General features: G+C 38.5%; 2 protein-coding genes and 1 long non-coding RNA gene across 4 annotated transcripts; 1 reads left to right on the top strand and 2 right to left on the bottom strand.

Annotated features, from left to right (window-relative positions):
- Positions 1 to 18,243: 18,243 nt before the first annotated feature.
- LOC137171903 (uncharacterized) lies at positions 18,244 to 78,496 on the top strand. 2 transcript variants are annotated; one of them, XR_010924832.1, is made up of 4 exons: positions 18,244 to 20,289; positions 28,615 to 28,725; positions 57,392 to 57,459; positions 78,407 to 78,496. It is a non-coding gene; the product is annotated as an uncharacterized lncRNA (long non-coding RNA). The 2 variants fall into 2 exon arrangements; XR_010924833.1 differs by lacking the exon at positions 78,407 to 78,496 and adding an exon at positions 67,902 to 70,007.
- LOC137172224 (dexamethasone-induced Ras-related protein 1-like) lies at positions 37,077 to 38,807 on the bottom strand. The gene is made up of 2 exons (XM_067576525.1): positions 38,410 to 38,807; positions 37,077 to 38,161 (listed from the first exon to the last, which is right to left on the bottom strand). Exons 1-2 carry the CDS (start codon positions 38,678 to 38,680, stop codon positions 37,632 to 37,634), a joined length of 801 nt encoding a protein of 266 aa, XP_067432626.1. The 5' UTR covers positions 38,681 to 38,807; the 3' UTR covers positions 37,077 to 37,631.
- pemt (phosphatidylethanolamine N-methyltransferase) lies at positions 48,816 to 122,877 on the bottom strand. The gene is made up of 7 exons (XM_067576094.1): positions 122,601 to 122,877; positions 118,544 to 118,651; positions 91,236 to 91,351; positions 78,403 to 78,548; positions 71,062 to 71,173; positions 54,821 to 54,895; positions 48,816 to 50,748 (listed from the first exon to the last, which is right to left on the bottom strand). The coding sequence occupies exons 1-7, from the start codon at positions 122,703 to 122,705 to the stop codon at positions 50,694 to 50,696; spliced, it is 717 nt and encodes a 238-aa protein (XP_067432195.1). The 5' UTR covers positions 122,706 to 122,877; the 3' UTR covers positions 48,816 to 50,693.
- Between the last annotated feature and the right edge of the window lie 987 nt (positions 122,878 to 123,864).

Raw genomic sequence — 123,864 nt, 5'->3', positions numbered from 1 at the left:
GGAGTGTCTGTTGCTAGCTAGCTTACGGCTAATAAACAGGTGATATTTTGGCTGTTTGGGGTGAATAAACGCAAACTGTCCGGTTGTCAAACTTGCCAGAATGAGGCGAGGCAAAACTTCACTTTGCATTCTGTTTGAACACACAGTTACACATTCAGCAGATACAGATCAACATTAGCATTCATTTGGTGTTGCATTTTAGGCGACCTGAAGTCCAATATTCACTCTTTAAGCTCTGTTTTGGTCTTCGGACTCCTGAGGAAAATATGTGGCTCTTTAGCGGTGCCACTGTATCACCAGTCAGTTGATAACTTTGTCTGTCTGCAGTTTGGTGCTGGACAAGTAGTGTACAGAGTGTTTTTAGAGCTTTTTTTGCTGCCTACTGTGTCTTGAAACAACACTGATGAGAACGGTAGGTGAACCAAATGCTCTGAGGAGAACTGCAGGGTTTTGTCACTATAAGCAACAACCCCTTTCAAATTCACATAGACATTTCATCCACATCCAAGAAAATGTTATTATTACTTAGAATATTATAGCAGCTTTAATTTGTATGCACAATTCTGTTCTGACTTTTTTTCCCAGAGCTGCATCGGATTCAGCAGTTATACACGGAGGGCTCCATCAAGAAAAGATCTCTCCACTTGCAATGTTTATATCCCATGACTTGGGATTTTCAAGGCATTCTGAGAAATGCTGGAAACCACCAACAAAAGTAGATAGTATAGAAGAGGCAGGTTAAAGTTCATTCCCTCAATGCAGTGATTGCAGCAGGATCTAACTGTAGATTTTAAGAGAGTGGAGAAGGTTTTTATTTAATGGGATGCACTGGAATGAAACAAAGTTTAAATAAAACTATATTAACAGTTCTCCCTGTCTCTGTCACTCAGTGCTGAATAATAAAGGAGGCAGAGTTTGCAGTGTTTCTGTAAGAAGCTGCTACTAAGAAGCCATTAACACATGTCAGGCTTATAATAGATTTGTCTTTTTCCTCTTTTCAAAGGAAGACGATGAAATTGGCATTAATCTTAGAGTGGAACAAGCTGTTAATCAAGTACAAAATTGCATTTCAAACTCTTCGCACCAGGTTTTTTTCCATTTCTAAAGAAACACTGACACACATTTATTTCACATAATTACTAATTACAAGCAAGTACTGTTCTGCAGAAGGTCCCAGGAAATATAAATCACTTCTGAGTAAGGCCTGATGATTTCTGCAGAAAAGATAAAAATGGGAGGGAGCAGGGAAAATAGATTTATGAGATTGAAACTGGATAGAATATTATGACTCAACAGAACAGGTTAAACACAGACAAGTTGTAATTTTGCTTTACGCACTATGGAAATTAGCAAAGAAAAAACATGCTGTCTGCATGTCAGCTTGGGTTGATAAGCTGAGTCTAGCATGCCATTGATTATGATTAATTTCCTACAGTAAGTATGGTAAGGACAGCACAGCCTGTGTATGTTTGTTTTTGCCTGCCTTCATGTACTACGCTGTATGTGTGCGTGGGGAGGAGTGGAAAGAAAAAGCAGGTAAATTTCCACGGCAGAGGACCAGACCACCACATCACCCTGCCATCTATCTTCACTGAAACACAGATATTGCTGTGGACATGCTGATGGCTGTAGAGGTAATATCTCTTTATAGAGCTGCTTAATTTCCAGGCACAAGACTGAGCTGGAAAATTTTCACATTAGGCTGCTCACGTCACACACACACACATGTTTATTTCACTCCATTGTTTATTAGGTTTTGGTATGAAGGTCCTCTCTGTGTTAACATGTTAATCTTATTAAATCTGACACAAACACACTTATACATACATGTGCACACATACTTGCATGCAGAACCAGGAACAGGTACAATAAATAAAGAATATTAAAGCAAGTTCTCCAAATTAAACAACAAAATACCTTGTTGGTAATCGCCCCTTGTTAAAGTTTGGTTAGGTTTAGCAAAAAAAACAACTTGGTTAGGGTTAAGGAAACGTCATAGTTTGGGTTAAAATAAGTAGTTCATTAGGGGTAAAAGTTCTTTGTTGTCATGGTTAAAATAAGTGCTTGGTTAAGGTTTGGGAACATTTGTGGTCATGGTTAAAGGAAACAATGTTGACTGTTCGTAGGGAGCAGGAAGGTCGTCTCTTGTGTCAAAATTTGATTTGTTGTTGAACCATCTGTCCTCCCCAACCTCCCTCTGTGGACTTTGTGGTACTATGACAATGTCACATTGCCTCTTCACTTGCTTCTGACGAACAAGAGTCATAGGTCCTGGTCTGGCCACTAGAGGGCTTTTTCACTTGAATGTAAACATGAGGTTTTTTGGGATTTTGCAGAACTGACTGATACTTTCATTTTTCTTGGGAGAACAATCTCAAGTACAGCCCAAAAATAAGACACTGTTCCCATGAAACTCTCAACTTCCTCACATAAATCACCCACCCCCACAGTGTTACTCAGTGTCTGTTTCATTCAAATGCAAAAGGAAAATATGAGCTTTTGAAAATAGTAAACAAGATGGTTAGTATACCGGGACAAGATGTTGGTCAGCCTCCTAGTCGTATAGATGAACAGGGAATGGGAGAATATTAGCAACAAGCAATAGTTATACTAAAAAAAAAAAGGCAAAATCTGCCGCACCTTCTTTGTGGTTGATTTTAAAGCTGCATTAAGCTTTAATTTTTTGCAGGGGCAGCAGGGCAAGCTGTAAACAAATCATTGAAATATTACCACCTCATAAAGTTGCTATGGCAAACGTGTTAGCTAACAATAGTTTATTTACACATCCAGCAGACACGGAGCAATATTGGCATTCATTTAGAGTTGTGTTTCTGGCTACCTAACAAACCTGAGTTACCTGAATGTAAGTCCAATATTCACTGTCATAGCTCTGCTTTGGTCTCCACCGATGCATTCTGACCCATATGCTGTATTTATCAAACAGATGCAACAGGCTGGAGCCCCATATTCTTAGTAAATCTGGGGCTTAGTCTCGTTACAAAATACAAGAGAGTTTAGCATCATTATACTTTTGAAAGCCAGACATGTTGATGCATATTTTTTGTCTCAACCACTCTGTGATCCCCATATTTAGGAAGAGGTTATATTTACTGAGTGAGTAAGTGTTCTGGTATAAATATTTCACATTTCTGGATATATGTCTTTATTATTGAGCGGTGGGATTTCTCTCACAAGTCGCACACTGTGTGACTCAACAAGCTGCGGTGAATTTTTTACTATCAGTGGGTACAGTTTATTTTCCATCATGTGCTCATTTCCCAATGGCTAGGTTTAAGGCAGTGAAGATTTCCACTGAATACAAGGGAATAAATAATGCAAAAAGCTCAAGAGGCAAAAGAGATTCAGACTACATCGGTGCATGTGCTGTGGAAACAGAGGATGACGCACGCAACAACGGGCGTGCATTTGTATGTGTGACTGCATATGTGTGTGCGGTCTGTGAAAGAGAAAGAAGCCCCTACGCCAGTTTACTGCACACTTACAAAGACCCTCTCAAAGTGTGATGAGTTGCCTGTGTGTGTGTGTCTATGTGTGTGTGCGAGGGAGGGAGAGCTGCCACCACAAATCCTGAATCACCCAGTTCTGAAGTGAGAATAAAGTGCTTAAACAAGAAAAAAAAAAAAAAATTTAAAAAAAACAAACAAAGAAGAGATTACAAAAATATCTTAATTTTTTTTTTCCTTTCTAGGATGGTGAATCATATGTGGAAAATATGAAAGCATCTTTTCCAAGCTGGTGCTGAGGGGGTGGAATTTTCACAGGGATGTCCTGTGGATTTTAAACCTCGGGAGGGGAGGGGAGGGTGTGAGACCAAAATAGAAGCTTGTTCTTATTGTGCTGCTCCAATCTGATGGTTGCATCCCATTGTTGCGTCTGTTGCTCTGGTGGTCCTTTATCCAAACTGGATTCATTAAAAGGGGAAAATGTAACAGTTTGTATGTTGATTAATCTTTGGTTTTCTTAGTGTGTTTGTACGATACTTTCCTTAGATCGCCTGTCAATCAAACTATGTGGGCGGTTCTGTGACGTGCCGATTTGCTATTGATGAAGTTAGTTGGCGACTGTTTTTAATCTGTGATGCTATCACTGCCAACTCATTACATTTAACTTTACTTACTTTTAAATCCAAGCTTGAAACATACTTTTATCACACTGCCCTCCCTGTTTTTACTTCATTCTAGTTTTATTATGTTTTATGAGTTTTATTATTCTTAATCATTATCAGGCTGACTTTTTTATGTTGTTCATTTAGTACTTTCATTGTTTCATGTTTTTATGTGATTCTATGTGAAACATTTTGTCACTTTGTTTTGACAAGTGCTATATAAATAATAATAATATTATTATTACTATATTAAAGCCATCCATCCTCTGCGTATCTGACTGTATGATGTGATGAGCATCCTCGATGCTGACTCGATTTATCATGCCAGGAAACTTCACACATTGACGTCTTTGCTGAACAGATTGAGGCTGCCACACAGAGAACGGCTCACAGTACGATGCTGCACATTGATGCCAAGTTGTCACTCACAAATGCGTGTGTGTGTGTGTGTGTGTATGAACTGCTCCTCAGAGTCAGTATTTTAATCCTTACATGGCATCCCCTCCATTCCCCTGGTGTTTTGTTGTTTTTAGACAGATTGACGCTGCATGTCGTCATTCAAGTGGGAAACCTGATGCATCCTAATGCAACAACGCACACTGTGTGTATGTATAGAAACTCAAGGTTAGGAAATATTAGTAACGATTTCTCACTGTTTTGTATTTTTTAATCTGACCTACCCTGATCAACTCCCAGAGTAATCTGAGCTGTCACTGTTTTAAACAACCCGGCACGTGCAACATCCAGAGCTGTTTGGTTGACCTCCTGTGTGTTGTTAGCTGTGTAAAACCTCATTCATGCCTCAGTCATTCAGGATGAGGAATCTAACAAAAAAAGTGTGAAATATGTCACATGTGTGATGTAGTGCCTTAAGAAATTAGGATTATACGAATCATTTACTGTATGTCCACACTAATATGGAAACATTTGAAAAGCATATTTTATCTGTCTGTTGCTTTCTGCCAAGAAAATTTACAACAAAGGAGTTTTTATTGCTGATGTCACAGCAATACCTCATTCTAACATGTCTTACATTTTAAGAACCAGCTAATAAGGGAAATTGGAACATATTTGCACAAAGTTAGAAAAGTTTGTCTATCCAACAATGATGATGGTTAAAATATTTTAGAGTGATTAACTAACTTGCATATTCATGACCGTCCATTCAACGCATGTCTAATGCATTGTACTATGGTAAATTTATGTTACAGTTACAGTTAAGAATGGGATGAAGTTGTGAAATATTTCCTAGGGGAAGGTTCAGGCCTGAAATCCATTCCGCTGGCTTCACCTTTGGACATGGTCTTACCCTTCGTGTCAGCTGAATGCAGCTGTGTCATGTTCTCAGTCACAACTCAGTTGCGTTCCAAATGTCCACTGGACGCGATTCAGAAGGGGAAGGTGTTCACACAGTCTGATCTTCTGCAGCAGCATTTCCAATATTGTTTAGAGTTGTTTTGCTGACATTATTTGTGCTTTACAAATATATTGAATACCTGTTTGCAGCTCATTGATAATTGATGAGGTAAAAGATCATTTTTGGCATTTTTAATAAACTGTAAGCAGCATGGTGTCTTCATACATGTTTTGATAAATAAGAAAGTACTCTACTAATAGGTTTTTCCCACAAAAAAGTTCAATTACCGTGTTAAAATTACAAATAATCTCTTTCCCTCACTGAAAAATACAGAATCATTTTTTATTTACAGAATCTATGACAATGCAAATATTTTTCATTTCAAAAGTTTAACTGCTGGACACAAGATGTCTCCTACTTCACTGTAAAGTCCATTCTCAGTTTTTGTGCACTGGAGGCTTTCAGTTCACACATCACACTTGTGTAAGTTGCATACTGGATCGCAATTGTAGCATGATGTCATTATTAGCATCGCAAAGCATGTGACTCTGTCATGGGAAGCCACTTTTGCATCCAGTCTAAGTTATCCAACTGTTAAATTTGGTTTCTTTTCACCATGACCAAAATCTTTCCTCAAGCTTATCCAAGTAGTTTTAGTTCCCTAAATGTATTCAAACTTGAACTTAACCACCACGGAGATGACAGAACAAAAAATGCTTATATAATTTTTCTCGTTTTTTCAGTGCAGTGACTAACGACCTCTTTGTTCTTTAGGTATTAAGATTTGTTGAAATGAAACCGATGGCACCTCCAGAAGGAGCAACAGTAAATTCCAACCCACCATGCTGCCAACCCGCCCACCCATCCGCTGTCTTTAGATTAGAAGAGAACATAAAAAAGAAAGAGCATGCAAATTATCATCATACTGTGTATTATCCTACTGTCATAATATTCCTTTATGTCATACCATTGGCTATGTACTCTTTACTGACTGAGTACATACAGTATATTCGTTCTGTCAACCCACTTACAGTTCTCTTAGGTCAGGCTGAGTGTACAAGGTTGTCTAGATACAGTTGAGAGAGGCCATTAACTGATCCGCAAGGCTTGTGGACTAAAACCAATCACACACTCTCAAACATTCTCACATCTATCTCTCAGATGTCGACCCACACTCATGTGCTGAGGTTGGGCGCGTCAGTCCATTTACTCCCACCTAATGACTGTCGAGACATGTGCACACACGCCTGAGTTCCTTTGACTTCATTCATTCCTGTAATTGCTAATGTTTCATACATCTCCCACACTCAGCGCTTCATATTCGTAGAAATACTGTCTCGATCGTAGGCCGTTAGGTCTGAGGCTTACAGTAAAGTTATCTTCCATAACTGGCTATTACAGAAAAGGGTTGGTGCAAAACAGAAGAACACTTTGCACATCTATTTCATGAAGCAAGTGCGTAGGAGATGGACAAATGGATTAAAAGTTGCAAACAATTCCTGAACACTGTCCAACTTGCAATAATACGTTAATTTGTGACATTTCGGTGCTTGCCCTTCATCAGGCACATAGTTTATGACAATGAGAAACCATCTTAAATAGGGAGTAGCTGTAAGCCTGCAACCAATTCCCCACATGCAGTAGGAAGGCATAGATACCAAACATCAATTTACTATATGACGGTCTCCGAGAAATAAAACACTCTGTATAGTAACAATCAAATGTACCATAAAAATGCTCACATTAAATGGGTAGATTACTATAAAATAAATGATTAAGGCCCCAAGGGCTAAACTGCATTCTCAAAAAGCTGCATCTCCAAATATTGCAGGTTACATTTGTGGATGAACCTGTCAAGATACATTTATATGGCATGTGAAAAACAGCATCAGTAAATAAATGGAACCCTTCATAATAAATAATCACTACATTAATGTATATGTATGTTAAATAACAATAAATTTGACCTCTACTCATTCAAGACTGTATACATTAAATTAAGTAGGTCCCTATAAATAGATCCTACAGTTCCCAAGAGATAATTGCAGTAAAAAAAAACGCACATATTTAGCAGGTTACATTCGTGGATGGACTTAACATAGTATTTAGAAAATGTCAACACATATGTATGCATCAATGCATACATATGTAAATGGACACAATCAACAGGTCACATTGGTAAATGAACCTGATAATATGTGTACATATTAATGCGTATCCAGGACTGTCTGGGGCTAGACAAGGAACCCCTCGGATTAATCTTTAGCGAAAAAGAGACATTAATGTGTAGACTGCAGAAAACAATCTACAGAAATTATACAGAAATTATTCAGTGTAAGGAATCACACATTCAGGGTCAGACTTTCAGATATACCAGTGTTTTCTGTCTTATTGCAGTTGAGTGGACAGTGTATGGACTGATACATGTAACAGAAAATTTCTTTTTTTTTTTTTTAGCATTCTTTTTCAGTCGGTCAGAGCACATCTTTTTGAGGGCCAACTCATATGCTTGATTAATCCACGGTGAAGGGTACCCCTGCTGTGCAATTTTTTCATATTCACAGCCTCCTATGAAGTCTTCTGTGGAATGACAAATCCTTCTCAATCAAAAAAGTGACTGATTTTTAAGAGAGTAGGGTGAAAATTTGCAGCCAGCATTAGGGTGTTTTTGTCAATGTTCTTCCAGTAGAGTGTTTTCATGACCCACATGTCTAAGGAACTCACTTTTTCATTACTATATAATGTGAATTGCAGGTTCCTGTTGAAACTGTTACACAGAGTAACAAAATCTGACAGTTCATCAGAAGAAGATTTCATCTATAAATTTGTACCATTTTATAATCTTAGACAAATGTTTATTCTTGACTGAACTGAAAAAATCCAAATTATACAAATCATGTTCTCACTTACCTCTAGTCATACAGATAATTTAGGTTTCATTTTGCTAGGGTTATGGACAATCAGTTTTTATAGGGAGCATTTCTTCTGGAGGGAGTAATAATAAATAATGATAATAATAATAATAATAACAATGATAATAACTTTAGTTGTATATCACTTTTCACTTCTACAATGAGACTGATGCTCACATCTTATAGTGCTGTGGTCGGGTTAACATCGGAATCAACAAAAGGCCGGAGCAGTTGAGTGTCTAATATTGCCATGGATGGGTCCACACTGGATTTAGTTGAAAGCCTAATGCATTGCTACACAGACACCAAAGGCCGCCTTGTGTGTCTGCATGAGACACAGACGGACATGACAGAGCGTCGGTATTTGATGACCTGGGAATGAGAACGGGTTGATGTGTGTATGTAATTGGGTAAACTGACAAGGAGAAAAAGAAAAATGGCAATGTATATTTGTGCTAATAATTATAATAATGCAGGGTTTTACAGCTCTGATCATGAAGTGCAGTCACAGAGCCCAGAAGCCCCACCCTGCTGCTGCAGAGTGGAGTGGCCTTGTTTATTCAGTTTTAAGTTTATTAAAAAGAATCGTGCTGCGTGTCCAAATTGCACCAAATTCGACACCGCACTCCCTTTGTTCCCCAGCAATGCACTCACTAAGTGTGGAGTCAATCCAATGAACGGTTTAAGAGATACATGAAGGACATACACACAGACATACAGACACACAAACACACAGACACACAAACACACAAACACACAGACACACAAACATACAGACATACAGACACACAGACATAGAGACAGAGATTCCTTTATCTCCTTTGATAGATAAACAGCTGGTCATGCCAGACCAAGTGACGCTGTAAGTGCACACCTCCTTTTCGTCAGGGGAATATAGTGTTATTTCTTCTCTCAGAAGTTACATAGACTTGCTTTATAATTTACCATTACTAAATAAAGGCACTCTGGTTGAACTAAGGACAACATAAAGGCACAAGGAGGCTCTTGTTGAGAGCGCAAGCAGAGAAAAAATCAAAACACTTAAGACTCTGTGGTTGCCTATGATAAGCTGGGACTGCAAAATATCAACATCCAAACGGAATAATTAAGTTAAATGTCCTTTGACTAGGATGTAATTCAATCCAAAGTGCAAAAATAAGATTGCCTGACATCAGACAGAATTGTCAACTTGTTACACTCCGTTTCCATCTTCAGTCTGACATTGCTTCAGGTACTGCCTAAACGATTTCTGTCGAGGAAGGGGATTCAGTTTGATCACCACTAAATGCTGTGGCTGGTGGAGTTCAGCGGTGCTTGGTTTTGGTTCATACATTGTCAACATGGCAGCCAGGTCACAAACTTTCTCATATTACAGCTAAACAGTACACTAAAATATGTTTCTGAAACATTTGAGGCGAGAAATAGGCGATGCAGCAACAGAATCTGATCAGCACTGCCTAGTTTTACTCCTTACAGCTTGACAATGCTTGACAACAGCGTTAGCCCCACCCGTCCCGCTGATTGGCTAATCGTTAGTCCCTGCCGTGGTGCTCATTGGATTGATCACTTTTCAGCCCAGAAACTGCTGTTTCATGTCATGATGCCAGACCAACAGGATCAGTCAACTGGACTCGGTGGAGTGGGTGGATTCAAAGGTAAAAAAAAAAGGCAAAAAATAAGATGCATGTGATTTTCCTTTTTATTCAATCAGAACTCATCTCACATTTTGTGGTAATTGGTAACTGGTGAACAGATCCTTTGTTGTAACACGTTAAACCAGCAGATGCATTACAAGCCCAATGTTTGTCTCTCCAACTACCGGATGACGCACGAGAATTGCTATGATGTTCAGTGTGATGTGCGATTCTGTCGCCTCATGTCGCAGTCAGTGCTGACGCAAGGTCCCTCTTCCCGAGCAAAACAAAGTCAACAGGAGAGTGGAGTGGAGTGGATGGCTGCGTTGAGGAAACTATGGTGTCGTTAAGTCAGACATCTCAATCAGTCACTTCAGCACTCTGCTAACAGGGGCAATTTACTCAAGGATTGTGATGTTATTTTAAACAACAAGCTGTTTTCCATCTCTTGAGGGATATTATCTTATCTAACTTGAAAACTGTTGCTATGGCTTCTTGTGTGGCTGGTGTATCAGTTTAGTAGACGTGGTATACTTAAAGTACCCCTCCCTGTCAAAAATGTCTTTTTCTTCTTCTTCTGTCAGTTGGATGTTTGAACTTCACTGTGCAGAATGATATCATACATCTAACTGTAGGAACAAGAAGAAAAACATATCTTTGAGTGCAGGGAGACTTTAAAATAAAATACATTTCATACTCTATCATTGTTCAGATTTTGAAATTCGTCTATCTTGCTTTTGTATTTCCATTTCATTGTTTGGTTTATTTGTCTTAGTAATGAAACTGGTCAAAAATAAACAATGTCACTTCTACAGTAGGTGTAGTTTTGATAGCAGAATATGTTTCAGCAAAAAAAAACCCATCATCAATAACTTCATTGTAAGCTATTGGTTTTGGTTGCTTCTTTCTAGAGCTGCTGTTTTTGCACAAACACGCAACCCAGTGAAGGAATCATTCACTGGAATTCTGCCGTCAGGAAAAACAACACCCATCTGTTGCTTACTAAAAGGGATTCATCTATAATGAAGTAAGCCTGTAGACCATAATTACAGTGAGTGTCAGAGCCAAAAAGCCACAAAGTTCACTGTGACACCACTGTTGTGCGTTGGTATGTGTTGGTGCAGGTAATTTCATTGCAGTTTATCAATGTGACGGTCGTATGCACAATGTAGAAAGAGTAAAACTGAACAGAATAGAGCAAAGATGTCAGAATCTGCAGAAGAGGGCTATGTTTCTGTGAAATGTCTTTTCTTAAATGGAATTTTCATTTCATGTTGATCTTTTCCTGTGACAATTAGGGTTTTAATTTCCATTTTTTACTCTTTGTTCACTATGTCACTAAATAGTGGAATATATAGTAAAAAGTAGATCATTTTGTCTGGGCACAAAATTGCAATCACCCTCAACATGTGGTGTGTGAGATAAATTGATGTCACACACATTATAATGACACCACACACCAATCATACACAGCCTAAGCGTGTGAAAGGCTCATTATTTTCCTTTTTTTCCCCTCCTTTTACTGATACTGTAACTGGGGTTCAAGTTATAGATATATATAGATATAAAAAGACCTACAGTAGATTGACACACTAAACTGCTAATATGATGTACATGGAGACATATAGTGCCTCCAAAAACTATTCATCTCTCTGATTGATGTGAAGAGGTGTCCACGTGATTTGAAAATGTTTCAACTTGGGTGAAAAATCTGTGCGTATGTCGGAGCTTTATGAATCTGCTTCATAAACATAAAGAGACGAGGGGGAAAGGGAGAGAGACTGGAGGGAAATAATAGAAAGAACCGGAGTCTCTGGTGAGTGCTGAGTTCAGTTAGAAGCTGAACTGAACACAATGCTGCCTATTGGTTGTAGACATTGTAATTTAATTACTGTAAATTCAAAGATCTTAACTCTTCTCCAGCGGGCCAATTTAGAGTACAGACGAGCACACACATCTCAACAAAACACACATGATAGGATAACAAAATAAATAGTTAGCATACTAAAAAGGACGACGTATAAATTACATTTTAACAGAGTAACAACTATACAGTAAGTGCTACAACTTAAGTGCATATTATATATTATTAGTAGAGTGTTGGGCACATCAGTCAGCAGTGGAAAGAAGAGATGGAAAGATTCCAAGAGGGGATACAAGAAGACAGTGAAACATTATAATCAAATACATGAAAAGGTTTTTGGCGTAGGTATAAATCTACCAAGAGTAGGCCGTCCTCAAAAACTGAGTGTCTGTGTGAGAAGGGTGCAAGTGAGGGAGGCCTGTGCATGAACACTCTGAAGGGGCTGCAGTGAACCATGACTGAGATGGAAGACACTGTGCAAACAGTTACTGTTGGCTATAGGTGCTTAACTATTTGTATATTAACAACAGTGTTGGAAGAAGAGGAAAAGTCTGATGAGACCAAGAGAGAAATCATCAGTCAGATAATGGGGGGGGGGGGGGGTCAAGTGGGTATGGGGTGGGGCATGGTGGGGGTGCACTAGGTTATTTGTAGTCACATCACATTTGGGGAGCCACAGTATTGAGATGGAGGCAACAATATTAGAGACACTTCTTCACCTGGACAAATAAACCCTAAAATTTTCTGAATGGATAGATACTACTAGAGGTATTGGAGAGATAGGGAGTGAACTTATCCTTTAAATGGACTAGGAGGAAAGAGGCCAAGGTCTATCTGAGCAGCTAAAAAGTTCACCTCTGCAATTTAAAACCCTAAAATTCCATTTTGTGCGTAATACTTAAAATAAGGATGTCCTGACAGCTCTGAAGGAGCTCAAGATTCATCCAGAAGGGCTGCCACCATATAAACCTGGAATCTGTGTCTACTGGCTGACCTGTCGAATGTGTAGCAGAACACAACATTAATTACCGTCAGATCCTGACTGAAGCTACCACTGCTGTGCCACCTGCGTAAATGCACACATGCCTCTCTCAATTTAAAGATGCACTTATTGTTTCTGCTGCTGTGTGATGCTGCAGAACTCAAAATCCAGAATCTGTGCTGCTGTTCACACACTGTCTCCATAAAACTTTACAGAGCCTGATCAGTTTACAAAACAGAATATGGAAAAATTGCAGTGGTCTGATGTACAGGGCAGATACTAAATACAGACTTGAAAAGGGTAAAAAGTTATGCAATGCATAGCGGGCTTTATGTTTGTGCTTACTGTAGATCTATTTGCAGGAATGTGATGTCTCTTGTGTTGATCCTGTGATTATGTGTTGAAAAACAAGAAAATATGAAAAAGTCCAAAGGGGATAAAAACATTTTCATAAGCACTGTGGATCAACCACAAACATTCCCATCACTACTTACATGTTCTTGCTGCTTCTCTGGTCCAGCCTCCTTTCTGTCAAATTGTTGATATTTAAGCGAAGCCATCCCTGCCAGTCAGATGTTTTGCATTAATGTCTCACTGGCATGCAGCCTGCCTGAGACACGTGGTACAATCCTTGGTCGTCAATCCAAAACAGTGTTCTAGATCTCACTGTGAGACATGTCCACCAACGACCAATGTGGAGCTTTGGCAACCAAAGATAGCCTGAGGCAAAATTCTGACAGTGTCTGAAATTTATGGCCAAATTCTCAGAATATGACTGCTGCTACAACCCACGTCTACGAACAAACCAATCAGAATACGACATGAAATGACACAGAATGCCTCAAACTGATATCGTACAGTCTGACCAAGCAGCAGCTACAACAGCTTGAGGTTGAAGCCAATGTGGAAGTACCTTAAAGTGCAATGCCACCGATGGTCACTAGATGTTGGCGCCAATTGACTCTCATTCAAAAAGTGTCAACTTCTCTCTAGACAAACTAAGTCAGTCATTTTTTTTCAATGATTCATGGTCTCAATCTCTAAATTCAGGCCCTCTAATAAGTGTGCTGGCGGTCATTTTGGAGATTGTTGCTCCTTTAATAAGCTATGAAGACTATTGTCACAATATTTCATAAGTTTAATGTTACTTGATACGATACCTGACCAATAATTTATAATTGGCGTCTTGCACAGTATGACATGCAATAAACTTACACATTTGTAGTTGTTGCACAGTCTAAAAGGCGCCTTAAGTCAGCTTACTGACTGACTACTTCTTCTCTACTTGTACTTCTGTTACACTACGTTTTAGCAGTGGCTTGCCCATTAGCCAAAATTATAGTCTCCCTTTAAAGCGAGTGTGACAGAAAGAGAGAATGAAAGAATGGAAATGATAGTTAATTATCACATATGTGTGTACTGTATTTTATCACTTTCTTCTGCTCTCAACATGCATTTCTCAGCATGCATTTTTATCTCATAGCTCAACTGCCTCCTACTGCTCTCTGTGTCTACATTTTTTCTCTCCTATTTGACACTTTTCCTTGTCAAGACTCCAGATGGCATCTCTATTTTTAAACACGCGGGCTGCTTTACATGAGAAACAAGAGTCCTTGACCTGGTCTCTCTTTTGTCCAGACCGTGCTGTCTTTGAGCAGTGGCAGTATTACTGCTGTTCTGATTCAACTGTTCTCTCCTTTTGCTCTAGGCCCAGGATCTATCCAATCAGTTTCCTTGTGGGTGGGGCTACCACCCAGTAAGCCAATCCTCTCTAAGCTCAGCCTTTGTTTTGGAACAGATTCCAGGCTGTGCAGTAACACCTGTCATGTTTGCTTTTCATGCCACCCCTTCACTAGCTCAACTGCTGCAAAATTTACTGAAATGCCAGCCAATCATGATGAGTAATATGAGAATGTGTCCACATTTTAGCTGTAAATGCAACTGCATGATCGGTTTGATGACTGTCTTTGACTGGCTTTGCCTCCAGTTTGTATTTTATAGTAAAATCAAGAATAACATTATATGATGATGATGATATATGTCCTTTCACATCTCTACCTATGAAAAAGATTAGAAGCTGTGAGGGTGAGAGGAGGCTCATTACTTCTCATCTCTGTTCATGAGTTTACACAGCGGCTACAAATACAAATACTGTGTGTGTGTAATATAAGATTATTCCCCTATGGTACAAAGTACAAATAAAGGCGTAGAAGTTTTCCAATGTGTGTGTATGTGTGTGTCTGTGCGCGTGGGTGTGTGTGTTCGTGAGTAGTGCAGCTGTGGGAAGTTGAGCAGTTGAACACTGTGGGAAGGTCACAGCAGAGAGAGAGAGAGGATGTTGGGAGGGAGCATTCTGTGCTGGGATGAGCCAGGTTACGCAGATAAAGACTGTGACCTTTAATTAACATGAACACACACACACACACACACACACACACTCAAGCGCATATGAAAAATTAGTTCCTTCAAAAAACGCATGTACAGTTCTGAGTTCACTCAAGCAGTTTTTTTTAATCAAAATATTTATGTCATATGATACTTCTCAAGCATGATTTTGACTTTCCACCAATTTTCATTCATACAAAGTCATACATATGAAAAAATAGAGACACAAAAATATGGAATGACAGCAAGCCCCGAAAATATAAAAAACTCATATATTATCATTATACAGATGAAAATTCAATTCAAATACAGAAGAAGCATTTTTACCACCACAATGTGAATTATCAGGATGATACAGCACATTTTGTTGCATTCTCTGGAAGTCATGATGTCATGAACGACCCATGTGATGCACATAAACACACACAAATAGCACGTACAGCCTCGTTCCCATGCCTGCTTTGTCACTGATGAGGAGAATCTGCCAGTCAAGGCTGGATCCATTACCAACACTTTTCTCCCTTTTTCACTCTTATTTTGTACCCTTTGTTTGCTCTTGTGCCATGCTACACTGTCCACACGTGCTGCTGTAGAAGAGCTAATATGTTTGGAGTGTGTGACAAAGATGTGACAGTCAGGAAAGAAAGGGGCTTTTTGCACTGATATTAAAGTCAAATGACTGTCATGACTGCCCTTTGAAGCAACACAACTGTCTTTGTTTACAATAAGAAGAAGGAGAAATGTTCAGACAAACCGTTCACTGTGAATAGAAAAAAAACATTTGTCTTGAGCAGAAAAATACGCATTAAAAAGCAGGCGTGATATTGGCTGAAGGACGTGATGACACATGATGTTTGGACTGACATTATGTTTAGTGGAACAGCAATTCTAAGAAAATCATGTGCTTTTCTCCTACAAAACACACAATGGTAACCGATGCTGATATGTAACATTAAAGATGAAACCCATCACTTTCTGCACGTGTCCTCCCTCCGCAGCAGCTAGAAGTGACTGATGTTTAAATCACAGTAACAGTAAGTGGCTTTTATATTAACCCATTATTCTTGAACCCACAGTGTAGTATGAAAAAGTGTGAAACCTCTCAGCTTATGCTGCTGATTTCCATGTGTTAAAGCTGTGAACATGGTGTGAAACATGTTGCTATAAGTGCGATGGCTCTATATTTAACATACTTGATTGGCATTCTGAAGCAACATTTCTCAGTAGCAGACTACAGAAATAGTGGAACGATATTACACTTTCATAGCTTGTAACATTGTGTATTTGGTGTATTTTTGGTACATTTATACATAGTTTGGTCTCTCTTAACTCTGGCGTCTTGGTTATTTTCCTCTATTTCTGCTGCCTTGTATCTCTTACTATGTAAAAGTTTGTATAAATTCAGTCCTGTAATATGATGTAATGAATAACACTAACTTACTTAAAAGTCCATCTGCATTTGAACTTCACACATTGATCATATACACTCACCGGCCACTTTATCAGTTATACCTGTGCAATCTAATGCGATCCAAAAAAAAGTGTTCCTAATATTTTGCCCCCCCTCATAATGGAGCAGGCAAAATATCAGGAACACTATTCAATATGCACTCCAGTACACCACCACCACCCACCATGACCTCAATAATAAACATAAAGTAGAATTATCACCTTTCTGCCAATGTCAACAAAAACTGTAAATGTATAAGCTTCATAAATGTAGAATTTATGGCAGAGCTGTTGTATTGGAGCGCATTAGATTGCACAGGTGTACCTAATAAAGTGGCTGGTGAGTTTATGGGAATGTAGAGGGTATGTTTATTAAAGAAAGGGGGAGATTTGGAGAAACTGCTCCTTAAGAGGGACGCAGATTTCTAAATTGGGCACATTAAACTCAAGAGGGTTAAATGAGGAATTAGACTTGAAGCCACTTTTATAGAGTCTACTGGATTTTTATTTATCTCAAATAGAACAGAATCCATTGTTTTTTAAGAACAATTGGTAATTTCACTAACAGATGGGTGTGTGAAAAAAGGATATTCAACCTTTTTACTCACTGAAGGGTTAAAATGAAAGTGTGTATTTATTAAAGAATATTGCAAAAAGCTGATTGTAGTATTATTATTATGTTATTTATTTATGTCATTAATATTTTTCATATTTTTGTATCAACTAAGACTAATGATATTTTGTTTATATTATTTTGAATAAGGAGATGATTATGATGTTTTGTATATTTGGTATTCACAGTGATTCATCAGTCACATGACGAATCAATGTATTGTAAATATAAGGGCAATGGGGGTTGCGTCAGACGGAAGGAGAGATAGCAGAAAACATTTGGTAAATAAAGTGTGGTGTACTGGAGATGACTGGAGTCAATTGTTATCAACAAGAAATTGATAACAATTGACATACATAATGCTGTAATACTGTACCTGCAGTTTGTGACTCAGCTGCAGATATGTAGGCACTTTCTGTAACCAGTAACAGACAGTGTATAAAGGGTATAAAACATAAACTCTCTCTTTGTCCTGTATGAATGTGGCTTCATGATAATTACACATGTTGTGCAAAGTATATCTAGAAGGATCAGGGAGAATTGGTTGTTTCTAATGAGTGACGTCAGTCTGTTTTGCTAATAACATAAACACCATGGTGGATGTCATCTCATGCAGGTTTAACTTGCTGATTGAGTGGAGCTGAATGCCAATATGCACTGAAGTAACCTGGAGATTGTCTGTTTTCTCCAGAAACCCAATTTCTTAAATGTCACATAAACAAATGAGTGAGGTTTCCTCCATTGTGGGAAGAGTTTATATCCATAACAAACCCAAGACTTAAGTGGCAAACGAAGACAAAAACTGAGACTAAAACAGAAATAAATAAGTGTAATCACGGTACTTTCCAACTGAAGAGGAAGTTATATTCCAAAATCAAACACATTCAACATCACAGCTAATAATGGACACTGGCGCCTGCATTCAAGTGGATATCAGCCAGAAAGTTTGCAGTATAGCAATGTATCATGTCTTCTTGTGCTCACCATGTTCACGCACATGAAGTTAAATCTAAATCTCATTGATATGCTTAATTCACAAGTGCTAAATCATGGTCGAGCATCTAAAATCCTTACAATGATGTATGTACGTATAGTATTTGTATGAATTCTGTGGTCATTTTTGAGATGACCATCAAACTAGATCAAACCAGGCAAAACAAAACCAGAGAGGTTCAGCACAGAGCAGTTCAGAGAAACCTACAATAAAAACCCTCTTTAGGATGCAGGACTGCAATCCTTGGTTGATCCGTGCTAAAGCTCAAGCACATGTTTTCTTTGAGCGCACAAGCTTCTTATAACAGACTTGGCTCTTTTTTATTTGTATCTTACTGAATAGTTCTCTGAAAATTATGTTCAGCTCCAAATGATGATTGGTACTCGTACAAACATGAACACAATGGATGCTGACGTCACTGTCTAAGATGTGTTTAATGTGTTTCATCCACCACATGGCCACTTGTTTGTCATGTTAATAACGAACCAATAGATGATGAGGACTTCCGTGAACTTAAGCCGTCTTAGACCAAACACAAACACACCCAAAACTGGCCCTCATGCATGCAGCAGCTACTCCAACAGCTCAACAAACACTGTTGTAAAGCACAGCTGTTTTACAACTGCATTTACCAGCCTCTAATGTCTCTGAGAAGTTTCATTCCAAAGTGAAGGATCGGAGGAGCTTAGTCAGTTTCTAACTATACAGATAGTTTTGGCAGTAGTTGCCAAAATTTTGAGATATCAGATCCAAAGGGCACCAAATTATTGTTTTCTTGGGGTTCCTGGAACAATCTATATAAAGCCTGCCACATCACAACATTCACCTCCTTCTGGATAATCAAACTACTATCAACAAAGAAAAGGCCAATGAAAATCATGAGTCAGCACAAAAAAAAACACACACAGAGGCTCACACACACATGCTCAGACACTAGACTATTTAAATAAGGGACAAAGTTACAGTGGTAAGAAATATAATTTGGACAGGGAGGTGAAAGTTCTCAGCTGGATGGCTGATGACTCCAAATTTAAACTTGGGGCTCTTGATAACAGGTTTAAACAATGGACATACAAGTGCATTACAGCAATAAGCATAATAATTGACAGGGGCAAAATTCAAAGTTTTAAAAAATTAAATAATAGGAGAAACAAGATTTGTTTAGGTATCGGCAAGTTAGAGATTTCTTTGAAAAAGAGGTAAACCAGATTTCCCTTGTGAGCCAAACAGAGGAATTGTGACACCGTGTGTATACAATAATAATATTGGTAGAGTGATATCAGTGCTGCATCAAGGATTGGTGATGAGCAGAGGAATCTCTACACTGTATATTAGAGATAAATGGGAAACAGAACTCAAAATACAACTATCCAAAGAAGGCTGGTACAATATATGTAAGATACAATAAATAACCACCAGCTCCAGGATGTGGAGAGAGTTCTGTTGGAAAAATATAGTCAGATTCTTCATTACTCCCAAGACTAAAAGTACATTTCCATCTACACAAGAGACATGCTGGAGGCTGTGTGTGGAGAAAAATGCAGATGACACTCATGCTCTCTGGGAATGTATGAAAATGAGAAAATACTGTGATGATGAATGGGTAGAGTTGGAAATGGTGCAAAGAGAATTCAGCAATCAGAGTTTACTGAGAAATGGGACAAATGGACTGCTTGTAAAACCCATCACAAAGACACTACCAAACCCTTTGCACGAAGACTGAGATATTTTAAACGCACAATATATAATTTCAGCCGCTAGGGGTCTCTCAATCAAAACAATAACAAAAGACGGAGTGTGATGACGGTGTGAAGTAGCAAGGGATCATGGGAGTTGTTGTCTTCGTCATTAAATAACCAGTTTCACCGGGATAGGATTACTCCAGTGTTAATCATTCAGGATGTTCTTACCGGGAGCCGAATTGACTGCGGAGGTATCCTCTTCTCCAGAACAAATGGACCCGGTGATTACAGGTAAAAACACTAAATAAAGCTGTTTCACCTAAAAAAAAAAATCAGTGTTTCTCCGACGATGTACGGCGACCACCGGACGTCCGGTACGGGCTGTTAGCCGAGTGGCTGCTAACACTTGTTCGGTTTATTTCTCTTATAACTTTATCCAGACGTTCGGCCGGTTTCTCCCGGGAGCCGAGTTATCCACAGAGGTCTCTTCCTCTCCTAAAAGAAACGTACATGCAAATTAAAATCGTTAAAATACTAATTAAAGCTGTTTTACGTAAAAATCAGTGTTTCTCCGACGATGTACGGCGACGACCGGATGTTCGGTACGGGCTGTTAGCCGTAAACAAGTAGACTGCAAGCTAGCAAACATAATTGTAAACATCGTAAGTTTCAAAATATACTTGCTTTTTTGAGGAAGGAAATGCATTTAACACATTTGTAAGAGCTCAAGGATGCAAACAATGCTTTTTTGGTGAAGAACAGTGAGTGTTATTATATCTTTTCTTTGTTTACAAGAAAACTCAAATTCTCGTCACCCCACAGTATGATATCCCCGTTGTGTTGCCTCTGAGCTCCGAAACAGCCAGTCAGCACCTCTGCAAAGACATCACAGTTTTTAGGGACAAATTTTAGCAGAAAGCAAAAATAGTTCTAATGTCCAAAGTTTTATTTCAAAACTACATTTTCTCTTTCACCCGTCAGTACTGAATTTAAATCTTTATATAACCCAATCCTTCTTTTTGAAAATAAATTACAGGATGTTTATGTGGAGTAAATCACACAGTTTGCCATGGGAAATTAATATTTGAAGAGATGGACATGCTGTATATCTACAGAAATAATTTGTGTTGTAATGTTAACTTTATTAAAAGTAAGTTTGTTATTGAAGTTTGAAGAAAAATGCAGTTATTCTTCCTCTGGCCATTGATGTTTTGTGATTCAAAAGTATTCAGGAGGAAAACCAGTTGTGTGAGCTGTTAGGAGGAAGTGGAAAGTGAGTCCCATTTTTTTTCAACTGTACAAATTCTGATGATTTAATAGAGGTTTTTTTTTCTCATGAAATGGCTTGACAAAGCCCTGAAATATTCTGGTGTGCAGATGAAAAATTCAAATTTTAATGTGTTTAAGTTTGCTAACTTTTTCTTAAAATCCTGGAAAAGAGAACAAAATGGATTGTTTAACTGGAGTTTAAATTTCTCCAGTCATAAATGTTTTTTGAATTCATGAATTTTGTTGTAGACAATGACATTCTGTGGCTTTGATTGTGAAAGTTGTTTAAGTTTCTTCTTTATTTTTTGGACTTCACAAGGTTCTCTGATCCTGGCTTATATGAACTTGTGGTGTCTTGAAAGACCATGCAGGCTAGGCATAGCTGTGACACAATATTAAGAGATTTTTACCAGCTCAAAACAGACTTTCAATGTTTTGTTTATCCCGCAGGAAAGGAATAAAACAGCATGCTGAAGTCAAACATTGATTTTCATAGAACAGCAGCATTACTTCCTGCCATTTTACTTCACAAAAATCCAACGCTCTTATTCATCTCTGATTCGAAAGGTCACCATGCAGGAGAGCTCCTCATCTCTCGTGACACAAAATCCTCCTGCTCATGTGGAGCGATTAGGCCCTTACTATTGATAATTGTTTGTTCTGCACTCGAGAGGAGGGAGAGTTAGGGAGGGGTGTATGTCGATGAGACTGATGTGTATCATTGGTGCATGCAGGGAAACAGAGAGAGAGATTTGCTATGACTTATCAATTTACACAGATACATGAGCGTGAGACGTCGGCCCATTTTGCCATTTTCATACATCCATCTGCTCTGTTTCTTTTCACTCACACTCAACTGCATTTTGCATTCAAAGTAATGAAAATGACTTGACTGAAATGTGATGAGCAGTACTGTTGCCCTACCAACCACTGTCATTGTAAATCTGAATTTTTCTCTCTTAAAAAAAAAAACAAAACAATATCCCTACATGATGATTTTGAGTTTCTTTCATTTCATAATGGCCACAATCCTGGTGATAAGATACTGTAAATGAAAGATGTTGGTGTTTTTGCATCCTGTGTATTAGCAGTGTAAATGCAATTGTAGTATTTTAATAATAGGATCACAGATATGTGCATGAGGCCAGTATTTCAGCCACCACCCGTTAATATTAATCGGAATGGATTATTTCACTGGTGTCTGGTGTCTTGCATCAGTTAAAAGATCATATGATGGGCAGCAGTTGCACAGCGTTTACAGAAAAAGGCTTGCAATGTGATCGCAAGGGTCGAATCTCAGGCCTGGCTGAGGAAATGTTGCTGGTATAAGTGAGCAGTTGTTAAGAAGTATCTAAGTGCACTTGTAACTACTGTGTTAGTCATGATACCGTCATCTGTTTGGACTTGATCTCCATTTATTCTGACGGGGAACCAATAAAAGCAATACCTCCATGTAAATACATCAGCACACTCCAGCTCCTCAGCAACAGGAAAATAACACAAAAGACAGTAATTCAATATTCGGTACGGAACATGAACTCATGTACAATAAAACACACGTTTGGGTTGAGTCGTACTGCCAGGATGGTGAGTGGAACAGGTGGACCCAAACGCAGGAGACGGCAGGCAGGCAGGATACGATGCAGAATATTTAATGAAGTAATTCAAAAGTCACAGGAGACACTGAGACACAGGAACACTGACCATAACCACAGGAATAAACGCAGACGACTCGACAAAGACCGAACTGAAAACTGGACTAGGGTGTGATTGCAAACTGAACACAGGTGAGGGAAAGGAGACGCAGGTGAAACACATGAGGTAATCAACAAAGGTGGGAAAACCCAGGAAGTAAAGCTAACAAGACACAAGGAGAAAACATTTCAAAGTAAAACAGGAACTAAAGTACAACAGGTGACACAACACACAGGCAGACTGGGAGCTGATAAACCGGGGAAGACACTAGGAGCAGGGCTGGGCTAACGAGGGTAATGCAGGTCAGGTGAGAGGAGGTGTACATAAACACAGGAGGAACATACAAGGGAATCAGAGAAAACCAAGAGAACAAAAACAAAGTCCAGGCAGGATGTGACACACCCTGCATTCCTTATATGGAAGGTCCTGGCTCCAGACGGAAAAGATGGCAAAAACCATAAGCACCAACTGCGGTCTTCAAATCAGCTCCAATGCAAACCAATGGGTGACGTTACACCTTGCTACGTCCATCTTTATATACAGTCTGAGCTTTCCACACCTTTAAGCTAACCGCAGTTAGCTGTCAGAAACAGAACCAGTACACTGAAAGGTTTTTATTGATAGGTGAAGACAAACATTGTGATATTCAGGGATCAAAAATATGCACAAATCATAGGATGGAATAATAGATGGAAACTTAACAGATACACAGTCTGTACATACTAACTTCAGAGGTATTCTCAGTCAGGTAGTGACTACATTTTGATAAATTTTGTGCAATTATATGAATAAGAGGTTACTGTTGGTTTATGGGGGGAAAATGTTGTGGATAAATGTTTAAATATTTATAGACCTATAAATTCAGCTATGTCCCTATGCAATCAGTGAACAATGGCAAGAGTTTAGATGATAATGCAACTTTCCACCTCTTGAAACTCTTTAAAAACAGTTTAATTTAGGGGCTCCAGATGCCAAATGTATCATGATCTGCATGGTTTGAAATTGCCAGAGGAGAAATTTTCCATCTCCAAAACAGCTGCCATGTCTTTCCAATTGGAAATTTAGAAACAAAGACCAGCAGCCCAAGTAAGACAATGGTGTAGGAAGGATTTATATTGATATCTGGGTGAAATAGGAAACTGTCAGTCATCTATTGTGTTACTCGAAATGACATCTTTGCTGCAGCAGCAACCTATCAATTAGTTTATATCACATATAACACTGTTTTATAATTCAAGGACAGCGGCTTTTTAAACTTAATGACAGTCAAGAAGTGCTGCTCACTGGCAGTTGTCAAGGACCGAATGCTGAGGAAGTGGTGAGTCAATATGAGAGGTTGAATGAAAACAAAGGTGTGACAGATAGAGGGAGGGTGAGGAGGAAAAACATAACACTCAAATGAAGCTGTGTGTATATATCAGTTTGACCTACAGTGAACTGTTACAGCCGCTCACAGGATCCTCCCTGCATCTTATCATTTTTATATTTTTCACACTTTTGCCTGTTGATGAATGTCTGCACTAAACCGTACCTAACAGCTTGATTTGAGACATACCAGTGGTGTCTGCTGTATAAATTCCTTGATTTAACCAAGAATGTGTAACATTACAACAATTCATAGCCACCTCACTTTATAGATGTAAACATTGGCACATGGGTTGTAGGATATCCTGTCCCCGCCTGTAAAAACATCCACCTTCAAGTATTTACTGAGGGAGAAATATCACGCTAGGAGTTACTGATTAATCACAGATGATCATTTAGTTACTAGCAGGGACACTGACACATTACAGAATAACGTAAACACAGAGAGAGAGAGAGAAATCCCAAATGTGTGTACATAAGCATCTTATTTAGTGTCTTTTCAATTAAAACACTCATCCAAAGCTGTGTTTAGTGAATGTTAGGTAGAAATGTTGCTGCTGTTTAAATATGCTACTATATGTTTTAAGACATATAAAAACACTTTGCTTTGAATAGTAATTTGTGTCTGATGAGGTTTTTCCTCAAATAATTGCTTTGTGAAATTGTCTTGAAATTACATCCACTCATTTGCCCATGTTGAAAAATCACTAGATGTCTCCTACTTTATTGAAAAGTCCATTCTCAGTGTATGTGCACTGAAAGTTTCAGGTTTCCAAATCATATTTATGTAACTTTAATACTGGAACACAAGTAAGGGGGGCTTTCAAATTGGTCATCTACAACATCTTTTTTGTTTTGTCCTTTTTCAGGTGCAAATTGTGTATTGCTGTGAAATTCCTACACTGCACTTCACTTGATAGACTACAGTTTACCCGTGTGGGTGGAAATGTGAAAAGGATGATTTTGTAAATGCTGCTCTTGTCTTTTTCTGTTTGTTGTGGCTAACACAGCTAATGCTAATGATCCAGGTCTCTGCATATTAACAAACATTACAATATGTACATTTATTTCTATGAAAATACTATTTGGTTACTGGTATCTACAACCTTACCTTGAACTTTTTAAGGTCATGAATCCTGTAAACTGAATACAGCAGCTTCCCATTGTGCTTTTGACATCCTTTAAACCTCATTAGCACCATTTTCTGCTAGCACATGGTGTCAAGTTTATCAACACCATCTCTAAAATTGCATAATTGTGTAATAGTAGGCAAGCAACTGGTGAAATCCTGCTTTGACCCAGATAATAGGAACCTGTTAGATGCTAAAGACAGTGACCTCAGAGGTGTGCAACAGGTGACCTAAGCTCTATTTTAGGTCAAAGCTAATCCACTAGAGAGAGGTGCTAACTGCACTGTTCTAAATTACTCCATTTCTTTAAAGGAATATGCCATGTTTGTGGGGGGTGTTGGTCAGTTATCCCTGCTGTTATAATCCTGGATGTTCATTTTGTTTATATATTTGCATATCAGGTGTAAAATAGACCATGATTAGGTGTTCTGAACAAATCAGTATGGCTTTTTGTCCAGAGGAGCAGGAAGAGAAAATATAAGTGATGGACACCAAAATCATCAGCCTTGATATACCATGTGTACACTTTTTTGTAACACATTGCACAAATTAACTTTACTTAATTATATATCATGAACAAAATAATGTGCTTCTGAATTTCTACTTGCTGTAAACAAATTCAAAATACGTTTTCTGAAACGATTAATTTGTTTTTGAGTCCAGCACTGGCACTTTCAGCTGCATTTTATCAGCTCTCTGGCTCAGCCTAGCCTGGCGGTAGGGGGGTGCCACTGTTATTTATGCTAACAGATATACTGTACACGTTTTTTGAGGACCAAGGTGGATTTTGGGGGGTTTCATTTTTAATTTAAGTTATTGAGTTTACAGGCAATACCAGTATATGTGATACAAACCTCTACTAAGATACTAACCTCTACACTTAAAGCATGCTAAACCCAAGAAAATAATATATAATAGATGTTTTTGCCATATAAGTTGACCATGACTCTTGTGTGATACAGCACAGTTTACAGTTCTGATTTAATAAAGCACAGCAGGGGAAAGAATGGCACAAGCATTTCCCTTCTTTGCTTGGAATTAAAAGCAGGCTGCTCAAAATGTTCCAGTGCGTAAAAAGTGTAATCTTTCTGTAAAGCAAGCACCACATATCCTTATTTTCCATTCATACAAGCTGTTTTCATTTGATCATCATCATTTTATCAAAGCAGCGCTCTATGAGATGGAGGACATTCTGTCTCGCTGTGGAATAAAGCTCTAAAATCGACCTGAAGATCTGCAAAAACAGCAAGCATTAATAGAACTCCAGAGTGACTAACCACAGCCACATGTGGGACAGTTGGCACATGCACCACAACATGGCAATTAAGTCCCTCAAACCCTTGAGTCATCGCCCACCCATGGCACATCAAATCCATCACCAGACCTGGCCGTAAGATGCTCGTTGTATTGTTTCTGTTTGAGTGATGTGCGTCAGTGGATCAGCCTCCACACACACACACACACAAACTCATATTAGAAGGGTCCTTGATGAAAGCGCCTTATGTCATCAGTAATTGAATCTTCACTCCTGTGTCTTGTCCGCTCCTATCTAAAGCCTTTGGAGGAGCAGATTATCCTCACACGCAAGACACAAATCATCTGTTTCTCATAAAAAGCTGTTCGTAATACCCATTACCCATTAGTAATAGACCCATTTTTCTCATCACTGCTGCTCTGTTTGCTGTCGATCCAAGAACAAACCGGCATGACGGTCCTGCAAGAGCAGCGTGGAGTGGAGACTTTCTGCAGGGTTGAATAGATGAGAAGGTTCTGGAAAAAAAGACATGTTTGCCCAAAATAACTGCCAGAGTCTAAGAGAGTCCTTACAACACCTTAAGAGGATAAGTCATTATTAGCATGGTACAGAACCTGGCACATGTCAGGACCAGTGTTGGGCTTGTTACTCAAAAATGTAATTTATACTCATTACTCTTTTCATAAGTAATATTATTACTTTACTTATTACTGTCTGCAAACAGTAGTTCGTTACACTACTCATTATAATACTTTTCCATTACACCCCACAAAATTGGTAATTGCGTCGTCTCTCTTCAAAATTCAGACTTTGCATGTGCACCTCTGCGTGAATGTCAGGAAAATCGCCGATAAGCACAACTAAGGCTTTAAATTAGCTCTTTTTAATACAGTTGTGCTGCTATATTGGATGTTGTTTCAGCAATAACTGCTAGCTAACTGCTATCAGGTTTAATGCAGTTGTGTTTTGATTTTGGACAGAGGTAAGTGGATACGTATTTTTCTGACATAATTTAAGAAAACACTGTATTATCTTTGACATCATATAAACAGCCTGAAAAATTAGTGAGTGCAGCGCGCTTTCAACATATCAGTCCAGTCCTCCGAGGCTTAATGTAGTTGGTTACTCCAGTGCATCTTGTCTGTCCATTGCCTTTAGGCTATAAGACTGGAAACAGCAATTCCATCAATTTATGTCCTGCAGAGAACCTCCAGTCAATGTTTTCCCTGTGTATCTGAAACACATTTCATTAGATTAAAACCATATGAGGATGTTATATGACCAGACACCAAACACAACATCCTTAACTGGTGCTGAATTGCAGTATGATGTTCAGTGTTCAAATGTGTGTCAAATAAAAGCAGTTACATCGGTGGCAACAGAGTGTTAAATGTAAATGACAGACCTTGTCTTGGGTCTGGACTCTGACAGATAAACAGGCAGTGGTCGTATATGATGGACAATCAGAACTGCTGCAGATGGCTGCAAAATTAGATTTGTGGGCAATTCTCACGTGTGTGTGTTTGGTTGTTTGTGAGCATGTGTTGGTGTCGGTGTGTTTTTGTGCCACTGTGTGTCTTCCTGTTTTAAGGTTTGTCTCTGTGTAAGTGAGAGAGACAGAAATATTAAGGGAAAAACTGTGTCATTTAGAGTTAAGGCTCCATAAGTGATTCTGTTTATGTTTATTTTACTAATTCACCGAACATGTAGCACTATATGCTGTACATAATTAGATTGTTTTAACACTTGATAGCGCTTTATTGTCTCAGAGATGCAAATTTTACAGTTTACCTATCTGGTCCAGTATGTTTCCTAGTGCAAAACATATGGGCAAAAATGTACAAACCTACAAAACATTAAATGCTGTTACTGTTTAACTATAGGTTTCTTCCTGTTGTTCAGTTACAGTACATACTAACCAGAGTCAACTTGATCATGTGCTGCCGTGTCCAGAGGAGGATGTGGGTGGCTGCTGCTAGACGTCAACCAACCAACGAATCAATCAGTGAAGAGGTTTGAAATGCACGACACTACATGCACATATCCACAATAAAGGCTCACGTGCATTGATGTGTAGGCTTGCACATGGCTAGGATGTGACTAGACCCATACATACATGATATGACCGCATGTATGCACATGACACAACAGAGTGACAGTATACTCTTCCTGTGCAATTTATCCAGGGTATGTAAAATCACTGACGAAATCACTGCCTTGGAGGTGCAAGGTTTAATCTGGGTCTGGAGAGACTAAGTCTGAGATACTGAGTGTCAGAGAAATTTGACATGCAAAGTCATAAAACTGTTGAAAATGAGCATTTAACCCCAAATCAGCAAAAGGGCTTGAAGGAAGTGGCATCCGTATATCTGAAAACTGCTGAGTGTGTATGCAGATAGCTCAACTGAATTTGACACAGAAAGAAAGAAAATCCAAGCTCATGAGTTTGTAATAGGTAATGTTAAATTTAAGACAGGATATTTAATTATGAGCCCAGCTTTAACTACTCTACTGATGTTGACCTGGCATCCATTCTTTTTGAAAGGTTTATGTACATGGTCTTTTTGCTGGGGCAATTACGCCCTTTTCAGACACAGAATATGGAAAATTACTGGCTTTATTCATATGTTAAAGTAATGACTTTTTGTCATTCAGACCTACAGTAGTTGGCAGTTATAAATGTTCCTTTATATAACTTTTATATAGCTTTGCTCAGACATGACAGGGCCTTTATGGTGATATTTGGCAGCCGGTGTACCTGATAACCTGAGCAGTGAGTTAGAAAGTAATGATATCAGAGAGGAAGAGTGTTTGCTGTTCTCTCACAGTCTGCATCACTGATGGATTGAAGCCTTAATTAATGACTGTCATGAGCACAAGTCACCTCGTCTTCTCACAGTGAGCCTAATCAACTAATACATTTTCTCCACAGTTTCATCATTTATTAGAGGATTCTGCTGCCTGATTCTGATACCCAACAGATTGAATGACAATTTGTTCATTTGCGACGTTTGCACATGTCTGTAAAAGGCAGCTTCTATGTTTTATGTCTCCATTTGTTTCATCACAGTACTCCTCGACAAAAAGATTCAAAAATATTTTGTCTGGATCAAATTAAGCGTAAGACTAATATTAACAGGTAATTCATGGGAAGTGTCGAATCACCTATTTCATCTGCATTCTAACTTATACAGCTTGCTTTTTGGATTATACAGATTTAGTTATATAAAGCTACAAAATCACACTATATTATGGTATTATGATACATAAAACAGGAGAATATCACAGCCATAATGATTTCAATAAAGTTATTGGATTTGCAGAATGTAACAAAATTTTTGAATTGCGATTTTTGAATTTTTTGATAAATACAGGTCAGATTTTACCCACAATACTTGACAAATTGTAGACAAATGTGTAAGTTGCACAAAAATGGAATAGGAAAATGGAAAGGTCGTAAAACTTTCAAATCAAAATTTCAGGTTACATAATTGTGTTTAGAGTGTTTCTCTTCTCTCAAATGTGAAAAAGGGTCACATTTGACCTGAACAGTAGCCCATGTAATAGTTAATAAGGCAAATGATTACCCTGTAATTTCTCTCTTTGCATATTTTACTTCATTCTGCTGTTGCCTTTACATTCCTCTTATGTCTTTACTTGTGCTATGTTGAAAGTGTTACAGAAATGTTACAAGGTCCAACGTAGTGAGATAACCGTCGTGTCTTTTTGCGTTAAAGTGACTCATTTTTCAGCATACCTAATGTTTTTACTAGACTCATGCCCAAGCATTTAAAAAGTTAAAACTGCTAGATGACAGAGCAGAAAAACATCTTTAAGTAATCAAACCATGCTGTAAGAGAAAGTTTCATTTGTTATGTCACTGTGTAATCGAGACCAGTCCTATCAGTTGGATCTCAGCATGTCTGAGCCATGTCTGAGTCTGCTCCGCTGAAACATAAATACATTACGGATTAAGACTTATCCTGCCAGAGACCGAGGTACTCATCATCCCTGTATCAGTAAATCATTTTGTGTAAGAGGTGATAGTTGGGTCCACTTGCCTGAGTTGTATAAGAAGTGTCCACAGGCCAATCCTGTCAAACTGAAAATAAAGGTGTCTCCTACATCTGGAACGAAATCTGTAATTATCAGAGTGACAAGATAATTAAATTTTCACTTTCTTAGAAAACTTTCCTTACCATCTTCTCATAGCCAATTGTTATGTAACATGGCTCATGACAGCGAAGGCTCAAAGGTCACTGAACATTCTGGAGTAGTTTTCATTTAATTATGGCTCAATAACAAATTAGGTTTGTAGGCTATGGTTTTCCAGTTGACCAGCCTGTTATTAGAAGATTTAATTTCAAGGAGGTTGCCAATGAATACAAGGGTTGCTCCCTTGGTTCCCATCTCAGAGGAAATGGTGGATAGTGATGTCGCTTTGCGTTCACACGGCAGCAGCGTTTAAGTAATAATGCCACGGCAACCCCAGAATGACCGTGTCAAAGAGCAGCGCTAGAAAAAAAAAAAACAATGTTAAATCAGACCCATGTTGATATGAAGTGAAGTTTTTCTTACTTAGTTAGGCTTCTTGGAAAATAAATATTTTCTGTTTATTTTATGTAGTGCCATCTTTATCCAGAGCAAGGAAAAGTTTACAGAGATAATCAGTAAATCTCAGTATTGTTCAACAAACAGTTGCTTGATAAATGTCTGTCATTCCTGTGGATAAATGGCCAAATGTGGTGTTGTGTCCAGTTAGTTGCAGCTTTCCCTGGAGTTGCTGCTCTAGTAAATATCTATATTAACAATGAGTCAGATGAGTGCTGTAATATGAGAGGTGTGGCTCATTAATACACAGTGAATTGTTATTCCACTCTACAGTTCTCCTTTTTAGCATCTTTCAGCTCGTCATTTTGGTTTCATGATCTGCAACTTTACAGTTTTGATTCACACTTCTTTCATCCACCTGCAGTGATGATATGTCAGTGTTCTTCGGCCCTGAATAGAGGCCAAAAAAAAACATCAAAACATTATTGCAATTTTAACTGAAATACAGAATCTCTGATTTTAATCTGGTAAATTGAGTTACAAAGTAATAATTTGAGCAGTTACTGACTATCATTTTGTAGACGTGTCCTATCAGCATGCATAAAACAGCTAGTTAGCTAATCTCCACATGTCAGTACCATGTGAGGGTTTCTGGGAACAACACAGAACGGACTGTTAACTTAATGAGGGTCTCAGTATGGGGTCAACAAGTGATGCAGCTGTCAGAGTGATTGACAACACAGATAGGGCATTAAATCAGACACATGATACAGGATAAAATCAAAATACTGGATGAATAAAAGAACAGAAATGAAAAGCGTCCTGATGAAAAAGAACAAAGGGATGTCTTGTCAGCCCAGAGATGCAGGACATCAACCAGATTGTTTGATGGAAAGCGAGTACACCTACGGTAAAGCAAAGCAATCACCAAACATGGCAGATTGCTGAATGTTCCCAGATATTACTCTCCTCAGATCGCCAGGCTGCAGTGTGGCATCTCGGCTCTGCTTCCTTCTCTCCCAGAATAACTGTGACGACACCACTGCGTGCATTAGACCATCTCAGCTCTCTGGCTAACTTCCTGATGTCCCCAACCTTGCTATAACGCACTTAAGGTCAGTTACGACAGCGTGTTGCATAAATAGGATCCTACAGACCTTCACTGTGTCATTAGTCACCAATATAGCAATTACATCTCCATTCTCTCGCCATGTGTGTCTTTAATGACTTATGTAAGGCTTTTAATAAAATAGTAAGTAGATTAAAATATTTCATTAAAGCTCTTGCTTCTACAGTGACATTAAATTCCTAGAAGTGGAGGTCAACTCAGTTTGAGCGGTGGAAATCATGTCCAGCATTCACAGAAGTGCCCTTTCATTCCCTGGTAAACACACACATTTAGCTCAGGCCTTGTATGTGAACATTTTTTTTGGCTTTTTTTTCTTGTTTCTTACAGTATAGATGTGTGTGTATCTACAAGAATAACTCCATGAGTCATGTTTGACTTTTTATTCCTTTTTCTTAGTGCAACATTTCTTGGATCACTTTGTGTTATTTAATTCATAACTGTGGGGAAACTATGCTTGTCATTAGCTTCAAAGCGTTATCATGAGCAGTGGCAGCTGACATAGTCCACCTGATTAGCACAGAAACAGCTTAAACTCTTCTTATTCTTAAAAGAGATGGTTCCCATCCTTCCCCTTATCCTCAACACTGGCGGAGAGTTACTAAATACTTTTACTCAAGTACTGCACTTAAGTAGGATTTTGAGGTACTTTACCTGAGTATTTTTGTTGAATGCTACTTTCAGCTTCTACTCTGCTGCATTTCAGAAGGAAATATTGTACTTTTTACTCCACTACATTTGTCGGTCAGTTATAGTTACTTTTCAGGTGTTTAGTTGGGGCCCCTTGTCATAATTTATGTCTGTGGGTTGTTAGCAGTTCAAACATAAAGTGCTTCGACTCTAAACTTTTCAGATGGTTTCATTGAATAACTGTTTGAGACCTAAGAGGTAAAATAATCCAGTATTTCACAGTTCAGTAGAACTTTGTTTTTTCTTCCTTACTTTACCTGAGTTATCATTTCACAACTTCTCAGATGTATCTTGAGACCCTTAGGAAGTAAGTAGGCTACTAACTGTAGTGGTACTCTAGAGACGTTTGAACTGCTAACAACCCATAGTTGAAGTAAACTGCAGTAAACATCATGAGCAGTTTAAACATATGATTGACTATATATTAATAGATCAGTCACAGGAGCCAGGGCTTTTACTTTTACACTTTTGCTGATAACACCTCTGTAGTTTAACATAAACAGTAGAAAATACTATACTAATATTTTTACATTTGTATTTTTATATGGTTGTTTTGGTACTTTTAATTATCTTAAAATACACACAGAAAATCCTGCTCTAGTTTCTTATCAGTATGTATTTCTTAACCTTGTTCTTCCTTCTTTTTTTGCTTATATATTTACTATATAGTATATTTACTATTCTTGGGTCACACAATATTTTACTCTGTCAGCGGTTACAATAATACATTTTTTCTCTTCTTATTTTTTGTTTCTTGGAGTGTATTCTGTTTCATTTTAAATCATTATAGCCTTTGTTGCATGTTGGCTGGTTTGATATGGGGCTGACAGAACCTTTCTAGTCCCAGTCTATCTGTAATGTGAACTGTTACAGGATCCCAATCATCCACTGGGGGTGCTAGAGGCTGCATGGCTGCCTGTCTGAATAACACTAGATTTAATACCTTTAATATCTTATTCCACACTGTCTAGTGTTATATTCTGTATCAGCTTGTTCCAGCTCTTCATTGATGCTACATGATGATTACACTGAGTGAGATATTGAAATCCATGTTTTTTCTTCATGCCTGCACTATTTCATAAAATATAAATATTGACATATTTCTTCACTGCAATGTAAAATAAAGTTTTTGTGGTTTTGAATAAAAAAAATTGACTGCACAATATTAGTATGGACCCATTGACATAATAACATAATGCTGATGAAGAAATGTAATTTAAGGGAAAGGAATTATTTTAATTTCTACTTTAAATAGAGGATCTGTGGTTAAAGAAAGAAATAGACTTTCTTTCTCCCTGAGAGTTAAATGAGAGGATCAATACAATTCTCTTTGTGTTAAGAATTAAACTGGAGCCAGGATGTGGTTAGCCCACCTTTAAGAAAGGAAAAGGCTAGCCTGGTTCTGTCCAAAGTAAAACAAAACACCATAAAGCTCACTAATTAACATGTTGTATCTGGTTTGTTTTATCCACACTCAAACATAAATGTAAAGTGACAATTTGTGGTTTTAGGGGGAGTTTATGTGCTGGAACTATTTCTTCAGGATAGCTGTTTCCCTTGTTTCCAGCCTGTATGCTAAGCTAGGCTAACTACATCTGGGCTAAAGCTCTGTGCTTAAAGGATAGGTTCACAATTTTTCAAGACAGTCTTAGAACGACAGTCAGGAGCCCAAATGAACACTGAACACTGAAACAGGTTTTGTTCACTGTAATCATTCCTCCTGTTCATACTGGCCATCAGAAGATCCCCAAAAATGTGCTTACAATGTAAGTGATGGGGGACAAAATAAATAGTAAAAATTATTTAAAAATTTATCTAAAGCTAATATGAGGATTCGGCCATTTGAGTTAGTCAAATAAAGTGGATATCTTCCACAGTTACAATCATTTTAGTAAAAAAATTCCCTCTTTGTGTCTTGATGGACACAGTATTTGGTGAGGCGTTCCAAAGATGAATTCCTGCGCTAACCCATACCTCTCATTGTTCTGCTCCTGCACTGTTTGTCCTTCAGCACACTCTGTACTTATCTACACTGTGACATTAGCCCTCCTCTCCCTGCACTCACGCTGGTACAACATTGATGCTTTTTTGGGATGCTGATGGTGATAGTAAAAAATTGATGCTCTGACTGGTTCACGATGACTTGCTGAGTGTAAACTTTGTAAATTGTGATCTTGTTAAAATATTTTTGAGTTTGAGTCTTCCCTGATGTCCCTCGGATTAATTTAGTTTAGTTTATTACATTTATTTACATCAGGGACCATGTAGAAAATACATTCATCTCAAACAAAGAGAAAAGATGCTTTGTACCAGATTTAGCTACTAGCTCATTTCTATCTGGTGTTCCCGGGCAGGTAAACAGAAATAATAAAACACGGAGCAAAACCTATCATCTCCTCTACAAATGGACAACCTATCGACATTCACGCAGACACAATGTGCGCACACACACACACACAGTAACACACTTCATAAGAATAAATACAATGCAGAATGTCAGATAAATGCGGACAAGACTGGTTACTTAAAATACATTTTTGAACTTAATGGGAGAAAATATGGAAATCTGTGCAGGTTTTCAGACTGACAGGTAGCTTATTCCATTTTAAAAAAACAAAAGCCTTGTTTAGAGATGCTACATTCTCACCTTGAAGCAGACCTTGAAGCTCTGCTCATTTGCTCAGAGCCGAGCTTCAGTGGTGGAGCAGCAGCGTTAGAGATCGACACAGGTTTCATCAGGACGAAAGCAAAGGTTTCTCTTCAGCTAATGGAGACAACAATGCATATTAATGAACGGTGTAATCGGGTATCTTCATAATGAATGCAGCAAGGAGTAGAGCACATAGTGTTACTGATTAGCAAGAGGGCAGTGTTATAGCACAGTGCTGTGTCCCTGACTTCTCACACACACACACACACATACAGACAGAGGATGATGCAGGATGTTCTGTGTGTGTGTGTGTGAGTTGACAGGATAGAGTATACAAGCGTAGTACTGATAGTGAGGAGCTGGCACGTCAGAGAGAGAGAAAGTACTGGACACTGTGTTTCTGGTTCATCTCAGGGGAAAATGTTGAACTTATAAAAGCAGGTGCAAATAAAACAGAATTAAAACCAAGATGAGAACAAACTGTGTGCTGTGTTTTAGCTGCAGGGTGTAACAAATATCCTACGCACTGTGTGTGTGGGGTTTTTTTTTGTGTGTGTTGTTGTACAACCTCTTATTAAAATGCACGGGTGGACTCAAGGATGAAAAGGATAAATTTGGTGTAAAACAGGCCAAACTCATTCTACAAACATCTACTGGGAGATGGAACAGCCCATATGTTTTTTTTATTGCAGCTGTTAAATGTGTGTGCGTGTTTTCACACATTCACAATTTTGTTTTTGCTCAAGTGCAAATTTTCAGTCATTTCAGTCACAGGAAGAAAAAAATCTTCCACTCCATGCATGTGAATTTATTAAGGCGTAGGGTTTGGATTTCTGTACTATACCTGGAGACACCGTGGTGCAAGCAGATCTGATTTTTAATCTCTAGTGAGGCCCATATGATGTACAACCATGAAGCTTGGATTTCTCTGAACACAGATTCAAGTTAGTTCTCTTTTGTCATAATTTCTTTATTTGTTTACCATAATTGCTGCTTAGATCCAGATGCCACAGACAGATCTACGCTGCACTGAGGATGTAAATTATGCAGGCTGAAAGTTTGATTAGATTATGTCATTTACTGCAAAACAGCTGCATCAGTTTTACATCAGTGAGACATGTTTCTGGGTTTAAGATCCTGACAATGCTAATATTTATGAGTGAAATTTGAGAGTTGACTCGTAATAGTTTCTAATTAATTGATTCTATGCAGAAGTGCTGAGTGCAAAGCTGGGCACCAGTGTGTCTATAGTGTGTTCATGTGGGGCTTGAATGGACCAAGTTATATGAAAAGCTCAACAGCAGCATGACGTTAGTATGGAGGAAATGAGAAACGATGCAAAATAAATTTATTTTTTGTTTTTTTATTATTATGTCTTAAGATTTTGTTTGCAAAAAGTGACATTGACAATAAATATACATTCACAATAAAAAATAGTTCAAAGAAACATTGAAGTGTACTCAGCCAATATAAAATCTATGACAAGATGTAAACAACATTATTTTTCCCGAACACTGCAGCTCCTGAGCCAAGAGTCTTTTTTCTCTCCTCTCTAGATCTGTAAAAGGCATGACGTCAACAAAACACATTTTACGCACTGATGCGCGAGTCTCACAAGGTATGAAGCCACGTCACACACTGGGCTCTGATTGACAGAACAAGCAAACATTCTCAAATGTCTCTTGGGGAATGTTTTTTTTGGCGATTTTGAAGTGGACTCGCGTGTCCAGTCAGTGTCCTTGGAAACAGCGCTGCGTCGGAGCGCGCTGCGGCGGCCACGGCGTGTCCACATCACCGGTGTCAGTTTGAGCGCAGCCGGCCACACAGGTCGCCTCTCAAGCTGACGCACCAGGCTCCTTCTACTTTCAAAGATTAGTCTTGCACTTGCACCTCACAGTCTGCTTAACTGATCACACATCTCTCTTTGTCTTTCCCCTGGCCGCCACCTACAGCTTTCTCCTTAATATACATGAGATCGCTGTGCACGCTGGGTCTGCGGGCGCACGGAGTGACCATACCGTATGCCTCTCCAATGTCCTTCAGCTTCTTGTTTTTCAGAGACTTTCTGTGCAGCATGTCGCAGTACTGCACGGAGACTTTCCGGTGAAGGTCGGGGCTCATTTCGTGAGGTAATTTGGCCAAGGTAAACAAAGTCTGAAACATCTTATCCACGTTCTCGTTGCGCTTGGCGGAGATCTCGAAGTACGCGCACTTCTCGTCTCCGTCCACCAGCTTCTCGATCTCCTCTTGCTGCACCTCCCTGTAAAACTCTCTGTCACCCTTGTTCCCGCAGATGACCAGAGGCACGTCGATGTTCTCTTTGATCTTGTTCTTCAGGCACGACTTGGTCTCGTAGATCTGGCGCTTGAGTCGCTGCACCTCCTGGAAGGAGTCTCGGTTGTCCAGGCTGAAGACGAGGATGAACACGTCACCTGAAAGGAGAAAATGATGCTTTGGTTAACTTGGTTTGCTTTTGAGTCATGCAAAGTGTTAAAGATGCACTTTGAATTATTTGTAACCCTGCAGTAGGTTATAACAGGCACTCGTGCAACCTGCAGCGCATGGTGCGCACACTGAGCTGTATTTCAAATGCACTTTTGCACGATCACCTTTGCTTTTTGATTCTTTATAATTACATTCTATCCTGCACAAACGGAATGATACAGATGTGGATAAGTACCTGTCAGTATGGATAGTCTCCTCATGGCGGGGAAAGGGTGGTTCCCTGATGTATCCAGTATGTCTAGCTGGTACACGTCTCCCTTGATACTGTACAGTTTCCTGTGAAAGTCCTCGATCGTTGGCGTGTACTGCTCGTCGAACCTCCCGTTCAGGAACCGGGACACGATGGCTGTTTTCCCAACTTTGGTGGATCCCAAAATCACCATCCTGTAGCAGTTCTTTGCCGGGATGTCAAAATCGCTCTCGGAGGGCGTCATTTTCTTAATCATGGTTAAACCCCGGCGCACTGACTGCTTCTCTCTGAATACGTGCGAGTGCGTAAAAGACGCCTGAGCAGTCTTTATACAGCGGGGATTGTCTTGATGCTCTGCTGTGCGTTTCTGTCTGGATTCGGGACTGGAGTCGTGTATTTAAGCGCACGGCAGACCCCTCCTCTCGGCCACGTCACAGCTCAGTCAATAGGTACTCGCTGCTCCATTGAGCGCAGGGAAAAGCGGACCAAACTCCCACTGGTGCGTCAATCTGTCATTTCTGCTGAAGAAACTGAACTGAAACTCTTCAGAAGCGATAATGAGCAGATCATTAAATGCATTAGAATATACAATATTAAGGGGATGAGATATGACAACTGACACTGCATGTAACAGTAGAACAACAACTTCTAAGAAGTGTTGCTAAGTTAATAATTGACTCTTCTTCCGGCACTTAACCCGGTTCGGTACACTGTGTGTGAAATCAGTGTGAACCTTTGACTTTTCCACAAAATATAAACCATACACAGCGGATATGAGTTCTACTAGAATGAACAAATACGTAGCTAGACAGTTACTGCTAAACTGGATTTATACTCAGAAATCCTGAATCTTTAAGAAGCCTTTTAATAAAGTGTGGTTATTGTTTTAGTTTGCAATCAGCAGCACTGAACACTGTTTTTAGTGTACTCTAAAAGATTTGGCTACAATTCTATATCCATCACTGCTGTATACAAAGTCATATTGATTTATGTATTCATTCATCTCCTCAGTGACTGCTGCAGCCGCTTCTTCATGTCAGCAGGCAGAGGAAGGAGGCTGCAGCAGCTTTGTCTGAGGTGAGTAATGCTACAGTTACCACAGTGACCAAAAGGGGGCACTCAGGGTACAAAGTTCTACAGATCAATGAAATGACATATCTGGTGAAAAAGCTTCAATGTGGAGAGGCTTTGTGTGTATGTGTCAGCATATAATAATAATAATAATAATAATAATAATGATAATAATAATAATAATAATAATGGTAATCATAAGTTTATTTATATAGCACCTTCTTAGAGCAGACGTCACAAAGTGCCTCACAATAAAAACAAACAAAAGAAAAACAAGAGATAGAAATAAGAGACAGAGCAACGGACATTAAATGCAGGTATCCAGCTAAGAATACAAGGCAAAAACAGAACTACACAAAACTAAAGCAAGTCTAAACAAATTGGTCCTGAGCTTCTTTTTAAAAGGTTTCCACAGTATCCATAGATTTTAAGTCCAATGGGAGAGAGTTCCAAAGTTTAGGAGCTACAACCTCAAAAGCACAGTCTCCTTTTGTGTTGAGCCTGGAGCGAAGGACAAGAATCAAACCCTGATTTGAGGACCTCAGATTCCTGCTGGTGTTATACAGCTGCAGTAGCTCTTTAATGGTGGCAGGTGCTTGATCATGCAGAGCTCTGAATGTGATTACAAGGATCTTGAACTGGATTCTGAATTTGATGGGAAGCCAGTGTAAAGACATCAAAGATTGGTGTTACATGAAACCTTTTGGGGGACTTAATCAGGAGCTTGGCAGCAGCATTTTGGACCATATAAGCAGCCTCCATCTGTCTTCAAGTGGAGGGTTGTTGTTTTTTTTAATCACAGCTGCCAAATGCAAAAAGACAGGAAGCTGTGTATCGCCATGGTCATTCATCCATAATGAACAACAGTTATTAGAGAAGAAAAAGATGTGTGTGGCAGTGCGAACAAAGGTTTAAAATAACTGACTAGACTTTTATACAAATTGAAAGGAGTGTGTGTAAAGAGAAGGGGAGGAGGCAGTTACTGGCTCAGACTGAAGGCAAAGGAACAGTTGACTCTCCGGAGCTACTTATTATGATTCAGTCAGTTGTGAAGAATGACATACTTACTTAGTGGCACAGACCAATGAAAATATGAGAATTCTGATGCAGTTTGATTAAAGTAACAGTGTAACCTGAATTTATGCTTGGATATATATTAAAATTCTACTCTGATATGAACAGCAGCCACAGTAGGTAAAGTAAGGGCTGAAATAAGTTAATCACCATCACACTCATTCATCTAGTGGAGAGATAAAGAGAGTCACAATCTTGAAACTTTTGATTAAAAGGTTGAAAATTCCTTGTTCAGTCAGAGACATTTACATCAAGGCACTGGTCATTTAAAGCAGTTAGACTGGGATCTCAAAGAATCTGAGCTGTGAGAAGTAACCCCCCCTTCATAAACATACATGAACATCGGATCTTATTTAAATCAACGTTTCAGAAAATATAGCACAGGAGGGAGAGGATGGGTGGTGGAGGGAGCTGTGTATCAGCAGCGTAATAGTAAGAAGTGTTGGGTTATAATGGCTGCATTGCAAACAGGCATGGATATGTCTGGATGCTGCTAGTCAGATAGTTAGCCAGACGAGCCACTGATGACGAAGCATGAATGTAGCAGCTGATACCGATCGGCTACTGCAAAGTCTGACATTGTGGGTAAAACCAACCCAGACAAAATCCGAACAACTGCTGACATGCCTCACAGTTTGAAAACCTCTAATCCTCACCCTTGAACTGATATTTTATGCGCCATTTGTCATCCCTTTGATATATTGATACAATGTCCAACAAGTGAGTTGTAGTTTCATTCTGACAAGCGGTATTTATCTGAGACACAGTGGAGAATGTAATTAAGTACATTTACTCAAGTACTGTACTTAAGTAACATTTTACATACTTGTACTTGAGTATTTCAATTACATGCTACTTTCTACTTTTACTCCACTACATTTCATCAACAGTCACAGTTACTTGTTACTTTTCAGATTAAAATTTTAAACTACCCAGTTAAAATTAGCTCCACCTCAACAAACTGCAACGTAAAAGTACTGCTTTCATGTTGATGCATCATTAATAATGATCCACTAATATAATAATACAACACTGACAGGGGCAATTCTGCATATTTATTTTTACTTTTGATACTTTAAGTACATTTTTTTGCCTGGATGTTTTAATGTGGAGAATTTCATTTGTGTCATTTTTTAATACATTTTAATTAATTTCTAACAAAGTGATTTAACTTTTTTGTGGAAAAAAACATTTCAGACACTAATAATTGTTCAAAGCAGAGTATTTTTATGTCTTAAAACATATCTGGAGGAGATCTTTAAGTAAAAACTTTTAATGCAGGACTTGTAATGGAGTATTTTTTATAGGTAGTATTAACACTTTTACTTATGTAAATGATCTGAACACATGTTCTAAGATCCAGCCTAGATCCCACAACATTACAGAACAAGCTACAAACACATTATAATCATTAACCTGGAATTACAAACACAGATTTAATGTGTTTCATGCCCTTCAACATGTGTACCAATTAATTTCTGCAAAGATTCTGGAGCTTTAAACTGCAGAAAGACAGTTTAGCTATGCACAGTCCAACAAACAAACATGCAACTTGTGAGTCAGTCTGTGAGTATGTTGTGACTAACTGGGCGGTATGATCTTAAACAACCAAATAAATGCTCTTCACTCCTGTTCTCACCAAAGAAAAACCCCAATGTAAGTGTGACTGGCCCCTGAGCCTTTAGACTCTGGGATAATAAGTAAGCGTATTGTCCGATTCAGTAGAGGATCAGGTTAACAAACTACATAGTGTGCGTCACAGAGTCAGTGGACGACGACACTCAGCCTGCTCAAAGCCTCTGTTAACTTTCCTTTTTTTTGTTGTTTCCTGGGGCGTCCTACGCAGATAAACAAGATCTTTGCTACTTGTTGAAGAAAAATAGGCACACTGACCTTATGTATTCCATGACCTTGCCACCTGTGTGAATGTGTTTTTGAAATTTTTTCATGAGTCATGACCCTCTGTCTTTTAAATATGTGTGTCTCGGGGCAGCTGCAGAGCAAGAAGAATAATGTGTTCTTGAGTGTGAGAATATGTACTTTCACCAATGTGTTACCCAGCGTAAGCTCCAACAGAGAGACAGACAAAAAGAGAAACAGAATGAGCAGTGCATAAAAACATGATAACACAAAATGCTTATTACAGATATGAAATAGATGCAGTGAAGAGGCGTCAACGTTGGGGGAGGTAGAAAAGAAAAATCACTGATGTCTAGACTGCAAAACCATTCGAACAGTTCTCTGATGCTGCATCCAGCTCTCCCTCTGTCGTTCCATCACAGCCACACTAGAAGCAAAAACATATATAAGCAGAGCCACAAGTGTGTTTTTTTTTTCACTGTGTGAGCAGAGGCAGGACAGTAACGAGGAAGAGGTGGCGTGTGAAAACAATGGTCATGTTTGGCCGGCTGATAGATAACAACACTGCAAGGAAGGACTGATGTACTGTAGTACAGCAGTGGAACAGGAAACAGAGAGTGGAAAAACAAATGCTGCCGTCAGTGAGCAAATACGACTTCTACCAGGCAACCCATAAAAGACAAAGTGAGAGAAATACAGATCAGGGATTTCATCTGTGAAGCTGGTACAAAAACTGTCATGAAATGTTGTAAATATGCCTCATAATCAAATGCAAACTGTTCATTTAAATGTACTGAAGGTGAAGATTTTTCCACCTCCGCAGGTGCTCACAGTTACAGCTGGACACACAACAATAAAGTGCAGGTTTAATATGTCTAATGTGTACAGTTATAATCAGTTTTAACAGTCATACGCTTTGGTACCAGGGTGCAAATGCATCATACAAAAAGCAGTTTTTAAGCTTCAAAGAGCTCATGTCTGTCATTGGTACTATTATATTTCCAGTCTGTGTGTGTGTGTGGATATATTGTGACAGAGGGTGGGGAGTATTTTCACATTTTCTGCTGTGTCAACCTTTTCAAATGTTTTTGTTATGTGACAGTTGGTGCTTACCTAGCATTTTTCGAATGTGAAATATGTTACTTTTGATTGTCATGTACCAAGAAGTAAATAGAAATAATATTACTTTTTAGTGTTGCTTGTGTTTTTTGTGGGTGTGTGTGTGTTTTAATTGGGCCTTGAGCCCTATAAGGGAAAAAAAGTCTCTAATAGTCTAAAAACATTCCAAAAGTTTTAATGTTTCTTGTGTTTGCCTCACAGCGTCAAAATCTTTTTTGACCAGATAAGGACTTAATTGTGGTTCATAACCATCCTTATAAGTGAATTTTCTATGAGCTAAGTGAAAATACTGTCTGGTTTATGAGATGGTGTGTGAGTTTACATAGTCCTAAAATCTTGTAACCTCACACACCATGGCTACATATACCACAAAGAAACATCTTTTTTTTAAAAAGTTTGTGTCTTACAGTTTCAAACAAGCTTATTGCTTTAACTTAGTAGTTTATTGAAGTGTACTTTTCTGTAACACTTTATGTGAGCATGCAGCTGCCTGCATCTCTCTCTCTCTCTCTCTGTGTGTGTGTGTGTGTGTGTGTGTGGCCTAAAGGCCTGTAAGAATAATCTGTCAGTGGGGCCCGTCATTCCTCACTGACATCACTGACTAAGGCACAGAAGTGCTTTGTGCTCAATGCTAACATGTTGATGTTCACCATCTTAGTTGAGTGTGTAAGCGTGCTAACCTTTGCGAAGTTGCAAAGCACTAAACACAAAGAGCAGCTAAGGCTGATGGGAGTGTAATCGTTTTTTTTTTAATATTTGGTTGTAAACCAACTATTAGACAAATAGTAATTTTGACCTGACCGTAGAGCTAGATTATAAGTCAGGGGTCACCAAAGTGATAACAATACATCCTGAGGGGAACATGAATGTCTGAATCAAATGTCATGACAATCCATCGAATAGTTGTTGAGACAATAGTTAAAAACAAAAATGTCAACCTGCTGGTGGCAGTAAAGGTAAAGTCAGGGGATCACTACAGTCAGTAGTATTCATCCTCTGGGGAACATGAATGTCTGTACAAATTTTCATGGCAATCTGTCCAACAGTTCTTGAGATATTTCAGTCTGGATCGAAGTGGTGGACCAAAAAATCATGGCTCAAGTACTGGCTTCAGGTCACTGATGCAGATATCTGAGACAGCAGGATGGGGTCAAATTTGATATTGACTGTTTGCTTGTATGTGAAGTGCTGCAAATACATTTTATCTACATGCAAATAGCTGAATGTTACCTCAGTGGTAATTAGCCCACTATTTGACAGCCACTTATAGAGATAAAAACACAGTTTAGAGAGAAATTTAAGTGCAGGCATATTACTGATTACCTGATTATTTTTTGCACATATAAATTGCTGAAAACAAAGGGAAACTTAATTAATGTAAACAAAATAAGTAAAGCATGATTTCAGCTAGCACTCCGTATATCGTTTTTTCCTCAGGCTCACACAAGGACAGATGGAACAAAACCAAGCAATCCAGCATTCCTGAATGGTTTTGTTGTAAAGACAGATTTTCATAAGATAGACTTCTCAACATGAGAGTAGGGAAAGAGCAATACAATATGGTCAAGGCAGTTATTTCACTGTGACTGACCTACTTTTGAGTATGAAATAAAATGTGACAATGCAGTTCGTGCCTTACTCTCAAAGCATGTATTATACAACAAATTCCTTTCATATAGCTGAAAGTTTTGAAGGATATGATGGCTGACACCAAAAACATTCTTCTTCTTACTACAAGGCAGATCAATCGAAGGGTCTCGCTGATCCTAAGCAAAAATGATCTTGTCGTGTTTAAAGTGGCTATAATCAGTATTTTATATTATAGCAATGTAGCAAAAGACAATGTGTAATGTCAGAGGCATCACTCACTTTAATGAACCTACAGAGAATATCAGTGACTCTGCAACTCTCTTCATCTTTACAGAGCTTTTATAGCGAGTTTCAGCTCATTGTTTAGCTGTCCGCCTGCAACTTTACTGTTTTGGTTCACTCTCACCAGTCTCACAGCGTCGTTTTCAGATGCAGCAGGCAGCTATTTTCAGAGAAGAAGCTCTAAAAACCCACTATACACTACTTGCTCAGCACTAAATGGCAAACAGACACAGTTAGCTGTAGACTAGCTGGTGAACATAGTGGTGCATTTAGCAGCTAAAGAGCCAGATATTTCTTTTTTTTTTCAGCAGTTGGTGGAGACCAAAAACAGAGCTAAAGCAGAGTGAATATTAGACTTATATTCATCAGAACCAGACCAGACAAACAGAGCGGAAGAGCTTATGTTTACATGTAGCACTGTAGCATGAGGGAGTACAAAGATGACGAGGGGAGGATGAGTGGAGGACATTTCTCTTCGTTTGATAACGTTAAAAGTAAAGTTAGACTTGTTGTCTGCTTCCAGACTCATTTTAAAAAAGACAAGAGAAAAAGAGAGAGAGAGCGCATAAGCAAGCAGAGAGAAAGAGAGAGAGAGAGAGAGAGAAAGCAGCGGTGGTCGAGTGAGCTAGAGAGTGACTGAAGAGAGGGAGCTGCAGTAGCGAGAACAAAGCAGTGAGTCAAAGAAATGAAATGTTATTTTCTAATTGTTTCACAATGGTTATGTTCTACAGCACAAATAAACACATCCACACCTCTGCACACACCCCACACAACCCTGCCTCACGTTACCTACTTGTATGAATGGTACTAAAACAAAATTTACTTTGTTTCACCATTGTCATATTACAATTATTAATCTTACATAGCCACAAACAGATACATTATCTCATTGCTATGCATCCTGCAAACAGCTGTGTTTAGTAAGTCAGTTTTTATTTTGAACATGTAAAAATAAAAAACAGATAAAAACAAAACAAGAATTATAATAAAATGAAATAAACAATAAACCCTTACAACAAACTCAACAAACAAATTGTCATAATTTTATAATAAAAAGAAAAATAGTATTAAAAATAAGTTGCGTTTTTCTTTCACTCACTTCCAAAACAAATGCCAGATCAAGATCTTTGGGTAGATCATGGGAAATGCATCTTCATTCCGGAAAACACTACGGCTTTTATCAACAGGGGCTGCCATAATCAACACAAAATGAAAGCTCCTTGTAGTAATTTTAACAGGGAATTAAGTTCAACTTTTTGGCTGGGTCTTGTTGTCACTGTGAGTTTGCCAGGAAACAAACAGAAACACTGTCCAGAAATGGGTGTCAAGAAATACTATACATAACTCCTTCTAAATCCACAAGTTGACATTATGATTAGTGATGCTAAGTTACTCATCTCCTGGGTCTAACTCCATAGTTAACACAAAAACATAACAGTGGTACCGATCTTCTCATCTTTCTGGCAAAACAGCAAATAAGTGCATTTTCCAAAATGTTGAACTTTATGACCAGCCTGGACTCCTTTGGATTTGGCACATACTTCACAAAGTATGAGTCTAACATGACCACATTTTGTACTTATGACAAATCCTCACCTAAGCTGAAAAGGTATGTAGGTAGAAGGTATATATATATTATGTTGGGTGATACAAGGGCATGCAGGTTTTGCGTGGAGAGAGTAGTGACATAAGATTCTCGGTTGCTCATATAAACACAGTAGACCGCAGTGATATCACAGCACTGTTCTTCGAGCTGTTTGTCTCTGAAATCAATCAGGCAGCTGAAGTGTGTTTCAGGCTGTCTGTGTTGCTCTCGTTTCTGACGCAAATCACTGCTTGCTGCAGGAGAAAGAAGAAAAGAGTGTCAAAGACCACTTGCTGGAATTGCTGCTCTTCTTGCTCACTCAGGCTTCATTTTACATGATCAGTACAGAGAAGGTCAAGCCTGATGCTTTATACTGAGGAGACAACAAGTAGATTTTCAAAATGCCAAATTCACACATTGAGCCAAAAAAGTGATTCTGTGTCTTTAAAATGTTTAAATATACACATTTATTTACTAAAAAATGAAGTTTTGATATTGTCTTACATATTATTTTTGTACTTGTCTGTGATGAAATAATTTCAAAATGAGCAAGAAAATTCACTGCAAATATCTTTGCATTTACATAATTGTTAAATCTACCTGATGGTACTTTACAATTTGGTGAGAATGCCTTTGTGCTGATCGTGTTTGGCAGTGACACTGCTGTTGGCTTGTAATTCAGAAAGGAACAAAGTAGAAATTGCTGGATAAGGCTGTGTTTTTCCTCAGTTCATCAAGCCCGTCCTCCCAAGGTTACAGTCACATTTCTTTCAATGAGGCCAAGAAAATGGATGTGATGTGTTGGCTAATAAAGTTTGCGAACTTGTAGTGTGACTTTGGACAAAACAAGGTGCTGACCCACCACTAGAATAATGACTTCTTCATTTTCACACACACTGTTTACCACTTGAGACTGAAAGTTCATTTTTGTCCTTGGTAAGAGTTGACAAAATTATGATTGAAAGCTCCAGAACAGCTTCTGAATGCACCTTGTGGTAAAGTTGTTTCCATTAGCTGACCAAACTATATTAGCTTATCGTTACATCAGTACTGGTGTCCAGTAGAGATCAGGATATAGTCTGCATGGCCAGAGATGAACAAGGTTGAAATCGGCTAGAGTTGGCTAGAGATATCACTGAAAGCAGTGTTTTGAGCTAAATGCTGCTGTCAGCATGCTGACATGCTGATGTTTAGCAGGTATAATGTTTACCATCTCAGTTTAGTGTGTTAGCATGCTAACATTTCTAATAAGCAATTAACGCAAAGTATTTTAGTAATAGTAATAGTAGTATTTTGACTTGATGTTGGCTGTATATGGAAAGTTAAGAGACCACCAAAGTTATAACAATTCATCCTTATGGGACTGAACGTCCTTACCAAATTTGATAGTCGTCGTCAACCTTATGGTGGTGCTGAAGGAAAAGTAAGGTGATCACCAAACTAGGATTCACTCTCTGGGGACCATGAATGTCTACAAAATTTCATGCCAATCCATCTCATAGTTGTAGAGATATTTGTCTGTCTGGACCAATGTGGTGGACCGACTAGCTGACCAATCAACCGACACTGCCATTGCTAGAGCCATATCGCTAGTGTGGCAAGTAACAATAAGTGGTTACAGTAGTTTTTGGCTCTTTCAGTTCAGTACGGCTCAAATCACAAAGAGAAGTGGCACTGCCACAATTTTCCTGACTCATGCTAAGGAAGAATAATTGTGCCTGCTTTCACCCACATCTGCTTGAAAGTGTCGCTGCCTTAAGTGCTACCATTAGAAGTCTTGATTTCTTTAGCCACAAAGAGAGACCAGTCCTTTAAATTGACTCACTCTTTTATTACATAAAAAACTGACATACAGTACGTCACCAGGCAGTGTGTATTGGTTTGCATAGGTACATTTGAAAACGATGTATGTCATATATTTCAACATTAAAACAGTGCAAACTGTAAGATTTGAATTCTGTTATTAAAACACCAATGACAGTGTTGAAGGCTGTATCTTGGATTTGTGCTGGTTTTGTAAAACAAAAAACATTCAACTCTTAAATCTTGTTTTGCTTTGAATGACACTTCTGAGAGATTAAAATCCCAATTGCTTGAGATAAAGAATTTACAAAACCTGAACTGAGAACTTGTGGTGCTGATGAACTTGAAAACTGCAACCAAACATCTAGAAATGGAGCCATTTGCACCATTTTATGTCAGGAATAACACAATGCCTGGATCAAAATGCTGTACAATTTATGATGACAATGTAATACAATAGGAAGGAACACAAAAACACAAGGAATTATAATTTGTAATATTATCAGTATCACAGGTCATTAACATCACTGGGTCATTAAAGGATAGGTTCACTTTTTTGAAATCCATCTTAATACTGACGTCCCCATTGAAAGAGTTTTTGGTCACTGTAATTGTTCCTCCTGTCCACACTGGCCACAAGTAGATTCCTTCCTAAAGTGATTTCAATATAAGAGCCTGGGGACAAATTCCACAGAGTTAGACAAATCAAGTGAGTATCCTCCAAAGTCATAGTCGTTGTAGTATGAAAAGTAGGAATGTGGTACCAATAAGACTGTAAACATTGAAGTCTCTAAAAAGATTGCTTGTTAGGGGACAAGTTTGTATTCAGATGTATACCTCTCTTTTTTGTATGGAAGTTTCTGTCTGGTGAATACCTGACATCAACTTTAAAAAGTAGGTTGTGCGTACAGTATCTCAGAGTAAGGGTGAATGGTTTTCTGTTTTCTGTTGCAACCCTTCTTTATTATTTGGGATGTTATGGTGGGTGTGTTTAAACTGTGCAAATCTAGCCTAGTACAGCTTTTAAGTTAAACATTTTGGGAATTTTGCTTATTTTATTTCTTGCTGAGAGTTAGATAAGAAGATCAATACCGCTCTTAAGTCTGTGTGTTAAGTATCGAACTGGAACTAGGAAGCGTTTAGCCTAGCTTAGCATTAAGACTAGAAACTGTAAAAATGTCTTGATGAAAAAGAGCTTATCTGTCTGCCCAGTACTTTGGTGCAAAAGCTCTACTGGTTGCCTATCAATCTAACTGTGATGAAGACTCTGGGAAGTCACTGCACCCAGCTGTTTGCCAAGAAATAGTTACAGTACATAACTCCCTGTAAAATGACTGAATTGTCATTTTCACACTTCTGTTAATGTATCGATTTAACAAATGACATATAACATGTTAATTAGTGAGCTTTAGAGGTGTTGGTAGGTATATTTTTGAACTAGACAGAGCCAGATTAGCTGTTTTCCCCTGCTTCTTGCACATATGCTAAGCTACGCTAATTGTCTCCTGGCTCCAGCTTCATACTTAATGCACAGACTTAAGAGTGGTATCAATATTCTCATCTAACTACTGGCAAAAAAGTGAAAAAGTACATTTCCCAAAATATTGAACTATTCCTTTCACTTGACATCCTTACAGAATAAAGTGTGCCATGTGGTCTAGCGATAGAAACAATGGCCTCATGTAGCTTCACAGAACAGTGTAAAATAAAAACAGTGGTTTCACTTAGTAGCTGCATTATAAACGTTGCTGTCATATCCACGTTGGGGGTGGATTAATAATCAAGTCTTTTGGGAAGTCACTCTGTCGTTCAGTCTGTCTGTCCTCATGACAGGAAGGGAATCCTCAGCCAAACCAGGAACAGGAGGCGTCTGGGTGGGAGGCGATTATTCATGTTTGCGGCGCTGACTCCTCTCCTGATAGATCTGTTCAGTGAATGGTCTGTAAATACAGCAGAACAAACATATAATGGGACAATAAATCACAGATTGGAACACGTACCACTCTGTGCCAGGACCCTGCATGCGTGTGTTGAACCATGAGATAGCTTGCGTATATGTGTGTGTATGATAGGAAGATGCTGTGTGTCTCCACATGTTCCCCATATTAACGGCTCTGCCAGAAAAGTGCAGCTCTGTTCCTGGTGTGTAATTAAGGGAATGTTAAGTAACTAATAGAGATAGTAAGAGAAAAAATATTAGACAGACGCACTAAAACAAGCCAGGGATTGGAGCTGTTATCATGGGGGCTTCACATATTGCGTAAATCATTTCAGATGCTCAAACCTCTTTAAAAGTTATTGTCACATAGATATTTAATGTGTGCATTTCATTGTTAAAAAACATTCAATGCTCACACACGGTTTCATATGCCCACCATAATAAAACCACTTTAAAGGCCTGGTCACACCAGAAAGTGGCACAGTGTAATTAATCTGCTCGTTTTCATGAAATAAGTGGTGCTAGAGGCTTGGTCTTGTAGTAACTACTTGCAGGGCTAGCTGGTGAACTGTTGCTGGCGAGTGAAGCGCTAACATGCTGGGCAGCTGGGACATGCCAGTGCTAGTCATTCACAATAGTTCTCTGAGTTTGTTAACTGTGTTTATTTGGTCTCAAACGCAACAACAAGTTCACACATTTTATTTAAAAGACTTATGTTACGTTCACATGGATTCAGGCAGACAGACAACACGTTCTGGATGACACAGGAAAAAAAAAAACAGTCTGACTACATGGCATAACGGCAAAACGAAAACCACATGACAATATGACAAAATGCAGCTTTCTCTTAATATTGTCACAGTTAGGGGAGCAGGTGGACCAAAATGAAGGGACCGATGCAGAATTACTGATTTGAGATCTTTACATAGAGTTAAGCAGTCAAGTAACAGAAGGCTCAGGTAACAGGCTGGTATGAAACAAGGAACATACACAAGCTGGAACACCAGAAACATTGATGACAATCTGACAAACAACTAAGCGAACAGACAGGTGTATATACACAGGGGACTAATCACACAACAAGGCACAGCTGGGGAGAGCAGGGACCAGAATGAGAAAGGAACATGATAATTGGGTAAGAAGATAGTTAGGAGGATGTGGCAGGCAAAACACAGGGCAAGGTTGATGAGGCTAATAGAGGACAGGTTACCAACTGACTAGAATAAAACCAAAGCAAAGCAGGGATAAAACTAAAGAAAACACAAATGGCAAATGCAGTTATCACAATTTTTAAACCAGAGCACATTCAGAACACACACAATCCTCTATTTCCAACATGGATACTGAAAGAAGAGCTGCAAGCTATGATCATATAATTCTAGGGGTTGTTACACAAAAATTATTAGCTTTTCGTTGTCCAGATCGCCCATGTTTTCTACTTGTGTTAGGGAGCTACATAAATCTGGTTATAAATTCCATTGAGGAGGAAGGCAACAAGTTAAAATATTTTAACTTTTGACGGCAATGCTATCTACCATTACCATTACCGATATTCTCTGCCAGCCTCACCTAATTTTACCGTCCCGCTCTTGCCCATTAAAATGATATCCAGTTTGAAGTCTACTGTCTGCCTGAATCCATGTGAAAGCAGCAATATTTGTACCACTGATAGGTGTCTCATAATTGTCTGTTAACCATGTCTCTGTTGTAGAGCAGTTTATATTCTAACCGGGAGGTTAAACAAAACTGAATGATGACACACAGCTAACAAGATACGATAGCTTCCTCATTTGGTCTCTCCATCAATCTGTTCCTTCAAGGTTCAGCACAGTCAAGTACTCATTGACAGACTTTGTTTTGCTGATGACAAGACACAGACCAGAAGTTGAGTGAAGCTGAATAAAGTGTAATTCAAACAAAATGCTATTAAATTATTTGGCTAGACACCAGTAGATCTCCGGGGACAGCCCCATTTGTAGCCTTTCAAGTTTCTTATGGAGATTTAATAATAGATTGGAACAGAATAAAAATCATTATTTGGTGGCAGCTTTCACTGCTGCATCTTTATATCAAAGGGATTTATGAGCCAAAAAAGCAAAGAGGAACTGTCTGAACTCACTCTACACCAATTTCTATTCACAATGTGGTTCCTGCATCTATCCCGATGGTGCCTTTATCCATTCTTATCACTGTGTGAGGTAATATCCAACCGGACGCCTTGCTATCCCTGCACAGTTTAGCTAAATTAGATCATTCAGAATCTATGCCAGGGTCAAAAGATAAATATAGCGTATGAATCTTTTCCCAGTCACAGTTTGTAGTAAAATCTGGCACCTGCCTTTCTTTCAATTCACAGGTTCAGGCAAAATGACACAATTGTGAATCGGCGCTGCCGGAAATTGCCACAGCGACATGTACACCTGCATTCTCATTCCCAGTGTGGGTTAATGTGTGACATTTTCAAGCAAGCACGCTTCCAACTGTGCTGAGGCTAACCTCTGTTTTCCTTTTCGAGTCTAACATGACTTTTCATTTCACTCTTTGAGCAAATGAGGCCATTTTGAAAGACTCAGCAAGACAAAGGTGGCTGAATCATTTCCTGAAAAAAAAGAGTTATGCAGAAGCATAAATATATAGTAGGAAAGGTAGGAAATGAACAGGGAGGCTTCGTCAGGTATAATTTGCTGACTGGTATTTGGATTGGTAAACAATCATTTTTCTTCTGATTGTGTGTGTATGGTGACTGTGTGTGTCTGTAAATAAATGTAGGTCAGTCAGTAGGTCAGTTGTGACTTCACCAATCTGCCACCATTTGTCTTGCTGCTACTCTTCAAGTGAACATTTTGTTTGGTGTGTGTGTGTGTGTGTTTGTGTGTGTCAGTGTTCTGTCAGTAGTGTGCACATTTTAATCATAAGCTGTTATGCTGCTATGTGACAGCTTCCCCACACATGTAATGCAAATGACAGCTGCACAGTTAACACACGTGCATATAAACAAACGCCTACACACCAGCTCTGAAGATGAGACACACACTCATATACACAATAGGCTTGATGAGCAAGTGCACATAGCAGCTGCTTCAATGCCGAGCTCTGCCTCAATTGTGACTGGCTTATGCAGTAGCAGAATGTTTGTGTATTTCTGTGTATGCTGGTGTGTGTATTTCTGCATATGTGAGTCTGTGCGGACCAATGTCCAAAAGTAGGTCACTCATAACTGTTTTTTTAGGTCTTATCTGGTAATAATCTTAGACGAGCAGGAGGATGGTGGCAGTGGATGTGAAGGATAAATGATGAAAATAATTGAAGGTCCACATAAGAACAGTGGTACTGTGGTGTGTGGGAGGAGGTCTTAAAGAGAAACATTAAGGTGAGTGCTGTATGTGAAAAAAGTCATATGAAGCCTTTTGTGGCTCCAGAGGGAGTGAAATCTGACAAATTGCCTCAGGTAATGTCACTTGAAAAAGAAAAATATCTGTGGGTGTGGAGTGAGATCACTAGAGGTTAGCAGCTCTAGGCTCCATTAGCCATTACTAACATAATACACTGAAATCTCCAAACAAACGGTGATGTGAGTGCTAGAATGCGTGGATAAATACAGACGATATCTCTGGTTCTGCTGTGTCAGTTTTGATCATTTGATCTCTAAATGGGACCCTACCCAGACTAGATAAGGACATAATTTGGCCCAATTTAGGTCCCAGATCAACTTTTGGTTACTACAAACCGAATGAAGGCATGAATACCTCTAATTTGTGGGTGAGATACATTAAAAGATCTAAAAGAGAGAGGCATTGATCTAGGAATCAACCTATTTAATCTAGAGTTCCACAGGGAAGGGTTTTGGGTCCCTGCTGTTTTCATAATATGTGAACAATGTGAAGCCTACTTGTGTTGGAAATCTTAATGGGTGAAATTGACAAATGGTTAAAGACAATTTTGCATTCACACTACAACTCATATGCATTACTGAACATGTCTAAATGTGGCCTGAATGATAAGATTTCACTACATCCTCACTGTGTGTATTTTATTGACAAATGTGAGCAGGGCCTTAGAAGAGAAGGACTTACCCCTCAAATCTTATTGCAACCTTGTAAGCCACAGCTACTATGGCAGTCAGGACGAGACCAACAGGACTGGCACCCCTGGAGACAGAGAGGGAGAGAAAAAAAAGAGCGTGACAGATGCGTTAGGTTACACAGTATATTGTGTATACAAGAAAACGTGTACTGAATATATGAACCACTTCTCATTGAAGTACCCATTTAAGGCCAGTCAATCTGTGTCAAACAGATGTGAAGTGTCAGAGAGAGCAACAGAACAGAGCCAGCAGAATTTAGGATAGAATTAAAATGTGCTAATTAAAAAAAAAGTTTCCCCACACTTTCAAAAGTGTACCGAAAACAAAATGTGAATTTGATGTGGCTCCAACATCTGGTTTCAAGCAAATTATTATTCTCCTGAATACCAGAGAAGAACAAAGAGCAGTGATACTGGATTTTCTTTTACAAACCTGACTCTTTGATGATATAGTCAGTGAAAAGTCTTAATAAAAGCCAAATATATTCCAAGACAAACAGTTTTAAATAGATCCATTTTTAAACTGGCCTCAGCAATTGTTTACCCTGTAGTTCATCCCTGTGTAGACACAAATAAAACACACATAACACCGTGACCTACATATTCCAAATCAGAAAGTGGCACAGTGACGCAGATTTATTGCACAGAGTAAAGGAAAAACCTTAAAAAAACATGCACAGAAACACAGACAGACCGCACATGGATGATGGAAGTAATGCAAGTGGGCATAATTAAGTAAAAAACCTGCAAGTGCTGGACTAAAAGCTCTCTCATATGGAGCAGAAGTGTGAGTAACAAAAAGCTAATTTGTCACTTATTTTCTGATCTTGTTGAACCATATCATTTTCAATTAGGTTATTAAGGTAAAAACATAAGTACAATCACAACAATCAGAGCAGCACACTATGGGGCAGCTAAACAAGACTTGCTGAATGAAGCTTATAAAACTGTCCACCTTGACCTACTTAACCGGGCACCAGGATAAAGACAAAAAAAAGTGTAACTTAAATTCAGTGATTTTATAGAAGGTCAATTACAAGAAAATATAAATACAAAATCACAAATTTAATGGAGTTGTTCCAACTCTGATTTTCTTCCATGACAAAAATAACATTTAAAGAGCAACATGTATGTTGAACTTTTCACTGAACTCATACTTTAGATTAAATGGAAATTATGAAAAGTGTTAAATGAATGGGATGTGAAAAGTTAATATACATTTTTTGTATGTTTTACAAGCCTTGATGGCAGAAATTCACATAGAAATGTCAGTCTGTCAGTTGATACACCTCATCTCAACAAATATTGGATGCATTGCCATGAAGTTTTGTACAGACATTTGTGGTGCCCAGAGGATGAATGCTGAGGACTTTGGTGATCCTCAACTTTTTCTCTAGCTTCACAAGCATGTCAAAGTTTTCACTTAACTGGTGAAATATCTTAATATCTGCTACATGGATTGGCACCAAATTTGGTACAGACATTGGAATGAATCCTAATGACTTCTAAAAAAATAAGATTAATTAATCTAGATTAAATAAGAGAATTCCTCTGAACTTCACAAACTAGAAATAAACAAAAGCAGAGACAGTTTCACCATAGAAATCAAAAATTAAACTATTCATACTCAAAGACAAGTCAATATGGACACCTCAACCAAATGCAAGAACAGACCTTGGCATTACTGCGAACACTGTCACAATGTTCTGTCTTGCATTACAGTATTTTAATCGCAGCTCCACTCATAGGAAAGATCACTCTCTTACAATGTTACTATATTATGCAGTGGTTTTGCTGCAAGTCTGTGCCTGTTTATGTTGAACCTTTAGTAATCAGGCTCCACTTTGTATTTGCTATATTGGACTACTAGTGCCATTCATATAAAAAACCATCCTCTAACCCAGTTCTTCTGATATTTTTTTTTCCAATTATTTAACTTATGTTCAACCCTTGGTAATGAGCCCATGCAGATGATAATGACAGCATTCATACACTGTTATGTGTGACAGCTGTTTGGAGTTCATTCTGAATACTAGTGCCATTAACATGTAGTTTCATCCTCTTACAGGGTAATTTATTTCTGCTATTGAATAATAAATAGTTAGTTTCTGTTTTCAGTGTCATGAACTACATATGCTAAATTCATCTTCATGTACATTTCATGGTTAGACTTCATAGGGCAAATTTATATTTTGTTTACACACTGTAGATCAGTGGAAGACTGTTGTTTTATTGTTCCTTTGTGGGTTTTTTACAGATACCTGATGAGCATAGCAGACAACTTTATCATGAGTCCCATCCAATGTTTTGCAATAATTTATACTGATGCATTTAACATGTTAGAAATTGCTAATGCAAACTCCAAAAACTATTTTAATGAAAGATACCACTAGAGAGGGGAGAGACAGTACTTTTTGTACTGTAATGTAATTTCAGTGTAATTTGGGTGAATTGACCCTTTAATTGGCTGGGAGGCAAGTCCACGTTGACTTTTTTGTTAGTTAATAATTGTAATAATTTCTAGTATAGCGTAAAATCTTGCTAACTTTTTATTTTCATAGGTGGAACGCTGTGTCCATTTTTTCCCTCCTTGAAGAACCACAAACCAGGTCAAGACATGTGATGAAAGGTTTGGCACTACCTGTGACTTCCAAAATCACTTCTTTCAATTCTTTCAGCTATCTTTGACCTTTCTGAAAATCACAGGCGCCACAGAAATGTGACTGCACACACTGGGAGCTTTTTGTTCAGAGATTGAATATCGGAGGTCAGTCAGCACTTCCTGTTAGAATTTGTTACCTTCATCTCTTGAAAGAAGTCCTTGCTCTTTGATTCTGACACCGAATCTGACATTTACTGTTTATGTTCAAGATACCTGAAACATCTTATGGGATTCTGTATTGTGTTGGGGCACACGCCCATATATTCAGTCCATTATAAGTTGTATATTGATGGCAGAAAGACAGGAACAAAACTGTTGAGTCTTTGGGAAACGCTCCTGTGACTTTAGATTTCTGTGCCAGCTCAGTAACAACTGTGATTAACTTGGATTCATGGCTTTTGTTGACTTCAAATTTGACACACAACACTGGCTTCAGTGAATCCCACTGATTGTGACACCAATATGACACCATTATGAGTCAGACCTTACATGGTAATCTATTTAACCACTGACCCACATTACAAACCTTCATAATTACAAATGACAAAACCAAAACTGATCAGACCGTTGACTGACTTGCTTCTGCCAAACTGGAACACAATCCACATTAATCGGAGTGACGCTCCCCGGAACTAGAATTAAATGCCAGATTTATCTGTTCTTCTTTGGATACATTTTGTCCTAGCCTTTGTCAGCTACTAATTCACATCACAAATGTTCCTTCTATTATGTTAGCCTTTTGGTGTCCTCTTCATGCTGGAGAGACTTTTTGAAACTTTGCTGTTACATGATTTGTTATATGATGTGATGATCAAGATCGCAATGGAACGATCATCAGAGGGAACAGCTGTCAGTTTGGTGCGATTTAATGAGCAACTGAATAAATGAATCCTGATATGGATTATGATATATTTTTCCATTCTGTGCATCTGTCGAGCTTGTGCATGTCTGTAAGTCTCAGTCTGCATGCTGTTATCTAAATCTATGTGGCAATTTGCATCTATGGACATGAATGTGTGCTGTTTGTTTGTGTGTTTCCATATGTGCTGGCTGTATCAATCAGGCTGTAGATGCTCATATGCTGGCAGAGTGAAAATCTAAGTATTTGGAGAATGACACTGATTTAATTAATTTGCTCAAGTTAATTTTTTTTAATAAGACATAGGACAACAGTATATAGCCCCAGGTCAAATGTGCCCTTCATTATTAGGAATGAATGTAAGTTTGCAAAATTTCACAGCAAAAAGGGCAAAAAAACCCCCAATTTGCTACCTGTTGTCTGAGGCCTGAGGAAGTAGTTGAAAGGTTTTGTATTCACACGTAGTCATAGAAAATGTCAAATGAACAGGATGTGACTGATGTCTTGAATTGTTGAAAATTGACCACATTTGCATGTACAGCATGCACACTGGAGGCGAAGCATTAGTTATATAGTCTGCAGAAAAATGTAGGTCATATGCTCATCTCTGTGATGTGCTGGATGATTTGGATTGGTAGAGCTGGTTGTTGGATAGTGTTCAACCTGGGAGAAGTGCTTGCCTGCTGATTCAGGGCATAAAGGTCCCTGCACACACAATTCCCAAAAGTGATTCTCAGACAATGCTCACGGCAGGAGTGCAACAAAAGACTGACAATTGAAAAGCTTTTTTGCAGTTGAACTGAAGAACTTTCTCTTCCTCCGACTGTCACTTACTGACACATTTCACGCACAAAAGTTCACTTATATTTAGAAACATGTGTACACATTGACAGATTCTTTTACACATTTACAAATCTGTGCACACATTTACATATGGACATACAACTTCACAGTTCTTGTAGCCATTAGCAACTAGTCACTGCCATCGTTTTCATGTAGGACTGGACAATATGGCTCAAATCGAGATTAATATAACTATTATATTAAAATAAATATTATATTAGGGGATCCTCCTACATAGATAACTAGCTACTTTATATAAATGAAAAACTAGCAACAGAAAAATGTTGACAAGCTTGGGTCAACGAATACATCACTCGCTACCTTAACCAGAAATTCAACGTTCTGTTAATTCCCACATGGTCCCAAGATGTTAAAAGACAATATCAGTGAAATCCCCCAGTGTGGATGTTGGTGGACCAATGTTGTTAGATCATCATTATCATGTGAAAGTAACAAATTATCATGACATAAGTACATGTGCTGCTGTGCAGGTAAACGGCTTTTTGTAATTTTTGTTTGGTAATAAATTGTTGTCGAACTTTGTTGAGATCATGAAGGTTTCAACTTAATAAAATCCATCGCTGTAGTCAATTAACTAAACCCAGTTTCTTTTTTTTCTCAACCACACTGTGTTATAGAAGCAAGTTGTACAGAGGCTAGCCCGGAGGTGACGTCAGGACTTTGGCTCTGTACAGAGTGAAATGATAAGTCATATGACTGTGATAACATTATGAACTTATTGCCATAGTAGTATGATCCAGACACTACTTATTTGTGTGGAGAAATTCAAGTGGCAGTATTTCCATTCAACATCTACAGAAGCGGATGACTCTGACCCATTTTACTCCTATGAGGCAAATGAAACTGGCTTTGCAGGTTAAGTTGATGCGTGCATTGCTTCTGTAGACTACATTACAGCTAAATCATATTTACCCCCATTATTATCCTTTATAAGCTTGCATTGCTACATGTCAGACCAGGCGAGAGAAGTTCCTCAACTGAAAGTAGGTTAATAACATATATTCAAACTCACACTCTCCTTATTCCTCCTAATTGACAAGCAGCAGACGGGTTGCCTACGCTTTAAGTGCTGGCGTGTTGTTCACTGTTACTCTGACTTCTTAACATGACTCAGACGATACCTGACCTGCCTTTATCTTGAGAAAAATAGAAAAGTCTAATCCAGCACCCTGAGATTGAAGAAAAACTTTCTCATGCAGAAACACATACAAAGGACAGGGACATCTCTTCTTTCTTTCAGCTCTTATCTTTCATCACATCATCCTATCTTGCCTCCAGTCCTCCAGAGAGCCTTGCTGCTGTCCCAACTGCCCTTCAATGTATTCAAAGCACAAACCGATAATGTGTGACTGAAAAGCTGTAGAAAAACAGACAACATGATGTCTTCATTATTTGTAGATCCAGTGGTAAGGGAAACACCAGCATGATGGAAACAAGTTGCCTCTGTCTAGTGTCTACAGTACTTAAGGTACTTTACTATTTCCATTTTTCTCCGCATTTCAAAGGGAAATATCGAACCTTTCACTCAGTACGTATAGGTGACAGCTAGTTACTAGATTTTACTTGAATCATCCTATAACATTATGCATTTTTATAGATTAAACTATCCAATAGCAAACAAAGTATTTAAACTAGCTCCACCTCAGCCAGCTACAACAATGAAATGCGGCTTTATGTCTTGAACTGCTTAATAACACCCAGAACCCCCCAAAATCAAATATCATTTGTTTTCTTTATGTGTTGTTAAAGGTTATTTGTATGTTGAAACATTATGAGTATCACAGAAAATGCGACTGACAGCAATTGTAACTGGGGCCGACCCCACTGATCTATGCAAAATATCTAGAAATACTTTCCAACTCATTTCAACTCCACAGTTCTGCTCCCCCTCTGCATATTTGAAAAGTCTTGTTCATGTCTTTAAAGTCCACTATTGTAGATAAAAAAGTCCATATGCAAAATATCAGTCCTTATTAATGGAAATAACTACAAAAAATGGGGGGATGATGGGGGGCATGAACTTGAAATCTTTTGGATCATTGCACCAACATGTAGTGAAAGTCAATTACCGTAGGACCATGTAAATAATTCATGAAGACCCACCCTGTACCAACTGTGTGTCATGTAGACCGGAGATTCTGGCTGCACCTCTGAGCAAGGTCATTTTGCCTCTGCAATCTGTACTATCTCTACACTGTTTTTAACATTTCTAAAATTTCTTCTGGCTATAGTGCACTGCTGCAATACCCTGGTATCCCGAGCACTTCAAGGGCAAGGTTATTTTTGTTGTCTCCCTCAGGAGAAAATTGTCTTGGATAAAGGGAATATTTGTCACATATCAGCAGCCAGCTCGAAGCTTATTATAGGTCTTATATTAATGGGTATAGTCTGGTCATGAATTGATTTGACTGCATGTTTTACTCAAGTCAGAGATAACGGACTTAGATAACTGGACCTGTTAGAGGACACAGGTCAGGAGATGAAAAACTTCCTCCCATTTTTAAACTTATTTTAATGTTTTTTATTAGCATATCATATTTTTTCATACATTTAACACTATTTAACTTTGTTTTTGTACAGCTTCTTGGATAGGCCTTCTCTATTTTGAATGTACTGCACACAGTATGGGACTATTTTGCACACAGGTTTAAACACTAATAGCAAGCTAATTGTACCCATGCAGAGCTACAACTATGATGAAAAAACACAAGCTAGAGGAAGAACCGCCTCCAGGAGGAGTTACTGACTTAACACCGGCGGCTGCAGCACCACAGGGGTTCACCGGTGTTGTTGATCAATACCACTCAGACCAAAGTTAACACAACGGGCGCTGAGATTTCAAGATCCGTTAACAAGCACCACTGTGTTGTGATGTGTGAAAATGGATGGAAACCAAAGTATTACCACCTGCCAAGACACCTACACAGCTGAGTATAAGATCTGAATACATCTTCCACTAGTGGATTTAAAAAGTAGGTGATGGTGCACAGGAGAATATAAAGGTCATGCACCATGTTTAGCGAGAAATCTCAACTCTAGCTTGAATTTTGTGCAATTTACTCAAATAATAGGGAATAGAATACAATCTCCATGGTCTTAAGTGCTGTATAGCCAGGAGATGATGGAGATTTCCAATTTATTATGAAAACACTGACATACAGGTTTTAAGATTCACAAATGCGGAAAGCTCTAAATATGGAGTTCAGCTCTTCCCTGGGTGTCGCCTTCAATGTGTGATGAACAGGTCATTAATTAGTGAGTTAGATGTGAGAGATTAGCTACATGTGTGTGTAGTGTAGCTGTGTATCACATTACAAGAGATGCTTGTCATTTGGTTGTATTTATTCATAATATTTCCAAGTGTAAACCTCACATAGAAGAAGAAAAAGGATATTTATATGCAACATCAATCATGGGATGGACCTTAATTAATAATCCATCTGTCACTGTAATGGCTGGGTCTGTAGAAATTCTGTCGAAGTCTATTACAATATAATCTCTGTAAACAGATATCTTCATATGAATGCAGAATCTGTAGGCAACAGGACAAGATTTTGGTACTGGAAGAATTCTGGTTTCTATTTGTAGTCTGAGTAGTATTGACCAATCGTGTTTGAGCAGGCTTTGGTTGCATGCATTGCCAGTTGGACTGTAAACAACGAACCGCACACAGAACAGGAAGTCTTGGCCTGGTTATCCGTTATCCGGATATCTGTTGGCTACATCGGAAGCCCCGAAATATTGGCCGTTTCCCCTAGAGCCTAAATTGTTGTCAGACAGACAGCTGAGGGGTTCCGAGATTGATTACAATTAAACATTACACAGGCCCAGGAATATATCACTTGTTTTTAAGGAAAATGAGGATTCCTCACCATAAATGTAGTTATTTTAACAGAACTTATGATAAAATGAAGTGTAATTTTCAGATATTATTCTTTCAGCTGTGTTAGATTGGGTGGTAATATTCCTCAGTAGATCATGCTCTTGAAAGCACCTCTTTGAGATGCAAAAATGAAAAAAACAAACCCACAATGCCAACCATACAGAATTGTTTGTTTTTTTTATAAATCATATTTTATCACCAGTTTTAATTGTGGTTTTATGGGAATGTATGACATTCTTAATAGAAATGGCTAGAGGTTATTTCTGCATTAGTTGAGTTTATTATACTTATTTATCAGGGGCTATGTACAAAAGAAAACATTCATCTCACACAGGGAGAAGAAATTTATTGTACTAGATTTAGCTACTAGCTCATTTCCATCTGCAGTCCCTGTGCAGTCCAACTAATGCAATTAATACAATACCATTTCAAAATGCAATAAATACTAAATGCAAATGTGTATTGTGAGTTATTTTATTAACACCAGGTGAATATCTGAATATAAAACTAAATCCTCAAAGTTCAACATCTTATATTTACTAAGTATATCACAATGACAATACTGTTGCCATTTTCTATCCAAGACTTTAAAGGCTTGTTTATAAAGTTACCTATATGAGTTTAAAGGATTAGTTCACAGTTTTTTAAGTCTGTCCTAAAACAACAGTCAGGTGTCCAACTGACTTTTAAGAACTTTTAAGAAACAACCTTATATGCTAATATATTGTTTCACACACAAAACTACACACTGAAAACAAAAAAAGTGCCACATAAAGAATTGTCAACTTATAAAGATATTTTTGCAAATTAAAAACCCACAAACCCAAATATAATGACCCTACCCTTACAAACTAAACCAACTTAACTAACTTCTACTTTGTACCAAATTGAACCACCCTCTCTGTAAAATGTCCTAAAAATGAACTATTAAATACCTGCAAATTACACGGAAAATTTCCAGGAGATTAGTATAAAATTAAAGGACCTGTAAAATAAAGCGTTACTGAATAAAGAAATTAGAAGAACCTACTGTACTGCAGATGAAAAGTTGATCCAGTTTCATTGTTGTAATAACACATTTAAAGGTAGGAGGTTGTGATAGCATGAATGAGGTTTGAAGAGGACTACTTTGTTTCAGTACAGAAGGTTTCCTGCAGGTGTTTTTCCCAGGAAAAAAGATGGTAAATTCTGGTGAGAACTCTGGTGTTTAACCCCATATCTATATCTGTGGATGATAACATAACTCTGGAACTTTACATGCATCATGAAATATGGTTTTTAAATGATAAGTGCATGCAAACAAATGTTTAAATAGCACACATGCTGAGTGAAATGCAATGTGCACAGAAAAGCATTTACATATACATTAAAAGTATATACACATGCATATAGAGTACACTGCAGTAACAACAAATCTAATGCAATAAAAAAACAACCCCAAAAAGATCAAATGTGCAGGATAAAAATGTTCAGGATCAAACTTGACTTGAGGGGTGTGATATTCTCATATCTGACAGGCATAACAGAGATACATGCAGCAAGCTCTGTGGAGCTTTGTATACAGAAATACTTTTAAATGAATTCCATAATTCCCCACGAGCGAAACCACTGCTGTTACATAATTGTATCATCTCTCTTTGCTATTGCTGTTACTCGAAACAAAACAAAAACATAAATTTGAAATCATACCACAAGAACTATGCTGTAAACATGGCATGGCAAATGTAGGCACGAATACATGCTTTGACCATGAAGCTGTCTTGAGATGCATTTTACAGTTTTATGACTGAACTCTGTCTTTGCTGTTTCACATTCTACATATATACACACTATAGTATAAGCCCCAGATGAACAGAAACAGCATAGATGAGGGAGAGAGAGGGGGAGCGCAACGACGTGATTTGGCCCGGAGCAGACTGTGACCTTTTGAAAGTCAGAGCGTCGTTGTTCTTTCTCGCTCAAAGATACAGCTCCATCCCACAAGCACAACACATGATAAAGGTCCATGATGTAACTCAAGGGCAGCATTCACCACACTGTTAATCACTCTGGTTATGTTATGCTGATAGGATAAATGAACTGTCCCACTGTAGAGTGAACTGGAGGGGGTCTGAGATGTAGTATGAGAAAATAGGACAAGTGGACAGGGCACAACTTATTCAAATTCATACATTTTTCTTACGCATTTGCTGCACTGCCCCAAGTTATGATCCTTAAGATTTTCATTGCATCAAACCCCAGTTTTGATACTATTTCTGGCCAGCATTTTTCAACAACTGCAATTCAGTGTATCTGAATTCAACTGCTTCTTTATCTAGTTGCTCTCATTGTTTCTGGCCGACTCTGCCTTTCCCATGCAAGATTCATATTTCATACCCACGCACAAGGGATTAATAAAAAATTATGCAGAGGACAAAAGCAGGTGCATGTGCAAAATTTAATTTCATGTAGGACACAAGATTCAATAACTATATGACAAGTCAGACTATTTTCTTTAGTCATCTGTTTTTAAAACGTGACACAATGAATCCTCTTTGGGTGCAATGCTAACAGACGCTTCCTCTTTGTCTGTAGCATTTGTGACAAAATAGCCACTTATGGCTACTTTGAAGACTACTAAGTAGCAAATATAAGGCTGTCTATAAAGATTCTCAGTCATCCAGGTCATGGTTATCCAAGGAGGGTTGAATCTAGGGCAACTGGACTTGGTTGTAGGTACTTGAAGACATTTCACCTCTCATCCAAGGAGCTTCTTCAGTTCTAACTGACTGGTGGGAAGTCCCAAGTAATTAACCTCAGTGGGGTCATTATCAACGTTATTGACACCACTTGGTTCATCAGTGCCTCTGGCTGTTATAACAACAGTCAGTAGAGTCATTATGGGTCATCTGAGGCCAAGTTTAAAGAGCAGTTGTTGGAGTTGTCACATGAGACCAAATGTGAAAAGTTGTTAAGTCTCCTGGGAAGGGATGAAGGACAGCATTGTAGGTGGGGGATAAGTGGTGTCATAGACTTCCTTCTCTGTTGAGTGATGGTTTCTCTACTTTGACGTAGATGGCCTCCTTCACTCCTCTTTCAAACCATCTGTCCTCCCTATCCAAAATATGTATGTTGTCCTTGAGAGAGTGTCCCTTATCTTTCAGGTGTAAACTGCTGAGTCTTGACCTGAGTCTCGAACTGAGGAGTTGGCCCTCCTGTGTTGAGTCATGCCTTTGTTTAATGGTTGTTTAGTTTCCCCAATATATAAGTCTGTGCATTCCTCACTGCATTGGACTGCATACACTACATTGCTTTTCTTGTATTTGGGGGCGCGGCCTTTCGGGTGGACCAGTTTCTGTCTTGGTGTGTTGTTGGGTTTGAAAAAACAGGGATCCGGTGTTTGTTGGAAATCCTCCCAAGTTTCAAATACAAGGCTACTTTTTACAAAAATAAGACTATTTTTTATTTATATGGGAATAAGTGTATCTGGCATTGTATTCTTTTCTTCCTTCTTTTTATGTCTGCCTTATAAAGCACTTGCTCGTAATTGCTTGTTTTGAAGTGCTATATAAAGAAACTTTATTATTATTATTATTATTATTATTATTATAAGGCAATTTTGCTGCCCCGAGTGGTCAATTCAAGAGTTATTTGGAATAAAACTGGGACCAGTATTATTATTATTATATATTATTTTTTGTTATAACCTACTTTCCAATTTAGACCGAAACTGGCAGTGTGTGATTTCATTGTCTCACTGGTACCTCAAATAACACGCCCCCCCCACCACAGCCCTCACACACTGCCGGCTTCGGTCTGGGCGTGGCCATAGGTGTGTTCAGCAAAGTGTTCAGCTGCATGAAATAAAGTTTTAGCAGTGAGCAACATTTATCTGTAAACATTGAGCTGACAGGAGCAGGTATGACATGCACCAAACAAAACACTGTACAGACTTGTAGAAATACAAATTTGTTTGGGACTACTTCAGTTTGGTACTGCAATACCTTCTCTGGAGTGATGCTCCATGCAAAAATACATGACCCATGTAACCACAAAAGGGAACGTCATGCAGCAATTTTAGCTCCAATCTTAGTTATTTAGCAGCACGTTCATGTATCAGTTTAAGTGCATCTGCTAATGTGTGTCAGCTAATCTCCTGTCCAGGTCACACAGAAAAGGACAGTAAGTGGTCTAATGTGTGGGTGAAACTGTCTGGCACAGTGAGGGGCTTGAGGGAGTGGAAGGGGTGTGTGTGTGTGTGTGTGTGTGATCCTTCAGAAATATAGAAGTACTCTCAGTCACGGTGAATAATGTCCTCGAGGGTTTTATATCTTTTACATTTTGGTTAATGACACAGGTGAAGTGCATATTAAGAAAAGATGAGAGAAGACAACAGTAATCACCCAGAGCATTGCTGGCATAGCAACCAATAAAACAGCAATAAAATGATCAATGACTAGAATGCAACTCTAGCAATGAGATTGCTTTTTTAGTAGTTGTGTGCGCAGGGTGAATATTTTGTTAATTATGAGTATCCAGTCTTGTGGTCATGTTTGAAAGATAACTGGTCACTCTCAATTAGATGATCAAATAATACAGTGGCAAAATAGAGCAATGTTTTGATGTGCAAGTCCCTCAATAGTTTGTATCTCGTGTTCTACCGTACTGTACCAGCATGCACATAAAAATGCACATGCATTGCACAAGCATGAGTGTCACATGATACAAATGCCTTGGCGTTTGGCTAGACGAGAAATTTACATTCAAATATCATTTGCACAACCCTGTTGGTAAACTGTGGCAAAAAATTGGCTTCTTTTACAGAAACAGAGACACCTTTCCAATGTGTAGTAAGAAGAGGATCAGGATTGGACCAGTTATGCTGGTGTTGGATTATGGTGATGTAATCTAAGGGCATGCCTTTACCTTCACATTTAAGCCCCTGGACTCTGTAAACCACTCAGCCCTTAGATTTATTACAGGTGATAGCTTATGCTTATGCTGCTGTTTCACGTGTCTATTCTGAAATGGGAGAGTTAGCTTTTAGTTCTTGTGGCCAAAGCACCTGGAATAAACTTCAGCACACCCTGAGGCTTGATACACTTGTTTCTACTGGGCAATTTAAATTGAATAACTGTATTTCAACTTGTAATTGTTTGAATTATCTTTTACCATGTATGTATATATAAATGTTCTACTATCTTACTATTATTTATTGTGCTATTGTTAACTCAATGTCATTGTAAATGAGGACGACCTCAATGACTCATGAGATTAAATAAAGGTTATGTATGAATAGTCATTTCAGCTGGTGGTGGGAATGCTAGAAATGCTCATGGGCATCTTCATGTATTGGTTGATTTGCATTGCCGTTTTTGTATTGTTGCTTGTTCTGTGTCTCCTGTCTGGGACGTTCAGTCCCGTAGGTTGTTTCTCTCAGGCTTGTGACACTGGTTGCCTTGCATGTTGATTGCTGAGGCCACACCGCTTCCATTTGTGGAGGCTGCATGTGTGTTTTCACACATGGATCCTATTGTATAATTATATGGTCTTGTCACTGATTGGACTTTGGGTCTCACCTGTTATTGGGTCTCAACTATATTTCTTTTGCTCTCTATGCTGATGATGGCTTTAAGCTGAAACGTGTTCATTTTCTGTCCACAATTAAAAAACACAAGAAGATGGATTAGTGAGCGCTGTTGTTTTGTTTTGTTTGTTTAGTCTTTATCATAACTGTGCACCCGATACAATCTTAAGATTTGGAGTTGTGCGCACCGCTGCGTAGTACCAATGCTAGAAATGCAGCAATAAAAGGAGAAGAAGCCGACAAAGAAGTCAATGTTTACATGCAATGCACATTTCAAAACATTCCTGAACGTAGCAATTCCCTCTTGAATCTGGAAACAGTAATTAAAAAAAAAAAACAATGTCCACTTACTCGCCTGCTCTGGAGCATTAGAACGTATCACATGGTCTTCATCAGCAGATGGAGTGTGCTCTGTTGTGAGAACTGTAGATGTTTTCCATTATTCAAACCAAGATCATTTCCAAGATCAGGAATGAACTTAAAAGCTGAACTTTTAAAGGAATAGTTTGATTCCCTTATTCACTTTGCAAAGAGTTAGGTTAGAAGATCCAAACCACTCTCATGTCTGTGCAGTAAATATGAAGCTGCCGCCAGCAATCTCTTAGCTTAGCTTAGCACAGAGGCTGAAAACAGAGGGAAACAGCTAGACTGGCAGAAAATTCCACCTACCAGCACCTCTAAATCTCATTTATTGATATGATATATCTTGTTTGTGTAATCTCTACACAAATAGAAGTGTAAAAGTGACCAGTTGTAGTTTTTTGGGGAGTTTCATGCTGAAATTTTTTTCTGTCCAGGAGCAGTGACCTCTTGGAGTCTCTGCTTGTTGCCTGGCAACCTCACAGTGACAGCAAGACTTCAGGAAGTCACTGTGGCCAGCCAAGAAATAGTCTGGGAAATGACCTCCTGTAAAAAACCAACATGTTGATCTACACTTTGGTATTTGTACTGATTAAAGAGACAAGATATAACATGTTAATTAGTGAGCTTTAGAGGTGCTGTGAGGCAGATTTTGTTACCTTTGGATAGAGCCATGCTAGCTTTTTCCTGCCATTTTAAGTCTTTATGCTAAATTAAGCTACACTATTTGGCTGCTGCCATTAACTTCATATTTAAAACACAGATATGAGAGTAGTGTCAATCTTCTCATCTAACTCTTAATGAATCTCCCAAGAAGTCAAACTATACCTTTAAGCCAACAAGAAGTCTTTAAGTCAAGTCCTCCATAATAACTGAGCAATCTCTACCTGCTGATGAAACAGAACGGGCAGGTAAGTAGATCTTGAGTTTAGTTTGTTTTGTCAAATTTCAAAAAAGGCTTTGCAAATGTTTCAGAAAGTAGGAAATACATTCAAAATGTTCGCAGGATTCACATAATGCATTAATCGAAAAACAAAATACTAATTGGGATGTCTGTAATCATCAAGCACTGTAAAAATCTCCTGTGTGCTTGTACAAGTTGATTGATGTGAACACTATTAGAGCATTATTAGAGCAGTGGATACAGTCCGTTCAAACGTTAAGGGTAAAACCACAGAACTATTTTTAGAGCTTCTATTTGTTATATTGTAGATCCTTTGAACAACTACACAGGGACAGCAGGATGATGACTGGAGACAGCAGAACATGTTGAGGAAAGGTCACTACTGTTTCTCAACTGATGGAATAAAAGAGGGATAGAGAGAGAGATGAAAGTAATTGGAGGGACACAAGTGAGTTACAGAGAGAGGAGGTTGTAGGGAAATGAGGCCATCATCGGCCTGATCACTCGAAGAAGAAGATACAGAGCTAAAAGTGAATTAAATTCAAAACAGAGAGAAAATGGGTCAAAATTAGTCACAACAAAAATGACTGTAGAGGCAGGAAAATTAGGGATGGAGTCCACGTAGCTCTGTGTGAGGAAGAGTGGGGGGCTAATAGTTTTTATCAGCAGCAGGCTCGCCAACCCTGAGGCGCTCGTCTAGCAACTACGCACACCGGGCTGCGAGTGATGTGGTCACAGTTGTCATAGAGACGAGGCACACATTTAAGTTTTACCTCCCCACCTTTTCATGAGGGAAGTGATTTGCAACTTAGAGAAAACAGCATTTTTCATTTACAGATCACAGCTTATTATCTACGCCACTTCTGCATGCTCTCACTTTATTTAGAGCGTCATTTAACGTACATCAGCACTTTGCCAGCCAGGTTGCGGCTCATTTTTCTTTACCTTAATTTTGTTTATGTGTAAACAACTCCTCAGGTAATGTTTAATAAAAAACCTGGTAAAAAAAATATCTTCCTGCTGATTGTTGTTATCATTTATTAAAGTTAATTTCAGACCTCTGCAGAGACTTCAAAGTATGCTCGTTTACAACAGATATATTCATGAACTTGACCTGTTTTCCTCCCACTTACATGAGTGCCAGACCGAGGTAGTTGGCAGTGCTGCCCCAGTACATCGGGTTCTCTGTGATGTTGAAGGGAAAGCCTGTCACCTTCTCGTCCATCAGGATGCCAAAGTAGTCACCTGGAAAATCACAAACACACACACACACGCGCACACGCACACACAGCGAGTTAATGCTGTAACTGGTTGAGATGTGAGGATTTTGGCTCTATTCAACACAAACACTGCATTTCATCACAAAACTCTGTTAATTTTTAATTGCCGCTTTTTGTGTTCAGTGTTCAGTGTTCAGAGGCTGGATCCTATCCTAGCATACACTTGGCGAGAAGCGCATCTCTGGAGGTGTAATAGTCCCAAATGTGAGTCCTGCCACCTGTCTATCAAAAGTGGACAGGGATTCAAAGCCAAACTTGGTGGACTACCTCACACTGTTGCCATGGTTCCATGATATATCAACAACATTGATACCTAGTTATAAACTTTGATTGTACAACTCTAATCAGAAGCATTCTGGCCAGCTTGACTCACTGTGATGATCATCTTTTGACATGTTTCTGACAGAAGAACAGGGGACACTCAGTTCAGACTGGATGTACTGCCAAAGGGAACGCGACTTTGGCACCACACAGGCATGTTAATGCTACACTGTCTGCTCAACCATCACCTGGCTGCTACTGATGTCAACAACATGACCGCATTGAGATGACCTCATGTGAAAACGAAGGTGAAACTTTGATTATGTGTCAACACACGAAGCAAGAAATGAGCCAGATAATATTAAAGTTGAGCCAAATTTGAATTTTTCTCACTTTTTGGGTGGAGAACTATATATTTTAATGATCCTGCAGCTATTGTGCCTATTTTTCAATTTTTCAAAACAGGATTCAAACATTTTTGGACAGACTGTATCATTGGACACAATGTCTATGTTTCAAGCATCCAGGTGGGCGTTTCCCTTGGCATGTGGCTGATAATTGAGAGCCTGCATTGCTAGGAGACAAGCTGTCAACTTCTGCGGTGTGCTACTGATTTTAATACTGTATAAACTCTCTGTTTCAAGCTCCGTGGCTTTCAGTCATTACTGAATAAAGCTGTCTGTCTTTATACAGCAAGTTTTAAGACGTTTCATGCTGTTAAGTTTGTATTCCACTCAGAAAGTAGATGCTGGTGAGCCTAGCTTGCTAACATTAGCACTTACTGTATTTACACTGAGTCTAGCTTGTCTAGCTTGTTTTTAGTCAAGCTAGCAGTGTGGTTCTGGAGATGGAAATGATCCACCACTGTCAGACTGAAATACCTCAGCAATTATTGGATAGATGTCCATGAAATTTTGTACAAAACACTGATGGAAGGATGGCTTTTGGTGTGAGACACCTGCTTTTAGGCTCTGACAAACAAATCAAACAAATCTCACATCAAGTCTTTGATGAAAAATATCGCTATAAAGAATATATAGGCATCCACTGCACATAGGACACAGAAGGAAAAGCTTTACTCTCATGCCAGGGCACAAAAGCCACAGTTTGCATGGTTTTAGTTGGGCACACACATATACACAGCATCCTCCTCAAAATCATAAAAGCCTTCATGTAAGTTGAATTTAGCCTTTGACACTTTCTTGGACAATTTTGTATCTAAAAGATAAAATGAAACTTAAATTTATTCTTTTTGTTCATAATTTTGTGGTCAAAACAAACACCATTGATATTTATACTGATTGCTTAGCCAATAGTATGAATGAATAGAATGAATTTCAATTTGATTTTGAGGAACATATTTCTTTGATATTGCAACCTTGTGGTAAAACAAGAATTGGATATTAAAAAAAAATGTGTATTTGTGTGCTAACTTGTGTAGTGGGGGTCTTAAGCCAATAAAACATTGGGGGCTGCTGAACTAGGACACCGCTCACTGTAACCTGAGCACTTTGCCATGTAATAACTTCCCCCGGTATTGTGCACACACAAAAACACACACATACGCACATAATCTGACCCATTTTGGGACTTAAGTATAACAGGACATGAACATTCATATACTTCCCTTATTCCTCCCTTCATTGCCCACCCACCCACCCACACACACCCACACACACACACACACACACACACACACACACACACACACACACACATACACACATACACAGGCTTCCAGTAGGTAAAACTGACCTGTTGAATTACACATGTGGTGTTGCTGGCCCTGTTTTCTGTCAAACAGGGGCTGTTAATGCCCAAGTTATATAACAATTTTCATGATGTTTTTTTAAACGCCGCAGGTAGGGTGGGATAAAAAAGAGATTATATAAACAAATGTGTTAGGTGTTTGAATAGAAAACCAGCTGTAACTGGCCTTCAGAACAATATATTAACCTCATTTTTGACCTCCAAAGTGACAGGTAACCCATTCAAATCTGAAAGCAAAAGCATAACAATTTTTTTTTTCCATGTACCTGCGTCACTGTTGTTTCGTTGTGGTTATGAAAATGGGCAACACTGAGGAGTAGTGACAGCACTATGGTTGACCAGAGATTAGAGAAGTGGGTCTGTGAACAGCAGGTTGTGATTGGTTGAGTTTGGATCCCGGGCCAGCTGGCTGACACCTTAGCACCCTGTGTAAATTTGATTGTGTTTGGATCTTTGTTTCTGCTCCCGTGCCATCCGTTTGAATCATCAGGTCACGGTGACTCAAAGGGCTTAATTTAGAGCGAAGAAGACACATCAGATCACAACACACACCCACAGGCCGTATCCTCCAGCATGTGTGTGTCCACATTAGGAGAAAGTGGAAAAGAACTGGAGTGCAGGTAGACTGTGGTGTAGTATAAAAATCAGCCCCACACACACACACACACACACACATAAGAGTAACTTAAAATAAAAGTTTAACAGTAAAATAAATAAGTAAAATATTTTCTAGATTATTACATTGGAAACAGCTAATGAGAAGTCCAAAGTTCATACAGTATCTGTTGCTGCTGATGTGATTTACTACCTGCAGGTACCACTGGTAGAGAGGAGGAGGTTTGTCTCAGCCAGTAGCTACATTTACAAGAATTTGCACAATTTTAACATGTATCACAAACTAAGTTAAACAGCTTTTGTTTTAGCTTGTTCATAACATTTCGCTATTAGCTTAAACAGGGTGCTGCGGTTGTGTAAAACATACCAGTGGTGGATGGGCTACTGCAGGCAAAGCAGATGAAAATATCGCTTTTTTACATGTTTATGCTTGTTCATCAGGTGTTTTGATAAATTACTCCTACTTGCTTTTTACTCACAAAGGTTTTATTGCACTCAGTAACAAGCATAGATGTCGTCAACTCGAGTAAAACATTATCTTTCACTTCACCTGGTTCGATGTCTAAACTGTGGCATCTCTGCTCTGCTGTTTGCTCTGTGTGTGTGTGTGTGTGTGTGTGTGTGGAGGAGCTGAGCCCCGCCATCGATCAAACGCTGACACACAGAGCAGAGGAGAGACTGCAGCGCGTCCATAAGTTACACCAAAATGTATAAAATTACTGACAAAAGAATCGACCTTAAAAATAACTTGGGTTCTTAAAATTTTAGAACTGGTTCCAATTCAGAGCAGGGTTTCAGGTGCATTGACGGTGATATAAAGCGTAGATGCTATTTAGACATATATTTATTTGTTGTTACATTCAACATTTTGGGTCAGTAACTGATAACTGTTATGATAAAAACCATAACAGTTATCAGGCTCACATGTCAACAGACCGTCTATATGACAATCGGTCAAACTCTATATGCTGATGATTGAAAGCTCTGGAAAAAGCTAGTAAGTGGGCCTTGAGATGGGATTATTTTGTAGATAAACAAACAAAATTGCCTGGACAAAACAAATCACTATATTTCCCATGACAAGAATTAACTCTGATGGTTAACATACAGGTAATTTTGGCATTATTAGCACTGTGGCTAATAATGTGACATTTTGACCTTAGGGTGATGCTACAGGAAAGGTCATGGGTTTATGTGAATAAAAGAGTTTATCCACTTGTGAGCATAAATGTGTTCAGAACATTTCATTGCAATATGTCTATCAGATTACAACATATTTAGATTATACATGATATTTTAGGCTGGCACTAACTTGCAGTGTCCAAATTGTGAAGGGCTCATCTTATGTGGAGCATGACTGACTGTGCTCATTTCCTAATTGGTGTTTCTTGAGTATAGTGTTTATTTTGTCCATATGGTAGTGCTATAGAAGAGGGCCAAACAAAACAAACACTAGGATAGAACTGTTGGCTACCATGAGTAGAAGATTTGGTGGCATAGACGGCATGACAACTATCAAGATCTTGCTCTGGACTAAAGTGTCAGATAGACTGACAGCTTCATACCATCATGATTAGGCCTCACTGCTAGCTGTGTAAAAATGGCCAGTGATAAGCTCCAAAGCTCCCAAATGTTTTCATTTTTTCATGCAAAGTACCTGATGAAACTGGCCTACAAACTTGCTCATGTTTTATAGGCATATGATTCTCCACCGGGGGAGCTGTTCAGTCCTTGTTGAACCAGTTCTACACAAGTCAGCCTGCGCCACCTATAGGAAAGGAAACTAATACCTGCAAACAAAGAAGTGTTACAGATGCAGTGTTATCTTTGTTATATAGCTGTTTTAAGTTTTAAATTTTACAACTTTCATCTAAAATAAAATAATTTTAAAATGTGAACATCTGTCAAAAAGAAATACAATTTAGTTTGTGGGCTGGTTTTTGAATATTCTGTAAATGAATTCTTAAACGATTTAACATAAAGCTTTTTCAGGCCCTTGACCATCAGATGAGTGTAAATTATCTGGAGACATTTAGTTTTCCAGGTCTGACTACTCACTATACAAAAACACACATATGTATAAATATTTTAATTACACTTGAGTTTCAGACAAGACTTAGTCAAGCTACATTGCTAAGTTTCTCTTCTTTTGTCTTAAGCAGGTCACCCACATTTTTATTCATTTCACAGATAAAATGGCATATGAGCAGCGTTCCAACTGACCTGGTTAAGTTTCTCAGTTTGTAAATTGGCATGATGTGGGTACAGTCTAGCCATCCTAATAGAACAATAGAGAAGCTGAGAGTGTACATCCTAATGAACCACCGGATGCATATAATATTTACTCTGTGCTGCAAAGTCATGTCTCCCTCTTGGGATATTTAACATTTTCTGTGTATTCTTTTTGCAATTTGAGCAGTTTACTGCACAAAAACTTGTCCTCTTTTTTTCTGCAACCTATCTGCATTCACATCTCATTGGGAAACCTGTGTATTAGTCTGGTTTGTGGTGCTTCTCACCAGTGACACTCTGAAACTTCACTTTCCTGCTTTCTGCTTTATAGATTTTAACATTGCTGCTCCAAATAATCGCAGAGGGACAGACGCCAACAGAAGCTCACTGGTTTACTCGGTCAACTCCTGTCATCTCCTGCTGCCCCTGATGCCTCATTTATCCATGTGGGCAAAGTTGGGGATTAGTGGAGACTGAGAGCATCTGAGTGCACTGATGGGCAATGATGGTGCAGGAACTGAGACACAGTCTGGATCTCGGAGATGACTCACTGAAATGACTGACCTAGAAACTTAATACCAGCACTTGCCAAGATGGCAATGTCGTACTCGTGTTCATTTGAATCGATGCCTGTACTCAGCGGCACAACAAAGGAAAACAAACATGTTTGTGTCAGATGCAGATGAGAAAATATTTGCGTCTACCATGTGTGACGATGTTTACTCCTGTTTGAGTCAACAGGAAGAAACTGAAATTGCATATTTAGTTTTTTATCCAAAGAACTTGTCAGAATGATTTTTATTGCACATACAAGGAAATGGCTTTTGGTGGGCTGCAGCATCTTATTAAAAAATTAAAAGTGTCAAATAAATAAATGTTAAGAAAAATAGAATGAATATCCTTCATTCGCTGACGAACACAGTGAGATGTGGTTGAAAGTTTGTAATTAAAAGCTAGAAAGTGGACTTTTCAGGTTAGATTATTTTGTTTCACATACTGTTCCCAAACACCAGCTTCAGTGCTCAAAATTGAAAAAAACACTGTTTGATCTGTTGGCCACTGACCAGCTCGAACAGTTGGGGGTTAAGGGACTTGCTCAAGGGAACCTCAGTATTGGTAATTATGGAGGGACAAGGGCTGCTATTTCACTTTGCCTTGTCTGGGGCTCAAACCCTCGACCTTTAGGCCCCACTGCCATCCCTTCGTTAGTAGAGCATCAGAAAAAATGAGGAAAGGATACAGAAACCTTTCTGGAGAACATTTCTACATCATTGCAACGAGGTGAGAAGTTAAATCACTGGTGATGAAGATTTTCAGTTGCCATTAAGTTGCTCAATAAGAATTCAATCCTATTTAAAAAATCCATTTTGGTTAAAAGTGAACTACCTTCTCAAAGTCTGATACTCATTTAAACGTCTCTTTGGATAAAAGCATCTGCCAAATGAATACATGTAAAGATCCTGTAAAGAATGGGTGTTCAGAAAAGTCAAAAAGAAATATTCTTCCATCCAGTCACACTTTCAAATGTGTTAAGTCAGTATGTATTCAGATAATTTTGCAGTGGAAATCATGTGGGGGTATATAAACAGTATGAATAGATATAAACAAAAATACCCAGCTAAAACAGATTTATCAATGTTGTTTAAAAAAACAAGTAAGTCAGACAGAAATGTTTCTGCTGTCAAGGGGGTGTATATATTGCACCTTTAGTTTAATAAATGTATCCATTATCCTGTATTTATGTTTCTGTTCTTAACTATTCAATTCCCTTCAAAAGGTTTCTACCCTCTTAATTTGCATTTAATATTTACTGTATGATGTTTTTCTTTTTTTTTTTTTAATGTTTTTAACGCGTTATGAAAAACACCTTGAATTGCCTTTGTGTATGAATGTGCTATGGAAATAAACTTGCCTTGACAGATTTAATTATTACAGGCAAGAGCGTAGGTTTCGTTATAAAGTCGAGTTCTTCTGATATTCTTCAAACAAAAAATAAATGAAGGCTGTCTTGCATTTATAGCAATCTAGAAAAACCCCACTATGATGAAATTGCTCATCATGCCATCAATAACATTGCAACAAAAACAACAAAGAAAAACTATGTAAATATCTGCCTTGTTAATCACTAATTCAATTCATAATCATGCAGATTCCATGATAATGAAAAAAGAAAAATTGTCATCTCGAAGCCCAAGCCCAAATTACTCTGGTGTTGTCACTGTACAACTGAGTACTACTCTCTCTGACTAAATTGACCTTGACATATAAAATCAGTGGACTGCCCCTTTTAAATTTGACACTGTGTTTGACACTTACCTAGGAAGGTTCCAGTGAATCCCAGAGCCAGGAAGCTGCTGACCACCAGCACAGTGCCCAGCACCATAAGAACTACTCCAGAATAGAAGATGTCTGTCCTGTCCATCACTTCCCACCTGGCCTGGGCCTTCATTGCCACGGTCATGCTGCAGGGAAAAGGAATCACAATGGTCTTTATTTAACCAGTGCATTGTTGTAAATGCTCCAGACCTTGAGCAAGGTTCGATCAGTAGTACTAACTGAATGGACCTAAGTGTGCAGAAGACCTTTACTGTGGATTCAATGGTAACAGCAAGTACTCTGAACTAAGTGAGTGTTAGAAACTCTACGGACTCTAAGGACTGGGAGGAAACAGGAAATGAGAAGACAGCAGAGGAATAGTGATGAAATAACAGAGATTATGGATGGTCAAGGTCAGAGGAAAAAAGGGTGATAGTCACTGACCTTCAATAAAAAATAGCTGCTCCTACTCAGAGCACTCATCAGACTAATTCATTGCTGATGTTATCCTAGCTGACATACTTTTAAAAAGTGTCATGGTCAGGCTGTTGTATTGCAACACATGAAGTACTAATTCAGTAAATCTATTGTTAATGAAGTCAAATAGCTTCTCCTAGAACTCGGCGACCTAGTTTAAATTCAAAGATATTACCAAAGCAGTGCCTGTGTGAACAAGAGCCTCCTTTTACACTGCAGGCTTCTTCTTTTTATCATTGGAACATCTGTACTACATTGTAAATCCAACCTAATTAAAAGAAAATGTCAGCTTCCTATGAGCGTCACAAACTGACTAATCATGAAATGAGCCTTTTTGCGAATAATGGTCAGAACAGAAGACAGACCTTTACCTTATTTGTGCATTGTATATTGAAATTTCCAATTTTTCCACTTAAAGAGAGTTACATTGAATTATGATGTGGAAAATGCATGTGTCATTTTTGGCAACACTACACAAGGTCTCTTCTCAGTTATTGTAAATTAAGATATCTGTGTTTTTTATTATATTATTATATTATTGTCTTTACAAGAACTAGTGGGTGTAGAAGTGAACAAGCCTTCTCCTACTAGTGATTGAAGCCTCCCTTTATCAATATAAAGGCCTTTGAATTGATGTCTATATCCCTGATTTTTTTCAGCCACTGAAAACTGAAATGAAAAAGAATGGGGAATTGAGTCCAATTATCAGACTTGCTATATCCTTGGGCTGGTAATCTCGTAATTGTGACCTTTTAGAGATTCAGCTTAAAATTTTTTTTAAAGCACCAGTAATGATCCACCATAGTGTGTAGGCTCAACATCTCTCCAAGTTTAATAAGGCTCAAATGTCATCACTATGGGACCAGGGGACTCCTGAGATACTGTGTGCAGTGTGACCTCACTGCATGGAAATACACACTCACCATGATGCTACTTTAGAGTAAAGACACATTTTCATTTTGTCCTTCAGGGTCACCAGGAAAATGTCACTCTTTCATTACCTCACCTTTGCACCTTTGTTTTGTTGTGGACTTCAGAGCTTCATCATATTTTTAACTGTGAAACTTGTAACTGGGGGTTACATTGAAGTAAACCAACAGGAAACAAGTCTCAACCTTTCAAACTATGCCTGGTAGCCCCCAAAAGCATCAAACACTGCAGACACAATCAAGCATTTCATTTTTTAAGTCTATTGAAAACCAGCTGTCCCTTCTTTTGCCAACTCTCGACAGTGTGCGTGTATGCGTGTGAGTATAGCGAGAAAGAGACTGCTTGTTAATGAGAGTGCTTTTAACTTTCCCTGACGTCACACTCAACTGCAGTCTGCACTGACAGATGATGTGAGGGTTGTGTGTTGTATGAGCAAAAGCATTTTCATTAAGTATTGACTGTGCTCTCCTAGGATGTTTGGTTTTAATGTTGCTTGTATTTAATAGGTACCTGGATTTCGTTTAGACATGCACCGATTGTAATTTTCTTGGCCGATTGTGTGTGTGTGTGTGTGTGTGTGTGTGTGTGTGTGTGGCTGTGGCTGTGTGTGTGTGAGGCTATAATGTCTGTGCTGCAGCTGCTCCTGTGTGCACAACGTGAACCATGGTGTGGCTACGTGCAGAAAATGGCAAAAAATTGGATATATGAGACTGATCGGGGCTGGTCACCGGTCATGGCCGATCAGCTGAAATCTGGCCGATTTCGATCTGTGGCCGATTTATCAGTGCATCACTGATTTCGTACGAAGATGTAGTAATTGACTTAGAGTCTGGAGCACTTGCTGCTTGAGTCCACTTTTGGCAGCCAGAACAAAACTAAAACTATAAATAAACAAATAAAACTACTTAAAATGTGGTGGCGCCACAGTAACTGCCTCAGCCTTGTTCCAACACTGCTCCACAAAAGTGGGAGCAAATTGCAAGACCTCAGGCTTTTAAAGACTATCCTAATGCACTGACCTGAGGGCAAACTGCAGTTCTCAGTGATATTAATTTTCTTGATTGGTATGACAAGTCCATTATATTGTAACTGACTGTTCCTAAGTCTTTCTGCACTAATACCTTGGCTGTCAAGTGCCTGTATTTAAGACACTTTGAAGTAGAGCTGTAACTCAAACTAAATGTATATAGTGAAAAAACTCTGACTAGTGAAAAATAACCATCATAATTTTAAAAATTGCTTATTTTGTTCGACCAACAGTCCACAACCCAAATATATATTCAATTTAAATTAGAGAAAATGAGCAAATCCTCACATCTGAGAAGTTGAAACTAGATACTATTTGGTATTTTTGCCATCTTAGCTGCGTGGCTCCAGTGATGGCAGGGTCAGTCTATTGGCTGAGCTGTCCACCATTTTGGACCAGATTGAAATATCTCAACAGTTGTTGGATGGATTATTTATAGATTGTTTTGAATTTCTGTACAGACATTCATGGTCTTCAGAAGATGATTCCTACCATCTTTGGTGATCCCCTGACTTTTGATCTAGCACCACCAGCAGGTTTAAATTTTCACTTATTCACTAAAATATCTTGTATCTACTTGAACACTGCAATAAAATTTTGTACAGACATTCACTCTGCCAAATCAATGTATCCTAATCACTTTGGTGATCCCCTAACATTTCCTCTAGTGACACCATGAGGGGACAACATGTTTTGGTTTGCATTATAGTTTAAGGTTGGCCCTTTCTAACCTAGGTGCACTGCCACAAAGCAATGAAAAACCTACCAGCACTAGTGTGAGGCAAAACTGGTTGAATGAATGTTTTTGCAAGTGCAATTTGCAATGCTTTTTATCAGTATAAGTCTGCAAGTAGCTTGTAACAAAAGCCAACACAGCTGATTGTCCATCACAGTGTGCTGTTTCTAGACAGTTCCACTGCTGACAAAGGTGTACCACATCACCAAGTGCAGACAGGGTTCTCCTTCTATTGAAACACATAGATTTCAAAGTGTTTCCCTCCAGAAGCACTGCTGCTTACAACACTGCCATAACACCAACGCCTCGGAAAAACTCCAGCTCTACACCAGCTTCTTCTGCTTTGACCAAATTTGGATTTCTGGCAGTAAATGACAAGATGGCACTGAGAGGTAATCTCACATCCATGCTTCCAAACATCCTTTCAGAAGCTAAATTAATGGTTTTTTATGCTTCTGACATTGACAAAAATTGCACAATTATTGCTCCATTGATACGTATATGGGATAAGTGAAGTGAAGGAAAACAACTTAAAATGCAATAATTTGCATTTGGGTTGAAGGAATGAGGCTTGATACACACAAGTCACTGTGTAAAAGTATTCTATAATGAACTTGATGTACAAACATTTAGTTAACCCTTCAATATGTATAATTTCTTATGTAAAAATACCAAGTGATTCCCACATTCACGCCAAAAAAATAGTGTGAGACTAATTCTCCCACTAATTGAGACCCCATAGATTCCATCTATTTGCCCAAATGAAGTTGCATACATTTCTGAATAAGCTGTTATGAACCAACCTTAAAAATTAGTTTGTTTTGCAGATTGTATTAGATGTTTTGTTTCTTTTACATTACAGTCTTTTTAGGCATTGTGGATAAAGAAGTCCTCAAAATGTAAATTCTTCCCTTTGCACAGTGCAGCTTTAAGATTAATAATACTGGTTATTCCCCATTTATGTTTGGCCCCCTTTATGCTCTTCATTTTGCATTTCATGGTTTTGTAAATTATGTCAAGGCCATGCCCCGCAGCCTCTAAATGTCACTGGGCCAAAGAGTTCAAAAGTTTGGCTTCTATAGTGATGACAGGGTTCCTAACACTGCACATTATAATGGAACACACACAGGTGCTGGTAGATGCAGTTTTTCTCTGTTTGTGTGTGTCAGTGTGTATGCCTTAGCACACCTGTGGGTTGTCGTCTAAATGCAATGTAATTCCAGCAGACAAAAATGGCTCCCGAATCAAAACTAGGTTTCACATGCTGCGAGTCTTATGGTGTTCTCCCTTTGTCAAAGGAAGCAGGAAGTGTAATGTGATGCGGCTTGTTTTTCCGCCACATCAGACACAAAGAGTGACTGCTGGGTTATCTGTTAAGTAAGGTGGCTAAACAAGATATACTGCTGGGATTTCGATTGGAAAAGAGATAGAAAAGGAGGTTTGGGGGATGGAGATATAGGCAAGGGGTTAGTGGGGACTGACTGTTGGATGTACTGTAACACCAAGTCACTGCTGATGGAGCACACTCTGCATTGTCTAGAAATACAAAAAAACTTGCTTTTGGTATATGAAGGTCAGTGAGGGAAGGTTCAGTGAGTCCCTTTCACAATGAGCTGCTTTACATCAGAGCTTAGAAAAGGAAAAAGCATGAGCAGCAAGGCTGGTGACTTCACATAATTACAGCTTTATCTGCAATCTCAGTCGTAAAGTCTAAAATTCTCTCCATCTCATTCACATGGTAAATACATTAAAATGTTGCAATATCTGGCATTCAGCTGCCCCATCCCATTGCTATATGGGTCATATGTTCCCGTTATTTTCTGCATATCCTTGACAAAGTCTCAGTTTTCCTGTTCTTGTTCCCTCTGTCTTCAGCCTACCTAATAAAAAGCTAAATGGCACTACTTCTTCATTAGAAAACTTTAGCCTTGCATTTATATGCTCTTTCTCTCTTCCACTGACTAAAGAAAATGTAGCAAAGTTAAAACGTGATACATTTACACCTGCAGCAGAGAGACGTAGACAGACTTGATTTAAATCTGGCAGGATTACAAGCCATTAAGGGTTCAAGGTGTTTTGGTTTGGAAATGCTCAAGTGCTCAAGTCAAGGGCCAACAAACACACACATGTGCACACATCTTCATTTCAGACATTTCAACACAGTACAATAACTGCTGCATACATCTTGACCTACATTCATCTCTGACGCAGAAATTACAATCATCCTGCTCTCACTGCCAACACAGTACACGTGTATATTTCTTTTTAATACAGTCTGACAAATACAGATGCCTAAAATATCCTTTCTAGTACTGACACATTTGAAATACACAAAATGTAAAGTGTATTGTCAAAACCTTATAGGTTCTTTAACATATATTTCTGCCCAGTTACATATTTCATATTCCAATCACCTGGATCAAATGAGACCTTCTCCAGTGATCTGAGCAACAAACCCAAATCCTTCAGACATTTCTGAACTGGGCTGTGGTTCCCCTTTAAAAACTAGTGATTCCCTATGCATACAGCTTTAATCATGACCATTTCTTGTAGGTAGAAGGACACCTCACAGTGTCTAAGGGTTTAGTCACACCAGCGTTTAAAATGGCAAAATTTAGCAGCTAAGTAATTTCATTTCCATGGCAGTTAATCTGCAAGAATCCTTCATGGAAACCTTGATGAACTTCAACAAGCAAATTTGCACCGGTGACCAAAAGCAAGTGTTCTAGACCTATGATGGTACAGAGAGCTGGAGAGTCCAAACCAGATGAAGTTCTTGCACTGTAGTGGCTGTATTTGCACCTCCCATTTTTATTTACCATCCACTGTTGGAGCATAAACTGCTCCTCAAAAGAGGCATGGTTTGAATAATTACAGTTTAAGTATAAGACAGGAGGCAAGGGTACAAATATGTGTTTTGGATAAAGTGTATAAAGTTATTGTACCAGAGCTAATAAACTTGCTGCCTAACAGTCATCAAGCTGGCTTGCTTGAAGACCTTTTTTTTCTTCTCTTTAGTCATTCTTTATTGAATCAAATGATTACAACACAGTGCAGAGAAAATAAAAAAGAAGTCTGGAGAACTGTTTCTGACTGAGGAGTGCTAGCATGTTCCTGGCTTGCTAGAGTCCTTAACACACTGCGTCAATGCAATATAAAAAAGTGGGATAAATTTAACCTTTCATCAACACAAACAGTAATTTAACTGTTATTCATTAATCAGTGAAATTACATAACCAACTTCTGTTCTTCTGTAGTATTTTATTTTAACTATCAAAACTTCACTGAATTATCTTAATTCAGAGAACTATTTACTCTTTGACTCATCTGCCCTGAATTCTCTGGAACCATAACTCAGTGCTATTTACAGTACCGTACACACATTTGCAGGCACACACACTCATGTAGCAGTGATGGCATGGCTCTTCTAGAGATGTACACTAAACTAAATAAACCATTTAGTCATTTTTTGTAAGCAAAAATCACATATTTAACAACATATGACTAATATATCACAGTGTGTGTGATTCTTTCCAAACTTCTCTTATTTTTATTTTAGTCGGTCGGTTGGTTGGTAGGTCCACCACTTTGGTCCAGATTGAGATACAGATGGGTGACAAATAAAACGAAAAACTGGTCCAGGTCTGAATGCTTGAGCCCTACAGTGAGGGGATCTGGTGGCTCTGTTATGCTGTGGGGGCATTTTGCTGGCATGGTTTGGGTCCACTTATAGCCTTAGAGGGAAGGGTCACTGCTAATCCATACAAAGTTGTTCTGAGTCATCACCTTTATCCTATGATGAAACATTTCTATCCTGATGGGAGTGGTCTCTTCCAGGATGGCGGTGCCCCAATTCACAGGGTGTGAGGGGTCACTGAATGGTTTGATGAGTATTAAAATAATGTGAATCATATGCTATGGCCTTCACAGTTACCAGATCTCAACCCAATTGAACACCCATGGGAGATTTTGGACTGACGTGCTAGACAGCACTCTCCACCACCATCATCAAAACACCAAATGGGGGAATATCTTTTTGAAGAATGGTGTTCCTCAGCCTTGGCATTGATTCTACAAGTCTCTGGAACTCTTCTGGAGGAATGAACACCATTCTTCAAAAAAATATTCCCTAAGATATTGTTAGCATCTTGATATTAGCATTTAGCCCAAAGCACTCCTAAGTACAGCCTCACAGAGCTGCTAGCATGGCTTTATACTCTTGGTCTTGTTTGTACAATAACAAGTGATTATATTTTAGAAGAAACACTATCTTCCAAGCAATCTTTAAATGTAATAATTTCCACTGTAGATAAAAGGGAGCAGGTAAAAGTTTATGCTGTATGTTTTATTTAATAACAAGTTCTTCAAATGTCACACTACACTAGATTAAAAGAATGGAAGGAAGGAGGAATATTTGTGAGTCTGTTAAAAAACATTGATCATATTTCTAAATTTGGGTTGTGGTATAATCTTTTTTTAACTTTGAACATTTCCTGAGCATAAACACAGAGGGGATGGAGGTGTAATATTTTTACATTTAATACTTCTAAATGTGTGAATCCCAAACCTCCCATCTCATTAAGCTTCCTGTTAATACCAAGAGTGCCTATTAAACACAGTGAGTTAATAAAAAAATTGACTTGTAAAAGCCCCTAGAGCTTTTCTAAAGCTGCAGCTGTCAGTTGGCTAATCAGCACACCAGTGAATCAGTCAGCGCAGAAGTCAATTAGGCAGATGATTTAGCAGCATGATAATGAAGCTGTAAGAGAATTACTCTGCTGGTCAGTCAGTCAGTATGTCTGTAGGTTGGTGAATTGGTGTTTGTTTTCAAAATGAACAGTCCATCTCATGTTGCAGATTGCAGCATGCATGTTGCAAATTTGGAGGAGATAGAGGCATATTTGTTTTTATTTGGTCCAGTGGATCCATTTTACAGATCACAGGGAGAAAAAGTAAAAGATTAAAATGTCATAGTGAGCTGTTATAAGAGCTGTGGACAAAAAGCTCTTAATGCATGTTGCAGGACGCAGCATGCTTCCAACATGTCATAAAGGTAAGTAGACTTTTACCATGTCGTGCTGTCTTGTGGAAAACCATATGCGCCCATTAAGAACCATTTGGAAGCAGTTGCTTAAAGCTCAGTGCAAGTACCGATCCTTGACTGTAAAAACGTATAAAAATGGGTCTAATGACCTTTCCTAAACTTAAGGTCATTGTGCATGTAGCAGTAAAACTGGAGTTAAAATGATGTCTACAGTTGCTACTTGCATAATTTTATTAAATTGTTTTTGGAATCTTTTACGCCTGAAGAGATTTTCTTTACAAACAAGTAATTGTCCAGAGAGTAAATTTTGGAAGCTATGAACCCCATCAACTCCCTGAAATATAGTTATGTTGTGCTGTGGGGCTGTGAAGTCCTTATCAATTGCTCCTTTTTACAATGAGTAAGTTTTTGAGAAATAAATAGACTAAGCCTGAACACTATATTGACGACTGCAATTTTTCCCCAGTGCAATGCCAAGATTTAACTGGCTGCCTGAACAAGGTATTTTGATGTAGACGTTAGCAGTATGGCAATCCAACATGCACATACCACATCTATATTTTTCTTTCCATCATCGCAAAGCAGCAGAAGCCCTTGGTTTTACTTACATTTTTTATTTACAGCTAATCAAACTGCCACTGGGTAGCAGAGTGGACTGAAGAGTAGGGAGATCAATCATGTTTCATGCTGCCCAGCATCCACTCTGCTGAGGTGGCACTAAGCAAAACACTAGAAATAATCAGTCCTATCCATTTGTAACAATGTGCCTACCCAATTACCTTTCTAATCACCAACTGAAATGACATGGCTCATCCAGATTTGCAACTATCAGTAGCATTTCATTATTACACAGTATGCGTGAGAGCAACATTTCAATCTACTACTGTGCTGTGGGTATTATTCATTCTCTGCTTGTATGGCACTGCTGACTATCCATTTGAAAATAATTGTAGTTATTACAGTTGCACGTGTTACGTGCTCGATGACCCAGTCTTCAATCACAATAACTCATAACAAGGAACTGATAGTAGACATGAATGTGTGTGAGCTGTCATTTTTTTAGCACCTAAAAGAAAATATTGAATGAATATAGTAATGACTGATTGTGGGAAGGCTGTTTGGAAAATAGCCTGTCAAAACACCAGCAACAGCAGTAACAGCTTACTTTGTAAAACTGCACATTTTGGAGAATTTTTGATCAGTAATATTGTTACTTCACAGAGTACATCTTTGTAGAATCTTTGTCACCATCATAGAATTTGTGAAACCACTACGTAAATGATATGAAGAGCCTCATTTAACTTTTTGAGCACTTATTTTACTTATTTTACATCAGTGCATTTTCAATGAGCAACTGTACCTTCTACTTTTATGCTAGCACAAATGTATAAAGCCCAGTTCTGCTTGAGATTTCTTCCCATTAAAGGGAAGTTTTTCCTTGCTGCTGTCGCCAAATGCTTGCTCATGAGGGAATGTTGGGTCTCTCTAAATTAAAGAGTGTGGTCTAGACCTGCTCTATGTGAAAAGTGCCCTGAGATAACTTCTGTTGTGATTTAGTGCTATATAAATAAAATTGAATTGAAATTGAAAAAATGTTTATTGTGTACCATGTTAATTAAGCGTTTTGGCATGCAAACATGCTAATTAGCACTAAACACTAAGTTCAGCTGAGGCTGATTTGATTTGACATGATTTGCATGTATATGGACATGAACCAAAGTGTCGGACAAACTGAACTTTTGACCTCATGCTGGCACTAGATGGGAAGTTAGGGGATCACCAAAGTGGTTACAGTTCTTCCCTAGGGGAGCATGAATTTCTGAGCCAAATTTGACACCAATCCAACCAATAGCTGTTGAGATATTTCACACAAAACCACAATGGTCAACCTCATGGTGGCACAAAAGAAAACATCAGGGGATCATCAAAGGTTTCGGAAAGCTTCTGAGAACCATGAATTTCTGTGCCAAATTTTGTGCCAATCCATCTATTAGATATTGAGATATTTCACAGAATAAGTGAAAACTTTGACCTGCTGAAGGCACTAGAAGACAAGTCAGAGGATAACCAAAATCATACTCTAGGAACCATGAATGTCTGTAGTTCAATAGTTGTTGAGTTTGGACCAAAGTGGTGGCCCAAATGACTGACTGACAGACCAACATTGCCATCAGAGAAATACCACAGTAAATTAAAAGTTTATTCAGGCATATTATTATTGCACTTCCATAAAGATGGGGCTCTCATGAGAGACGGATTAAAAAAAGAATGATCAAAATCAATGCAGCAAAGGTCTAGATATCTTTCGGGAATATTAGTCCCTGGTGAAGGTCACACATCAAAAATCCTACATTTCCCATAATGCAACCAATAGGCTGTTTTTATCAGACTAACTCAGCTCACTGGTAAACGCCCATGTCTTGTAATTTCTGATTCCATGGTCATACTCACATGACTGTGACTATTAAAGTGACAGTTACGTATAAAATCAGTGGAGTACCCCTTTAATTCTGTTGAAAATGAAAGGGGCTGTAGAAAGCATGTTCCACCAGTATACAAAGCAAAGTGACACATCATCATCCAAGCAATTAATTGAATTTCTTAGTCATGACAATGTAGCACAGTAAATTATTTCAAATATAATTCAGGTTATTTCAAAGAGTGATCTACATGTGAGTAAGTCCAAGATGAACACTTGATCATTGTAGCCATTATTCACCTCACTCACATCTTACTTTGTTAGCACATCTGAGTGAATGAATTGTTATGTAGTACAGGAGTTATTTTTAGTTTCTTATGTGGTACTGTGTGTTGATAAACACTATCTTTAGAAGCACAAAAGAAAACTGGCAAGACAATTTAACAGCTTGTTCCACAAGCATTGTTGCCGAGCAACAGACATCACAGACATCCTTTGGAGGAAAAAAAACAAATCTTGCACTGGCACACTGCATATGTGCGGTTTTGTTGAGGGTGCTTTGTCACCATTCTGATCCATAGTGGGCGGTGTGGGAGAGTGTACTTCCACTGGGTATTTTATGATGGCAGGCGTGGGGCGGCACTGGCACATACAGGAGCGTGGGCACAGATAAGGATGGGAGGAAGAAGAGAAAAGAGGACACAGAGGTGGAAGATAGAAGAGGAGAAAGTGCAAGTAAATAGGCAACAGAGAACATAAGAGAGTGAATGGAAAGAGAGAAAGGTCTGCATGGTGGAAACTAAAATAATGTTTATATAACACTTTATCAAAGGTGCTGCACTTGATGTAGTATTTTGGTGAAATGAAACTGGGTAGTTCAGAAAAAAAGTTTTATAAAGCCACATATATACTCCTGAGCAGACGCAAACACAGACAGCTTTAGACACCACATACGCATAGTAATTCTGCTTATACTACTCTCTGGAGTCCACTTGGAGGACGCGTTCCACACAGTAGATTGGCATCAACAGGACGACAGCATAGTGGCCACACAGACACAACAAATTGGAGGTATGCAGATGTTTACACAGAGCCACAGAGCCTACACATACACCTTCTGAAATTTAGCTCACACAGACCCTAGTGGACCCTGATGCACTTGCGGATGCAGAAAGTATAATTTCAGCTTAAGGCAGGTCAATGTCTCGCTGGTGGCAGTTACTCAATAATAATGACACATTTGCCCTCTTCAGGTAAGAAAATATAAATGAGACAAACAACGACGTGAAGACAAGAGGTACAGGAAGAAACACAGTTGTTGGGAAATGTGGTGTGAATTTTGAGGAAATACTAGCACTAACAATACCACTACTGCAAGAGGAAATGCATTCAGACTAAATGTGAAACTAATTTTATTGGAGTAATATTTGCAAATTAAGTCAATGGAATGACAGAAATAGACACAAATTATCGCTGGGTGAAGCATATTGAGTACTAAAATGCATCTGCATAAGTTGAAAAAATGTACGCTTATCTCAAGACTTTGAGTGTGGCTCCACTTCATAATTACATAGAGACAATAGGAAAAAGGACACAAACACTGTCTATGTGTGCATTGCTAGCTAGCTACGGGTAATGTCTGTGCAGTGGAGCAGATAACCACAGACTGCAAAAGACAGAGATTGTATTTGTGTGAATGCCATGAGGTTAAGATTTGCTCTAAATTCAGTTTGAACTCACCTTGAGGAGACCTTTGAGCTAAATGATGCTAACATGCTTATAATGTCAATGCTAACAACGCAGGTATAATGTTTACCATATTTACCATAGTAGCTTAACAAGTTAACAAACATTTGCTAGCTAGCACTCAACACAAAGTACAGCTGAGGCTAGTGGGGATGTCATTGGTTTCACAGGTAGGTAGTCATAAACTAAAGTATTGGACAAGTACAAATTTCATGAGATCATGGATATCTTCACCAAATTTCGTGTCAATCCATCCAAATTTGGTGACACATTTCACTAAAAAAACAAAACTGTCATAGTGGCCAAAGTGGTGGACTGACCAACATTTCCATCCCCAGAGTTACACCAGCAACATGGCTAAAAGATAGTATAGTTAATCAGACTATATGTTGATGCTAATAAAAAAAATGATCCATGCCTCTAAGGAGAATGAAGAGGAAACTTTGCGCTTCACCTGTGGCTGCGAAAGACGTTTAGCAGAATGATGAGAAAGCCCAGGAAGTAACAGGCAAGGTAAGGGCTACCAAAGATCCTGGAGAGTCTCCGCGTACGATGCTCCCATCTCGCCACCTGAAAAATGACAGAGAGGAGGACATGAGATGATGGCGTTTCCCCCCTCGGTCCCATCCTCTTAAGTTACTGAGGTTGACATGGGGTAGTCATTTTAATAGGTCATGAAACAGTCTATAAAACAATCACAGCAGACAAAAGGTTTATCAAAGACGGACAAGAGTGACAAGTTTAACTTTACTAACAGGGTTGGAATGATTCAGTCCATATATGGACTGAAAAAATTGGTTTGCAGCCTACAAATGAAACACTTCATGATAAAGTGTGCCATGGTGTTTTGTTTTTTTTAAATGAAATGAAACATTTAAAGATATTTTGTTGTAGCCGCTACTACCTGTAGTGAGCTAAGTGCATTCACAATGACTTAAGAGCCAGTGTGCTAATTTTTTTACTGCTTACACTAACCTTCAAAAGATGTTTTTTCTTGATGCTTTGATTAAAAATGTTCTATTATTTTTGAAACCTTGGCACAATTAATTGCAGGTTTTTCAAAAGCTTTTCTCATAATGGCAGAAGAGTAGGTGACTCAGCAATTCATTACTGTTAGTATCTTACTATTTGAAAATGTCAGAAACGATGTACCCCAACATTTCAAGAAATCTCAACAGTCATAGCTTTAACATTATCAAAGCCTTCTTTCTTTCTGCCACTGAAGTCTGTAATCATCTCCATCCATTCCTTACTTCAGCTTTTAGGGGGAAGTTAGTATTTAATAGTTTAATAGTTGGTGCATTCATGTCTTCATCATTTTAAGCATTGCTCTATTGTGTTAGCATTTATTAGAAACAGAAAGACAAAAGGGAGTGAAATGGGAAAAGATGCTTCCTGTCTGAGCCTAACTAGCTTAAGCGTGGACAGGGTTTACAAACTGGCCAACTGAGAGTCTATTCTAGTGGATGCAAATACAGACTGGCTGCCCAGTGGTCACTGAGTGAATGGCTAAGTGATAGGTGGATTAAAAGTCTGAAAGTTCATTCTAGTGGTCGTTTTTGTCTGAACTTCAAGGGCCAAAAAAGGCCAAAACCCTCATAGCACTTGATTGCAATGTGTCTTCATGACTATTAGCTTACTGATGTTTATTTTCAGCATATTTTTTGATGGACTTGCCCTTTTTCCAGATTTAGTTTTGTCTGAGTTGCTTTCCAAATACGATCTTAAAGTGCAACATTATAATTTACCCTGCTGCAAATTGTTGGAAATCGTCTCTAGACTACTTCCATTTATGCTCTTCAAGTGTATACCTTAAGTTCATTTTAGCAGCAAAACAAAATGTACAAAATAACAATATTTTAACCATGGACCCTAAGTAATCATATAATAAAGAATAATAAAGTAAATCAGAATTGCACTGGGCCATGTTGCATGACTTTTCTTGAAAAACTGGAGGTTATGTATATAGACTAACTGGAGGAGGTCCAGATGAAAGTAAAGTTGGTTTGAAGTTTCCATGAAAAATGTGAAAACTCTTGACTCAAAAAATGTGACATAAAACAGGCCCTGATATATGTTTCGACACAACTTTTTTTTTTTCTTTTTGGAGATTGTGCATAAAACATGAGAAGGTCAAAATTAAAGTAAAGTTGGTTTGAAATGTGTCACTGCCAAAAGACCATAATAGATGAATCAGAATAACTTTTTTATGGAGGTGCAAATGCAATATAAGGAGGTCTAAATTAAAATAAAGTTGATTTGAAGTAGAAAAAAAGACAAGGGTACTGACAAATATCTGAGAAGTCCTCTTGGCCGTTTTCTTGCACTTTTGAGACAGTCCCTAACATCAGCTCATCAGTTTCCTGTCTTGTCAAGTCACGCAAGGTGCCAGGCTTCTGTGAGACCTGTAGTACATCAGTCAAGCTTCATCCTGCATGTTTCTAAAAAGATTTAGGGATGTTTATCCTCAATGGACATCACATCGATTTTTGCTGTGAGGTTTGTGGCCAATTGTGTCCATTTGGTGACAGAAAAGGGAAAAAAAAGATATGTATAGTTACTTTTTACTAGTTATATTGAAAAAAACTGATCTGTTCAGAGGGCATTATCTGTCCATATCTAAATAATGCATTCTTCTTTGTATACTCCCTTTATTTCCAGTCAGGAGACAAAAAGTCAACAGTAAAAACATCAAGTACATAAAAGCTTTCCTGGCAGCAATGTATTGTTGGTTATTGTTTCCAGTCCTTCATGTTGAACCATGGATATCCTACAGGGACTGACAGCAAAAGATCGTACCTAAGTGGTAACAGTTGCATTTCCCAAGATGCACTTCACACTCAGAAATAGAAACGATTCAACTCCTATCTGTTATATAACATAAAGGTGTCTGAACTGTCTGTCTATATGGTGAGCCTGTCTGTCAGCAGCATTACTGACTGAAAGAGTTGTTGATGGACTGACTAACAAACTTGCACTCTGAATTACTGTCTGACTGTGGGCTGAGGAAGTGCGTAGATGACTGTAAAACATAGCAAGAAAGGACAAAAATGTTGCCATGGAAACACCTTTTCTATGTCCAGGAGAGGAAACATATAAAAGAGAAGGAAAATGAATAAAGGTGAGAAGAAACAAACTTGATGTGGTGAGAAAAGAAACAAACTTGGTGTTTAAATGGAGCTTTATTGACTGCAAGATTACACCTACTCAGACTGCATTCTTAGAGGTTTTTGAGCTCAATGGGAAAGGGTGAACATGCATTTTCAAAGAATGTTCACAGCAAAATCTTTTATCATTAGGCAGTTCAGCTCCATGTTCAAATGTTGTCAGAGGTAGATGATGAGGATGAGGAGTGTGCCTTTCATTCAGTTTTCAGTTAGATTTCAATCAGGGACCTTTGACTAGAGAAATTTAAGACTGTGGCTGTTAAACTGTTTTTGATCATGTTTAAGATGATACTTTGGTTATTGCATTATGTGGTTTGTGGTATTTATTATGGACAAGGGCTGTACCTCCCTTAGGATCTTTACAATAATTGACCAAATACCTATATCTTTGTTCTCCCTTTAGAAGATCCTTTGCACCCCTAGCGCTCTGTCTTCTCATACGAGCTGCCAGCAGCTTCTTCCTCAATGTCTCTCTCTCTCCTCCTACCTCTTATCTCTATGCAAAGAGAGGACAACTATTATTGTAATTAAAGCCCAGTTTAAGCTCTTCTGTGAGTCAGACTTATGGTTACATCGAAATGTTGATTGCAATATAGTTTGGTCTGTAGCACAGCGGTAGCACACACTGGGCCACAGCTAGCTGGAGAGAGACAGAATAACAATAATGGCAGGGATTAGTTTTGCGGTTAATGATGTGTGAATGCAGTGTTGATAAAAGGATACAATACATTTTAATGTGGGCAAGTAGCATTTTAAATGGGGGGCATAATATAATAGGACACATACCTCCTTTCTTGTTTAGTCAAATAACCTGGTGTTTTTTCATTTTCCGACAAGTGTTTCCTGAAAGACATTTTTAGTTTCACACTGGGTTGTACACATGAAAAGTGCCCGAAATAGTAAACAGAGCTTGAGAGAGAAATTGAAACCTTGCTTACTTTCACACCTCCACATGCCTGGCCAATCACTTCTTGAAGTTGGTGTGTGTGGTGACTATTTGTTACCCTTAAACAGTCACTGAGGGGCTACTAATGTGAGGCGTGTAGGGCTGTGACGGTATGGAATATATCCCCACAGTTTGGCGAATTAATAAGATCCTCCTTTTTCTCTAATGAAATATGTAGGCTGGTAGTTAGCGGGCTAGGCGACACAACAGCATCAGTTAGTTGACAGCTATCTGGTCACACTCAATAAATGTCTCTGATGAAGGCATGCTGCTAGTATGTTGTGTAAGAAATTTAGTTTTTTCGCTTTAAATTGTTTTAAGCTTAAAATGTGTGCCTAAGTATGTATCTCTTTCAGGCACTACTCCAAGTAGTTAATTGAGTAGAAACTCAAATCATTTCAGCTTTTTTCCCACCATTGTAGATTTTTGCAAAGTTGATGGAAAATCCAATCCAGAGAAAAGATGTGGCAGCGATGAAATACAAGAATTGAGTAATGTCAAACAAGAGAAAGGATACATCATGTAACTTTTTAAGTACCCTCAACAAAACTGCTGCTCCAACTAAAAACTCTGTGAAGAGATATACTGTGTGCTCACCACTCATTTAGGGGAGGGAGAGGAAACTGCTTGAAATATAAAATGTATTAGGCCAAGAGAGATATTGTGACCGATGAAGATGGCACTGTCCTTGGTTTAAATCAAAGAGTTGGCTCAGGTGTGGATCCATGTCAAGGTGAACTCTGAAACGGAGTATTGTGTAATTTGATTTGTGTTTTCCCCAAGATCCATGTGAGCAGCATTAAAGTAAATCTTAATGAGGATGACATGAGAACTGGAGGACTGATTATAGCATAACCAACCAATCAAAATACTGATGATTCAAAGTGCAACATATTGATAGTTTTTCACTGAATGGGTAATCAGAAAGGTGAATGTGATGAATTTGCTGCTTGAATACACTGTAGAGCAGAGACGAAATGGCAAAGGGTGGCATACAAAAGCACAGACTCACATATGAATACACACTCACTAAACAGATGTGGGAACATTTGATTAATTCTGTGCATGCAGCTGTACCTAATTGAAGAAGCAACTAACCCAAAATCTTTGACACTGCACACCTACAAGAGGTTTATTATGAGAAAAACATATGATAATCCAAAACCCATGAACGCAGCTTATTACCCTTTGGGAAACATGCCAAGCACCCACCATCATCCACATTAGCAGGCCATTTATGCCAGTATGCTCTATTCTGAAGCACCGATGGGACTGCAAGCTCCCCCACAATCATTTACAACCTTCCACTGGGTGATGGAGTACACTAAAAATACTCAGGTGTTCTGCAGACAGACTACTGATGCCGTTATCAAATCATCAATCAAGCCATGGTAATAACAGAAGGCAGAGAAGAGTACAGAGAGTGGCGCCAGCTTGGCAGAACTAGCAGCTCTCCAAGACAAATTCAATCAAGGCTTAGGTAACAGGCTCCTCCTGCGTCCCCATCAGCCCACTTAAATCTGATATACAGGCACTTGAATGGGTTTGAAGTCAGGACATTAGGAAGACATCTGAGAGGGAGGGACTTCTGACGTCTGATGTTCCTTAATGGAAGAACATCTAAGCAGCAAACATGAAAATATAGCTAAAAGTACCCTCCAACTCATTCCCGCCTCATCACACGATAAGAATACAGAACCTAAAGTACAACCTAGAGTACGTAATACTATAGTGTGAAGAGGGTACTTTGGAGTACCTTGAAGTTGAGGTAAGTTCAAAGCCTCCAGGGAGAGAGTCTCCAGCTAGTGCTGTGTTTCTATCGCCTGAACAACAGCTGGTGGCTGTTCCGTTGTATTAATGTACAGCTGTGTTTAATAGAGGACAACCTGCACAGAGGCACAAATGCACACACATGCACAGGCAAATATTCATGCATTAATGCGTGGATGTGTGCTGTCCCAGAGTAACGAGGAGAAACAGAACAAGAACATAGACGGATCACATGCACACTCAAGACACCCTGATTAAATCCTTCTCAATTCAGACAACACTGATTGAATATTTAGACATCTGGGGATTTTTATGGACATTTTGTCACCTGCAGCTGTACTGGGAGCACATGCTCTTTCAACGAAACAGGCTTAATTTAGACAAATGGTTTAAAATCTGGGGACAGGTAAGAGTGTGATTTTTAGCCCCGCCATCAGTGTGGCTCAAGGGAAGGCAATGTCAGTCTGTCAGTTGGTCCGCCAGTCCACCACTGTGGTACATTATGAAATATTTCAACCGCTGTTGGATAAATTGCCATGAAATTTTGTTCAAATATGTATAGTTCCAAGAGGATGACCCTATTAATTTTGGTGATCCCCTGACTTTTTCCTCTTGCACCATCATGAGGTTCACATTTGTGTCTCAGCAACTTTTGTATGGATTGATTTTAAGTTTGATACAGATATTCATGGTCCCCAGAGGATGAATCCTTTGGTGACTGACTTTTCATCTAGCAGCACCAGGAGGTCAAAGTTTTCACATTTCGAGCTAAAATTCTCAACATATACTTTGGAACAATATTTGGTAAAGACATTGATGGTTGCAAGACAAAATATCCTAGAGACTTTGGTGATCCCCGGACTTTTTCTCTAGCGCCACCATAAGGTTCCCATTTGTGGTTTTGAGTGAAGTGTCCTGACCAATAATGGATTTCTATGAAATTTGATATAGATAATGCATGTTTCCCTCAGGATGAAGTGTGATCATTTTGGTGAAGCTTTCACTTTTCATCTACTGGCATAATCAGGTCAACTTTTTAAGTTCCTTGACATTATGTGTTTAGTGCTTATTAGCAAATGTTTGCTCTCTAACATGCTAAACTACTACGGTGATCATGGTAAAATTACCTGCTAAACATCAGCATGTTACTGTGAGCATATTGCCATGCTGACATTCATGTTTAGCTTAAAGCACCCCTGTGCTAAAGTAGCTGCGGAGCCACTAGTATGGCTGTGGACTCTTGTTGCTTTAAGGAAGGCAATGTTAGCTTGTCCAATTGTCCACCCACCACCTTGAGCAAAATGTCTTGACAACCGCTGGTTCAATAGCCATGAACTTTGGTATGGAAATTAGTTGTTCCCAGAGGATGATTTCTTCTTGAGTTTATGAACCCCTGACCTTTTGTCTAGTGTCTTTCAATAAAACATTGGTCCACAAAGAGGTATTTGAAAAATTAATGGGCTAATTTACATGTAATTTGCAGTGGATATTTTGTGATGTCTTGACCGTTCTTCTAACGCCAAAATCTTCATTTATACACAAGAGATAAAATCATTTAATTGGCACACTGACAACAAATCATTGTTGATGAACCATTTCCATTTTGGACACTTAATGAGCTTTCTATAACCACCATTCTCAGAAAATATTCAACTTAGATGATTTCTCATCATCCAACAGTATTTGCCACTCTCAGGTCAACTTTTCAGCCACAGTAATGAACCCTTTGCCTTGCCCAATGGCACATTAACAAGAGCAAACTCTGTGTGTCTTCATTATCTTTGAGTGAACAGAAGAGAGAATGAATCTGAAGGTTGATTTCATCTTATCGTGCTGGGAAAACACACTAAGTATGTCATTATGGTCTCCAATAACCACTATTTAATTTCTGCCCTTAAAACATCCCTTTCATGTTGTTTTAAAGCCCAATGACAATATGACTTCTGTTATGGCTGCACCCATTCCACCTCCAGGCATAGGCAAGACGTCAAACCTATTATATCACCCTGATTATGTCACCCGAATGACTGAGCTGAAAGTCTTAAAAGCTGCAAAATCACAAAATTGATACTTGCAGACGCCAAGATAATGGACCCAAATGCTCTCTCTGTATCACTTTTACTGGGGACATTAAAATGAACCAGACAGGACAGAAATATATAAAAGGAAATCAGTGCTGGCTATTCCAAAGCTGCTAATGTACTGTATATCAACCATAGAGATTAACCATTTCAAACTGTGGATTGTTTGTCATGGACACAGTTATGTGACTATAATCATTGCCCTCCAGGTGCAGCAAGATCCCAGTCACACTGTGACCTTGGCTTCTTGACACCGATCATCTGCCTTTATGAAAAGTTCAGAACATACAAACTATTAGCCAATCCATGGCGCAATCATAGACTGTAAAAAATATGGACATGTTCACCGTGACATCACCCACTGGTTTGTGGATTGCCACTTTGAAGCCTCAAGGTTAGCGATTTGTCGCCATCTTGGATTTGAACGTCGCCGTCTTTGATTTTGGGAACCAGAAGTGACCATATTTGGACGAGAGGGTGGAGCTGACTCTTGCACTAGCTGCTAGCTTGATTAGCACAGTGCATTTGCAGTCTGTGGTTAACTGTGATAATGCTAATGCTAATTTTCACTAGTGAAAAACAGGCCTAAAACCATTAAAACTAAATGTACTTACCAGAAAAACCTAACAGCCAACTCCTTAGAGGGTCTTTTATGACAACCAAATGCTGAGCAAGACTTTTATAGGTGACCAAAATGTTACAATTAACTTTCATGAACTAAAAACACACTGTGAAATAGCAACAGCTATGCCAATACTCTGAATCTGGGCTTACTCCATAGTCACATTGCATTATCAATGTTGTCGCCATGGTAGTGCGGCTTGTCAATCACCACGTAGCCACGCCCTAAAGCATACCTTGCTTTATCATCTATTTTACTTTAAATGGAACCATAACTTACAAAATGAACATCATGCTGTATTGAAGAAGACTTGAAACTAGCGATTGAGACCATAAACTCATTAGGAAACTGTCTATTGAGGCAATAAATCAAGTGAGAAGTAGGGTCATTTTCTTATAGACTTCCATACAATCTGACTTATTTTTGTAACTAGTGGAGTCGTCCCTGCAAGCCATTAGAAAAAAGATGCAGCTTTAAGGCACTTCTGCATTAGCTTCACTTTTCAGACCAAGAGCTACCTGCTTGGGCACAATGGATGGAAAGAAAGGCATGAAGGACAATCTTCTTAACATTTTGTAAAACATGAAACTCTTCAACCTGAAGGGACAGAGACTTACCCGACGTCAAAAAATCATCACAATTTGTCCAGTGCTCCCTGCTTAACTAACACTATATCAAGGGATAGGATGCACAGTTTGGTCAGCCAAATAGTTGTGACTGTGAAGATTGCCAGGTCTGCTTATCAGTCCCGTTGAAAGCCACTGTGGCAAGGTCATCAGCCACATTATGGTACAGAAAAAAAAACACTTGCCACAGGAAGTGAGATGATGACTGGTGATGGAAGGTTCCACTAAAAATGACTATACAGACTAAAATATTATAGAGAAAAATAGTTCCACAAATAACTTCAGATAACTGGCTGTCAATTCTCCTTTCAAATTAAAATCCTAACAGGACAAGGAGGGATTATGAGCTTTTGGCTGCTGCGAGGCTTTTAATTTGAAACATCTGATGATATTACATTTTTATCAAGAAAACAGAGGAAGTGTTGAGTTTGGGTAGGAAACAACATCATCAGCAAATGAAAAGTATTAACTATTGTAAAACTGGAATTTTGTTGCTACAAAATTATTATGTAAAATCTAGAATATATAAAACATGATATAATAAGAAAGACAAAAATATAATTATAAAGCAGAGACATAAAGGTGTGTCTCTAAGAGAAGCCTCTTCAAATGAAGGCCTGTGTCTTTCTGAGGCTGACATAAGTAATTGAGGCCATTTTAGGTTATTTGAGATTTTATTTACGGTAAATTAATGTATTTTTTCATGTATTCATTTACAGACAGGAGGCCAATAATCAACCAGGGACAAGTTTTATTTTTCTGTCTCCTTTGTTTGTGCCCTTGTTACTTAACAGTATGTTGAACAATGACGCAATTACACAAAACATGTTCTTTCAGTACATGTTCTTTCAGTTTTCTTTTAAAAACTGTTGAAAGCTTGATGCATGGGAAATATGAAGCAACGGGTGACACCGTAAGTGTCCTTTGACCTGAATTCCCAGCAAATCAACCAGCACAACAAGGTTCTGAAATGGCGATGATTTTTTTTTTTTGTTTACAAGAAATAGATTTCTAAGTGATACCTAATCTGAGGAAAACAGCAGCAGTCTCCACATGGTTTCCAAAGCAGCCCACCGGTGTGACTCACACACACACACAAACTTTAGCCTACGCTGTGTGGGTACGTCTGAGGTCAGATCACCCTTGCAATCAGTGTAATTGAGTCTATTGAATAAAAACATTAAAACAATGAGCTGAATCTTTAGGTCTTCACTGAAGTCATTAATATCTATCTGAATGTCTTTACCTTACTGAACCAAATACATATGTACAATGAAGAATTTGATTAATGACTAAGATAAACTGATTTAGTTATCTTTAGTATCACAGTCATCTGAGGTTAAGCTGCATCAACTGATTTTTCACCACTAAGCAGAAAGACTCCAAAACAAACACAGCAATAAGTATTGACATATTTATAGAGATAAACAGTTCATTGCCTCCATGCACATCCAGAAGACACAGAAACATTTGAGTCTTCTTTCTTACTGACAGTTTTAAATCTTGGTTTTCCATCCCTTCTTTCATCCTTCGACTTCTGAGAAAAAATGTTGATTCTCAGTAGGATCAGAAGTGCTAGCAACGCCCTTACCTTAAAAAACTATTTTGGCAAGACACAAAGAATAATGGAGACCATCAGAGGAAACAAATGATTTGTTCATTTAAAGCAAAATTCATGTCTATTACAACTTGGGTTTTATTTTCATATTTCTGGCTTTTCATTTCTATGGTCATGACACTGAGAGCATGCTGAGCGAAAGAAAGCAAGAGATTGTCTGTTTTTAAAGATTCCAAAAAATGCTTAGAACAGCTCTCAGTTCTTCTGGTTTGTTTTTCTGTTCAGCTTGAAGAGGTTTACACTGGCTGCTCTGGCAAATAAACTGGAAGGCTGTCAGTGCTTGAACCACAGTTTTCACCATTACGTAAAACTATGGTTTATTACAACTTGTACTGTGAGTCATTGCTAAGATCTTGAAATGCAGCAATATTGCAAAAAATGGTTTCTGTCTCTACACTTTCATAAAGGTGAAAAATGCCAACAAATAATCTCTGAAATAAAAAAAGATATCAACACTTTGTTATGTTGCACTGAGAATCTGGGAAACAGAATTCCATATTAATCAAGATTTTTGCAGGCATTTAAATATGTGTACCAAAAAAGTTTTTACACAGGAACACTCCATTTTATTTGGAAAAGCAGCTCATCCAGAACAAAAATCAAACCAAAAAGAATCTTTAAAACTAACAGCCCATCTCCTCCTTTCCCAGCAAGTTCTCATTATCGTGATTTCTGCTGTCTCCTGACCTCTGCTGTCTAATAGACAGCTTCAGCTGCATGAGACGACCAGCTGGTTTGGCCTTAGATGTGGACAGCATGAGCTGATGAGTACTTTGTTCCCATAGATGTAGGTCACTGGGCAGCGCAGACCTGATGACTGAGAAACTGCATATGCAGGGAGAAGATCGGATGATGTTTAATATGCTGTGCTCTATCGTATTCATCACCACATACGGGCAGACTGATAATGCATGCACCGGGTGGCATCTATTTGTTCAACTGAGGCTGACCTCGGCTTCTGAGGCTGGGAGGAGAGATTTTGTTTGTGCAGTAACTGATGAAAAAGTAAGGAAAAAAAGGAAACAGGATCATATGATTGCAAATGCTCTTGGGGGAAAAGCAAGCAATTACAAGCCAAATTAGTTGAAACCAAGCTGAAAGGAAAAAACATACACACTATTTAAAAATGATATTAGTTGGACAAGATTGGGGTGGTGATAGTGCTGCAAACTGAAATATATCCTAATAAACACAAATTTGTCTTACTTTACATCTGAGAAATGTATATAATTATAGTCAGTTGTGAACAGACCTGTCACTGGAGGAAACGAATTGGATGTGCATTTTTCTTTTTAGGGCTTAAAAGCTGCCATTCATTCAAATTGATATTTACATTTAGGATTTAATATACACATTTCCAAGTCTATATTTATATTCCGGGGCTCTACTGGAATATCTTGGTATGATTTACAGTTAACAGAAACTCCTCATGTATCTTATACTGGCTCTTTATGCAGCCCCTCAGTTCAACCTCTGTCTGAAACAGGCTGTTTTAGCTCCTGTGTCTTTAAAGTCCCCCTTCCGATGAGCCCACTCTGTCCTGATTGGTTAGCTTCTTCCTGCAGCTGATGTAATTAATTAAGGCTATTTGAGAAATTATAGTAAATTAATGTATCTTTTCATGTATTCATTTACAGTTGAGAGGCAAATAATCAACTGGGGACACGTTTTATTTTTCTGTCTCCTTTGTTCATGCCTTTGTTACTTAACGGTATGTTGAACAATGATGCAATAACATAAAGCATGTTCTTTCAGTATGAACTTTTCTTTTAAAAACTGTTGAAAGCTTGATGCATGGGGAATATGAAGCAAAAAGTGACACCATAAGTGGCCTTAACTTGAATTTCCTGCAAATCAACCAGCACAGCAAGGTGCTGAAATGACAATGATCATTTACAAGAAATGGATTTCTAAGTGATACCCAGTCTGAAGAAAACAACAGCAGTCTCCACATGGTTTCCAAAGCAGCCCACTGCTGTGACTCACACGCGCACACACACACACACACACACACACACACACACACACACACACACACACACACACTCTCAAACTTTAGCCTACACCGTGTGGGTACGTCTGAGGTGAGATCACCCTTGCAATCAGTGTAATTGAGTCCATTATTGACTCTTTATGCAGCCCCTCCGTCCAGCCTCTGTCTGAACAGGCTGTTTTAGCTCCTGTCTCTTTAAGGTCTCCCTCCCAATGAGCCCACTCTGTTCTGATTGGTTAGCTTCTGGAAGGCCACTTGAGAGGCTACATCAACAAACCATGAAACAAACCATAGTAGTAAGATTTCACTTCTTTTTCTCATTCTTTACTTGAAATGGAAACTTCTCAAATACATCCGTACATGTTTGAGCCTAAATCTGATGGGAAATACGAGTGTGGATCTGGGCTTTTGACTTGCAGGGAGCATTTCTACGTGTACGTTAACCTCAAGTTTTGGAACCATGTTTGGCATAGATATCCAATATCATAACAGTATGTAAATAACAGAAAATCACAAAAAGCACAATATGACCCCTTTAATGACTTTGTGTGACACGATTCATAAATTCACAAGTTGATGACTTTATCATTAAAGTTTTGTGAGGGGCTGCTGAGGTTGCTCCACTAATTTACACTGACCCAACCATTGTTGATAAAACTACTAGACTAATATTTCATACCATGAAGCAAAGAAGCACAGTGCATTAAAACACAATAAGCCAACACCCCCAAAATACCTGCAGCTTAATGAAATTCCTGCCATTTTGCAGCAATGAATATACTTGCAGATGTGACTGCAATGTATACTGCTGAGTTTTACTTATAAGTACCTGTACTATATGTGTCAATGCAGGACTGACAGTAAAATTTGTCTCCTATTTGGTCACTGAGACTTAATCAATATAGGAAGATGACATTGATAAAAGTTTATTGCCTATAGTAAGTCTTGTTACAATGAGTGTGAACCCCAAACAAAAAGCCTTGAAGAGTTCAGGAAATGCCAAAAGCTTGACAGTATAAAAAAGGATGTCACATCAAAGGTCTAAAATTACAGCTGGTTCTTGAGAAGGACAGAAATACATGCCCGCAAATACACACACACACACACACACTCACACACACCCACACACACCCACACACAGCAGCAGCAGCAGCAGCATACAAATTCCCAACAGTTAAATGCACAGTCCTCCACTGACGTAGTCTTGCTAATAATCATCCTAAATATAACTGCCATTAAGTTTGTGTTCTAAGACAAAGACTTTATGCTCCCATGAACACAACACTTGTGCGTCAATCCATTAAAATAATCTGAATGAATGTTGATTGTTGAATCTCATTCTGCCAGAAGTTGTCATGACAGCATGTTAACTGGGGAATTTCATTACCAATTAAAGCTGCAAGCAGTGTTGAACGGGTCCTCGCGCCTCTGCGCGCGTCGGGCCGCAGCGCAATCGAAGGGCCTCTGTCACGGGCATGTAGATGTCTTCAGACTCGGGCTGTGTTCAGACAGTGCAAGAAGGAGATAAACATCACTTCCTTTATCCACTGTTTTTCCTGCTGCTGGGACTGCTTCGCTGACATTTCATAGGGGGCGCTATTCATCAAGTTTGCATCACTGATGGAATATTGTCATGTGGACATGTTCAGGCCAGGACTCTTATCAAACATGTAAAGTTTGGTGCAGACTGGAGCATGTACAATAAAGTTATAACAACTTCCTCTGTCATGGCGAAGCATCAAATCTCAACGGTGTGAGAATTTTCTGCAGGGTGAGACATGTCTGTCTTGCTCACACCTGTGGCATTAAAATTATGTAAGTTTTGGACCCATTCACTTGAATTTCAATTAGTAAATTGAAAACCTTTTGATGATTTTGTGTGTAAAACAAATTCATTTCCTAATTTTCATCAAGTCTATTTTTAGAAAAGCAAAGACTTTTAACCCACATGACCTGGTCAAAGTTTGATTGACATGTGTACTGTCAGGTGTATAGAGACAATAAATAACTGCAGCTGGACACAGAAAAATACTCATTTATTTGAATGGAGAGTGTGAGTGAACCACGAGGTGCTCGGGCCCTAATAAAGGAAAAACTGCAGTACAGAGCTACAAATTTTAGTTTTGATTTTATTTTTCTACAGCACTTTATCACTAAACTGTCACTCTCACTCCATTTTTTCCCATTCCCTCATAGTTCATCCTCACTACTGAATTATACATATAAGACCTATAATTACTGTAAAATAAATGATAATAACACCAAACTTCATACAAAGTTTGTATATAATGTACTGTATGTATACAGACCTTTCTGCTGTATCCTACAAAAATGAGCTGCATTCAACCCCCCCCCCCACCCGAAGCCGATACCATTAACGCCCTCGGAGGAGATAGCGTTTGTTCGGAGGTCAAAATTGAGGCAAAGTCTTATATTGACAGGCTAATTGCGGACTTCCTGTTGGATTTAGGTCAGGGGTGTCAGCATATGTTTTGTAGGTCTTGATGGAATGAATGATTGAGTTTTGGTTTGATCTCTCTACGACATTCCTACGGGCCATGGTGGCCATTTTAGTTACATAGGTGGCGCTAGAGAGCACATTTTGGCACTTTGGGGGTTAATTTTTACATTTTATCAAACTTTTGACCACACCTGATGTGCGTGTGTGAGTTTTTGAGCATGTTTAAGGGGTCAAATTTAGGTGATGTAATAATAAAGAAAGAAACAAACAAACAAACAAACAAACAAACACATGAAATACAAGAGGACCTTTGCCCTTTGGGCTCGGGCCCTAAAAATCAGCTTGTATATATGTATCTTCATTCTGTAAATTTGGTTAGAATACTGAGTCCACCCTCAAGAATTTAAGTCTCGAGATGATGCACACCCTTAACAGTAAATGATTCTATGATTTTCTGCACTTTTACACCAGAATTCTATGAGTTGGTGCCAGTTTTTTTCTGTTTTGGGATAAAGTGCTTCAATTCTAGGCAAAGAAAAAGATGTGTGGCATTGGCATCAGCATCACTTGCCAGCAAATAACAGCTTCCCCAACAAGCGTTCGGCTATATTTCAAGTATTTCTGTAAATGTTGTGGAGAGATAACAGAAAAATGCTTTGCACTTTTATAACTACTTTCATGTATTCAACTATTCATTGAGTTTTTCCCATCCTCCTCTTTGTTGACTCTTGATGTCTTGTATTTCTGCTGCTTTGCCTCAGTATCTCTGTTTGTCTTCCTTTTACTTTAATAAGCTGCATGAGGTTCCTCTGCATCAGCTACGCAGTTTGCTTGTATTCCTCCTCCTTTTCCCAGCATTTACACTTTGTAAATAACCTGTGATACACTGGAGGTCACAGTGACATCATGTTACACTTTCCCTTTTGTTCACTTTTTATATTCTCGTTGGCTTAGGAGGGTTTTTTTTATTTCACTTTCCCTTTTCTTTCTAATTTCTCCACCCACTCCTGATGAAATGAAACACCTATCCTGTTCCAGTCCACCAAGTCCCTCCTTCTGGCCATCTAAAAGCTGATGACTCATCTAGACATTATTCATTTTTGTCCTGTCCAAGGCCAAATCAGGACCTCTCAGGCACCAGATAAAACCCCTAAGAGAGGGAGTGCAAAATGGGAGCCTTACATCATGGAGGCTATGTATGCAAACTTATTTGGGAGTGAAAGCCAGCGTCTAATCTGCTGACTCATCACATGGAATTTCATGGGTTGAATTGATTCCTGTAATTTGCAAACTTCTGGCTTTAGTCTCAGCTGTGATTAGGACTTGGAAGCAGAGTGATCGATTAAAGATTAAACAGACGTCCAAGATCTTTTGGATGTGCAGTCTTCGTAATATAAAGACACTCTTGATGCGTTCTAAAACAAGCTAACAGTTGGTTTCAAACTACACTTTTCAACCCACAACAGTCTATTCAGACCGGAGAATTATTTTGAATGTCAGTAGAATATACCTTGTACAGCATTGTTCATGCTTTCATGACACAATGAGTTTCCACATCCTGTTATCTAAAACCCGATGTCATGTCCACGTGATTCCAGCTAAGATGTCAGCCTAAGGCGGAGAGATAAAACAAAAAAGAACACGCTGACCACTTTCCTCCCAGCTCGTCAGTGTCAGCGTGACATCTATCTAAAGCAGCCTCAGACCTAATCTCATCTACGTGGGACTAGATTTGACTTTGAATTAGTATAAGATATCTGCTGAGGCGGGGACTGGGGCAACCTGCTACTATCCTGTGAAAGGAGAAAATGAAATGAACACCTGAATGAGGCATCATCCTCACGTCCTAAACAACAGTGGAAATGTCATCTTTGCAAAGATGAGCAAAACTCCGAACCTCACCTGTTACTGTAACCTCTCCAGCCGAACACAGGAATACATGCCTGTTGCCCTGGCAACTATTCACAAGGGTCTAAGTGATGAAAGACGCATTGAAATGGACTTTTCTTTTTTTAAATGTAAAAATATCTGTGGCACTAACCTTTCTGTTCCATCTGAGTGCTTTTAGTTTACTCCCAATCAGAAAGAAAGGATGCAATCAGAGTGCAGTTAGTATACAAAAGCAAAATTAATTTTGTTTTGGTGACTAATTCTGTCTCTTTTCCATGACTTTAAATAATTATGACTTAAAAATGTTACATCTCAGCCTTGTTAATGATGTTTTGGGTTTTTTTTAGAAAAGAAACATTTACATATACAAGGTTTCCAGCTGAAAACAAAGGCTGCAATATAGACTGATTGACTGACAAAGCTTAAAGGTAATATTCACTGTTGCTCACCAAAACACAATGTGTATATGCTTGAGTCCAAAATATATGTTGAGTGAATTTTCTTCCTCATATACATTTGCAAAGCCATTTTTTTTTTTGGCAAATGTGAAACCTGCATTGTTTAATTTCAGTTTAGTTGCTTGCTGAATTTTGCTGGCACATTGCTTCTTTCTTGGCGAATTACTGCCAAATGCATGCATGTGTGTTCTCATACGCATGCACATGCAAAAGTTATTATAAAATGGGGGCCCAGTCATAAAAAAAATTGCTCCATAGCACTACTAGTGGTCAAAAACTCCAGAGGGTGCCTTTAAAGTGCAGAAGCAGAACACTGGCTGATAAAATGGTTTACTGTCTCTAATATGGAACACAGTTTATGAGATAAAAGTTTGCTTGTAGCTCGCATTCATAAAATAGTCAAGTTGGAATTATTTATCAACTTATGATATTTTGAACTTTTAATTAAAGTCAGAGTGAGAATAAGCATGTTAATGAAAACTTTATAGCTTGTACAAAACAGTCATTCATTGTGTTTAGCTGTTTTAAATCATTCAATCTGTTATTAGCATCATATCAGAGCATGTATTTTGAATGTATCTTCAAACAAAAAAAATATGTTTACATTCTTTTTTTCAGTTTGCATTAGATAAAGATAATTAAAAAAACACAATAAAACCACAATATTAGCATAATACCTTTACTTTTACGTCTAATGTTTATGGTTGTTATTTCTGCTTGCTTTTCCTCAAAGTCTTGCATTACATTTTTTTTTTTTTTACTTTAAGGTTTATGTTATGATAACCTTGGATAGAACAAAATTAGTCTACTTTAGAACAATGTCCAATCAGCTGTCTTACTTAACCTACAAGCCCACTCTTTCTCTGAACTGAAAATGCAGTAAGGGTGTAATTTTCCAAAACATTCTACGACTGCAACTGAAGTGGAGCTTCTCAGTGCAGGCTTATGTAACCAGCTGATAGCCCGTGTTGATAGTGACAAGCAATCATTGAGAGACTGAAAACACATCTATTACAAAAGCAAAATGAAAATGTGGTCTTTGATAAATGTATCACACGGCCGTCATGCAGAACAGACTCAGAACTGACTGTAACTCTTTGACTTACAAATCGAAGCTAAACATTTTTTTCATGAGTCTGCCTCCCCACCAAGAAAACCAGAAACAGCAGATTGTCATCAATTGTCAACCAATGTCATCATTTGTGGTTTTTTTATATACTGACGCCAATACCTTTTTTGACATCTCACTTTGAGGAATACAAAACTTGTTTTTCTGTCTCACAAACTAAGCCAAGAAACCTCTGAGACGCATAGGTGTTTAATATTGTCTCAACACATGCAGTAGTACAAGAACTTAAATAGACAGTCTATAATTCTCAAAATTATGATCAAAGTTGAGTAAACAACACTGGAGTTCTTGGTAAGTTCTGAGTCAGAGGCTAAGCTCTCACAGAAACAAACAGAGCACACAGAGTTGGGGCAAACATGACCAGATAGCCAAAGCTGCTATCTTTACTGCTTCCAAATAATTACAGAGAAACACTTGAGCTGTCAAACTCAAACTCAAACATAAGGGAGAAGAATAACTTTCCAGTGCAGCTAAGATAGAAGTCTAGCCTTACATGGTAAATGGAGAAATTTTGATAAATTTGGTTTTGATTTCATCTAAGACAGCAGCAATAAAGACTAACAAAATAGTCGTTTTTACTATGACTTACAGATTAAGACTTTAAGAGGCAAAAGCAGAGTAACAGGCCAATCACAACTGAGAGCGTGGGAGAGAGAGGCAAAGTATGACGAACACGTAGTAAAGAAAAGACCTGTGGGATCATTGGGGAGTGGTAAGAAGATGATGGTGAGAGTATCAAGATAGACTGAAAGAAGAAAACAGCAGGAGTCGGGAGAGAAAAATGGTGCAGGAGTGAAGTGAGACAAACAAAGAAAACGAAGAGCCTGAAAAGAGGAGGTGCACAGAGATGATGACTAAAGACAACTTAATTCACTATGAAACATTTGTATGAGCACATATTATCTTATTTTTCAACCAGGGTAATGTGTACGGGCTGAAGGAGAACAGGTGCTGCACGTGAATGCCAGTTCTGTCTCACCCCAGCCCAAGTGGCTGGGTATGACCCTAACGAGACACGAGAATTACATCGTCTGGGTTGAGTGAAAACTTTGATTGTGGCGAAAGAGGAAAAGTCAGGACCACCAGAGTCATCAGGATTCAAACTCTGGCCACCATGGATATCTTGTTGTTGAGATGTTACTTTAACAACCAAAGTGTCATAATCAGTATAATAACAAAAGTAATACATCATGACATGATATTTTGCAACACAAAAACATGACAACATGCATTGTAGAAGTGAAAAATGGTTCACAGTAACAAAAAAAATCTCCTGGCTCCAAACAGTAACAGTACAGAGTGGGAGCAGAGTACCAAAAAGTGACTTTTTTGAAAGTTGGACTGTTTTGTCTTTCAAATGTAACTTCACATACAACCTGAAGTCGATTTTCATCTCACCTTGACAGCTAGAGCAGTGCTAAGTCTGCAAATCTGTGTCTCTTGGCCACCAACAGCCAAAAGATGGGTTCCCCAACTAACATGTGCTGTAACAACAGTCTGTATGTGACAGCTCAGCCAGACTGACTTCAAAACTCACAATAAACTCCTTTCTACTCCTGGAGTCATGTAACTTTGCCTCATTTAAACTTGTCATTTCACATGTCTCGTATCCAGAAAAATTCCAGATGTGATTTAATGATGTGACACTTTCGTTTACACTAAGCTTGTCCCGTCGTTTTAATGAGACAGGGGGAGCGGCTGGATAATTCGGGGTCATTTCAGTGTCACTTGAGCTGCCGTGATCACAGGGGACAGACCCTGTGAAGAGCTATTTCTACAGACCACTGAAGTAAGGACAAACACGTTGGATGTTCCGATTAAGATTTTTTTGCCCAAATTCTGATTCAATATTATAGTGGGTAATAATAATGTGCTGCCAATACCAAGTCTGAACCAAAACTATAATTACCTAAATGATAAAGCTGCTGCACACTCAAGTTACAGCCTAATAATGAGATAAGATAGAACATATAATTCATCAAGAAACAAATATTTGTGTCACAGATGCCCATAATACATAATAGTAAACATAACAGAAGAAAATATGCAATGTTGATTAAATACGTCTGGCACACTGAAATAACAGCCTATGAAGTTTGGCACACATTTCTCATGAGTTTTTTTGCACTCAGGATTGTAAAGCTGTGTTACAGAGTTTCATTTTGGACTGTCATAAAGTTAGTCATAGAATTTTAATTAATTAGCAACAGCTGACTTAATCTGCCACAGGGGACGTTTCTCATTTTAACCGAAGAAAGCGACAGTTGGTGCCAGCTAAAAACCAGAAGCTGCTGAATGTTTTGTACACTGTTACTCTTTGCTAGTAAGAAACAGAGGAGGGATAAAAGATTCGATAACAGATTATATACTCAGAATTGATGTGCCCCCCAAAAAATTCAGTCACAAACTCTCATTTTCATTTGCATCTTTAGTGAAATGCTTGCACTGTAGAGCCCAGCTGTAATAAAGGAGAGCAGCACTGCATAACTAGCGAGCTGAGGTGGATAAAACACAGGTGAGGACAATGACAATTTGACTGGGTTAATTTTAGCCAATACTGCTCCATTAAAATACATCTGGATCTGTCCTGATACCGATCCTGAGGATCAGCTCAGAACATCTCTAACACATCACATATTTCCATCAATCAGTCTGGCGTATGTATGGCGGTTGACAAATTCATTTTGTCTGATGATATGCGTACATTGTCATATCATTCACCTACTCTGTAGGTGGATGATATGACAAGATTGACAAGATTGACGAAGAATGTCTGTACAACACTCCACAGCAACACTTAAATAACATTGTAAAGAAAGGAAAAGAGATGAACACACGTAAATGGATTACCATTTCAATAAAAGTCTTAATAAAATCTAAATGGGTGAGTTATATAAAAATTCACCCCCTGTACAGTTGTCATGAACGGGGAAGTTAGCTACAGAGACCAAAATCATTTTTTGTACCAGGCTGTAAACATGTTTATTTCTGCTGTAAAGTTGGGTATTTTAACATGGGTGTCTATGGGGATTGACTCGTTTTTGGAGCCAGCCTCAAGTGGCCATTCGAGGAACTGCAGTTTTTGGCACTCCCGCATTGGCTTCATTTTTCAGCCCTGGAGGTGGTCGCTTGATGACACCCTTGCAGTCACCACACAGGTGTAATTAGCATCAGCACATGCAGCAGTCTGCATGCATCCTCACAAGAACAATGACTGTATAGGTCTAAAATTCAGGCCAGCAAAAATGACCTATAGTTACTTTTATGCCATCTAGCTGCCATGCAATTATGACCCGTGGAAATGACGCAGTTCAGATGACATCAATATAAGGTGACTTGATGGGATGATTTGCCTTGTTGGGAGGAGGCGGGTTGGGTGGATGGATAGTTAGTGGAATTTACTGCAAGAGACCACTGTTTGCTTCCTGTCTCTAACCGCGAGTGTCATGTTTCCAACCGCGGGTCGGGAAGTTTTTGAAAAACCGTAACGTTGTGGTGTTCACTGTTGCAGTGACGATGAAGGCTGCATAAATTTAAGGAAGTATAAACCACATTTCAAGCGATTATTTTAAGCCAAACCATGATCTTTCCCTAACCCTAACCAAGTGGTTTTTGTGCCTAAACCCAACCAGACCTTAACCACAGCATTGCCACACCATAAAACAGAATTATTTAACAGTGACTTGTAACCTTTTTGGAAAGCGGTACATTACGATCCTATGGGTCGTACTGGCGTGCACTACTACAGCCGTTAGATGGTGTAAACATAACTATAGGTTGTTTTTTGACAGCTAAATTTTAGACCTATACTGTCAGTTAATTATAAGGATGTGTTGGACAGTCTGCCCATGTGGCAAAGTTCATCTGTACTTTCCAGAGGCTTTCTGTTACTCAACTTAGATGAGTCACTATGCAGGCCACCTACACACACACAAACATACACTTGTAGCACACACTGTGAAGGTGTTGCTGAGGTCAGTTAAGCCTGCAGAGATTCTAACATTCCCAAAAGAGCAAGAGTACCAAACAGAAAATTGGCACAACGGTACTGTTGGCTGATTGTTCCTGGTACCTGACAGCAGGACTGGCCCTATTCAACAATAAGGTCAATGTGTCACAGCCTCAATGTGACACACTGACCTCCTGGATCTCCCTGAGCCCAGAAATCTCCTGTTTCTTCTTCTGATCTATTTTCTGGGACTGTAGCAGTCACCACACTTTATTGATCAAATAAATACCATCAACTATCAGAGAATATCACTTAACTGATCTGCATCCTAAACCCAAACGAATAAAGACTTTTTATTTCAATATGCCTTGTGATACTTTGCCAGAAGGCTTGAATAGATTCACAAAGTTTGGAATTTTCAGAAGCATAACTTTAATCAGCAGGCCTTGTGTGTGTGTATGCGTATGTGTGATGAGTGTGTCGTTCATGGACAGCCCATTTGTGTGAAAAGATAAAAGGTTAATCAGTGATAGTTGGGGGCTGGTACGTCCTGATCTGTGCCCAAACACACACACACACACACACCAAACCACAAATTCAAGGAACAGGCCTTGCTGTGTCTCTGTCCCAGTAGGAACACTGTGTTCAGTGCACGTAAAGTATACCTCCATTATGAAGCAGGTGAGGAATCCCTTGCTTGGTTATATGACAGTATATATACTGCGTGTGTGTTTAAAGCACATAAGGGGGATAGTGAGCAACCAGGAAACTGCTCCTCAAGACACAATGGGTTCCACGACTAGAAATGCAAACCCATAAAGGCAAAAAATAATTATTATTTCTCCAAATACAGGGATTCCAATGATAAAGGGGCACTCTAGCAATTCAGTGTTACACTTCCATAAAGTTGGGGGATTCAATTCATGTGGCAGAGGCTGAGATATCCTGGCTTTTAGTCTCTAGTATGGGTCAAGCTTCCGGGGAGATGACACCACGGGGAGGTTTTTCCATTTGACACCATGAAAAGACACAACTAGATCTATTGAAGAGATGATGGAAAAGCCAAAATACTAATTTCTGATTATGATCTTGGTCAGAATCAAACCAGCAGAGGCAAAGATATGCAGACTGTTAGTCTTTTTGCAATCACTTGTGGTTTATGGACATTAAACATGTGAAAAAAAGAGTCCCCTGATGCCGCTGCGTGTGTTTTCAGACATTTGTTTATATCATGGCAACTCACATGACACAGACACGAGTTTTTGGGATATTTTACACCTGAAATGTCATATTTCACTTGTCAGTCTTTAGCAATTCAAATCAGAGTTTTGATTGGTAGTAAGGCAGTTAGGATTGTTTTCTTGAGAGATCAATAACCAGCATTTCACTCCAACCCTGACCTCTGAGACTTTCTGATAAATGCACTAAAACTGGAAAAAAAGAAGAGAAAAAAGCTGCACACGTGTTGTACCACAATTTAATTACCGGGTCACACTACTGGGTCATTTCATACTGCAAAACGTCTTCAGTTCAGACTCTGTTGGTCACAGCGTCCGCAGCTTTCGGTCATATCAACCATCTCCTGTTGCAAGTACACGACTAACAGGGCAGCGTGCACCTCACACTGCTACCTACAAATCCTAAAGAAAGAAAAGAGCTTTCTCCTCCCTCACAATTCTTGGAAAATACGAGGAAGGGAGGGGGAGTGTAGTTGGAAAACATGACTGTGAAGATTAGGCAGCGCCAGACACTAATCAATAATGTGGAAGCACAACATCTTGCTACAGTCAAATAGCCACAAGAGCTACCTTTGAGAAGTTTAAATGTGTGCAGATACAGACTTTCAAATAAAGCACTGTACTAATGAGACACAGGAAGAATGAATAGCATAAATACTTGTGTTTCTAGAAGGAAAAACTGTCATTCTTATGCTAAAATGCTGCTGAAAGTGGAAGGCTGCAACTAAAAGTTATTTTGATTAAAAAATGGCCTGACAGTTATTTTTCCACTTGATCAAGTAATCATTTTGGTCATAAAATGTCAAAGAAAATTGAAAAGTTGATCACGATATCCCAGAGTGACGTTTTAAAGCTGTACTAAGTGAAAATTTTACATTGACAATGTTTAATATTTCTATGTATAATGTGAAAGGTGTGGCTCACAGTGACAAATCACCCAGCACTGCAGTTACGCTCCACTCTACAGAGTATTTTAGTGTCTTTCAGCTGCCCTCTCTGTGACAATCAGCTTTTCAATGCACCTTTGAGTGAAGCCATTCAGAACAACTATAAACACGTTTGATTTCCTACACAGTCAGACACGGTTCTGACTGACCATAAATCAAGTCTAAATGTTGGACTTACATTCACTGGGTAGTAAATGTTATGTTTAAAGCTTGTTGCGTTGTCCCCAAGTGACCAAGACAACAAATTATGCAGGTTTCAAATCTTTGTTTTGTCCAATCAACAGTCCAAATCACAAAAATATTAAAATTACTGTGAATAATAGATAGAAAAGCAGTCAATCTCTACTGATAAGAATCTGGAACCAGGTAATGTTTGATATTTTTGCTTGATTAGTGAATGAAACAGCTGTTAGATTATCAAAATAGTTTGATAATTTTCTTGTAGAATCACTGATCAGTTAAGCCTTTCATTTTTAGAAGGCACTGCTCCACAGTGTCTGTTGAACTTTCAGTACCTGTATACCAATAAAAGTGTTTGTAGATAAAGTACTGGTTTCCATGCTTGTTGTTGCCACAACCATATGGAAAACAGTCTAAAGCAAGGTAATCCTCTGCTTCAAGTTGAGCATTTCAGACTTTTTGTGCTCGACAACCTTAACACTACCGTGCTAAACCTTCAGCACTATCAGGATCGAGGTACCAGTACAGCACATGCAGCACATGAAACAAGGCAACGTGATCTGCTACAAATGATAGGGAGTTACATCCTGATGTTACATTTCATCAAAATGTCATCAACATGACATGAACGATGTAGACCCTCAGCAACAACCCTTCACGTATGACAGACATGTGATCAAAACTATCCTAAATGAATGGGATACAAGGAATTCTTTATTCTAAGCATCAAGACATCCATCTATCACACATATGCTTCTTTCTTCACCCTTTAAGAGATAGTAGTCCAAAAAAATCAAATGAAACACTGTCCTCAACACTACCGCCTTGAAGTAATACAGCATTGTATTTCTAACAGGCAAGATAACAAGATCTTTTATTACCCATCTCTCTCTTAGTAAGTTCCATCAGTCCTAATGCTGTTTGCCTGAATTACAGCACAATGCACAAAAAGGGTAATTTGGCGTCATGTGCAGGGCCAAGAGCACCTCAGCAACATTTACTTTGATGCAAATAATTGGCTGCCCTTCTATAAGGAGGGAACTATGGTATGATGCATATCTGTCCTGCTGGGTTGCACAGGTGTGATGCTGTGATGGTGGACTGAGTCAACGGTCAAATGAATCACCATTAAAGGTTGGTCAAAAGGCAATTTGGAAATGAAACACATGCACCTGTTGAAGCAAGGAACTAATTTTCAAAAGCAGCGAGGGGTAAGTTACACCAATTTTGACCAGTGATTCCACCAACCAGCAATTTTACTAAATCTGACACAAGAGATCATTACAAAACATGGTTCACATCATGAAACACACATCACCGCAGCAATTGTTTAACCTCTTCACATCACCAAAATGATTAGTCTTCATTTATCCTTTCCTGCATGAATGCTTTAACATTTTGAATGTGTACACTTAATTTATTATGAGCAACTAGATGATTATTAATGGTGCACTTTCACCATGTATGACAGCAAACTGCCATGTAACGAATGTGGGTGAAGAATACAAGAGGATTTTTTTCTAATACGACTACTTTTCCTTAATTGCAGTATTATATATAGCTCCACACATAATAAGACTGAAGTGCTGGCATGATTCACTCACCAAACTCCATCACCGAGGAAGATTTTACTTGGAGTGTTTGGCTTTACACTGCACAGCACTGTATGGAGCATTACTGATGTCTATATGAAAAGGACTACAGTAAAACAATAATTACAGCGTTATTCTGAGGTGCAATATTATGTAGTGTTTGCTCTAATATATATTAGATGGTCAGTGTTAATTCCCCAATGATAATGCTAAACAATTCTCATGAAACATCTGTAATCAAATCGTGAAAATGAATGCAGCCATCTTGTCTGTGAAACACAACACTCTGTGATAAACAGAAGGGCGGTTTTATCAGGCTCAGGGACACTGTTGGGATAGTTTACCTTGATTTGACAAAGATGGATCAAGAGTCAATGACAGCCTATCTGTGGACAGATACACTAGTTCCAAAGCAATAGCTGGAAACACTTAAGTTTCCAGTTTTTTTTTTTCCTTTGCATGAACTGATTTATTGCAATAAATTGCTTAACACGTTATCCGCAAGTCTAAAAGTTACAAGCAACATTGTCTATTGTGTTTTTAAACGCACAAGCCCTATGTACACATGATATTAGTAAAAATGTAATGCATGAAGTCATCAGCCACTGGTCAGAGTCACTAATGCTGTGAAAAAAAGACATGATCCGTCACCGGCTTCCCACTGCTGACTAAACTGTGCTCACCTAGCTAAGACAAAAGCACCACTGTCTGGGATTCATAACATTACTTTTGATGATGAATACAAATGATGATTCACTGTCATTAATTCGTCATTATTGATTCCTTTCATTAGTCACACCTACAAACAATAGCAGCAGTATTGCTATTGTCTCAACAAGCTCACAGAAATCTGGAGATTGAGACACACTAAGCTGTATTCAAACTTTAAACCAATACGATCATGCCAAAATAAAATCAGCAGTGCTCTTACTGAATAAAACCAATCAAAAGGCTGTCACAGGATTTCCAAGTGTCTCATTATTCCTGTTCTTTCAACTTGATCTTCTCTTGGCATACAGTAAGAGAGCATGACAAGACAGGTCTAGCTGTACAAAATTAAGCTGCAAGATAACAAATTTCTACAGTAGCACTTACCACATTCCAGAAGAAAGGGTTGAAAATTATGGCGATCACAGCAACACAGAAGCTGGAGTCATGACAGTCAATGTGTCTTAGGAGCTCTTCCAACAGGGTCAAGTCCATCTGAAAGAAACAAGAGACAACCTTGTGAAAAATAAAGTTGCAATAAGTGTGTTCTACAATACCGTCTTCCATAGCTAGTTATAAAGAAGTTATAAATAACCTCTAACCTTCAGACTGAATCAGTTGGTCTGAAGATTCCCTTTTTAAAATGTAGGACTTGTTTCTTAAACCAAGTTTTGCTATTTATTCAAATGTTATTTCCCATGTAGCTTGCAGATACATTTTGTAAATGTTTCTTATTTTTCAACTTATAAAGACGTGCACTGTGTCTTGGCTTTGGTCTTAAATATGATTCACTTTTTTTTGACCAAGGTGTTCTTGCAGACTAAATTTCTGCATTGACCAGTTACTACATAACACACGTGTTTTTATCCTGCTGTATCAAATCACAGTAACAGGCCATCACACAATATTTTCATTGTGAATGAAGAGAAAAAACTGATGACAGGTGACACAGGGCTTTTTTTTTTTAAAGTGAAGCATGGCACATGGCATAAAAATTAATCTTAATGACTGATATGAGGGGGAGCAACAGAGATTTTCCTTCTCTCTAACACACTGGGCTGCTCTGTGTGGTTGTCCAGCTTATGCCCATTGACGCCATAGATGAAGAGCAACAAAGTATGTCTTTTAGGCCAATGCCCCTCATTTGCTTTGGGTGTTTAATGTGTATTATATCACAATTTTAGGGCCACAAGGGCAATACAGATGTTTCAAATGCAATCAGTCTGAGCCCATTATATCAGACTCTGATCACACTGAACAAATTTCACAGTGTGAATGTGTTATCATCAGAATGAACAAATAAATAAAATAGAGAACTAAGATGAAACATAAGAATAGGAGACTACACTGTTCATTACACCCTACAGTACAACACAAATATGTTGGATGAAACAAACAACATGCAGGTTTGGCTGTTTTTCGAGTGTTTGACTTGAGGGTGGTGCGAGAGGAAAGTCATAGGCTATTAACAAAGGGTTTATCCTTTGGGAGCATGAATGTGCTGATCAAATGTGTGTAAAGCTGATATTTTAGCATGGTGGTGTTGCTGAAGGAAGGTCAGAGGGCCTTCAAAAACATTAGGATTCATCCTCTGGGTATCCATATCAAGTTTGATGGCAATCTTGCTTAGGCCTATCACGACAACTACTTTTGTTGGATGATATGTTGTCCCAGAAATGATTGCGATCAACGTTATTTTTGTAATTTTAAGACTATTTTATGCCACTGCTATAATGATAATATAATAACGTAATAATGCAAGTGCACCCTTTCAAAGAGCAATGAACTTTAACTTCTTAAGAATATGCAGACATTGGAATTGGAATGTGAAAAAAATTATTAAAAATATCCTAAATAAATAAATAAAATATTAATTTCTGACTCCCAACAATGTATTTTCCTACAGTGGCCAGAAAAGAACAATAATAATGTGATGAGAGTAGCCTAAATAGACTGAGGCAAACCTATGGGAGGAACCACAGTATCTTGTTGCCTTTCAGATATATTTTCAGATATAAGTTATGCTGTTTATTCTGGCATCATGTTTGCTCAAATGTTGGTGACATTCTTAATTAAACAAACACTCATGTAACACAATGGGCAATACTGAGGTCAGAAAAAATGATCAAGGTCATGTCCATATGTCATATGATAAATCAATAATGTAATTATTGTGGCAGGCCTACATCAACATCATTATCCATTATGGACACTAAGACTGGTTTTCACAAAGAAAAATGTCTAGGTGTTTCACATCAATTGGTGGCAGTTATGAAACTGAAAAACATGTAAACTATACTAATGCTGCAACTAACGATTATTTTCATTATCAATTAATCAATCAGTTAATCTTTTTGTCTTTATTATGTCTAAAAATAATGAAAAATGCCTGTTGTAATTTATATGAGCCCATAGTGACATCTTCATATGTCAAATCAATAGTTCAAAATCCAAAGATATTTAGTTTACTATCATGTATGACACAGAAAAGCTTCAAATCCTCACATTTGAGAAGCTGCAACCAGCAAATATTTTGTATTTTTGCTTAAATTAATCAGCTTAAGCGCTGACAAATGTTCAACTATGAAGGACAGTCAGCGCTACAGGTAAGTGACTGGTATCACACAACATATTTAACCGCTATATAAGCAGCATGCCTATAGAACATTTTTGCTGGATCTCTGCTACAAGTAACTGGCTTATTCCTTGAAATAGTAAAAAAATGTGTGTTTCAATTTCTGGTCCCCATCTGAGCTGCTTCTGTGGTTCAGTGAAGTTGAGCTTTTCTTATCTGTTTACAGTGATACAGGCTGAAACAGGGAACAGGTTGGGGTTACCTTGTTGGGTTAATGAGTGGTCTGACCTTGAGTATATAGCTTGCAAGTAATTGAGCAGCACAAGGTAACTTAAGGTTATCTGTGTTTACTGCTGCTGCAGGCTGGGAGAGGAAGAAAAACAATATAGATTTCAGAATTTTGTATCCTTCTTTTTGCCTATGCTTGCCATATTTCAATACACTGAAGTGCATGAAGACATTAAGAGACACATGTGCACATGAAAGCACATGTGAAAATGAATTTAGGTAAAACTGGTCACTATCAACATACACACACAGGTTGACATAAAATAAAATATAGTATGCCAAATGTGGAAAAGGGGCCATATGAAGTACAGTATATTAAAGGTACAGTGTGTAGAAATTAGTGGCATCTAGCAGAACAAACTTGGCAGAAATGGAATATAATATTCAGAAATATGTTTTAGTAAGTGTATAATCACCTAAAAATAAGAATCATTGTGTTTTCCGTTACCTGAGAATGAGCCCTTTATATCTAGAGGGAGCAAGTCCTCTTCCACAGAGGCCGCCATGTTGCACCACCATGTTTCTACAGTTGCCCAGAATAGACAAACCAAACACTGGCTCTAGAGAGGATTGCATACTATGCACATACATATCCTATATGTGTGCTATTGTTCAAAATACTTTTGTGTGAATAAATTTGGTCACTGTCCACCATTCTCTGTTATGTTGTTGTTGTTATCACTAATGCATTGCATTGTGGGATATTTAAAAAATGAAGTATGAATTATATTAAATAAAAAGTGCACACTGAAAATGGTTTGAAAAATAGCTAGCACACAAGATGCATTTTTGGCTGGACCACAACAGTGGGGCCAGCCCTATAACCGTGGTTGTCCATGAGTGAGTGTCTGCTGTTGCTCTTTCAAAATGAGTCGGCCCAAGATGATGGAAGCAGAGGACAGCAGAGATGCAGAGTGACCGTGTTTCTTGCAACTGCATTTAAATTTTTTTTTTTTTTGACTCAAATGTAGCTTGACCCTGTCATGTGATATGCTACTTCAGTACACTTTACTAGCAAATATTACCAGACATTACCAAAACTACAGAAAATTGCAGATGAAGAGTTCATATCAAGGAATTCATATTATGGACAATACCACTGACTATCCCTGTAACAAACTGGCCACACATTGACCATAAACAGTCTAACCATATATTAGGTTTTGACCTAGTCTTGTTTCACAACTTTCAGTGTTTACTGACAACTAATCTGTATGCAGGTTACAAAACTAAGATCAAAATAAGAGTTACACAATTATTGTTTGTGTTATAAAAACAAATTTTTGCTCCATAATTTGTTGTTCAAATTAAAGAGCTGTTTATACAATGGTGTTATGTGGGCGTTGCATGGTGTTGTTGTTGTAAACATTACTGTGCTGTGAATCTGCAGAAAATCTTGCTTTTATTTGGAAAAGGCGACTCTGCCGCCTGTTTCCGGCTGTCAGCAGCACAGCCGTTTACGAGGCAGCGGGGCTCAGTCGTTCAAACAGAGACCTTGTAGCCACTGTGAGCACTTGTACTTGATACATGTGAAAGTTAAAAGACGTACAACAACTCTGTATTGAACAGTTCTGGTTTTACCTTCGAGTAATCCACGTTGTTGAGCCCTCCGCAGCAGTCTAGCAGCTCAGGGTGATGATTTTCAGCAGGATTGTTGTCGTTCCGCTCAGCGTCACTGTCGCCCATTCACACTGACTGAGTGAACACTGGCTGACCACCAGCATTCATGTGTGTGGAAGATAACAAATATTGCACAATTTCGAGTGCAAGGGTCTTATTTTTTAGTGAAGGAAAGGTGCTGTTGCCCTGGACAACTACACATGTCAAAATAACCCCTGACCCTGCTCAATGCATTCTGGGAAATGTAGTTCATGTGTATTGGCTGGAGCCAAATTGTATCTCACACAGACACAGTACTTCTCCCATAGAAATGAACTAAAATCTTTACCTTTTGGACCAGCTGCTCTTCCAGTCATGATAACCTACAGGGTTTACTTTCCATTTTCTATTTGTTGTAGGTGAAATGAATCGTCTGCCACTCTACAGTGTCATCTGCTGGCTAAAAATATTAGGGCTTTTTACAGTTGGGGATTATGGGGAGGACAGAACTCCTACTGCCTTTTTAATTACATCGTTTTAAGGGTTGATATAAACCTTCAGGACATTGCATAAACACATTTCATGATATAAAATTAAAAATACAGGCATACCATGTGATGTAGTGTAAATAAAAGGCTAACATTACCATTAAAAATCAAATCCCAGGGGCTGTTATCAGCTTATTAGATGTTTTTCTGATGCTTGGTCTGATGCTATGATAAGCAAGCACACATTAGGTTACTCTTTTTACTACTCTCATTACTCTATAATAGCCTACTCATCTATTCAATGATATATATAAAGTTGGTTGATATTTAAAAAGAAAAACTACCTAAAATGAATAAAGCTAATTTGAAAACTTGAAATTTGAAAACTGTTGTAGTTTCTTCCATCTCATGCTCTCCTCTCTCCTCTTCTCTTTCACTGTCCTCCCTGGCTTTTACCTTCTCTTTCTCCACCTCATTTCTTCTGTCGCTACCCTCCCTTTCCTCTTTTCCTTTCCTTTCTTTTTCTGTTTTCTACTGTTCTCTCCTGTATTGTCTACCATTTTTTTTACTCGTAAGGAGTTGTCACACCAGAAAATACTGCAGCAACATTCATTCGCACATCTTGGAGATTATGTGGTTCATAAGAGCATATTTGTCTCTTAACAACTACTGTAGGCGATATTTTTTTTCCCAGAATGGCAAAGTCATGACCAGCCTTACTCTGCCTCTGATTGGCTTACCCTGATAGGCTTACCCCA

Source organism: Thunnus thynnus, chromosome 20 (genome assembly GCF_963924715.1).
Source record: "Thunnus thynnus chromosome 20, fThuThy2.1, whole genome shotgun sequence".
Taxonomy (NCBI): domain Eukaryota; kingdom Metazoa; phylum Chordata; class Actinopteri; order Scombriformes; family Scombridae; genus Thunnus; species Thunnus thynnus.
This window is presented reverse-complemented; position numbering and strand designations above follow the sequence as displayed.

Bases quoted from the DNA above. Each gene is read 5' to 3' on its own strand.
- LOC137172224 (XM_067576525.1), bottom strand. From the start codon at position 38,680: ATGATTAAGAAAATGACGCCCTCCGAGAGCGATTTTGACATCCCGGCA. The intron at 38,162-38,409 runs GTACTTATCCAC...TTCTCCTTTCAG, and splicing joins GAGACTATCCATACTGACAG to GTGACGTGTTCATCCTCGTC.
- pemt (XM_067576094.1), bottom strand. From the start codon at position 122,705: ATGGGCGACAGTGACGCTGAGCGGAACGACAACAATCCTGCTGAAAAT. The intron at 78,549-91,235 runs GTGAAGCGCAAA...TTTTCCCTGCAG, and splicing joins AACGTCTTTCGCAGCCACAG to CATGACCGTGGCAATGAAGG. The intron at 71,174-78,402 runs GTAAGTGTCAAA...GTGATTTTCCAG, and splicing joins ATTCACTGGAACCTTCCTAG to GTGACTACTTTGGCATCCTG.